The 141732-nt window shown below is 47.0% G+C and overlaps 5 protein-coding genes across 19 annotated transcripts; 3 read left to right on the forward strand and 2 right to left on the reverse strand.

Annotated features, from left to right (window-relative positions):
• Positions 1-11204: 11204 nt before the first annotated feature.
• On the forward strand, positions 11205-38754 carry KREMEN2 (kringle containing transmembrane protein 2). The gene is made up of 8 exons (XM_033171125.1): positions 11205-11473; positions 25718-25984; positions 26969-27093; positions 29593-29746; positions 32498-32830; positions 34439-34582; positions 37404-37476; positions 37838-38754. The coding sequence occupies exons 1-8, from the start codon at positions 11407-11409 to the stop codon at positions 38130-38132; spliced, it is 1458 nt and encodes a 485-aa protein (XP_033027016.1). The 5' UTR covers positions 11205-11406; the 3' UTR covers positions 38133-38754.
• A 3947-nt stretch (positions 38755-42701) lies between these two features.
• Positions 42702-64781, forward strand: PAQR4 (progestin and adipoQ receptor family member 4). Of its 2 annotated transcripts, XM_033171147.1 has the most exons (3): positions 42704-43040; positions 60127-60345; positions 61403-64781. In XM_033171147.1, exons 1-3 carry the CDS (start codon positions 42875-42877, stop codon positions 61834-61836), a joined length of 819 nt encoding a protein of 272 aa, XP_033027038.1. In that variant the 5' UTR covers positions 42704-42874; the 3' UTR covers positions 61837-64781. The 2 variants fall into 2 exon arrangements, with proteins under 2 accessions (XP_033027039.1, XP_033027038.1); XM_033171148.1 differs by lacking the exon at positions 60127-60345 and having other exon boundaries at positions 42702-43040.
• Positions 64782-66838: 2057 nt separating this feature from the next.
• Positions 66839-75830, reverse strand: PKMYT1 (protein kinase, membrane associated tyrosine/threonine 1). 2 transcript variants are annotated; one of them, XM_033171123.1, is made up of 9 exons: positions 75718-75830; positions 73230-73302; positions 72364-72734; positions 70973-71463; positions 70680-70786; positions 70321-70493; positions 69121-69377; positions 67950-68048; positions 66839-67574 (listed from the first exon to the last, which is right to left on the reverse strand). In XM_033171123.1, exons 2-9 carry the CDS (start codon positions 73285-73287, stop codon positions 67331-67333), a joined length of 1800 nt encoding a protein of 599 aa, XP_033027014.1. In that variant the 5' UTR covers positions 73288-73302; positions 75718-75830; the 3' UTR covers positions 66839-67330. The 2 variants fall into 2 exon arrangements, with proteins under 2 accessions (XP_033027014.1, XP_033027015.1); XM_033171124.1 differs by lacking the exon at positions 73230-73302 and having other exon boundaries at positions 75718-75829.
• A 2235-nt stretch (positions 75831-78065) lies between these two features.
• On the reverse strand, positions 78066-102709 carry LOC117059406 (glycine-rich cell wall structural protein 2-like). 13 transcript variants are annotated; one of them, XM_033171138.1, is made up of 18 exons: positions 102585-102709; positions 98012-98068; positions 97653-97697; positions 96873-96917; positions 96598-96657; positions 96163-96192; positions 95587-95631; positions 90978-91010; positions 89752-89802; positions 89303-89368; positions 87142-87195; positions 85738-85806; positions 85145-85219; positions 84116-84193; positions 83359-83421; positions 82960-83046; positions 78721-78774; positions 78066-78500 (listed from the first exon to the last, which is right to left on the reverse strand). In XM_033171138.1, the coding sequence occupies exons 1-18, from the start codon at positions 102643-102645 to the stop codon at positions 78475-78477; spliced, it is 999 nt and encodes a 332-aa protein (XP_033027029.1). In that variant the 5' UTR covers positions 102646-102709; the 3' UTR covers positions 78066-78474. The 13 variants fall into 13 exon arrangements, with proteins under 13 accessions (XP_033027029.1, XP_033027026.1, XP_033027028.1 ...); XM_033171135.1 differs by having other exon boundaries at positions 89752-89805; XM_033171137.1 differs by having other exon boundaries at positions 90975-91010.
• A 29927-nt stretch (positions 102710-132636) lies between these two features.
• On the forward strand, positions 132637-135361 carry LOC117059414 (claudin-9-like). The gene has a single exon (XM_033171151.1). It carries the CDS (start codon positions 133336-133338, stop codon positions 133990-133992), a length of 657 nt encoding a protein of 218 aa, XP_033027042.1. The 5' UTR covers positions 132637-133335; the 3' UTR covers positions 133993-135361.
• The last annotated feature ends 6371 nt before the right edge of the window (positions 135362-141732 follow it).

Here is a 141732-nt window from a genome sequence, read left to right on the forward strand (position 1 = left end):
GAAACAAACAACTACCTGACTTTTAGAAGACATCCGAAGGCAGCCCTGTTTAGGGAAGTTTTTAATTTTGAGGTTTTATCTTGTTTGTAATATTCTGTTGGGAGCCGCCCAGAGTGGCTGGGGAAACACAGCCAGATGGGCGGGGTATAAACAAACAAACAAAAAATTAAATAGAATGACACACATGGTTGTGTGCAACTCAGATAATGCAAATTTTTGTAGAATCATAGAATTGTAGAGTTGGAAGGGACCCTGAAGGTCATCAAATCCAACCCCCTGCAATGCAGGAACATTTTGCCCAATGTGAGTCTCGAACCCACAACTCAGAGATTAAGAGCCTCATGCCTTGCGAACTGAGCTACTTGTCCAGCATCCTGTTCTCAACGGTGGCCAACCAGATACCTATATGGGAAACCCTCAAGCAGAACCAGAGCACAAGAGCCCTCTCCTGTGGTTCCCAACAATCAGTATCCAGAAGCATTCCTTCCCTCAACTGTGGAGGCAGAGCATAGCCATAATGGCTAGTAGACCATATGGGTCCTTGCAGAAACCTGTCAGTTGGTGAGATGAGACCTTTTGTTCAGACCAAATGACATCCAAAATTATTATTATTATTATTATTATTATTATTATTATTATTATTATTATTTGTTAATTAAACTTGCACACTGCCCTTCATCTGCAAATCTCAGGGCGGTTCAAAAAATAAAAGTAGTAAAAATAAGAACTACAACAAACCAATAATCCTCCCTTCCCACAACACATTTAAAAGGGCATTGGATATCAATCAGCCCAATGCCTGGTTTTTGCCTGCCCTGGCACCTAAAAGTGTATAATGAAGCCCAACTTTTGCAAGCTTCCAGGCAGCACAGAAGTCTTCCTCAGGTTGCAGGTTCAAGGAGCTCCACTGCTATTGAGATTGGCAAAGCGAATCTGCCAGACCATGTTTGGGAACTTTGGCTAACTTTTTTTTTTTAATAACCCCCAAAACTAGGCTTTTTAGCTAGTCCACCGCCTCTGCTGCCTCTACTGATAACAGGTACAAGCTAAGAGTTTTCCATGCAACTTCAAGGATCCTCGGATAAGACTGCTTCTGCTCAGAATGTTGGGTAAGGAAGACCTCTTTACTTCTGGCATTCAGTGGCTTAGTATGCTGTACTGTGCTAGGCTGTCAGCCCAGAGGCTGTGAGGAGCCAGCAATGATGCCACAGTGCTGGACATGCTGCCCCAATTATGCCTCTGAACAAGCAGGCCGATATATGGCTTTTCAGTCATCACTTCGAAAGCATCCTTAAAATATTCCATGTTGAAAAGTTTGGTGTTTTTTTTAAAGTTGGTACGTAATTTATCTTGAATACCTCAGCTGAGGTTGGTGTCCAGGGCACACCTTAGCCGTATTGCAGAGCAACAGGGAGGCAGGGAGGCCTCTGGGGAAGGGATTGCCCTCTGCTGCTCTGTCAGTTCTGCAATTCATCAGGGCCAAATTAAAACGAAGGGGATGTGGCATTGGGTGGGTGGAGAGTGGAGGTTTTTGAGGCCAGTTCCTCCAGCTGGAAGCCAGATGAAGGCAAGGCCTGTCACACTGTCACCCTTTGATTTGCATCCTCCTTAATCTTTAAATTAATGGACAGGAAGAGACAGAAACTGCCACCCGCTCCAACCCTCCCGCTCTTTCCATCCTACACATTGCCCGCCCCCCTCCAACCACCTGCTTCAACATGCATGGGTAGCATTTGCAAACTTCCCTTGGGGCATTGTCCTGCATTATCCCACAAGGACAGAGAGGTGGATGGAAAGGGGACTTTGTCTGGAAATTGTTCTGCTCTGCATAACTCCACACCAAAATTTCTCCAATGAAAATAGCGACATCCTACCACACCCTCCCAAACTTTGCTGATGAAAATAGGGGCATCCTAAGGAAAAAGTGGGACATTCTGGGATCAAACCAGGAACCAGGACAGCTTCTGTAAATCTGGGACTGTCCCCACACCTGGGGGGGGGGTGTCTGCCAGGGATGGGGAACTTGTGGCTCTTGAGATGGTGTTGGATTCAACTGCCATCAGCCTTGATGTTCAGGAATAGAGTTAGGAGTCCAAAAGCATTTCAAGGGTCACAGGATCCCCACCCCTGATTTATCCTGATGGGCAGCAGGTCTCCAGAGTTTCAGTCCAGATTTTTATCTGGCATATATAGAGATGGTCCAGAGACTCTGACTCAGAGTCCTTCTGTGTACAAAGCACACACTCTGACATTATGCTACAGTCCTCCCCCTAATAGCTATAGCCCTGCTGTCATCCCCCCCACGATTGGTATTCAGAGGTGCATTGCTTTTGAAGATGGAGATTCTCCACTTAGCACCACAACTAGTAGTCATAGATAAGACTTTTCTGGCTGGGAACTGACTGCCTGTGGGGAAAAAGCAGGCCTACAAGAGGATCATCACTTGGCCCACACTCCTTGCCTCTGCCATTCTAGTGGCGAAAAGGAGTTTCTTCAATCCCCTTAATCTGCAGAAAGGCTGCCAGCTGTTTTTTTTTTTTTTTTTTTGCAGTAGTACCAATCTGAGACCTCAGCCAGCTCCACGTTGTCCTGGAGTCAGCAAGCGAGTCGGAGGAGGAAGGGAAGGGGGTTTGGCTCCCTGCCACGGCCCTGTCCTAAATAGTTCTGCCAGGGAAATCAAATTGCCGACCACCGCTGTACGTGCCTTGGGGGCGATGTGAAATTTCCCGAGCGCTGGGTCCCGAGGCGAACGTGAGCTGTTTTGCAGAAGTTGTACATTAAAGATGTGAAGCCAAGCTTGTCTGCAGCGAGTCTTACTCCAGGGTGCCTTGCTCATAAAATGAAAAACAATCACAAGTACCCCGGGGCTTATTCTCCAGTGGTTTGGCAAGGAAAGGGGGAGAAAAAAAACCTTGCTCAGATTCTTGTGCAGAATAGTATGTCCTGCTCCTCCTCACCACCACTAATGCCATCCCCTCTCCCCCTCCACCCCACTCCGTCCCATGTTCCTGATTGCTGTGATGGACACAAAAGGATGCAGGTCAGAAGCTGAGTGCTAGTGGTGGGAGGAGCCACATCCTATGATGGGTGGAGCCAGAGACAAGGGGAGCAGAGTCCCCATAGCCGAAAATCCTGCTTAGCCAGCTGCACTTGAGCTTCTAAGATTTCTGCATGCATTGTCCACATACTTTCAACCTGTGCCGTAAGAGCTAGAAACTTGCAATGCGCGCATGTTGGGCAGAGCCGTAGCTCAAGGGGAGAGCATGCCTTGCATGCAGAAGGTCTGAGATTCAGTCTCTGGCATCTTCGGTTTAAGAATCCAGGGAAGCAGGTGATCGGAAAGACCACCAACGCCTAGGAACCAAGATGGTGATGTTGGAGGCAGTATGCCTCTAAATGCCTGTCGCTGGGAATCGGAAGTGGGGAGACGGCCGTTGTTCATAGGTCCGGCTTGTGGGCTTCGCATGGACACCTGGAGGCTGGACTTGGTGGGCCACTGGCCGGATCTAGCAGGGCTCTTCTTGCCTGATGCCACAGAGAGCCGCAGTCATGGTAGCTGCAATCAACACCGGGCTTGATTGACCAATGGCCTGGCCTGGTCAATAAGAGAACTTCGTATGAGATTCTCAGGGTACATATAGCAGGGAAGGTGTCTGTTGCCTAACCATTCCTACTCTGCAGTGCTGGAGGTATGTAGTACAGGGAAGTGGGGAAAGGTTTGGTGCTGTCCTGGGCACCACAGTTAATTCCTAAAATAAAAAAGGACTCTAGAAGAGTCCCATGCCTGGCTCCGTTTCCTTTGTGCAGGAGATGGAATACACTACAGCGCTCAGAGGCACTCTTGCCCCATCATGATTATCACATTGCACATTCTCATTCTGAAAATGAGACTAGGAGCCGTCGATCCCAATGACGAGAGTTTGCTTGACCCTGCTGCACTCTCCCCAGCTAAAGAGTTGAGGTCTTAAAAGTGTAGGTTCCTCCAAGCTGGCTGAGCGGCCCTGACCGCTCCCGCCCTGGTTTGCTCCGTGGGAAATTCCCGTTGCCTCGTGGGCCTCTCTCTGCCCCTGGGGGGGGGGGACGCCTGTGGGGAATGAGCAGTAGAGCACGGCCTGTCTGGATTTTGCTGCGTGTGTGAAAGCAGCTGCCTCGTACAGCTTATCTGTGAAATTCACTGCCACAAGAAGTTATGGTAGCCAGCTTGCATGGCTTCAAAAGAGTATTAGACCAATGCATGGAGGGTGAGACTAGCAATGGCTACTAGCCACGAGGGCTGTGCTCTGCCTCCAGTGTTGGAGATAGGATGTCCCTTAATAGAAAGGGAGATTGTGGGCTTCCCAGAGGTGTCTGATCGGTGACTGTCAGAACAGGATGCTGGACCATTGGCCTGGCCCTGGTCCACCAGGACTTACTATGTTTGCATGTTCACTGAACACAGCAGCTCTTGCCAGTAGCCCTCTGAGTAGCTGTGATAAACCCGCATGCCTCCCATGGTATTGTGCGGGCATCTGCTCATGTACAAGCACCACCATTTCCTGCTGGATCTGACCTTGGGCCCGCCTAGCTCAGTACTCTTGTCTCCAGCAACCACCAGCCCCCTAGGAAGCTCTGAAGAAAAGCCACAATGGAGACACAGCCACTGCTTTCCGTTTATCTTGGGTACCTGACAACAATATACTGCCCTGAACATGGAAGTTCTGTGCGTGGGTTATGTCTGGAGTTGGCTGCAAACATTTGGGTTCCCGAGGCCAGCAATGCAAACTGCAGCCTGGCCACTGTTTAAAAACAAGAAAGACGCAAAAGCAAGACTTAAATATTGGACAGTTGGTGAATGCACGATGTTGACATCGTGCCATGTTGCTTTAACTCATGGGTAGGCAAACTAAGGCCGGGGGGCCAGATGCGGCCGAATCGCCTTCTAAATCTGGCCCACGGACAGTCCGGGAATCAGTGTGCTTTTACATGAGTAGAATGTGTCCTTTTATTTAAATGCATCTCTGGGTTATTTGTGGGGCATAGGAATTCGTTCATTATTATTTTTTTCCAAAATATAGTCCGGCACCCCACATGGTCTGAGGGACAGTGGACCGGACCCCTGCTGAAAAAGTTTCCTGTCCCCTGCTTTAACTCATGACATGCATCAGGCCCATATTTCGCTCTCCTGGCTTCTGAGCTCCTTTCGGATCAGCAATTCCAGGGGGACAGAACCTGGCATCTTCTGCGTGTGTGCAAAGCAGTGGTATTCAGCCACTGAGCACTGGGCCCCCTCCTTGTGGAATCTGCCAGTCCCTTTAATGCAAGGGTGGGGAACCCTTTTTCAGCCGGGGGCCGCATTCCCTCATGGTCAGAATTCCAGGGGCCGCCTGCCATTGTGGGGTGGGGGCCAGAGTCGGAACGTGGGCAGCGAAGGAAGCACACTCTGTTTATGCACAGGGACCCCCTCATCTCTGCTATGCTGTTTTCACTCCTGTCAGGCCTTCAAAGCAGCGAACTCCTGAGAGGTCAAATTGTGGTGACTTGAGGCGTGAGCCAATGTGTCTATGTGTGCGTGCACATGCATGCTCCGCGGTGCTCGATGCTGCCTGCAGAGGAATGTGAGCGTGTGGTTGTGAGGGTGAGGTTTGTGGTGCCTGCCTCAGCCGTTGCGAGAGGCGGCTGGGTGTCAAAGTCTAGATTCTTCCATGCTTCAGTGTTCACAGGAGCTTTTTTTGTAATCAGCTTGATTGATGCATAAGATGATCTCTCTCTGATCCCTCTCCCCAATTTCAGCTACCACCTGGGGCCACTCCTCTATCCCCCCCCCACCTCCCACCCCCCACAAGCCTTGGGGGAGATTCCAAGGCCCCTTCAAAAGGGGCAGGTTCCTGCAGGCCCCAAATCCCAGCTGGGTTTTCTTCTCCCTGCGTGGAAAGCCCCTCCACCAGCCTTGCTCGCTGCCAAGAGACACTAAAAACAAGCCCTATCACACCTAATCCCCCCCTTGATCCCCAAGAAACTGCTTCCCTCACAGGCCCCCCTCTCTGACAGCTTTGAACCTGAAAGAGAAGGAGCAGATGAAAAGCGAATAAAGTGTGATTCTTTGAGGATGATACCCTTGCAATCCCAACTCACAAGAACCTCTTTCTCTCCTGCTCTTCGGCCTCCTAGGAATATTGCTTTATACTGAGTCAGGTCTACCATTGGTCTATCTAGCTTAGCATTGCCTACACTGACCGGCAGCTGCTCTCCAGGATTTCAGACAACCTTCTGTCCCCAGCCCTACCTGGAGATGCCGGGGATTGAACCAGCAGGTGCTCTGTCCCCAAGCTCCAGTGTGCTTCAACCCACTCCCAGCTTGCTCATCCCAGTACCTGGCCCCGCTATGGCAGCTCAGTTCCACCTTGTGTCACCCCCACCCCACCAGCCAGTATAGACCTCATCCTGACACCTCCATTAACAGCGATGACCACTATGTGTTATGAATTTCTATTCTAGGCTGCGTCCACTGAAGTCTAGTGTGCTGGTCAAGGGAAGGAAGAGTACTGCTCTCTTCTGGTCAGACCACACCTGGAGTCCTGCGTCCAGTTCTGGGTGTCACAATTTAAGGATGTTGACAAACTGAAACATGTGCAGAGGAGGGTGACCAAGATGATCAAGGGACTGGAAACCAAGCCTGTTGAGGAACGGTTGAGGGAGTTGGGTATGTTTAGCCTAGAAAAGAGGGGCCTCAGAGGAGATATGATTGTTGTTCTTGTTGTTCAGTCGTTCAGTTGTGTCCGACTCTTCGTGACCCCATGGACCAGAGCACGCCAGGCACTCCTATCCTCCACTGCCTCCCGCAGTTTGGCCAAACTCATGCCAGTCGCTTCGAGAACACTGTCCAACCATTTCATCCTCTGTCGTCCCCTTCTCCTTCTGCCCTCCATCTTTCCCAACATCAGGGTCTTTTCCAGGGAGTCTTCTCTTCTCATGAAGTGGCCAAAGTATTGGAGCCTCAACTTCAGGATCTGCCCTTCCAGTGAGCACTCAGGGCTGATTTCTTTAAGGATGGATAAGTTTGATCTTTTTGCAGTCCATGGGACTCTCAAGAGTATCCTCCAGCACCATAATTCAAAAGCATCAATTCTTCGGCGATCAGCCTTCTTAAATATCTCAAGGGCTGTCACATATAAGATGGAGCAAGCTTGTTTTCCCCTGATAGCCATCTTCAAACAGCCTAAAACTCACCCACACTTTGGCTGGGCGTCCTCCGGGTTCAAGAGTCTGTCTCCCACTGCAGCATAAACAGGGAATCTTCCAGTATTACCGGTATATTGTGGGTCCCCACCACTCCAAGAATCTATGGCCCTCCCTGTCCGCCAGCTATGGGCCAGTGAGAGCTGGATTTTGGCATCAGGAGGGCCATAGGCTCCCCACCCCCACTGTATTCCTGACCTCATCAGCTTAGGTAACCCATTACAACAGCTTGGTGTTACTAACAATCCTCTTGCTGGGTGGGACCAACGTTCATCCAGATCAGTTGCTAACAGCAGCCAGCTAGACTTCACACCCACACAAGCTCACCAGCACAGCAGAAAGCTGAGAGCTCTCCTCTGTCGATAGTTCTTGGTGTCCGAGTTGGTGGTATAGTGCCTCTGATCATGGAGGCTCTATTCAGCCAATGGCAGGCGCATCTTCCATTAATGTGTGGGATCTTTTTGAGAAAACCTCCTTAATTAATTTGCACTCTCTACACATATTAGCATATGCAAATTTTTATGCAAATTGGTGCCATGGGTCTGTGACCTCCTGAGTACACCTGGGCACCTTTTTTGGGGGGGGGGGGAAGGCTGGGATATAAATGCTAGAAATAAACGAAAGCGTTGAGTAACGCCCCTGCCCCTAAACAAAAGAATCCTGGGAACAAAAGGACTGCAAATTAGAAAAATAATAATAATTTTACTTTAGGGGACTTGAAAGACAGCATTTTTAGCAACCCTCACAAGATGACAGTCGCCAAGATCCTTTGAAGGAAAGCCTCCATAATTAAACTGGTTTCTCAAACCAGTTTTTAAGTTTTGCCGTGTCAACATTCCCTGAACCACCACGCGGGTTGACTGGGGTTTTGACACACTTGAACCACTCTCTTCCCACCTCCACCCACTTCGTAAAACCAGGGGAGGCTTATTAATTTCATTTCTATCCTGCCTTCTCCCACCCACCTCCAGAGCTCAGAGTTCTCCATGGTTCTTCCTCAGCACTTCCATTTTATCCTCACAACCCTACAAGGTGGTAACAGGTCCAAAGTCACCCAGATGAACATCATGGCTGAGTGGGGCCTTGAACCGAGGTCTCTCCCCAATCCTTCCACAACACTCTAACCATTATACCACATGGTTGCACAAAGGTGGACTCCCCTCTCCTCCAGCAAACTACATTTTAATGGTTGCATTTGGACAGAGCCAAGGCAGGTCATAAATCTATCAGGCACTCGGACCTAGTACCTGTTTTCATTGCCAGGACCGGCTCACAGTAATGTAACACAAGAAATTGCCTCTGAACATGTGCAGAACGCATTTCCTCCTAAGTGAGTAATGAGAGCTGCCCTTCCACCGCCACCTATAATCCTTTAGCATTATCCAAATATTTGAAGGAGGCTCGTTGACACCTTAGAAGCAAGTTGTCTGTACGCACGTACAAGTGTTTGTGTGAATAGGTGTACACTTGCGACTGGGTTCACCGAAACCCAGACATTGCACTCATCTCATTGAACCTTTCATGTTCATAAGTTTACAAGCAAACAGTCCAGCTGGTGGTGTACACAGGTTGTGCACAGGGAATACCCCTCTGGATGTGAGCAAATACTTTTAGCCAGGCTAAATGATGATTTTTTGGGGCATTGGAAGAAACAGCACTTTGGCCATTTCTACCTGGTTGTGTGTATGTGTGACTCCTTTGCTGGAGGTCTTCAAGAGGCTGAACAAGTGTCTGCCGAGGATGCTCCAAGCTCTTGATATTTTGCATCCAGCAGTGGATCAGGCTGCGTATCCTACAAGGCCCCCTCCAAATTCTCTACTCACATCTGCACCAGGGGACGATCCTGTGTGTATGGTCCGCAATTCACTGTCTTCCTTATTACAACAATTATGAAGTGAGAATCACTGAATCAGAGTGCTCTGGTTCCTAGTTCCCTCCAATACTGGGGTGGGGCTGACATGGGGTAATCAGAGCCAGGATGATGCCTAATAGGATTCGGTCTGCTTGATGCTCATTTTGTAAGTAGCTGGTGCTGAGTTTCTGGCCTAATTTAAAACCACTTCCTCTTCTCTCTTTAACCTTTAATGCAGGACTTTGTAGAAGGGGATGACACATTGCTGGTACCCAGAGATGTTCCACCTTGATAGGCACCAGCCTTGAGGCCTGCTGGCCTTTGCTGCATACACACCCCACCCATCAAAAGAGTGCCAAAGAATGCTGGGAACTGTAGTTCGCCCCTCACGGAGCTAAAATTCCCAGCGCCCTTATCAAACGCCAGTTCCCAGGATTCTTGCGGGGTGGGGGAATGTGCTCTGCATGCACAGTGCGTCCGCAGTCATTTAAAAAACAGGCTCCAGGAAGCATTAATCCCCCGGAGCCCGGGCCAGCGCTCCGTTTTAAAAAAAGAGGTGCGGGGGCTCAAATGTTCTGGCAGTCAGCTTCACCCACCTTTCCCCCCTGGTTGCAGACGCGTGAGGACGATGGCATGAAGTGTGCGTGCGTGTGTGATCAACTCTGCACATGCTCAGAGGCACGCTCTCCTCACGCGTTCCGGGGCTTCAGGCCCAGCAGAAAAAAACTGGTTCCGGGCTGTGAGCTTCGTCCCAAGTGATGCCCTGGGCTGCCCAGCCTCCTCTCCCACCCGCTCGCCCCCAAACCGCACATCCTCTGGCCCCCTCCTTCCTCTCCTCTTCCCGCCCCGTCTCAGATTTCAAGGCCGCGCGCAGAGATGAGAAAGAAAGAGAGCGAGGCGGCCGCAAAGAAGTCGCGCCGAGAAGAGAAGCCTCCTCCTCTCCTTCTCTCGGCCCTCCCCATCGAGATGGGACGTCCCAGGGGCGGCCGCCGGTCGGGGCGGGGAGATCTGCTGGGAGTGGGGTGGGGATGGCGGGGGAGCCGCCTTCCCTTCTGCCTCCGGCTGCCAGGGGAGCGAGCTGGGGGGAACAGAGAGCGGAGGGCGGCGGCGGCAGCGGCAGCAGCAGCAGAAGCCGCCGAGCCAGGAACCGGCCCCGTCCAACAAGCGCCCAGCCGAGGGAGCTGCGGGGCTGCCTGCCGCTGCAGGTGGTTCCACCACGAGGGCGGCGGCTGGGGGCTGCCTGGTGCGGGTTCCGACTACAGTACTCGCCCCCCAGGAAAAGCCCGGACTACCACAGGTCCGCCTGGACGTAAGCAGAGCCACAGACTATTCCTCTCGGATCTGGTCCGCCTGCGAACTCCGGATCCGCTCTGGAGGTGGCGGGGAGAGGGCGGGGAGTAAGGATACGCTGAACGCCGCCGCCTGACAGGCGCCGAGATCCCCTCCGGGATGGAAGGAACCCACCTGGTGAGCAAACCCGTCGTGGACAAGAATTGATCCACACACCATCCCTCGGGGCTCCGGAGCGACTCCAGATTTGCCTAAGGAGGGAGAAGGAGGCCGAGAAGGGATTGGTCGGAAGCCGAGAGAGGCGGAGAGGGGAGGAGAGAAAGAGAGATCCACGAGCATCACTTCTGGCAAGAGATCTACCAGATCCGAGATCTTACTCGGCGGCTGAAGCGGTGAAGAGAGTTAACAAGGGTGAGGCGGGACCCTGTCCCATCTGACCGCCGGATCCTCACCCAGGAAGACCGGGGGAGATGAGCCATGGTGCTCGGACTCTAGTGGATTCCAGATCCTTTGGGGACAGCCGGTGCGGAACGTGGCAGATCCGGAAGGATACCAGCTAGGCTTGCGCCCCGTCGAACTGCGAGAGAAACTTCGCTTGGGACCCAAGGTGCCCTCGGGCTGCTGCACTTTCAGGACAGTTGTGGACAGTCGCCGCCCCACGGTGTCCCTTGGGGACCAGCGACATGTGATCCCTAGATCCTGCGGACAGATCAACGAGATCCTCTCCGACCCACCGACTGCTTGACAGCGACTTCCCCGGAGCAGGAAGAGGAGCCGAGGGGTATCCGAGCCCCTCCGATGCTATGGCTAGTTAGCAGGCTCCACCCGCCGAGATCCCAGAATCGCCAGTGTCCTTTGCCACCATCCATGCAGACCCTGGAAGATCCCGCCTAGATCCTCGATTGGCTGGCGCCGTGACAGTCCAGAGACACCCCTCTTGTCCCTTCCCTCCCCCAGCTGGGCTCTAGCTTGGGACCCTGGCTGTTCTTACACCCTCCAGGTGTGGGGCAGCCTGGGTGCCCCAGGCAGAGGGGTGACACCGTCCAGAAATGCCCTGGGTGGTCTTTGGTCTGCTGTTGGTGCTTCTTCGAGGGTCAAGGGCTCTGCAGAGGGCAGGTGAGTGAAAACTGCGGAAGGGAAGGAGGGTCTGTGCATTTATATGTGTGTAATAGTGATGGACGGGGTGGGGGTGGGGGTGGGAATTAGAGCCAGGGTCCTCTTCTCAGCTCTGGGAATGGGGGCTGGGGGAGCATGGAGTGGCCAAGAGTAGGGCAGGAGGGCTGGGAACAGTGAGGAAAACCCAGAGGGAGCAGTGGCAGGACTCCTGGTTCCCCCTTCACAGCTCTGGGACGGGTGATGAATGTGTTAAAACTTGAAATGTATGTTTGGGGAGGCAAGACGGCCAGGACTCCTGGGTTCTTTTTGAGACTGTTTCTACTGACTTGAGAAGCTGGACTCCTATATTGTCTGTCCCTTGAGGATGGGGGTCATGTGGAAGGGCAGTGAGTGGTCAGGGAGGGGGGTACATGGAAGGGGGCTGGTGCAAGAGTCCCATTGCACTGGTCCTTTGGTTGACTGGCAGGGTGTGTGTGGGGCTGATGGCCAGAGAGAGAGGAGGATGGCTGGAGCGGCAGTTGTGGCAGCATCAAGCCTTCCCTTGGCCTGGTAGGACCCCTTCTGGCTCCCTCCCCCCCCCCCCCAGCTTCCCTTGCTTGGCCCGATGAGCCCCCAGCCTCAAAGGCACAGTTCAGCGGCCACCTGTCCCACTCTGCCCCAACGGCAGACAGACGGAGCCCAGCCGATTTCACACAGTCGGCCCCTAGACAGCTGCTGGACCCCAGCCGCAGCAGAGAGAGAGAGAGAGAGAGAAAGAAGAGAAAGAGAAAGTGTCTGGGACAAATCCCCACCCCTGCGGTCCAGTTCTTCACCCACACTTTCTGGCCCAGACGGCATCTGTCTCCCCAGACGCGTTTTTGGCTGCCGTCCAGGATACCTGTCAGATGGGAATCCCAAGTGGCAGGAACTGGCTCAACAGGGTTGGGCTGGGTTATAATTGGGGAGGTAGGCTGCAGTCTGCAATGCTGCTGATGCTAGGGATCTGCTGGGGGGGTGGGGGGGTATGAAGGGCTCCGCCTCCCCCCAGAGCAAGGTATGCTTTCCTTTCTTCATCCTTCCCCCAACCCAATTACTTTCAGAGATACTCATCACCTTGACAAGCTATTCCAAGATTTAAGCAATTGGGTAGTACTGGGTCATAGAATCGCAGAGCTGGAAGGGACCTTGAGGGTCATCGAGTCTCCAACCCCCTGCAGTGCAGCAATATTTTGCCCAATGTGAGTCTCGAACCCACAACTTGGAGAAGAAGAGTCTCATGCTCTCTCTCTCTCTCTCTCTCTCTCTCTCTCTCTCTCTCTCTCTCTCTCCTTCATAACAGAACATTTTTGTGGGGAGGCTGTAAGCTGGATATTGTTGTTCCTTCAATGCCCATGGCACTTTACAAAGAATGAAATGGCAGGTCTCTGCCCCAACAATCATACAGTATAAATGAACAGATGCAAGTGTGGCAACAGAAGGGAGGAGGGGTAATTGGATGCAAGGGACATGCGGGGAAGAAAATGTGATTATTTCAGTGACGCATACTTAACTTTAGCTGCAGTAGGCAGAGTACTTGGACCAAGAGATAATGCCGAAGGCTTGATGAAACAATAAGTTCTGTTTGTTTTCCCCAAGTGATTTTATCAATAGTAATGCAGGGACAGGTTATGTTTTAATCGCCCCTCCCCCCAAAAATAAAACCTTGCTGTTTGATTTGGAGATTCATCTTTTGACACCAAAACTGATCATAATTACCCCAAATGTGTGCATATTCTGTTGTGGCACAGGCAGGGGAAGACACTCAGCGCATGCTTAGAGGTTCTTTTTCTTCTTTAATATCACATGAGGGGGTACATTCCAGAGAGGCCATATCTTGGAGAGGAGGTCAACGTGGCTCAGCGACAGAGCACAAGCCTTGGCATCTTCAGTAAAATAATAATAATAATAATAATAATCAGGGAGCAGTGGTTGATGGGAAAAGCTCCCGGCTGAGACCCTGGGGAGCTGCTGCCTGTCAGAGTAGACAATACTGGGCTTGAGTCTGCACCCACATCACGCATTTAAATTGCATGGCTTCCCCCAAAGAATCATGAGAACAGTAGTTTACCCTGCACAGGACTATGTCCCAGCACCCTTCACAAACTACAGCTCCCTGGGTTTTGGGGGGAGAAGCCGTGTGCTTTCAGTGTGAAACCAGCCTGTGTCTGAGTCTGTAAAATTACTGGTAGGCAACTTCACAGGATAAGGTCTCTCAGAGAAGCCCAGCTAATATGGGGGATGTTCTGGGTCGAGGACCCCGGGGGCTTCACTAACTACAAACCCTGAAATTTGGGATCCCGGACTTCAGGGGTTGTAGTTAATGAAGCCGGCGCCAGGGGTGCAGATGCCCCTCCTGGCAGGGATGGTGGTGGTACAGGGGGAAAGTGGGCTGCCTACTTTCTACCCACCCAGCAGGGATCTAGATGCTGAATCTGGGCAGTAATCAAAGATCAGATGACGACCATGTCTGGCATCTTTTTCTCTTTTGCACCTTTTAACAAAGGAATTTTAACACACACACACACACACACACCCCGCATCTCCACACCAGTTTCAAAGATAAACCTATACAGGGACTCTGAGGCACAGTTGTGTACAGCCTCATGCAAGTATCTGTGGGGAAGGATATTCCCTGTCGCTGGAAGAGGGCATCCTGGACCTGCCCCAACAACCACACGTAGGCATCCGTCACCAGAACGAAGCCGTGGCTCTTCCCTGGCACAGCTCTGGAGTTGACATGCCTCTTGCCAGGTGCTGAGGGCATAGCGCAGCAATGCCCTTACCTGGATGGGCTTGGTGGGAGCCGCAGTCCAAAGCCACACGGAGGGCGCCAGGTTGGCAAAGGCTGCTGTAGGGCAAGGGTCACCAATGGGGTACCCTCCACACCAGTTGAAATTGGATAATAATAATAATAATAATAATAATAATAATAATAATAATAATAATTATTTATTTATACCCCGCCCATCTGGCTGAGTTTCCTCAGCCACTCTGGGTGGCTCCCAATCGAGTGTTAAAAACAATACAGCATTAACTTCCCTAAACAGGGCTGCCTTCAGATGTCTTTTAAAAATAGGACAGCTGCTTATTTCCTTGACCTGTGATGGACAAGGCACTCTGTTGTAGCCAGTACCCTAGGCTGTGGCATGTGCTCGATTGCTGTGGCGGTTTCTCTGCTTTGCAGGTGTTCCCACGGTCCCTCAAAGGCTGGCAATCCCGAGTGTCAGGCTTAGAGCAGAAAGACCTGGGTTCAAATTTCCCCACTCAGCCAAGAAGCTCAATGAGTGACCTGAGGCCAAGTCATTCTCTATCTCAGCATAAGCTACAGCACAGGGTTGTTGTGAGAATAAAAGGGCAGGGGATGGTGGTGGTAAAGGAGGAAACTGTAGGATAAAATAAGCACAAAAAACGGAGGTTCCTCTCTCACCACCAAAGGAACACAAGCGAACAACAGAGAACCTGCACAAGCAACGCTGACATCAAACCCTACATCTCCCCCCCAACCTCTTTCCCCCTTTTCTTCTCAATGTCTCAACAAATGAAACTGATTTGTAAAAATGATACATGTAAAAAATACGAGAGAGAGAGACATTGCACATACTTTTGTAAATCAATAAATCTTTAATAAAAATACTTCAAAAAACAAAAACAAAACAGAGGTTCCTCTTCCAGGGAGCATCTTGAATGGTATATGAAGGAGGGCTCTACCCATCACAGAGTCCTATCCTTCCCTGGAAATATTCCCCACCCTGCAAAGCAAGGCATTCTGTGCTGTATGGCAAGAATATATTCAGCAAGTGAATCTTGCCTGCATGGCAAGCAAGCAGCTGCTGTAGATTCTTTGCCGGTTGAACTTCTGCCTTTATTTTGCGCACTTGGGAAAGGCAGAACAAAATGTGGGCAACCCCTGTGGCTACAGAGCACAAAGCCCAGCTTGTTGTCTCTTTGTTCTTTTACTAGGATCAAAACCACAGTTTCTCTCCCATTTCCTTTTCAACAGGAAATGCTGGACAGTCCCTTTCAAATTCGCTTTTTTGTGTGCTTTCCCACGTTTGAGATGCTGAGCACAGAAAAGGCCAGCTGCAGTGCAGCAGACTGCCATTAGGGGGTGCTCTGGCTCAGGAGGCAGTTGAGCCTGTTCATTTCTGCTCTGTTCCCCATTCCCTCTTTATAACGGTGGTTTTAAGCCTCTCCTTTTCTTGTGAGGGTGCTTTAAAAATATAGGGGGGGGGGGAGCTGGCTCTCTAATCCACCAGGAAAGCTGCCTTTGTGGAGTGTTGTGAATACAGAACTGGGGTTAATTTATGCAGGAGTATAGAATCATTAAGAATATAGTCTTCTTCTTTTTTTAAAGAAGAAGACAAGATATAAACTGATTGCCATCACCACACATCCTGCACTAGTTAATTATGCTCACATGTTTATTGTTGGGTGAGCTAGGATTTATTGTGTGGTTTTGAACAGGGAGCCCCAGGTGTGAAGGAAGGGTAGTTGTGAAGGATTTATTCCATTACATACATTTGCCATAAGCATTTATCAACCAGCTACTTCAGTCCTCTGGATAATTCCCGTGTATGCAAACTAAGCTGATCTGCTGCCTGTCATTAAGTTGGGGAGAAAGAGGCGGGGAGAGGGAAAGGGGGGGGGGAAGCAACTTCTCAGATCCAAATTGGTCAGGCTTTTTGAAATCCTTTGAAATCCTTTTAAATTCAGTTTTAGTTTCACCCACCCTGTATAAAGGAGTCTACACGTTGCTACTTTTCTGTCTCCCATGGCTTCAGAGATGAGCTGCTTCTTGTGGGCTTCCCCACCTCTTGTAGTTTGCAGAGTGCCCCCAAACACAGCAGAGCTGGCTTACCGTCATTTGAAGTGGGGCGTTGCCAGTGGTGGCTGGTGCCCATTGGAACTGGTGGGTCAGAAGGCAACTGACAGTAGGTGGAGCCAGGACTGCAGGCCCATTGGCATGCATTTGCATAAATCAGGGATGGAGTAGGAGATCTTGGGCCTAGTGCTAAAGACCCATGGCTTGGGCACCCTTGGCCATCTGGAATGCCCCTATTTTGGAGTAAGTGAAGCAATGCACATTACCATCAAAAGAGGCTGGCTTAATGGTCTTCCATAAAAAAGTGGATTTTGAAGAAGGATTTGAAGGAACAGGGGTAGCACCCCAAAGATGCATTGGGTGGCAGTTCCAGGCATGAGGGGCAGCAAGGGAGAAAGGCTCCAGCCTGCAGGACCAGCGGTCAAGGATAAGGGGAGCAACATCTGGGGGATCACAGTTTCCCCATTCCTACGCTGGGACAAGGGAGAAAGTCAATTCAGTTTGCATCGAAAGGCAATCATTTGCACGATCCAAAACAATGTGCGAACTGAAGGAAGCAACCCTCCCAAAATTTGCGCTTTTCCAAAGTTGGCAGTGCAGCTTTCCAGCCAAGTGCTGTGTACAAAAATGCACATGCTAGCATAAAGGGTACAAAAGTGTGCACATATTAGGGGAAAGAACATACAAAAAATGCATTATATCAGGGAGAATTGCTTTGCAACAATGTACGTACATACTAGGCAAAATGGCATATAAACAAGTTGCGCAGAAATGCTCATGAATGTTCACAAGGACTTAAAAAAATACGTAATTGTGAACTGATGTAGGAATATGGAGAACTGAATATAAGTTAAGGAATATGAGAAACTGAGAAAAGCCAAAACAGGCAGATTCACCCATCCCTATCCTACACTAAGGCATATTTTGTATTATGCTTTTAAGAGTTATTTTTAACCGTAACAGCAAACACCTCCCATTTAGATCACTAGAGGACAAACTATTGCAAAAGTAAATTAACGTAGCATGCAGAACAGGAATTTCAGCAATGTAACAGATGCATTCAGGCTACAACCCTTGGTTGGAGAATTGGCTTTTATTTATAACTCGCCATTCCACCAAGGAACTCTCCCCTTGTCCCATTTTATCTTCAGAGCAGGCTTATGAAGCAGGCTGCTGGCTGAGAAGGATTGATAAGCCCTGAGAATTTCATGGCTGAGGGGGGCTCTCCCCAGTCCTCAGTTACCAGTCTAACCACTGCACCAAATGATCATATTCCTGTTCTCATCTGTGAAATGTTAGAGAGTATTCTGTCTATTGCATCCATTTATTAACTGACCAGGAACGAGACCTTGGGTTCGTAGTGGATAGCTCCATGAAAATGTTGACCCAATATGTGGCAGCTGTTTGGTGCCATCGGGGCAGGATTGTGAGGCATAGGTCCAGGACCACACTCTGTAGAAGGAGCAGGGCCCCCCCAAGGGCAGCGGGGTTTGTTTGTTTTTTGCTGAATTTCGAAACAAGGGGGAAAGCCGTAACTCAGCAGCAGAGCATCAGCTTTTCATGAGGAAGGTCCCAGGTTCGATCCTGGCATCTTCAGGTAGGGCTGGCAGAGACCCACACCCGAAAACCCTGGAGAGCTGCTGCCAGTCAGTGTTGGCACTATGGAGCTAGATGGGCCAATGGTCAGACTCCTATGTTCCACAGCTGTGGCTGATGTGACAGACCTGCCACCCCAACACTGACATCACAACTGGCTGGCACTAGAGCAGGGCAGGGCAAGGTGGGGGCTGTGAGGACCACCCTGCCCTGCCCCAGTGCTGCCTAGGTAAGCCGTAGGGACAGCAATATTGACAGCATAGCTTTTAGTCTCTGCCCTGCCATTTTGGCTGCTACTAGTAATACACATCTAAAGGGAGAGGGGGATGAGACTGTTTTAAATAAAGGAAATAAAACGCATGACCATCTAGAGAGCTCTCCCACCCCTATAAGACCATTAAGTCCGGAGTGTGAAATGACCCACTGTGCACCCCATCCCTATCTCCAGTTTCCTTCCCCTCCTACACACCCTCTGCTGACACCTCCACATTTCCGTGCATCCTGAAAGCGGAGGTGGGATTTGCATTTCAGGGGCATATCCGGTGCTCTGGCCATTCTGCTGCTCCAAGATCCCCCAGATGACCTCTTTATTGAGTATTTCTCCAGATTGGTTGGCGGGGAGGTTATACACCAGAGAACATCCCTCCAGATTAGTTTGCACCAAGATCATGTAAACTTCCCATCAATCAATCATTATCCCACCCTTTCTCTTTGTCACTTTCCTTACCGCAGAGTATGTTTTGAAAAGTGGAATGATGTGGATTTGTTGCACCAGAACTCTTCAGTTGTGCCAATCTTAGTTTCTGGTATGTGATTGAATCCGTCCTGCAAAAGATTGACATTTGGGAGGCGGCAGCTGTCTTTCTTTGGGGCTTTTACTGACGATCTGCTGCACATCCATGTCACTGAGTTTCCTTATCGTCGGGACGCTCAAAAGGGCATTAAACAAGTCCTGCTGGATCAGATCCAAGGTCCATCTTCCCTCACTGGTCAGTCATGCCTCTGCGAAGCCCAGAAGCAAGGGCATGGGAGCGCAAAAGCCCTCTCCCTCGTTGTCGTCTGCCAGCCAGTGGTATTCAGTGGTATACTGCCTCTGCTCATGGAAGTTCCATGTAGCCATCATGGTTACTAGACAGTGATAGACTTATTTCTCCTGAGGGCCCAGCTAGATGTGACAGCAGGAGGGCAGCTGGCAGAAGGAGTTGGCTGCCTCAGGCGGTAGATGTGGAGGGGTGTCAAACGGTGATGGCAGCTCCCCTAAGCTTGCTAACTGCTGCCCTCAGGTGCGAGGGAGAGCTTCCCAGTTGTGAGACCTGAAGTAAAATTCTGCTGTCAAAACTGTCAGCCTGGTTGGATTCTGGGGTGGGGAGAGAGAGGTACCTTCTTTGCCTCAGGAAGCAAAATGTCTTGGGCCGGCCCTGTCATGCTTTCCCTCTCGCACTTGGTTGCTGCAGCCGTTCTATCCCCATTTCCCAGCTTGCTTCCAGTGTTGCAGCTAAGAAGACAGAAATGTATTTGGAGCAACTGGCTGAGGTAGCGGTAAGCTGAGGGGAGGGGTCCACACAGCAGATCACCGCTGTCTTTCTCCCGTGTGTAAGGCGGAGTACACAACATATGTAGAAAGTGCATTACTTACCCCAAAGCACCCAGAGAACTGCAGATTGTTGAGGGTGCTGGGAACTGTAGCACCGTGAGGGGGTAAACAACAGTTCCCAGGGTTCTCCGAAGGAGGCAGTGCGCTTTATAAACATGGCGTGCACGCAGCCTGACCTCCCTTTTCACGTGTGAGCTGTACATATATGTGCATGATGGCTCCCTCACAGCCGGCCTAGTCTGAAACATCCCCAAGGCCCCCCCCCCACCTTGCACCTTGTGGAAGGAGATTGGTAAGGGAAAGGTAAGCTGCCTTCCGAAGAAACCTCACTGGTTTTCTCACGCAACGGGCAAATGTCCAAGGAGCTCCAGGATCCCTGGAGTGGGAAGGAGAGAGCATGTGCATGCACACATGCGCTCCCGCTCACCCTCGCACGCCAGTTCCTAAAGGTGTGAAAGGGCCCTCGGCATCTACTTATTTATATATTTATTTAAAGAAAGGCATTGCAAATACTCTGGGAATTCTCCTCTGCCCCATTCCCTATTGCTTCGCCGCGACAGGCTGTTTGGCCTTTGGACAGCTGCAGCAGCTCCCCAACAGGAGGAAGTTCTCCACAATGGTACCGAAATAGCTAATCCCACGTTTGTCGGAATAGGGCTGTTTCTCTCCCCACTCCCACCCCCTGGTGTGCGTTCTTCCGCAATCCCAGGGCTCAAGAGAACAGAGAGCCCTGAGCCATTTGTCCCTCTGATGTCCCCCCCCCCTCCTGATCTCCAAGGCCACCTCACATTCATGCCCCCCCAACCCGCACCGGTCCCCAATTCAACACTCCCCCCACCCCACCCCACCCCCACCGCTAGGCCCAAGCAGCCTGTAGCGTCGAAGGGCCCAGCTGCCAACACGCACCACCTGTTAGACATCCAGGCTCCAGGCCTCTGTAGGCTTCTACGTCCGCCCGTCCCCACCAAGAGATCTCCCCCCCCACCCCACAATCCCTACGCCCCCCTCCCCGCCTACCCTTTTTTGCTTTATATCAACCACCTGTTTATTATGTTCTCAGCTATTTCCATCCCCGGCAACAGGTGGGGCCTGTCCCCCGGGGCTTCTGTCTGCTGGGCTGGAAAGGCGTCTGGTTACACCACGGAGAGGCTTTGGGCGGGGGAGGCAGGGAAGACGAAGCAAGGCTCCTGGGCCTATTCCCAGCTGTGGAAGGACATTAATATGTCTGGGATAGAACAAGACCGGCTAGGAGCCAGGACTCCTGGGTTCCCAGGGAGGGACAGGGCCCAGAGTGGCTGGTTCTCTTCGCCAGTTCAGATTACAGGCTTCCTTGCGTGGGGCACCTGAAGAACGCAGCCTGGCACTGGGCATTATTTTGTTGGGAAGAAGGTCGGCCGCATCTGTGCCTATTGTCCTTTTTGAAATGGTGTGTTTGTGTGTGTGTGTGTGTGTGGTGTAATCAGAATTCTGCGTCAAGAAAACATGCGTTCCGCAAACTGGATCGCCTGCTGAGATTTGCTCCTGCTCTTCACAGGGAGGAGCAAGCAGGTAGTCAAGTCTCCCCTGTTGATTCCTGGACATGTCGTGCTCTTATACTCCAGATTAAACTTCTCTGGATTCTCTGCATTCCCAACACATGCAAATAACAGGCCCCAATTCCCACAGCTAGAAAGGCACTCCTGAATTTTCACATGGCCCCACCTTTCTGCTTCCTGATCCAGTATCTGTGCCTTCTTCGGACTGGTCTATGTCTGCAGTGGAAGGAGATGGCAGAAACCTGAGGTGGTCAAATAAGGGGCTGTACCCCATCAGGCTGCAGGTGAAGAATCAAACTTTGGGATGTTCCTGCACACAGCGAAAAACCAACCAACAGCAGAGCAGATATTGGGCTATGCCAGAATTTTTCTCCTTGATGTGCTAGATCACGGGTGTCAAACACAAGGCCCGCGGGCCGAATCCGGCCCGCCAGACCTCGTCATGTGGCCCGTGTAGCCGCCACCGGCCGCCAGCCTTCACCTTTTATTCTCACTTTTTTTTAGCTATTTTTGAATATCTACTTGCCATTATTCTGACTATGTTCCTGCTTTCAGAGCTAGTTATTACTTACATTATTACAAAAAAACAGTAATAATTGAATGCAGTGACAATAATTTATGATAAGAAAGAGTGGACACATAGTCCTACAGATACAACCGGCCCTTTGAGGGTGACCAAACTGCTGATGCGGCCCCCGATGAATTTGAGTTTGACACCCCTGTGCTAGATTTTCCTTGCAAGGTGTTACATGGTCTGTTTGTTTTTTGCAGGAACATTCAGACATAGTCTTTTATCCCTGATGTAGGTTGCAGGTGGTCATGACAAATGTAGGGGAAGAACTTTGTCCATGCTCAGAAGCATCCTGGCCCTCATTGTTACTATGCACTGCATGCTCTGGAGCTGGCCTGGCTATGGAAACATGTTCCCTGAGGCAGTTGCTGGTAATTTGAGGGCAGGGCTGGAACCCATTCCCCCCCCCCACTAAAGTCCATAGGGACCCACTGCTGACCTTGCTAGAGGTCAAAGAGCTAGATTGGAGGGGGGAGTCCTGTCCATCTCCCCCCCCCTTGTGCTTTGCCTGCACTTGACTGTCTTGGCATGGCAGATTAAATGCGCCTTTGAACTCTTTGATCTTCCTCCATTCCCTCCCCCCCCCAATATAAGATCTAAAAGGGTCTCCTGTGTTTCTTTTGCCTGCAGCCAAGGCTCACACGACACCCTCCACACCGATTCCCTTTGAATCTTCAAAGCCTCTGCATGCTTTAACTGATTACACATTTAGCATCTCTAATCTCCTCTTGGCCCCCACCCGGGAGGCAGCCTTGGGACATGTCCCTCTTCTTTCAAGCTTGTCTTGTCACGCTTGCTCTGATGTTCCTCCAGCTCCACATTTCAGAGATTTGGGGGGGGGGTGGAAAGGAGGGGCAGCTGGAGGTCTCTGGTGAACTCCCAGGGAAGACGAGAGCCCCTCAGATCCTCTGATCGCCCTGCACTCTTGGGCCCAAGCAACCCTCAAATTGTAGGAGGAGAGGTAGGGTGGCCCAGGGGCACCATCACGAGAATGACAAAGGTGGGGGGGGGTCCTCCAAACGCAGTAAGGCTCACCTGCCATATTTTGAAACAAGCGGAGGAATACGGAATATTCATTGCTATCTCACTTAGTTCCCCCTCCACCTCATGTTCAGAGTCTAAAATTACCTAACTGCAACTCTGGGTACGGTGTGTGTGTGTGTGTGTGTGTGTGTGTATGAAATCCACAAGCTTCAATCTCTTGACTCACCTGAATTTTATTTGTATTGTGTCGCCCAGTACATTTCTAAAAAACAGTACCTAAATGGTATGTGTCATAAAAGTTAAGGGGGCTGGAAGCCCTTCCTTCTCTCCCTCCCGCCAGAAATTTGACCACTGGGTTGTTCAGGTTATTAGAACATCTCTAAACATTAGGCGCAAGAAACTGTGTTTTCCCACCCTGCTAACAACCGTGTTTCCCAGTGGAATTCACAGCCACCAGATATCAGAATCAGAATTGTAGAGTTGGAAGGGACCAACCCCTGCAATGCAGAAATCTTTTGCCCAACGTGGGGCTCGAACTCACAATCCTGAGATTAAGAGTCTTACACTCTACCAGCTGAGATTTGTTGGTCTCCGATAGTATGAAAACTACCCGGTATCATCTGGTGCCTCAGTAGGTTTTTTCAGGAAGATGCTGCTCCCCATTAGTCTTGAATGGTCAGACAAGATTGACAATGTACATTTTGAGCACATCTAATGCACATTGGTAGCACACAGCTGTCCCCTCACAAAAAAAAAGAATTATGGGAACTGTAGCTTATTAAGGGTGCTAGAAATCGAAGCTCTGTGAGGAAAGAAACTACAATTCTCAGGATTGGGGAGGGGAGTAATGTGTTTTAAATATTCACTGAATGTGTTCTAAATGTGGGTCAGGTCTTTTCCTTCAGAGGAGGCAGGAATAGCATCTTTGCTGTGCACAATGCTACCCAGGCCCCTGGTTGTGTTCACCAGAGTGCACGACTTTTTTTCAAAGCTGGTGAAGCTGGCAAGGTTTCCTTCCCAGCCTTGTCAGTTCTGCAGGGGCATGGGAGCAGCGGAAAGGGAGGATAGATTGCCTGAAGAAGCCGGATCCTTTATATCAGTCAGCCAAGAGACACTTCCCTATGAGGGAGGACAGGTTAAAAGACAAGAAAAGCCATTCCCCCAGTGTGTGGAGGGCAGGGAGGAAGTGGTGGGCGGGAGACTGAAATACACTCCTGATCAACTGCATCCTTTGAGAGGTATAATGAAACCAACAAGGAGGTTGAAATGGGTGTGTAAATACACCAGCAATCCCAAAATCCGGTACAGGTGTACTTAGATATAGATATAGAGTCATAGAGTTGGAAGGGACCCTGAGGATCATCTAGTCCAACCCCCTACAATACAGGAATATGCAGCTGTCCCATACAGGGATCAAACCTGCAACCTTGGAATTATCAGCACCATGCTCTAACCAACATACCACTTCAACATTCACTTACAAATAGTATGCAAAAGAGGCTCGAAAGGGCTTTAAAGGCTGCAATATTAAGGCTGTTTTTATTGTGGGTGTATGCAGCAACATGCCGTTGATGTATTAGTAATGTGTTGGAAGTGGATTTATACTGGACCATCCACACGTCATCCCTCTTTCTCAGTTGTCCTGTGATGCTTCCCCAATGCGCCCACGTTGGTGCAGCCAGATTTTAACTCTACCCATTGCATGCTCGACATTTTGCCCATTGCCAGTCTCCACTCCCCCTTCCGCCCGGACAGCGCAAGTGAGTTGCGCTGCGCCACCATACTTCCTTTGGTCCCGCTGTTAAAGACTGCAGGTTTCAGCTGTGAATTCCTGTGCAAAACCATGTTAGTTTGCAGGGGGAGGAAACCGGAGAAGTGCCACTGTATGTGGCATCAGCAGGAAGTACGTGGAAGTACAAGCTCCTGTGGCTCTAACCCCTGCTTGCTGCCATACTTCGTTTTGAAGTTTTTATTTTCAGGCTGTGATTGCTATGCTAACCATTAGCTCGTTACCATTAAAAAAACAACAACGCCCCCCCCCCCCCGGGATGGTGATAACAGGAAGCGTTAAAGAAGCAAATTTAATTTAGTGCCTTGCAGGACCCAAAAAATAAAAGTAAAAAATTGGAACATTTGTGGTATAACAAATTACACGATTTCAGCAGGAAGCTTTAAATGCACCGAGTGTGTGCAGTTAGTGTTTTTTTGTTATGGGACCTGCCTTGGGACCTTAGGGTGAAGGGCACGTAACAAACAAACAAACCTCTGAGTGGGCACCTTTCCCTCACAATTCATCTGTCAAATCCCACCTTTGCCAATTACAAGTCACGCCTTCCAGCTTTAGAGCATGAGCTTGGAACCTCTCCCTCTCAATCTCTCTTTTGCTGTTAGAAATTAAGCGCTAAAACTCAGGACCTGCGAGGTCTAAAGGATCTGGGGCAAGGCAACGGCTAACAGCAGAATTCTTAGGAAATTATCCCCGCTGATTTCAACGAGCCTTTGTTCTGCTTCAGTATGCATGGATTGTGAGAGTGTGAGTTTTCATCAAGGCATGCCATGATTCAAACCTGTCAATCACAAATCCACTAGAAGGCTTTTGGTAAGCTATTTCCAGTTTCCCTGATTCTGGAATGCGGGCATAGCGAAACTGAGCTACATTACAGGAGAATATGGATTATTAGGATTTTTTTTATTGCTTTACTTATGTCACGTTTAGACTAATATGGTGTCTAAAGCAGCTTATTCGTACTTTATTTTATATTTATTTTTAAAAATTTAGATGTCACTTGATTGTAGTTAAACCTCTAAGCGGCTAAAAACAGCCAAAAGCATTTAAAGATAATTAAAATTAATGGTAAAATAAATTAAAAACCACTTCAACATCTGTTTGTCTAGACAGGCTTGTTTTAAGCAGGTTCCCTACTTCACAGGGTTGTTGTAAGGATAAAGTGTATGCCTGTGCAGCTGAGCGACTCGGGAGAAGAGTGGGATTTTAAGAAATGAAATATGTAGATATATATATTGATATTGTCACCTCTTTGGGATGCCAGAGAGAAAGCCAGAGTGTGCAACTAGAAGATTCGTCTCGCTGACCAGCCCTCCCTCCCTCTCTCCTTGCCTGCAGAGCTGTCTGAATGTTTTATGGTGAATGGGGCCGATTACCGGGGGACGCAGAACAGGACCTCACCCGGGAGCACGGGGCGGCCCTGCCTCTACTGGAACCAGACACGAGAGCATGCCTACAACACTGCCAAGTACCCCAACGGCGAATGGGGCCTGGGCAGCCACAACTATTGCCGCAACCCGGACGGGGACGTACAGCCCTGGTGCTACATCTCGGAGAACGAGGAAGGCATCTACTGGAAGTATTGTGACATCCCGACCTGCCACAGTGAGTATAGGAGGCCTGGGTAGTGTGTGTGTGTGTGTGTGTGTGTGTGTGAGAGAGAGAGAGAGAGAGAGAGAGTGAGTGATGGACTGGCTGATTGCAGAGGAGTGGTGGGAGGCCCCATTTGGGGAACCCCCAAGGGAACCCCTAGGAAAAGAAGGCTCAGAGCCAAGGGATTGGTGGTGGGATGGTGATGAGGGAGAAGAGGGAGCCGGCAGGGAGGTGATGGTGTCGGAAGCAGAAGAGGCAACAGGGTTTAGTGAGCAGGAAGAGACTGTGGAAGAGTGCAGTCCAGAATTAGAGGCAGAAGCAGAGGCTGGACAGGAAAGGGCCAAGAGGCAGAGATGGATGAGTCAGGCTGGCGAAGAAGCCAGGGGGTCCCCCTCTCCTGCTGTGGCAAGGTCCCCTCCCCCTGTTCTCCCAGAACCAGAAGAGGTATGAAGAGAGCAGAGCAAAGACAGGCACACAGCTGAGTCTCAGATTGCAGAGATGAGGCAGGCTGGTGAAGAAGCTGGGGGACTCCCCCTCCTGCTGAAACCAGCTCCCCACCCCCCAGGTCTCCCAAAACACATAGATAAATGAAGAGAATGGAGAGACAAGACCGAGTCTAATGGAATGGCTCACCCAGGCCCGTACAGAGCTTGTCTTGTTAGAATGAAGTTATAAACCCCAGTTGGCTTAGCCCCCTGAGACTCGGGGCAAGTGTATCCTACTGCCCCCCACCTTGCACGAGCCTGGGCTGACTCTCCAGGTGACAGCTGAGGGGCAGGAGGCTTGATGGAACTGGTCTGTCGCAGCACTTGCAAAAGCCTTAAGGCAGGCAGGCAGGCAGGCAGGCAGCTTTGTTTCCAATCAGTTCATGCCCTGTAACTTCATGGTGAAATTCTGTAACTTTTTATACAAGTGTTCGGGGCGGGGGGTGTTGGGGTTTTTGCTCTCTTGCCCTTCCAGACAACCAAAATACAATCACTTTGTCCTCCTCTACAGTGCCAGGTTACGTTGGCTGCTTCTTAGATTCCGGGACCCCACCGGCCCTGAGTGGGAGCAGCGGCACCTCCACCAAGCTTACAGTGCAAGTTTGCCTCAGCTTCTGCCGCAAGCGAGGCTATAAGGTAAAGCTCTTGGTCAACTGTGGGCATATCACCGCACCTGGCCTGCCTAATAGCATCTTCAGGCTTATGGCCTGGTCTGATGTTGCAACTCTGCAAGTGGATCTCGGCCTAGTCAATGTGTGTCTTGGAGACCAGGAGTGAATCCGGTGTACACCAACTTGGAGTTGAAAGCCTGGGATATAAATTATGGGGTGTACTGAAGTAAGTTGTATTCAGAATAGAGCCTTTAAAACTAACAAACCTAAATTAATCAAGCCTATTCATTTCAGTGGGTATATTCTGAGTAGGACCAGTGCTTTTTTCTGGGGGGATGCATGGGTATGCACACCCCTAAACATTTTGTGAATCTTTGTGCTTTTGTCCATTTACTGTATTTATTTTCCCCGATTTGAACTATAAAATGGTGGTTTTCTTGAGTCAAAATGAGAGTACCCCTAAACAATATTTTAGGGGGGGAAAGCACTGAGTAGGGCAAATCCTGGGTACAACCCCAAATAAGCATCTACCCTGCAGAAAAAGGTTTAGGGTTGTGTTCAACTAAGTCTTATTCATACAGACCCATAGAAACAAAAAATGAGTGCAAAGGCACTTGGGATGACTGGCCAGTACGTGAACACACCACCCCCTCCCATGGTATATTTAGAGGGGTTGTTGTTGCTGTTGCTGTTGTTGTTGCTGTTGTTGCATTTCTTCTTTTAGTTACCCAGTCTCAAAAATTCAGATATAGGACTGCAAGCACCTATTGGCCATTGCCTGTGATGTAGATGGAGGTGAAGCTGCCACATGTTAAAGTCATTGTGTGACTTTTCTTTATAAAATTTAATTTCAGCTGTGATGCATTTTTAAGCTCTACACGAGGTTGAACGTACTTTCCTGCTCTGTTGCTCCAGCCCTAGAGCATTAAGCCGGTCTTTTTAAACAAAACGTTGATGAAGTTGCTGCTTTAAAATTCGCCCCAAAGCTTAAAAAAGAAATATCAGCTCCAATCTGTTGCTCCATTCCCTTTGGTTATCAGATGACTCTGTGTTTTTCTAGAAGGCAGATTTACAGAGACACCCCTGCTGCTTATAAGAACATAAGAGGAGCCTGCTGGATCAGGCCAATCAGCCGTTTACGGTAGTCCAGCATCCAGTTCTCATAGTGGCCACCCAGATCCCTGTGGGAAACCTCCAAGCAAGACCCAAGTTCTTGTGATTTCCAGCAACTGGTATTCAGAAGCATTACTGCCTCTGACTCTGGAGGCAGACCATCGTGGCAAGTAGCCATTGGTAGTGTTACCCTCCATGGATTTGTCCAATCCTTTTTCAAAACCACGTGGTGTGTACACTTGATTTGGCCTCTGGCAAGCAGGTTTGGTAGTCTTTGTGTTATTCTGCAAACCTGCAGCACCTATTTGGGACAAAATGAATCTCTGTGTGTGCCAGAAGATACTAAGCTGCTCTGAAACCACTTTTACCTTCCTTAAAGCCACCTCAGCTAGAGAAAAAAAAGGCTACCTTAAGCAGATGGAATATGTGCAGCTTGCGGACATAACATATAGAATAAGAGAATAAGAAGAACATACGTTTAGAGAAGATTGGAAAATGTTTATTGCATATATATATATATATATATATATATATATATATATATATATATGGGGGGGTAGGGACATGGGTGGCGCTGTGGGTTAAACCACAGAGCCTAGGGGTTGCTGATCAGAAGGTCGGCGGTTCGAATCCCCGTGATGGGGTGAGCTCCTGTTGCTCGGTCCCTGCTCCTGCCCACTTAGCAGTTCAAAAGCACGTCAAAGTGCAAGTAGATAAATAGGTACTGCTCCAACGGGAAGGTAAACGGTGTTTCTGTGCGCTGCTCTGGTTTGCCAGAAGCAGCTTTGTCATGCTGGCCACATGACCCGGAAGCTGTTCGCCGGCTCGCTCGGCTAATAACGCGAGATGAGCTCCGCAACCCCAGAGTCGGACACGACTGGACCTAATGTTCAGGGGTCCCTTTACCTTTTATATATGGGGGGTAATGGTGTGCACCTGAAAATGTTGGCAGCATTAAGATAAATTCAACAGTGTAAATAAGTTTTGTTGGATGTAATAATGGAATCCTGAATGGTTTTGTTTCTGTAAAATATGCAGGGATTTATGATATGCAAAATGAACCATGGAAAGAGAATAAGGGAAGTCATTGATATTTTAAGGATGTTTAAATGAGTATTCTAAATTGCAAAACGGAAAAATTATATAAAAAAGAAAAACAAAGACCACCTCAACTTCACTTTCTCTGTACTGGGGCCGTTTATTGGTGTCATGGAGGTTGCAACTCTGATTGTATTTTTCTGGGTGTACGTCCCACTGAACCCAGTAGGGATTGCTTTTGAGTGCACATGTATAGGGTTGTGCTGTTAGCCATGCAACAAACACCATCAGCAGATTATGGGATCAGATCTGCACCCTGCTTCCCCTCCCATGTACACGCTTTCTGAATCACCTTTCTCTTTCTCCTCTGCAGTTTGCTGGCGTAGAGGCTGGTTATGCCTGTTTCTGTGGCCACGAAGGGGATGTCCGACGTAGCCAGCCAGTGAGTGCCGTGGAATGCGACCAAGTCTGCTTTGGCAAGTCCAGCGAGTTGTGCGGAGGAGATGGCCGGATTGGCATATACAATGGTAAGCGTGAGAGGACGCAGAAGGCTTATCACAGATCAAAGGTTTTTTAATTAAAAAGATGTACGTGCATCTGCTGTGCATGCCTGATGACAAAGGTTTTTATGCAGAGGTAGAGAAGTGGTTTTTCTGTTTCCCATTGTGGGAGAATTCAGAGGACACCCACTGAAATCCATGGGAAGCAGGGCAGGGAAAGAAGTTACACCTCCACCCAGCACAAAATTGAGGCTGCAGTCCTGCATACACTTACAGGCAATGACGAATCGACGTATGTCCAATTGATGCGTGGCTGCGCTTAATTGCAGTGTGCCAAACCCAGAAGTGACTTTTAAAATGGCCCTAAGAGAGCCCAGAAAGGGTGATAAAAGGCGATAAGCAGCACCTAGCAATCTCACAAGCCTTTGCAAGTGCAATCCCAGGAGCCCTTGCACCGGCCGTTGAGACCTGTGCAGAGTTGGAGTTTGAACAAGGGGATTTGGAGGGAGCGATTGTGCTGGAGTTTGGCATCTGGTAAGTTGCCGCTGGTTTTTTAAAGGGTTTTTCAAGGGTTTCCAGAGGTTTAGAGGGCGTTTGCAGGCTTTTTCAAATTGTGTTTCAAAATATATGTAATTTCACCTCGGGACTTAAGCCCCGCGTAAATTGGGTGTTACCTGCCCTTGGGAGCGAGTCCTGTTGAACTCATACTTCCATGTGGACACATGTTGGATCGCAACACATCTTAAGGAATTCTTTGCCACGAAGAGTGGTGATTGATGGCCCCTAGCTACATGGGCAGAGCACATGGTTTGTATGCAGAAGGTCGCAGGTCCAGTCCCCAGCATCTCCAGGTAGGGCTGGAAGAGCTTCTTGGCTGACACCCTGCAGAGCTGGCCTAGATGGATCATATAGAGCCAGTGTGGTGTCACAGTAAGAGTGTTGGACCTAGGATCTGGGAGTCAAGGATTGAAATCCCCAGTCCGCCATGAAACTCACCGGGTGACCTTGGGCAGGTCACTGTCTCTCTCAGCCTAACCTGCAGTCTGCTGCATCAGGAGTGGCTGAACTGTCCAATCTCACCCAGCATCAATGTGCAGCAACATTAGTGCCTTCTAGTGGTGGCTGATTGGAAGGAGGCAAGGCCAGATGAGTAAATTACAGAGATGCAGCAGGCAAGACCCCCTGGATGTGGAGTGGGTGTTTTGGGCCCACAAATTAACCTAACTGCTTTCTCACAGTGGGTTGCCTTGCACAACCCAGTGTGCTCTGGCACACAGTTCATTAATTACTATATGATGTATTATCAGCCCAGTTAAAAGGTTTGCATCGAGTGTCTCTGACTGTGGCTTCCAGAGGTCAGGATCCAGAGAGCGCGTCCCACTAGCCCTCTGTTCCTACTATGAACCTGGTATGCCAGGGAAGGGGCATAACTCAGTGGAAGAGCAACTGCTTTGAACACAAACGATTATTGATTCAATCCTTGGCAACGCCACATAGTGTTGGGAATGTCCTGTGTCAGAAACACTGGAGAGCTTCCCCAGGCAGTGAAGACAATGCTTAGTTAGATGGGCCACTGGTCTGCTGAAGTGCAGTCCTGTGGCTGAATTCTGGGCATCAAGGGTGCCATCCAGGCTGAGGTACCAGCATGCAATCTTGCCCTAGTCACATGACTGTCTAGGGCCAATCGCAACCAACCAGGCCTATAAAGCCTTACTTCAGTGCTTGCTGCTCAGTCTGAGCAGCTTGTCTCCAGCGTGAGGAGGTTGCCTAAGCGCTGCCCACCAGTCTTTTATGGCTCCCTTGGATCTTGATGCGCCTGGCTCCGACCGAGCCCTTGCTTCAATCAGATCCTCTGAGGCTGATGTGTCATCTTGACCCCTGCCTGTCTGTGGCCATGTGCACCTTCCTCCAGTCTCTCTGATTCTAGTTCTGGATCTTGACATCCACTTGGCTTGGGACCATGTACTTGCTTCTGGGCTGTGTGGGCAGACAGACAGCTCCCTGGCAAAGTCCAGCATGTCTGAAGCTTGATCCTGCTAAAAAAAAAAACATAAGAAGAGCTCGTCTGGATCAGACCAAAGGTCTGCTTAGTCCAACTTCCTGTTTCTCAGAGTGACCCACCAGAGGCCAGTGGGAAGCTTGTGAGCACAACAGAACTCTCTCCACACACGAACAACTGGCATTCGGAGGCATACTGCTCCGAGCCTGAATGTAATACACAGCTATGATAGGTAGCAGCCACTGATAGCTTTATCTGCCATCAATTTTCTAATCTCCCTTTTAAGCTGTCCAATATGGCGGTCATTTCTACTTTTGGCAGTAGCAAGTCCCGCAGCTTAACCAAATGCTGCGCGTGAACTACTTCCTTTTGTCTGTCTTGAATCCTTGGGTGGCCCCAGGCTCTAGTATTACGAGACGCGGCAAGAAGCTTCACTCTGTTCACTTTCTCCACCCCATGCATAATCTTACACACCTCTGTAAAACCCAGTTCCAACTCTGTAAGCAGTCTTACTCATGCAGAAGATGATTGGCTCCTTGCCTGGATGGGAAATTTATTATAAGAAGCTGGGCTCTGTTGGTGTAACCACATGGAAAGCTGTTTTGCACAAACGCTCACAATGTGGAAAGCCATTTTGCACAAAGGGGCAGGTTTTTTGTCATTGAAAATTAAACAAAAAAAAAACTGGGGACACTAAAAGTTGCATCTCTCTATTGATTACATTTTTATTCTGATCCTTCCCCCCTACACTCCACCCTGCTTGTCTCTCCACCCCACAGTATCCATGGGTGCCTGCCAGGGAAACTTCAGTGATCTCTCTGGAGTGATTTACTCTCCGCAGTTCCCGGATGACTATGAAGCCGACAGCAACTGCAGCTGGTCCCTGCACCCCCTGGGCTGCGAGTCCGTGGAGGTCACCTTCCGGATCTTTGACGTGCATGACCCCAACGACCGCCTGGAGCTGTGGGATGGACATAGCAACCGCTTGCTGGCTCAGTTTGACGGGCGCCGGAGGCCGGGGGCTCCCCTGCTGTTCCCCACCAACCACCTGCTCCTCTCCTTCCAGTCGGATCAGCTCCTGCAAGCCCAGGGCTTTGCCATCTTGTACAGAGGTATGCACCAAGGCTTGACTCTGCGATGCATCTGCCCCGGGGGTAGAATGGGCAGCGGGATAAACCTGTTCCACCTGGGTTGAGTAACGCTGCAGCGATCACCTGCAGAGGAGGTAGATCGGGGGAAAGAAGCATCTTCTTGAGTGGGTCTGGAGGGACCGCAGCAAGGACCAAAAGAAAGAACCCCTGCTCCCACACCAGAAGACTTCGAGGTGGTGTGGTGTGCGGCTGAGGCGGAGCGAGGCTGTCTTTGAACTCCCGGACTCACTCCAGCGCCTGCCAACTCTTCCCTGGGGCTCGGTGTGTCAGAGTCTCTAATTAGAAGCTCTTGCTTCCACACCTGCAAAGGGAGGAGGGTGACCGGCCCTTTGAACTGGGGCCCTGGGAATGGGGAGGATTTCTTTTGACAGTGCTTGGGAAGCCCTGCATGTGGGTTCCTCGCACTCGCTCACCCTCCTGCTGGCGACAGCACCTTTGAAATAGTCACCTAATGGGTTAACTACGAGCAAGTTTCTCCTGGTGTGTCCCTTTGAACTTCTGTGCAGCCGCAGGCCTGTAGCCAAAAATCATTGTGAACTAAAGGTGGGTAGGGCACCTGGCTGGGGGATTGGGGCAGGGGGGGAGACAGAATGAATGCAGAACAGGAAGAGCCTAAATACAAGTGGCCTGATGCATTGCTGTTTAATTGTATAAACTATTAATACAATGGCTATCTTGGTTGTCCCTGGCCAGGAAACAGGAAAGGTACCATCTTATTGATCATCAGGCAAAATACCTTCTGGTGGCCTTTGTTTGTTAAATTTGGATGCTGCCAGATCCTGCCAGAGTTGCTCAGGGCAGAAAAGGTCAACGTGTTAGAACAGCAGGATTTAAAATGCAAACAAAAAGCTATTTAAGCACAATTAAAAACCACCTAAGAAAGCTCTTTAAAAGCTGAGAACGTCAAAAGCTGAGAACACTTAGAATTTAAAAAACCATTTAAGAGCAATTGCACACCCTCACAGCTATAAATTTCATAATTTACACACCCACACCCACACTTTGCAGTTCATTTCTGGGTCACCTATCTTTCTGGGAAGCAGGTTTCTTTTGCAAGAGCTCCAAATCGGTATCACTTGTGACAGTCTTGAAGTGCCCTGGGGCTCTTGCGTCACAATTGTGACACAGTAAGCAGAGGGTCATCTAGTCCAACTCCCTGCAATGTAGGAAACTCAGCTAAGGCATCCATGGCAGATGACCATCCAACCTCTGCTTAAAAACCTCCAACGAAGGAGAGTCCGCCACCTCCCGAGGGGAGACCGCTCCACTGTTGAGCAGCTCTTTCTGTCAGAAAGGTTTAGTCGGAATCTTCTTTCTTGCAATTTGAAGCCATTGGTTTGAGACCTACTCTCTGGAGCAGGGAAAAAACAAGCTTGCTCCATCTTCCATGTGACAGCTCTTAAGATATTTGAAGATGGCTATCATATCTTTTCTCATTCTTTTCCTTTGCAGGCTAAACATACCCAGCTCCCTCAACCGTTCCTCATAAGGCCTGGATTCCAGACTTTGGGAACAGGGTGGGCTAAAAATCCACTGCGAAGACAATAAATTGTTTTTATTTCCCTGCAGGAGTGAAAGGTCCCCCTATCAACGGAGCCCGGTCTGATTTACGAACCCTACCGGGTGACGGATCCCGTCTCATCCCAACCTCCTCCGATTGGTTGAACTCTACCTGGACCTACAGCGCCAATGACTCTGCCATTGGGGTAGGAGGTAAAGAACTATGCTTGTGGCAGGGCTTGGCCCTCGATGCTGCAGCTTGTGCTATGACCCGATTGGCTGGCTGAAGTCAAAACAGTCTCTGATGAGGACATTCTCTGCAGGAAATGTGGGGCTAGCAACTCACTGCACACATGTGCCTGCCAGATCCCCCCCCCCTGTTTGTTTGTTTTTAGAAAGCGAGAAGTGAACTTTTGCAAAGGAGAGTACAGATCAGAGAAAGGCAACCTATGTGTGCTTAATCCTTTCTCAGAGCAGTGCAGTGTGGGGTGGGGGAATCTCACTGTGGGTGCCATTTGGAGCTGAGAAATGGGGAGGAAAAGGGTAAAGCACTCTCTCTATTCCGCAGTCTACATTTCCTTCTCTTAAAGCAGCTTCTAAAACAAACACCAAACCCTAAAACATTAAGATTCTCTAATAATACACATTCACATATAATTTAATAGGGATGCTTGAAGAATTGGATCTTTGCAAATTCCAATATGAACTGACCTGCTCTTCCTGTACTTATGTGTGAATTGGAATTTTGTCACCCACAAATGTCCGGGCTCTCTGAATGTTCTGATGCTATTCTCGGCTCAAAAAACATATAAAAATACTTGGAAATGCATGTTTTGATAGAAATGAATCTGCAATTTTTTAAAAAAAGTAGATTAATGTGGAAATGGCACAGAATGAACTTATGGATGACCACAAGCAAAAAGGGCACAGATTTGAAGTTAACTGATTTGCCCATCTCCAAAGTGCAGCTAGTTGACCTTCGGTTCCCACGCTGTGTAAAATTTGCTGTGGTGCAATCCAGCCACCAGGGGTCATAGTCTGTACCTTTGTAACGTAATGCACTTTGTAGTCAGCGGTGAGTTAAATGACATTAGAGATCCTGAACTCTCATTCTGGGCAAAGCTTTGCACACCTTGCAGTTAAATAGAACGAATGAAAGAAAAATCAGAACTCAGCGTGCAGTAAAAACTGGATTCTGTGACCTATGTATTATTAAGCACAATTATTTAATATCTGCTGATTTTGCACAACCCTTACTAGCCATGGGGAATGGAAGAGAGCTGGGCAGGGCAGCCTCATCCCTATTTTGCTTTTGCCAAAAACCCTGCTTGGCTGTCACCCCACCTGGTTTCTGCAGCATTGCTCATGCGCTTTCACATCTGTGTATCTACAGGGACTAGGAGCATGAAACAAACAAACAAACAAAAAAACCCAAGTCTCTTAGATTGCTGAGTGCTTGCATAGTGCAATTGAGGAACTGTGGAATGCATACAGCCCACGAGCATGCTGCAAAGCTCTTTCTGTGTGTATACACAGATGTATACAGAGAACACCTTTACACAGATTTGCGCCATGTTTTAAAATCCTACCCCCAATAAACAGCTCCTTGTCCAAGAGGATTTTTTGAGTTTGTTCCATTTCTGCAGTAAACAGCTGGTTTTCCCTGGGAAAGCAGCAGGACCAATCCCCCCCCCCCAAAAAAAACCCCTCTCGGACCCATGACTTGAAATCATGGGACAAACAAAAATGTGGATGGGCCCTTTAAATCTGTAGCCAACTTCTGCTTTCTCATGGGTCTTCTCTCTTCTCCAAATAGTCTTCTTATTGTTATTGTTACTATTACTATTTTAATCTGTGTGCCCCTTTTGTTCCTAAAGTGGCTCACAAGACCTTAGTCTAGGTGTATTTTGCTGTACAACGCCCTCCTCCCAATCTCTATTTTGTGTTGAGGGTTATATAGAACATTTGGCACAACCTGGTGGCAATTTTGTATATTATTTATTTGTTAAATGTGTATACCATCCTATACCCATAGATCTCAGGACGGTTCACAACATAAAAACACACAAAATACATAATAAATACAAATAAAACCCAATAATCCCCGCTTACAAAAACACGTTTTAAAAGGGCATCAGATGTCAATCAGCCAAAGGCCTGGTGGTAAGGAGGCTGTGCAATGTCAGAGGGACTAGAACAGTGTTTTTCAACCTTTTTTGGGCAAAGGCACATTTGTTTCATGAAAAAAATCACGAGGCACACCACCATTAGAAAATGTTAAAAAAATTAACTCTGTGCCTATATTGACTATATATAAAGTAATTCTCTTGAATTTTTCAATTTTTCCCGCGGCACACCAGGCAACATCTCGCGGCACACTAGTGTGCTGCGGAACAGTGGTTGAAAAACACTGGACTAGAAGGTGCTTTAAACCAGGGAAGGGGAGCCCAAAGCCCTCCAAGTGGTGCTGGATCCCATTAGCCCCAGCAAGCATGGCCAGTGGTCAGGGATAACGGGACTTGTTGTCCAATGATATTTGGAAGGCCGCCGATACCCTGTCCCTGTTTTAAATCACCACTCTTGACAAACATAAACAAGACGTTGGAGCTCTGTGATCAAAGCTGCTGTCTTTAGAAAGAACTGCTTTTAAAAAATAGATGGTAGGTCTGATCACAGATCCCAACCAGCTTCCTACTTTGGCTCAATAAACAGATTGGAAATGGCTGACCTTTTGGCTTTTTGGATCTGCGTGACGCAGCAGACATTATAAATTTATATGAAGTGCACAGGATGTCTCTCTTTACCGAGCAGGTATTGGCCAGCTTTTTACACAGAAATGTAAGCTGACCAGTATAGCATCCCCTTGTCCCCTTGCAATGTCTGAAAGTAATTTCCTTTTCATTGCGAGAGCTAGAAAGAGAGTTAATTCTGTAGGGAACTCAGCATGGTGATTAATCAACCCTGCCCTGTAGCTTTCTAGATCTCGGAGGAAGGTTGTACATAAATAGTGTCTTCTGTTCTTTTGTTAACACAGCTTGGGTGATGTACACAGCTACAGGGACCTTCATCTTAGCCATCCTCATCATCTCGTACCATCTACGCAAGAGGTAGGCTGGGGTTTCAAATGGATGACGGGAGTGAGTCAGAGATCCTGCATTTCATTCCCATCTTTTGGTGTGTGTGTGTGGGGGGGTATTGTAGGGAGCAGAGAGTCCTAGATTCTGCCCCCCTTTTGTGGAATGACAAGGAGTTAAGAGGAAGTGCGTCACTTTGGTCATGTTGGCAGAGGATGCTGGGAACTGTTGTCCAAAAACATATAGAGACCCTCCACATTGGCCACCCTTAATCTAGAGATTCTTGTATGTGTTGGACATTAGATACGTGCTCAGGATGCTGGGCTGTTACTGGTGGTGGCGTGAATCTTTGACTCACCTGGTTGCACTGTTTGTTTGCTTTCCTTATCTCCAGGACCTGCCTTTTTGTGCAGAAGAAGACTGGCAGCTCTCTGGGCCCTTTCTCCTCCAAAGGCCCGCGAAGTCGCTGCCAGTGCCTTGGGGGAGAGGCATGGGCCGTGGCCTACCGCCACACCCGGGTCGTGATCTGCACCACGCGTGGCGCCCCGCACCACCGCCCCTTGCGCAATGGGGGCGGGGTTGCCGGGGACGACGAGGCCTCCTCGGACTGCTCATGCCTGTGCCACAGCTACGAGAACCTTTCGTCCACCAACCAGTCCTCTCTCAAATCTCTCATCTCCACCATCTGAGGCCATATGGACCTTATAACTTCACCCCTGTCAGGACCAGCTCCCCCTTCTACTGCCAGATCCCTGGAGCAGAACTTCCTCAGTTGGCTAGGAACCAAGAGACCAACCTTATAAGCATATGCTCTCCAGGTGGGAGGCAGGGGAGACTGAATTTAATGGAAGCCAATGCACCGTTTGGCACAGATAAGAACATTCCGGAGAAACTGAAAGTTGTTTTGACAGCAGGAACTTGTGTAGCAACATTGCCTAAACAACCTTCTCCGGGTCAGGAGAGTACTGAGGTGCTGAGACTCTTATTGCCACATCCCTTTGGGGGAGACATCTGTGCCTTCTTTGAAGCTGGGATTTTCACTGGGGTTTTGTAAACCTTGCCTGTGGGACAAAGAGTTTTGGTGGAAGTCTCCCATCGTGGCAGGATTCATACCTGCATGGAATTTAGGACTGTGTGGCAGGAGAGATGCGTTCTTTATAACACATGGAAGTTCAGGCATCTCGCAGGTTCACATTTTGTGAGACGCCAAGGCCTGGGAATGATGAGATCCTGGCTGAATCCTCAAAGAGGTTGGAGTGCGGAAAGGCTTCAGTTCCACAGGGAGGGTGGCTCATCCGTGGATGCTGAATTGGGGCAGGGGGGCAGGGAATGGTGGTATTTGTGTGCAGATCCCATTACAGGTGTTACTTTAGGGACATTTGGGTGCAAATAGAGGCCGTGGGGCACTTGAAAGACTTCTCACTTGGCTGCAAAGACACACCAAAAAAGAAGAGGGGAGATCAGAACCAGCCCCCATGCCTATTGTGTCCCAGAGCCGCACAATGAATTTTGGAACATGAAACCTTCATTAAATTATTTTCATATCGGTAACAATGCTTCTCTGTTCTTCACTGTGCTGATCAGCAATGTTGGGCTGGGGCTGGAAGCAGGGAACTGAAAGTCTGAATGTTTCTTACTGTTCCTGGATTGGATATACAGGGATGGCTGTTGAGGGCAAAGAGCAGGGAATAATTCTAACGCACGTACCTAGAGGTTTTGATCAGATTTCCTTCAGTAACAGCAACGATTCCCAAATTTGTGACAGGACACAGAACATGAGAATATCCCTATCTTGTCGTGAAAAAGCAATAATTCATTAAAGGCTCTTTTGAGTCCAAAGGAGGCTGCTGGTTGTGTTTCCACCTGCAGGTCTCCTGGCGTCAAAAACTGGGATAGCTCAGTCAAAGCACGAGACTCTTAATCTCAGGGTTGTGGGTTCAAGCCCCCATGGTGGGCAAAAGACTCCTACATTGCAGGGGATTTGATTTGATGACCATGGTTCCTTCCATCTCTACAATTACAGTTGTACCTTGGAAGTCGAATGGAATCCATTCCAGAAGTCTGTTTGACTTCCAAAACGTTTGGAAACCAAAGCACAGCTTCTGATTGGCTGCAGGAAGCTCCTGCAGCCAATCGGAAGCCACGGAAGCCCCGTCAGACGTTCGGGTTCCAAAGAACGTTCGCAAACTGGAACACTCACTTCCGGGTTTGCGGCGTTTGGGAGCCAAAATGTCCGAGTACCAAGATGTTCGGGATCCAAGGTATGACTGTTTATGATTCTATTATCCTTGAGCAGCTGCTGAAGATCTTGAGCCCTGACAAAGCTTACCACTGACCTGCCCTGGACACAATGTTAATTATCTCCCAAAGTTTTGATCAGCCCTGGGGAAATTTGGATCCGTTGGGGAGCTACTATTTAAATTTTCCATGCCTTGAAGCAAGTATGGGCACCTCCAACCCATCAGCCAACCTTGGCCCATCAAGCCACCCCCCCCCCCAAACCACACATGCCTATCAACCACCTGACACCACTACAATAGGTGGGTGATGCCAGCTGATGGGCAGGGTTCAATTCTGTTTTGGCTATGTGTGCAGCCATTGTGGCAGGATTTGACCCTCCAGCTCACCAGCTGTTGATGGGAGGGGGCAATAAATCCCGCTCATCTTGACAGAATTCAATGCAAACCCCTTTACTGAAGCCCCTGCTAAAATGATGTTTGTTTTCTCCATTTTAGCAGCAGCGCCTTCCTGACAGCTGCCTCATTGTGATGTTAGGCGATTGCTAGTTAGGTGGTTTTACTTGCAAGGCCAATCCTGGTAAGGATCAGGTCTGTGGAGCCCAAAAGTTTCCACTCCCACCGCCCTGAAGTGAACCCTCTCCCTCCAAATCCCCTCACATATTTCCTTTACCAGCGCTAAACTAAATTATGGGGCAGCAACTTTTATATTTTGTTTTTAGCTCTTGGGCCCATATGTGAAACAATACAAAGAGGGTGCTGTAAGCATGTGTGAATTTCCCACAACAACTCCCAAAATACTTTGCATTTTGGGATATTTTTAATGACAGCTTGAAGGCCCAGCCATCCTACATGAGGCATAAGTGCAACACCAGCAACTGCCCAAAGGTACTGGGTGTCGGTGCTGGGCCTAACTAGCCGTCACTGGCCACACAGACTTCCTGCTTTCACAAGGGTTTCCAAGAACACAGGTGTAATTCCTAGATTGAGACACCAGAGGAACAGTGCCTTATTTTAGAAATGTTTACAACCTAACCTACATTAAAAAAAATGTGTTTCCCTCATGTTTGTTCTGAAGTTTTAATGAACAGGCCCAAATCAGGTATGAGTTCAAAACCTTGACTGCAATCCAGCGGTTGTTTTGGATTTACAACATGGCATACCAGGCCCAAAAAAAGCGAAACAGCCGTAAATATAATGAACATCCAATCACATTGAGCACCCAAACTCATTTAATATGAATTATTCCCATTCATATTAAATAATAATTCCAAATGGAAACGCAGCGAGCGGAAGATTCATGTTTAATTTGCATGCAAATTTGAGGTAAGTCAGATTTAGATGTGGGCCAAGGTTGTGAGTTTACATATTTAATTAAATACACATTCAAATGTTATAAGTTGAGTTTTGCATTTCAAAACAAAACAAAACAAAAGGAATTACAGCTGCAATCTTATACACACTGCCTTGGAAGGAACTGTCTCTCAGCCAAACCTACCTCACAGGGTTGTTGTGAAGATAAAATGGAGAAAAGTGTGTGCTTGAGGTCCTTGGAGGAAAGGTGGGATACAAATGTAAAAATAAATAAAAGAAGTCCCACTGAACTTTTGATTAATCATGCATAGGGTTGTGCTGTAACCCCCTTCCCCTCATATTTTTTTCCATATTGTATAATATTGTCTTCCATTTTGGAGGGGAAAACTTTGTTACCCTACACCTGCCAGGAGCACCTGACGAAAGGGAGACACCCAACGCAGTTGGATTAATGAGGCAATGCTGAGAGAGTAATTAATAAATTATTGTAATTCCTGTCTGTTCCACTAGCTTTCCTTATGTTCTGCCTGGGCAGAACGAGTTTAATGCATTAATCTGGAATGTGCAAGTAGTCTGAGATGAACATGACAATAACGAACCCAAATTATTACTAATCAAGAGGTAAAAGGGAAGCTGTATCCAACATTGTGCAAATATTGTTACAGCGTTCCCACCCCTCCGCCAGCCTTTCCTCCCAGTTACTTATTGCTTTAATAAAGAGGAGGATCACCCGCGTGAGTTATATTTCTATTAATAAAACTGCTGTGTAGCTTAGTGGCTGCTGCCAGCCCGCAGACTGAACTATGAACCTGGCAGTCTCTCAATCAAACCTCACTCCTGCGAGACTCGCGGTTATAGGCAAACCGCTCTCAGCCTCAGTCCCGCTTCTGTAATATGGGGATAACGCTGGCCTTCCATACAAGGTTGTTGCAAGGATGACTGGATCACGTTATGTCTCTGAAAGCTGAAAACTCACAAGGCGCTATAAATGCGTAGGAAATCACAGCATTATGAAACACATGCAAATACTACTAATAATATGAGATCTCCTTGCACAAACAACGTTATTGCAATAGCGCTTTGGGGATTACTTTAAAAAAAAAATCAAAGAGGTGTCCTATTATGTGACGGGCCACCACGCAGTTTAGGGGAGTGACTTTCTAGGATTTAGGAATTAATTTCATAACCGCGTCAAACCTATACACCCTCCTGCCTTTCGGGGGCGTCTTTTGTCTGCTTTGGGGTTTACAATTGGGCCTATCTTCCGCGCTTCCAATCACGGACATCGCTGACAAAGCTGCTGGGGGCGGGTCTCAATGGGTTATGCAAATAATCGAATTTCAAGGACTCGGGACGCCCTATTAACACCCACCGCAGGGAGGGCGGGGCGTCCGTTATGCTAATAATGGAACGACAGTTCTTAGTCAAGCTCGGGCGGTTGGTAGGCCCCGGAGAGGAAGGGCGTGGCTTGCATATATTGTCATTTTTATGCAGAGTGCAGAACCCTGATCCGGGCAGCCATGTGCGAGTCAGAGCGACTGCGGCGCAGAGATTATGCAAATGAGCGGCGGGATCGTGGGCGGGGCTGGCGCGGAAGCCTTGCAGATAGGGGGACCGGCCCGGCGTGAGAAAAGGCGGCAGGGGAGGAGGAGGGGAGCAGAGCAGTGGTACCCGCATGCATTATGTTAATGAGGGCGGTGGGCGGGGCCGGATTGTGAGCTCAGCCCGAGGAGGGGAGCGAAGCTAGGGGGAAGCCCAAGGAGGAGCTGCTCGTTGCAGCGGCAGCATCAGCAACGGCAGCAGCAGGAGGAAGGAGGAGGAAGAGGAGGAAGAGGATGCAGAGCCCGGCCAGCAGCTGACCCCGGGGGGGGAGCCCGGCCATGGCCTTCCTGGGGGGGCCCCGGCTCCTGGACTGGGCCAGCTCCCCCCCTCACCTGCAATTCAACCGCTTCGTGCTGACGGGCTACCGGCCAATCAGCACCGGGTCCGGCTGCCTCCGCAGCCTCTTCTACCTGCACAACGAATTGGGCAACATCTACACCCATGGTGAGTCCCCGCAGCCTTCCCTTCCTTGCTCCCCGCAGTCTGTGTCTAACACCGGCCTCTCCACCACCCCAACCCCACCGCCGTCGGCCGCCCTTTCTCCGGCCGGGCTCCGATGCCCGCCGATCTCCGTGCTTGCTCTCCTGCAGGGCCCTCCTCGCGATTGCACCGGCCGCCAGCCCTAGGCGTGCAGCGGGCACCGAGACACCTCTATCTCCGGCCGGCTGCCCAGAGCTCTTGTACCCTTGCTCTGGTCTGTTCCTGGTGCATTTCGGCATCCCTAGGTTGCTGTTCCTGCTTCCGTTTTCCTTGCCCGGTCCCACAGCGTCGGCGTGGACCCTTTTCGCAGGGCCTGGCTCTCCCCCACCCCACCCGACGGAGTTTGAGAGCCGCGCGTCCCTTCTCATACCTTTTCCCTCTCCCCCAGCCGCCAATCTCTGTCCTCCAGTTCCATTGCGCACTGATCCCCAGACAGACTGGCAGCATCTTAGCCACCGGAGGGTCCATGGACAACCTCAGTGTCACGCACGCGACAGCCCCACTGCAACCTAGCCAGCTCTCCGTGGGCAATTTAGATGCCTGTCTCCACGTCCTGCATATTTTTTCTCCCCCTTTCCCCAACCCCGGCTTTCGTCCCCCCTCGGATGTCAGTGCTCATTCATTCTGCTTTCCTTGTCCGTTTCCAACGAGCCACCCCTTCAAATGGTGAATAATTAAAAGTTTATTTTTCTGGGCTTAAGGTGACTGTTTGCCGGAGTCGGAGCAAAGTTGCTGAGCTAACATTGGCCAAGGGAGTTTCACTTCGCTTATTAGCTGTGTGCCCTGTTTCCTGGTAGGGTTTCTATGGCAGCCTTAACTTTGTATTATCCTGTGTGGGTTTGTGGGAGAGCAGCTGACTTCCTGTGAAAGACTTAGCTGCGGAGGGCATGTTTTGCATGCCGAAAGCCAAGTTCAGTCTTGGATGCCTCCAGATTGAAAGGATCATCTCAGGTGGTGGAGCAGGAAGAGGCTGGGTTAGATGGACCCAAAGGTTTGCAAAAATCAAAGAGGATTTTCAAGCACCTTGTTGTTAGGTTGGAGCATAAAGGTCCCAGCTCCAACTCCCTGTCACCCCTTCACTCATTCAGCTTTGTTTTGTTGTTGTTGTTGTTGTTGTTGTTGTCTGACTTATGGCAAAGGGGGGGTGGAATCTTTTAGAACTCTCTGCCCACTTCCCATTCATTGCAAAGCTGAGTTAGGGCAAAACACACAATGTGCTTTTGTCATTGGTTTCAATGAGGATTGTTCTGGACACAAGCACCTGCGGCTATGCTAAAGGAGGTTGAGCTGAAAAGCTCCATTCTGGGAGGGTTTGGGCAGAAATTATAGGCTCATATTCACACAGCCATAAACCTTTCTGTATGGGGAGAGTAAGGGGAGGCAATGCAGCCTGTCAATACTTCTCACCACCTGTCAATACTTATCACCCATTCCCACCACCCTTCTGAGTTGAGTAATACCCCTCCTCACTCTTTCACTATATATAAGGGTCTGGTGACTTCCATTTCAGTGTATCTGAAGAAGTGTGCATGCACACGAAAGCTCATACCAAGAACAAACTTAGTTGGTCTCTAAGGTGCTACTGGAAGGATTTTTTTATTTTTTATTTTGTTTTGAAAATAGGAATGTAACATAAAAAGAGGTAAAACAACAACAACAGATCAGGACAAGGTAAATTCTGTATCTGAAAAAGTAGCTTGCATGTAAGGCCTGGACACCTTGGAACCCACTGGTTTGTTACGCCTTCTGTTCTTGCTGCCCACCTGGGAATACAAAAAATGAGGATGTTGCTCAACACCTGGCAGACCACACCATCCGGCTGGTTTGGGTGTTGGGCTTGGGGTGGTGGTGACAAATTGTAGCGGTGGCCACCAACTTGGATGGCTTCAAAAGAGGATTAGAACAATTCATGGAGGATCAGGCTATCCTGAGATACAAGCCATGAGGGCTGTGCTCTTTTGCTATCAAAGGCAGGATGCCTCAGAGTATCAGTTGCTGAGAATGACAAGGGGGGAGAGCGCTGTTGTGCTCAGTTTCTGTTTCCAGTTTCCTATAGGCATCTGTTTGGCCACTGTGGGAGCAGGATAGATGAGCCATCGGCCTGATCCAGCAGGACTCTTCTTAAGTTCTTATACTGAGCCAGCCTGCTTTAGCCAGATGAAAGAGAAACAGTAAGCATGAATATATAGCATTCAAAGCACTTCCTGGTTGCTCAGATTGCATGCAAAAGGCCCCTGGTTGAATAGCCAGCACCTCTAGGCTTTCTAGTGACTGCCCTTCCCTAGCTCTCCTATTGGAAGGGATGTCATAAATCAGCCTTCCTCTAATCTGTTTGCCCTCCATATGTTTTGCTCATATTGGCCCCAAGCGGAGTGGACATTGTGCTCCAAAGCATTCAGAGGGCACCAGGTTGGGAGAGGCCGTGATAAAAGTATGAAGAAGATAATTGCTGTCCGAGTTCAGTCCAGAGCTGTAACTACAAACGGCCCTTGAAACTTTTGAAATATTCTTCTCCCCATTCCTGAACAGCATGTATGTACTTTATTTATTTAAAATATTTCATGGGGGGGGGGGAAGGCTTCTAACCCTTTAACTTGTAGAGATATAACAAAAACCATGCAGACAGGATTATATCCTTTGGCTCACTGAAAGTAACGCTTAAACCTATTGTGCAAGTATGTTGGTGGTTTTGCAATGCTTTCCTACCCCTTAGGCCTCCTTATTGCACATTTTCTCACCCAGAACCTGTTTTTATGCCACCTGTAGAACTTGGGAAATAGTATAAATTTATTTCGGCTTTAAGCCCATATACATAACAACCAAAAACAGAAACAAAACAGCGCAGTCTGGTTTACAATTAGTAACAATAAAATAGATTAAAAGATGCTCAGCTGAATAATAGAATATGATAAAAGTTAAATTAAAATTTTAAACTGTAGAACTTGGGAAAGTAATAATCATGTCATGTCCCAGGCCAGGTGTGTTGCTAGAACCCTAAAGGGCTTGGAGCACAGCCCTGTGACAGAAATTTGCATGACATTTATGAGACTCTTAATCTCAGGGTCATGGGTGTTAGGCGAAAAATTCCTGCATTGCAAGGAGTTGGACTCGATGGTCATCATGGTCCCATCCAACTCTGCAATTCTATGATTCTATCCAAATTGAGCATGACTTCTAGGAAATGTGCCTTGTAATATTTTTTTTTTAATAAGTGCTTTAAGTTTACAGAAATTAAGAAAGAAGGGAAGGGCTAGAAGATCTTGGGTCTGGTACAAAAAAGACCTTGGTCCTGGACCCCTGACCCCCTCCTAACAACACACCATCCCAGGTATGATCTGTGGGCATCTATTGCAGCCCCCTCAGCTACAGATAGTCTGTGAGCATTCAGAGCACTGAATGAATAGTGCCTGGGTGGACAGATGGCTTCCTGGGAATCTCATGTATATTGTCTTTTGTGAACGAAAGGTGGGATATGAATATGAAATAATAAATAAGAGCAAGTAGCTTTTGACCACATGCAAAGTGTGCCCCCCCCCGGCACTGAGCTTCTGCAGCCATTCCCCCCATGCCGATGATGAGTAACTAGGTTACAGTTTCCCAGCGCCTCTTAAGAAGCGAATTGCTCTGCTCTCCCACTGTCCTGTGTTGGGGGAATAAGGAAGGAAAATGCTCACACGGCCAGAGAAATGAATTTGCCTGGGTAATGAGAGCGGAGAGCAGGACCAGTTGGGCAATTGAGCAAGCTGCAGAGTTGAGGTTGCAGGATTTCCTCCTCCTCACTGTTCTCGTGAGCTCATGAAATAATCCGGTCTCCCCTGTAAGGGCAAGCTGCCCTTTTACGAGCTCTCTTGCCCACAGGACCCCTTCCATGTGTCACAAGCAGAGGCTCAGCATGTTGTGCAAGCTGTGCGCTGTTACTCACCATGGATGAGGGAGGGAGCGGGCAGCAGCAAGCCCAAACGAAAGCATCTTTTGGGGAATGGCTTCAGCCTGCCCCAGCTCACTGGGTGGAGTAGGGTGGGGTCAGTTAACAAGCTGGATATTCTTGAAATGGATTCCCTGAGAACGGCAGTGAAGGAAAGGCGTTTGCTTGGCTTCTGTGGCTGTTGACGTGTCCCACCTGAACGCTTGTCTTTCCTTATTGAATATCTAACAAAGAAGCAGAGAGTCCAACTCTCTGCCTCCAACTCCTATCAGGTCCAGCCAACATGGCCAGGGGTCAGGAATGGGGAGGTGTAGTCCTGTGAGCTCTGAAGGACCGAAGCTTCCTCTTCCTTGTTCCTCTTCCTTGTCCCGGGCAGAGTTTTCTGAGTGTTCACATTACTTCAGGGACACCCAAAGCTGCCGTGATTCATCTGTAGTCCATTATTGGAAACATGAGGAGAGCTTGCCAATGGCCCATCTAGTCCAGCATCCTGTTCTCACAGTGGCCAACCAAGTGCCCCAGGGAAGCTTGCAAGCAAGACATGAGGATAGCAGCACTCTCCCGTCTTGCAATTCCCTGCAAATGGTATTCAGAAGTATTCACTGCCTCCAACAGCAGAGGTAGAACATAGCCATTGTGGCTGGTTCTATTGATAGCCTTGCTGTCCATGAAGTGGTCCAATCCTCTTTTAGAGTCCTCCAAGTTGGGGCCCGTCACAGCCTTCCATAGTTTTAACTATGCGCTGCAGGAAGTACTTTCTTTCGTCTGTCCTGAATCTTTCAGCATTCAGCTTCGTTGAATGTCCACGAGACCTGGTGTTATATGAGAGGGAGAAAAACTTCTCTCCATCCACTTTCTCCATTCTATGCATAATAGTACACATTTCTGTCATGCCACCTCTTCCTCATTTTTTCCTCTAAACTTAAAAGTCCCCAATGCTGCAACCTTTGCTGCATAGGAATGTTGCTCCATCCCTTTGATCATTTCACTTGCCATTTTCTGAAACTCTACAATATTCTTTTTGAGCTGAGGTGGCCAGACCTCTGCACAGTATTGCAAATACTGTCACGCCATAGACTTGTATCACAGCATTATGGTATCAGCAGTTTTATTTTCAATTCCTTTCCTAACGATCCTTAGCATGAAATTTGCTTTTCCCTGCTGCCGCACACTGGATCAACGTCTTCAGCAAGCTATCCACTATGATCCCAAGGTCACGTTCCTGGTCAGTCACCCCAAGTTCAGACCCCATAAGCAAATATGTGAAATAAATATTTTTTTGCCCCAACATGCATCATTTTACACTTGTTTACATGGAGTTGCATTTGCCTTTTAACTCCTTGTTCACTCAGTTTGGAGAGGTTGCGTGGCAATGTCCCTCCCGCCCCGTGGGAAATAATGACACTTGACACATCATATAAGTTTAATGGGCGAAAAGGCCACAACTTTATTGGTTATGGATGTTGAGCGGTATTGGCTTAGGCATTGGACCCTAACCGACTATATCCGACCCCAACCCGTGTGTTGGAAGTCTGGGAAGGGTTAACCACCAGTAAGGAGCCCAGTGATGCGCATCGACTGGAACTCCCCCTGTGTTCACAATCTTTTTGTTTTAATGACCCTGAACAGTACTATTGGCAAATTTCATCACCTCACTGCTTACCCCTTACACACACACACACACTCACACACTCTCTCTCTGTGTTGTGTCTTCTGATGATCTGTATTTTTAAAAACGGGCAAATCTCATTGTGCAGCCTACAATAAGCACTATTTTGCCCACATGCTCTCCAGTGTTTATTTGCAACCGTATGGGCTGGATTGCTCCTCTTTTCTCCCCACCCCTTTTCTTTTTTTTTGGTGAAGGCTGAGATTCTCAGAATAGTCCTCACGATGCATTCTGCACCTTCCCCCTGCATTCCTGCAGAATTGTGGTACAATACACACATAACCCCCCCCCCACCCAGGTGATTTCCTGCTCAAATATACGACTTTTTAAGTCTTTGCTCCTACACACATGTTGTGGCAAGAGCCTGACTTGAGGAAGGGAATTGTTCTCCAACAGCCGGTGTCAAATGAGGGCAAAGAGCAACGTGGAGCAATTATGGGTGTGCTGAAGCGTTGAAGGGCACTTCTAGGGGACCAATAAAGCTGTTTGCCAGCTTCGACGTATAGCTAACAGGCTTCAAAGGTTAGAATAAAGTAGCCTGAGCCACGTCATCTTGAGATTTGACGCACCTGATGGGGTGTGGGTGTTTAATGGATCAATATCCTAAAGAAAGGATGAATTTGTGGTTTCCTTCCTTGTATTGGTGTTAGAAGGGAGTAGGTCCCTGGCTAAGAGCATGAGGTTTCAAATTCCTACTCTAAAGGAATTGTTGCTTTCTCTCTCAAGGCAATCCCTCTGTGCCTGCCATGGAATCCTTGCATGCTGCAAAGGATTCTGGGATGTGCAAGGCCTGTTTTTGTGTGAGGCCAGGTCTATTTTAATCTGAGTTGCTGTCCCACATGGACTGAGCATACTTGTACATATCCAACCCTCTCCTGTGGCTGTTTCTCCGAATGGGACCAAATGGTGGTCTTTTGAGGATCTTGTCCACTGTTTCCCATCCTCCTCCTCCTCAAGGAATTATGGGAAATAGTTTGGGGAAGCTGCCGTGGTTTTAGAAGGGATTTCCATGCGTTGTGTGCATATGAGGCCAGGACTATTTTGCCCCAAACAACGACTGTTGTAGGCGTTTTCTTAGAAGAAGCCAACAGGGCCAGGAAAGTTGTTTTGTTTCTGTTCCGCTGAGGCAAGTGGAACTTTTGTATATGTGTAAACTTGCTTATGCCAGCTTCCCAGGGGAATTGCCTCGCGGATACCATGCTGTTGGTTTGGCAGCATCGTCAGGGTGGGGAATCTCCAGGGAGCGGCATGTACCGGCACCTGGGAACTGCTTGGCAGCATCGGTGCCCATGGCCGGCTTCCAATAAATCGCAGGGAACAAATCAGGCAGGAGTAGGAACATAAGTACTTCTTCACTAGATGAGGGTGAAGGTTGAACTCGTCCAACACTGTGTTATCAATAGCCTTGGGAAGACTAAAAAACAGTGCATGAAAATGATGGCAGCCATGATCGATTTGTTTTTTTGGGGGGGGAGGGATATACCGTGCCTGCATATGGGGGTTCAGTTCAGTTTCTATTGATTTGTTGGGTCCACAGCTTGAGGGCAGAGTCTTTCTTTCTGTTCAAATATCCCAGGTTCAACGCCTAGTGAAAGGATAGCTGAAGCATAGCTCAGTTAGCAGAGCGTGAGACTCTTAATTTCAAAGGCATGGGTTCGAGTCCAACTTTGGGCAAATGATTTCTGCATTGCGGAGGTTTGGACTAGATGACCCTTGTGGTCTCTTCCAGCTCTAGGATTCTATGAAAGAACTCAAGTTTTTGGAAAGCCACTGCCTGTTTAGAGTAAAACCATATTGTTCTAGAACCTAGATAAACCAGTAGCCTGACTTGGTGTAAGCTAGCCTCATATGTCTGTGAGAGGCTCAGGGCCCAATCTGTCATTAGGCAGAGCGTGACTATAGCCTCAGGCGGCAGATACTTATGGGGCAGTGGTGGCTGATTCTTCCAAGCCCCCTGGCCATTCACACCACATCTGCCCCAGACGTGTAAAGCACTATCATCCCACTTGAGACAGTCTGAGAGCTGTTAGGATACCCCTATTCCTTTCACAGAGCTACAATTCCCAGAGTTCCTCAGGAAGAAGGATGGACTGTCAAACCACTCTGGGAACTGGGAGCATTGTGAGGGGAATCCAACAACTCTCGGCACCCTTAATAAACTACAGTTCTCAGAATCGCTTGGGGGAAGCCATGACTGTGGCATGTTGGTGCTTTAAATTTCTGGTGCAGATGTGACCTCCTTCTTTCGGAAAACAGAGCTGTGTATTCTACATGGACTGTCATTCGCCCCTTAAAAAGCCTGGTGCTCTCAGGTGCAGTAGAGGGTGTTACCCCGTCCCCACTGTTGAAGCAAGAGGTGACTGCTGCTCATATCAGCTTCTGTCTACTGTGGGAGGGATACCCCATTGTGTCCTTTGCCTCAGGCAGCCCAATATCTTGCACGGGGCCCTGGGGAGAGCGTCTTTCTCTGGCTAATTCTTGCTCATTTTCTCCCCTCACAGAACCCAGGAGCCCTGCTGGGAATTACCTTTCCAGCCCTCTGGGGGCTAAGCAGCCGTTGATCCTGGCTAATCCAGGCAATGGAGAGATTGAGTCCGCTCTGCTCTCCTGGCCCAACATTTGTGACCTGGGGGCAGGGAGCAGCTATGGAGTCACGGTTCCCAGGGGATTAGAAGGGCCTGCTTTTCTTTCTTTCTTTCAAAAAATTTATTGGTGTTTCCACATAAAAAGACAACAAATACAGAAATAAAAACATCGAATCAACATATAAAACAAAACAAATACAATAAACAATACTAATAACAAAAATAAAAACTTATACATACCTTAACACCACAGAAACACAGGAATCTATTTGTTAAATTCTTATTTTGAATCTTATTCATGGGGACTTCGCCCATTCTCTCTTCTGCGTTCTATTTCTAATCCACTTTAGTAACTTTATAACTAATTTAACAATCATTCACCATACCTTAATCTTCAAATAAACATCTTATGTACCTTATGTCATTCAACTTGTTTTAATCACATAAATTCATATTTTAAATCTTAACTTCTTATATCCTATTTTCTCTTAACTTAGCAAAGCTATTGCTGTTATTACTTCTAATTCCTACCTTAAAATCTTTTATTCAAAACCTTATCATAAAAAGCCTAAATATTTCTTCCCTTCTCCAAATCGCATGTTTCCCTCTGGCGAAAGAGTACCTTGGTAAGCCGTCCTAATAAAATTCATAACTTACTTTACCCCACCCCTCTCCTCACGATCCTCCCTCCTCCCATCTTAATCTCCCACCTGTCTTCAGCTGCCCTGGAAATAGTTTTTTTAAAAATATATCTATATATTCAACGCCCTCCTGCTCTGAAGGACAAAAGGTGTTAGAATGTTCCACAGGTGAGAAGAAGAGAATGGTGAGGGATAAAATCCAGGAATCTTGGCTTCTCTTGGCGTGGTCGGCCTGTCCACTAGGCGAGGCAGTTGCCTCAAGCGACAGTTCCAGCCTCTGAGGAGAGTGCCGTCCGCTATTGGCAGGGAAAAACAGGCGCTGGTACTCTATACCAATAAATACTGCCACTCACAAAACCAAGAAATGTGTGTATGCATATACAGTCCTCAGGATGCCATACATGGCCTTCTCTTTGCCCACAATAAGATTCCTGGCTGAGTCAGGATTTAAACCCAGATCTTCCCCGTGCTACCTGATAACTACCCACCTGATAACTACCTACCTGCTAGCACGTTTGCAAAGCTTAAGCACGGATTGGTATGTTTTCAAATGGGATGGGGGAGACCATGTGTTGAGCTTCCTGCATTGCAGGGGGTTGGACTAGATGACCCTTGGGGTCTCCCTCCCAGCGCTACAGTTCTATGACTCTACCTACACCTTGCTGGCTCTTGACAGGTGCATGGAAAACAGAGACCTAGATAGGAACGGGAGTTTGTCTGGGGCGGGTGGTGGTGCAGAAATACAGGTAGGCGTTGGATAAATGGATGAGTGGGATTGAAGGTTAGCTCTACTGGCTGGTGGTCATAGATGCTGTGCAGAGAGTGAGGGGACCGCAAGGGCCCTGGAGATAACGTAGTGGACCCAGCAGGAAAGGAGGTGTTGCAGCGGGCTGGGAATCTGGGAGGTTTTTGTATTGCTGAGAGGATGTGGCGGGCAGTACCCACACTCTTCTGGGAGGGAGGCAGCTGTGTGGGTAATGTGAGCTGTTCCGGATCCTCTTGACCTCAGTGACATTGTGCAGCCAAGAGGTAGGATGAGGACACTGGGCAGAATTTCACCCACCCCTAAATGCTACCCCCTGCATGTGGCCGAAAGTAAGACTGGACTTAACACACACCCCTTTTGGCTCACAGGATGTCATTCAAATAGCGTGAGAGATTCAATACCATTGCAGCATCCTGCTCCGGCTACTAATCATTTTTTATAAAGTGATCCCGGTTTTCTTCTTCAGCATGTGTCACTTAGTGAGCAGAGCGAAGCTTTCCCTTCCCTTTCACAGATGGGGGAACTGAGGCTGCCGTTTCAGCTAGGACCACACAAGGCGGATTGATTTCATTTTTTTTAAGAGAAGGGTTTTCATCCCCCACCTTCTGTTGTTTGCATTCTTGAGATAACTTACAATTTAAATGGTATCAAGTGTCGGCAGTAAAACAAATTGAATAAGCAACCTGACAAATTAAATTTTACAGTCTAAAAACGAATAGAGGTAGACGGTGCCTAGGAGAATATTAATTGCTGTTGAAGGCTCATGAAAAACAGGACTGATTTAGCCTGGTTTCTTGTCTGAAAGATGACGGTGCCAGGCAAATGTGGTTGGATGTGTGTGTTGTATATCTGCCTAATCTCCGAAGGTGAAGACACCCCCATAGAAGCACCTCACAACTGCCTTTCTGTCTCAAGCCAAAATTCACCTTATCCAGCTTACCTGTGCAACAGTGGCCAGCCCTGATATTACTAGAATGATCTCAAAGTAGGTCATGGAGATGGGTATCCTTTGTTGTTTGGCCCCAGTATCTGTTAATGGGTGGTATACTCCTCCTGAACATGGAGGTTCAATTTTTTTAAAAACCAATTCCCTCTATTGTTTGTGTTCGGAAGTGAGTGCTTATATAGCCAAAACGACACCACATACATATAAGAGGGAGGGATTGACAAGTTCTAGGATACCCCCAAGGTTTACAGAAATACCCCCCAAAAGCCTTCATGAGAGAAAAGTGAGGGAAGATTCCCCGCAAATAGCCCATTGAGGACTGAGCATGCTCACCGACCACAGAATGCTGACTGACCGTCATGTGGGATAGCAAATGGAAAAATGGTGGGAAGGAAGAGGGAATAAAATGGAGCTTCACAGAGGGCAAGGATGGCTCAGTGAACAGGAGCACTCCATGCTGCAACATTTTGTTGCAGGGCCTGCTGGTTGGGTTTAAACACCATTGATGGGCAAATCTGCCCATGGATTTGTTGGCCCAAATCCATTCAAAAAAACCCAACTGCTGGTAAATGAGTGGACTTTGCTGCATTTTTTGGAAATCACGCATGAGGAAGAAATGCACCTTGTTTGCACCTTCTGGCCGTGGGGGGGGGGCACACATCCTCGCCCTTCATTACTGCTATGGCCAAGGACCAAGCCTGGCACTAAGAGGCGATAATGCTGCTTCCTGGTGCCATGTGCCCCTTTCTTTTCCTACAGAGACAGCCTTGCAGCCTCCCACTTTCTATCAGTCTTCAGGAACTGTATTTATTTAGCTCCTTCCAGGTAGTTAATGATGATCCAATTATAGGCTCAGTGTTTTTTCTCTTCCCTGCCCCTTCCATCCCGCCAAGGGGTCCAACGTCATGCATCCCCCCCCCCCATACAAGCGCCAGGACATATCGTGTCCCAGATGCTGAAATAGCAGTTCCTGGGATAAGTGGCTTACACTTGAGCAGCTGACCTCGGAGGTGGCAAGCTGAACTGTGGCAGTAGGTGGGCCTTTGAGGTTTAACACAAAAGCGTGAGAGCCTCATGTGCTCCCGCATTTCTGCATACAATACACACAGATCCTTCCTTCTGATCTCTGTCCCTTTCCTCCTCCTCTTGCCCACCCCTCCATTAAGGTCTGGATTGGCATCTACTTGGGTTTTAAATGGGGGGGGGGGAGCTGCATTGATTGGGCTGTATGAATAATAGCTGTAACAGGGCGGATTGGTTCAGCTCTCTGAAAAATGAGGTTACCCTTGATTAAGCCTCTGGAAATGACAGTGAAATGTAATAAAAGGAGAGAGAGTGAGAAGGGAACATCCCTAGCTCTGAGAATGGGTTTTATGTGTGTAGAGCCAGAATCGCACAACGTCAGCGCTTCACGGTGTATATTCCCCTGCCCCGAGTCTTTGGCTCAGACCGTGAAATCATGACTGTTTAATGTTACACAGTCCTGACGCTTCCGGGTCTGTTATCCGATCCCTAACATGTCCCTGGGGAGGAGAGCAAGGCCGGGATTGTGCTACTGTGACAGGTCTGCAGCAGCGATTGCAGAAAACTGAGAACAGGAAAGGCAGAGTTGGGTGTGCAGCGGGGCGGGAAAATGAGAATAAACTTGGATGTCCCTGATGCTGGTGCTGGGGCCTGGAGACAAGGACAGAGAGTAAGAATATTTCAGGTGTAACTTGCTTTATTCAAGTGGGGAAACAACAGCGCTGCCCCCCCTCCCCTCCACCGTGTCCCTATCTTTATTTTTTGAAGTGTGGCCTGAAGTCTGCTTTGGGCAACCAATACAAGCATCTGCCCTGAAGCAAGATATCCTCTGGGAAGCTTGCCAGATCTCACTGCAAGGCTCCTGCCACTTCAGTGGCGGAGTTCAATGGCCAAGCCTTGATAACTCTGCAGGGGACAGCTGTAAGGATTTTGTGTATGTGTGCGCTGGGGGTGGGTGGGAACAGAACACTAAATGTTGTGCCGAGGATGGCTGAATTCTGCAAACAGTGTTAAGTGAATTTGTGTGAATCTTGCAAGCCCTTTTTCTCCTGCCAGTCATGAGGAGGCACACAAGTCCTGCCCCCCCCTTCTCCAAACTCTGACTTCTGAGATCTTGCTATCATTTCTATGTAAACCTTCAGGTCGGTATGTACTTATCATATTTCCTTCCCTGTCGCCCCGCTGGAAGGAATTCGGGGGCAGAATAGATGGGAGTATTCATTTTTCCCTTATTGCTGTTGATTAGATTTATACCCTAACCCTTCCATTAAAATGTCCAAGACCGCTAACAACAATAACATTTACAATATAAATAAAACAACAAATCTGCACAATAAAGAAACAGAATCAGAATAAAAGATCACAACAACCTTATGAGGTAGGCATAGGTGATAGAGAGGGCTTATCCAAGATTTCTTTCTGTGCTTTGTGGCCGATCAAGAAACCTTTCAGATTCTTAGTAGTTGCTGCATTACACTTTCAGTCTTGAGGGTTAAAAACTAACTTAAAAAACAACAACACACAAACAGCTGGGAGTTCTTAACTTGGTGAATTCTGTACCGAAACCCGTTTGGTAGTATAGTTCATGAGAGCCACCTGACCTTGACAATTATTCCCCTACTCCTTTTCATACCTTTGTTTGGCGCCCCCCCCCCTTTTGCGTAGAAAACATCTGATTGGCAAAGACAGGATTGTGTTTCCCGTTTTGTTCCCATGTGTGGATTTTGGAGCAGGTCCGAGGCCGTTCCCTTCCCCGGGGCTTGGAGAGAGCGGTTCTCCTCTGCCACCTTGCCTCTTGGGATGTTTGCGGCAGAACAGCCTCTCCCTCTTCAGGTGGCGCTGTGAGTTAAAATGTACAGTACCTACCTTCCCAGCGCCTGGGTGCCAAGTTGCTGCGTGGCTTCTTTAAATGGCCTGGCTGCATTTTGGAGGCATTTTGCGCTTGTGCAGCTGGCGCGTGGGTACCACAATCCCCCGCCGTCAGCAAAATGCAGGCTTCCAAGTTATTTGCTGACACAGCCCTCCTCCTCGTCCTTGGGACCGTCATCCCATCAGGTGGGGATGCTGGGGGCCGTTTACCAAAACGCTGGCTTTGGGGTGGTGGTGGTGGGGGGGCAGGTGCGCTCGGCTTATGCCCTGTGGCAGCCATTGCTCCCTGCTCTGTAGCCCAAAAGTTTAGATTAAATCCTCATAGTCTCTGCTGTGCAAGAGATGAAAGTCATCCTAGCTCATCTTGACTTGACCGTTAGAGCCACGTGCAATGCAATCCCCACATCTCCAGGTAAGGATGGGAGCAACCTCTGCCCAGAGCCTAGAGCGGCACTGCAAGTGTAGGTGATACTGACTTAGACAGACTAATGGCCTGACTCTGTATAAGGAAGCTTCCTATGTTTCTGAGGTTATAACCTGCCCCCGGCTGCCTAACCTGTTTGCCAATTTTATTTAGAATGTTTATAACCCACTTTCTCAAGGTAGCACATATGGTTCTTCCCCACCCTCTGTTTTTATCTTCACAGCAACCCTGCGAGGTAATTAAGCTGAGAGGCACTGATGCAAGGTCACTCAGGGAGCTTCATGGCCGAGTGGGGATTTGAACCCTGGGCTTCTGGGTCCTAGTCAGTCACCTTAACCACTGCACTACCAACAACATGGGGAGCAATGGGTTTACTCATTGTTTTTGCCATGGACCACCCTCTTGCCGTAGTTTGGGGAAACAGCTGCTGTTAATATACCATTCAAGGGAATCTGACTCGGACTGGGGAGACCTGACTTCAAATGCTCCCTGCCCTCCCCAGCCATGAAATTTGCTGGGTGACTTTGGGCCCAGTCACATACTCTCCAGGGTAGTTGTGGCAGGAAGAGTAGGAAAAAACCATGTAGTGGCATAGTGCCTCCCCACCCCAGGAGCCTAGGCCTCAGATGTCGGTGAGTGCAGAGGAGAGGTGGGAGGCCCCAGCTGGGGAACCCCAAGGGGAAGAAGGTTCAGAGCCAGGGGATTGGTGGTGGGATGACGATGAGTGGTCAGAGGGAGAAGAGAGCAGGCTTGGAGGAGGAGGTGTCAGAAGCTGAAGTGGTAACAGGGTTTAGTGAGTAGGAAGAGGCAGTGGCCGAGTGCAGTCCAGAATCAGAAACAGAAGCAGAGGCTGGACAGGAAGGGGCCAAGAGGCAGAAGTGAGTCACGCTGGTGAAGAAGCCAGGGGGTCTCTCCCTCCTGCTGTGGCAAGCTCCCCTCCCCCTGGTCTCCCAGAACTAGAAGAAGTATGAAGAGGGCGGAGCAAAGGCAGGCACACGACTGAGTCTCAGATTGCTTGGGAAGGACCTGGGAGTGTAGGAGACTTAGGGAACTGTGGGAACTGCCTCATAGGGGCAAGTTGCTCTTGTCACTAGGCCTCGCCTAACATGTCGACCTTGTTTTCTTGAATACACAATTAACTTCACTGGTGCCGTGTGATTTATGGCTCACCTGGCACCTGCTCCTGATACCACCTGCGGCATCTCCACTGGATTTAAAATAATAATAATAATAATAATAATAATAATAATAATAATAATAATAATAATTTATTTAAAAGGAAATGGTAAAGTCTGCAAAAGGGCTGTGCTCGAGAACTTTGAGACCTGCTATCAGTGAGAACAGGCAATACTAGACTAGATAAGGCAGTTTCATTATGTCCCACTTCTGCCTCACCACTACTCATGTGAGTGCTGAAAAACTCTGTCCAGCGGCAGAGATTCTAAGGTTTGGGAGCTCATGGTCTTTGATACCTTTGGAGCTCCGCCTCCCATCATCCCTAGTCATTGGACAAATTGGCTGGGGGTGATGGGAGCCATGGGTGTAGCCAGGACTTTTGTTGGGGGGGGGGGGAGCTGCCCCTCCCTGTCCCCCCCCCCCTTGGCTATGCCCATGATGGGAGTAGAAGTCCAGCAGCAACACCTGTGCAGGGGGAACACACAGATTCCCTTGCCATGGCCCAAGCTCGCATGTTCACCAGTTGCATAAAAGAGTAGGGTTGCATGTGTTTTGTATCCTAGAGCTTCATTGTGCAAATAAGAGGCACCTGTTCCATTTCTCTGTCCCTTGTATGTGTTAGAGAAGCAGATAATCTCGCATGGCGGGGGAGTGACCACTTGGGATGGTTCTAACCCAAAGAATCCTGGGAAAGGAGGGTGCTGAGAATTGTGGATCTGTGAGGGGTAAATTACACTTCCCAGGATTCTCTGGGGGAAGTCATGTTTTCAAAATGTATGGCGTATATTCAGCCCAAGGCTCCCCCCTCCGCTTCAGTGTGTGTATCCCGATTCCTGACTGAAGCGACTGTTTTTCAGGCAGAAACTGAGAAGAGGTGCAGCTTTTCCTGACAAGTGAGATTGCGGTAATGGGGTAACAAAGGGCACTGACCTGCTAGGAGGGAAGAAAAAAAGTTGGTAGCAGCAACTCTTCTCTCCCTAGCTGTGGGCTAGGTGACAGGCCCCTTGGGGCCAGGGGCTGACTCGGTCTCCCTGGGAGATTCTCTTCTGTTTCTCCCCTGCCTCTCTCTAAAGGAGTATTTCTGGCCTCCTAATGAATGTTTATCGTGTTCCTAATTGAGATCTGGCTTTGGGCAGCCTCAATTAGCACAGTAATTGGGTTCAGGGAGACCTAATCTGTTTGTGTAAAGCTGCAGCCTCTGGGGGAAATGGAGGATGAGAGAGGGGAGAGTTGAAGCTCAGTGGGGATAAGGAAGAGTGAGGGTAGGGCAGGCTGGATCCACAGGTCAAGAATCTACCAGGCTGCTGCATTTTGGTGGTGGAAAGAAAAGAAACCCAGTCCGTACCGCATTGGGAGGAACATGACATTGGCCTGGTCCCTCCCTCCCCCGGTTGTAATTATTGAGGAAGCTTTAGCTCATTAAAATGTTTTTCAATGCTGCAAAAGTTTCCATAGCACACACTGAACAGGTGATGCTTGGGGAAATTGCAAGCGCTTGCCATTCGCTTCAAACTTTTTTCACTGTCAGAAACAAAATTTCAGGGGGAGTGGGAAAAGGCTGTTGCTTTAATGTTTACACACAGAGCGAGAGAGCTCAATCTATGCTTCTGTACCTGGTAGAGGACTAGAACAGGTGGCCTGGAGGGTCTTATCAAAGATTCCTCAACGGAGCCATCGCTTTGCAAGAGCATGATGGTTAAACCGTGTCAAAGGGTGTCCACTGCTTGAGACGAGCAGGCTGCCCCCATCCAAAAATGCTTTAATGGTGGCTTTACCGATGCTGCTTTGATGCTCCACGGTTTTTCTTCCAACTGTGTTCTGTGACATGACAAATGGGATGGCAGGAGCAGAGGATGTGGGTTGGGAGGGGGAGAGAGACGCCAAGGGCCTGAAAACTGGAGAAGATACACCTGGTGCTAACTTTTAGAGTGGGGCACTGTGTGGGAAGAGTTGTGAAGATGGTGGGGTCTCAGGGCTGTCCCTGGTTGGATGGGATACTAGGCCAGCTCTCTTCTCTCTCTTTCAGGTATCCCTCTGCTGGGGTGTCTCTTCGTGCTGCCCTTGACCATTCCGTGGACCCGACTCTCCGTCTCATGGCTAGGAATAGCGCACTACCTGGCTTGTGTCTTCCCACAGCTCGGCAGTGTGCTCTACCACCTCTTCATGAACCACGAGGGAGGCCCCGCCGTCTACCATACCTTGCTCACCCTTGATATGTGCGGGGTATGCATGGTCAACACCTTGGGTGAGTTAACAGTGCTCTCCTCCCCGGTTTACTGGGATGCGGGTAGAGACCAAACTCTGGCACAGAGGAGACGTGGGAAGCTGGAAATGAGAGGTATATAACACCTACTTTTGATGGGGACAACAGCACATAGACATAGGTACTGACAGGTATCACAGAGGGCAGATCCTAGAATGAGACAAAATTAGATGGCGACCCCTTAGATCTTTGCCCATGAGGCTCTTTGTTCAAAACTATAACCTCCCACTTGTCACCTGGTTGGGTGGGAGGGTTGGGCCAAATCTTGTGTGGGCTGTGTACCTGTTCTGCCTGCCTGTCAAATTTGGGCAGCGAAGCAGATCCTGATAAGAGCCAAAAATGTTCCCTATGGTGGATGATGTTTAGGAAGCTTAGATACCAGATCAGACGATTGGTCCAGTTTAGCCCAGTCCTGCCCAGGCTGACGGGCGGCAGGTCTCAGGTAGAGGCCCTTCCCAGCGCCTACCAGGGATAGAACTTGGGAAGCCTTACTTACCCCAAAATAGCCAGAAAAACTGTTGTCCCTCAAAGTGGCTCACATCAATAAATAATGTTTAAGAAGTTTTTTTTTGGGGGGGGGAGCGGAATCCAGGCTTACAAACAAAAAAGACAAGACACACAGCAAACGGGGAGTGGCAGAGGAGGGAGAGCACTTCTTGAAGGCCTGAATAAAGTGTAGAGCATCAACACAAGTGCCTGGAAGGCAGGAGCGGGCTAGTGTGTGGGATGTAGGAGCCAAACTGAATTGGGCATGTAAATCAATTAATAATAATAATAATTAATAATAATGTGCAGTGAGCAGCCAAAGTTCATTTGGGAGTGGTAGAAATCTGGCAAGGGAGAGGATGTAGAGTTGAGTTAGATGCAGAACTGAGGGGTCCTGGGGGTCTGCTTGAGAGTGTGGGGACGGCAGCCTGACCACCCTACCAGTGGTGGAGGCTGGCCACACAAATGACAATTATAATTACCAGCTTCTCCCTCACCCCACCCTGTCCATAACTTCCTGATGGGCGACTGTGTTTCTCTCTCTTCCCTGCAGGTGCTCTCCCCATCATCTATTGCACGCTGGCCTGCACCCCGATTCCCCGCACGGCTGCCCTGCTGGCCTACACGGGCTTGTCGAGCTACGGCATCTTCTGCGCGGTGACTGCCAGCTCCAGCTTCCGGCGCCTGCGGGCTTTTGCCTGGCAAGCCCTCTTCCGCTTTTTCTTCTTCTACCTGCGATGGGTGGGACTGGGCACTGGCCACCCTTCCTCTCTGCGCTCATACCTCATAATGGACGGCTTGGCCTTTCTCGGGGGCGTCATCAACATCTCGCGGGTGCCTGAGCGCTGGAAGCCGGGCCGCTTCGACTACTGGTTCAACAGCCATCAGATAATGCACGTGCTGGTGGTGGTCAGCATCCTTTATCTCCACTGGGGAGTAGTGGCTGATCTGCAGTGGATTGGCAACCACGCCTGCCCCATGGAATGAATGACTGCATCATGTCTGGGTCCCACCCTTCCCATCGAAGAACCCCACAGATTTAAGATGTGGGGTAGGCCACAAGTTCCTGTCAATCAAAGTCTTTGACAAGGGCTGACAGACAAGGAAGGACGTTGTTTCTTTTCTTTTTTATACAACTCACTTAGAACCAGAGTGGTGTTATTTTCTCGTTCCTGGGGTTATGGTTTCCCATTGCTTTGAGTATCTGTGGATAAACATATATAGGATTTGGAAACCTTGGGGTCTACGGCAATGGATTTCCATTGGTTGAGGTGCTTCTAGATTGTGGTGTTCAGCTGTTCTTCCAAATTGCCATCCAGGGTGGGTGGCCTTGTAAGCATTCTTGGGTTAAGAAGAATTCTAAATTGCTGACCGGTAGCCTTGTAACTTGTGAGAAGCTATTGATGGCGCTAGCAAAGGTTATCCGTACCCGAAGCCTCTTGCATCAATTCTTGCTGGCTGCAGGCTTTTCTGCATCAGAGCTAGACTTCCTTAGCTTTGGTGGCGGTGAAGGAAGAACATCATTGTTTTGGACATCTTTTTCACCTGTTTTGAGGGTGACGTATGCACTGGGTGAATAGGAATTCAATGGAATACACTTGTTCTGAGTACAGCCTCTCTGCTTTATAGAGACAAGTTATTTAAATAGACTTTTTATCCAGGTATCTTTCAGACACCATGCAATACTTTTATTTTATTTTTTAAGGGCTGGTTAGACACCTGGGTATTGAGGTCTGTTGCACTGAGTGTTGGTGAGGACCTTGAGGAAAGGAATGGATGGGTTACAGCTAGTCTGTTATGGAAGATGCTCTGTATACATTCATTTGCTCTGAAATAACTTGAAGCACTGAACCAGCTCCCCCCTCGCTCCTCCGGAGGGGTAATTAGCGGCCTTGAAACTAGATTGGATGGAAGGAAGATCTAGAGTCCAGATTTCCACTTCTGGTTCTTCTCACCAAATCTGGGTCTACAGCTGACTTGCAACATGCTTCAGCTTCCCCTTTCTCTCCGGGAGGAGGGATTTGGGGATCACCTTGCAATGTCTGTTTTCCTGTTGAACCCCACCTACTGCTTTCGCAGCTATACATATTAGCCAGAGTGGGTACTTTCCAGAGCTTAGTTCAGCATAAAATGGGAAAATGTCTTTCTCCATTTCTTGATAGAGATGACTGCAGCTGCCGCTAACCTAAGTCAGTTGCTGCTGTCTTCTTCCCGCCTTCCTGTTCACGGTTGGACAGAAGGCCACCTACCCATATTTCCAAATTCCAGTTCACTTCCTTCACAGGCTGAGGAATTAGTCCAGCTGGCCTACCTGGTCAGCTATGAGAAGAAATAGCTACATTTTTAACTTAGGGCTGTGGTCAGCAACTAGATTTTTGAGTGGTCCATTTTGCAAGCATGGGGACAAAAGGCTGCACCTATGTGGCCTTCTAGCAAATGCTGTGGTCGTCTGTTTGCCCCAGGGACCTGAGCCATAATTTAAGTCACCCTTTTCTAGCTAGCTACCCTCCAGATACTGTGTGTTGGCTGCAGCTGATAGGATTTGTACTCCAAGATATATAGAGGGCAGCAGGCTGGGGAAGGCTGATATAGGTACTTGGCCATTGCAGGTGGGGAAAATAACTCAATCCACAGCAGTTTTTAAACTTGTTTCTTGATGTACTGGGCCCATAGAACACTCTTCCACATTTGGGCTCTAAATGTTAAGGTGAATGGTTCTTCAGCTAGAGTTCGTTCTAATTTTCATGGCAGAAGTTTTTAAGTCCCCATGTCTTTTGTTTGGCCTCAATGGAACACACCCAATCTAGTTCACGGAAATCAGCATCCCAATCCATGTTGGGTAGCCCTTATGAATAAAGAAATATTTTAATTATAAATTTAACAAATGTATTTACCTAGGTTACAATTGTGCCGCTTTTTAAAAAGCCACATATTAACAGAACATGGGGTTTCTATATTTTCTATGCAGCAGCAGCAGCAGCACCTTAATCTGAATCTGTACTGTATAAGGGGCTGAATAGTGGAGCATGTCTGCAAATAGTTCAAACCTATTCTGGTGATCCAGACTGATAGCTAGTTTTTCAGTGGAGGACGCAAGTCCTTCTGGATTTCATTCTAATTTAGGGCCAAACAAGGTATGTCGATGTGTCTTTCTGTGAATGTGAGTGGGTAGAGAAATGAAAGCATTAACTCTGGAACTTCCCCCATTTTGAAGGGGAGGCCCTGTGACTCTGAGCAGAAAAACAACCAAGAGAAAGATTGTAAAGGGATCAGCATGCCCCCCCTACCTCTTCTGTTTCGACTTGCAGGTGCCTGAGGCAGATTGTGTTTGCTTTTTTTTTAAGTCAGGGAAAGATAAATATGTGTCATATTGGTTTGAATCTCAGTCAACTTTAGAAGAGATAACTCAGCTGCTGGAGGTCAGGTACAACTGACTGAGGATCTGAAATGACTACAAGACTACAAGATCTCATGGGGCGTGTGCGTGTGTGTGTGTGTGCTCAGGGAGGGGCAGTGAGTTTGAGCCTTCTGTTTGTTGTGTGTCACATGTTGTCGTCTGCAAATGCAGAAAGATGTATCAAGTGGTGTGACCCGGTCTTCCTTATGGCTGAATTAAGCCTTCCACAGTGGGGTGGGAAGTGTCTTGTGTTTTTCTGCTCTCAACTGTTATGGGCTGGGGTTTCACTTGCTGCCAGCGGCCTAGTCTTGTCTCTTGCTATCTCAGGGTAGACGGACATGGTTAATGTTCGCAGCTTCTTTGGGCTGAAGCTACATATCATCTTAAAATATAAGAGCAAGGCACCAAAAATATTTTAAAAATGCACTCCATGCAGGAGGGAGGGAGAGAAGGGAACTGTAGGTGCTTTATGGTCCAGAACCTCATTGGGCAGATGGCAGGTCTGGGCTTCTAATAAAGAGAGCTGTCTAAGGAAGACTCATCTTTTTCCTGGCCTGTCATAAGTGGTACTTATTCTCTCAAAGTGTTGCAAAAGGTTCCTGATGTCTGCAACCTCTTCCACTAGGATGTGTTTTCCATGTAGGAAGAGAGAACTCATCCAGGTTTCAATCCAGAAGCACCCTCCAGTTATCTTAGATGCTACACAGGTGCTCATCTAGGTCCTGGAATACGGCTCTCCTGCTGACATGTCAGGTGTATTTTTCACATGACTTTAGAAGAGCTTTCATCTCCTAGTGCAGAAAAATGAAATTACAGTTCGACATCAAGTGATTAAATACCGGTATATAAAAAGCAACAAAATTGTATACAGTCAATCATCTAACTGTACCCTTCAATATTTTAAATCACTTTCAATGGAACTTTAGTATAACTAACTAGTGTTTGATTGTTCCCTGCATTTGCTGGATGGTAGTCAGTGGTTTGATTTCTTTATTCTGCCTAGACCACTCACCACACCAGATCACACTTTTCTTTAATTAAAGGTTGAAAGTGGCTTGAGCCATTATTCAACATCCAGTCACTTAGGCCTGGGTTGAAATTTAATCTCCCTTTTCTGCTATTATTATTATTATTATTTATTTTGTGCTACAGCACAGGAACCAAAACAGTCAGGACTGAATTAACTATGGTGCTTGAAGGTTGTTCTCACCTTATGGACTGTGGAATGGAGGTAGGACCATCTGTTCTGAGTTAAACCATATTCAAGAAGGTTGAACCTCTTTGCCTGCATGAATTCAAGTACAGCAAGGAAGTAAGCCACATAAAATTAAGCAACTCATTATGTGTGTTTTTAGCACACACAAATTTTAAAATTAAACAGGATTGCTTGCTACTCCAGCCTTTAAGAAAAATGAGTGGGGAATACATACAGCCCCAATCTATGCATTCTTCCACCTAAGCATTGCCTCACTGAGTTCAGTCAGTTTCACTCCCAGATAGACAGGGCTGCAGTTTTTCACTTCAATCTAAAGGACAAGTAGAATGTTACACAAGCTTCTAGACATGTTCATTTTTTAAATCTAAATTGGCTATCTTATAGACAAGCTCCATTCCTTATTAAAAAAATTCCCTCATCACCACCACCACCACCCCGCTTAAGCTACTACAATATTACGTTACACTGCAAAATATGGAAGGCAATTGTGATGCAGATCTAGGGTTGCCAACATGGCAGGGCAGCCTTGAGGACTTCCCTTGGCATGTGTTAAGCCTCTGTGTGGCCCCTCACTGCCTCCATGATGAGGCAACAAGGTAGGTTACATTATCTCTCTCCCCCCCCTCAAAAAAGTACACTGAGCTGAAAATAACAGATTGCCAGAAAAAGAAGGCACACATACACAAGTTGTATCCAGCAAATCTTCTTGAAACTCTTAATTTTTTCACAGGTCCACCACCAAATCAAGTGCTTTCCAGTGGTGCCCTGGCACAAAAACATGGGAGTTGAGGCAAACATATCATTTAACAAAGAACAACTCCCTCAAAACCATGATCAAATCATGGGTATTTAAGTGCTTGGTTGGTTTTGTTGTCATCCTTTTTACAAAAGCAATTTGAGGAGTCCTGCCTTGAATGAATGTTCTTATGGTGCTGGCAGGCACTGGATCTGTGTGTTTTTACTCCTCTAAGTTTTAATTCAATATTGGTTTTTGCAGAGATCTGTTTTATTACTATTGGATCCAACTTTCACAGATGACTTTGAAAAGAATACTTTTGGGTGCTTTCTGTCTTGGGGGGGGGGAGTTGTGTCTGTAGCACTCATTCCAAATGTCCCTGCAGTCCCAAAAAGGTTAACCCCCTGCACTAGATACTGTGAACAAGCAAGATTCTAAAGTTTATCTTCAAGACGTGTCCAGCTCACAGCCACTATTTACTCTATTCAGCTGCTCTCTGAGGCTTCAGCAAAAAAACAGCCTGTACTTTTATAATGGTACAATTTCCTTGTGTGGCAATTTGCAACTTCATCTCTCACTGTTCTTTTGTCAGAATGGAGTTCTAACTTTATTAATATTTCAAGTCACAAAAAACACAAAATTCAAGGGAAAGTTGAAAATGCTTTTATTGTCATCTTACAGCTGCCACCTTTGCAAAACCCTAGTACGAAAGGGAGTTTATATTCCGCATTCCCCAAGCCAGTTCCCACAAATGGCAACACATTCCTGGCACACAAATATTAGAAGACAAAACTTTAAAAGAAAATATAGATTCCACCCTCATTCCCCATATAAAAGAGAGATCAGTTTCCCCCTCAAGTGACCTCTGACAGTACACCCTATTTTCCACTGCCTGCCAGCAGATACCAGTATAAATTTTGGAATACAAGAAGATGCATCACCATCGGGCTCAAGCAGAGAAGTTATGCATAGGGAAGCAACCCTAGAAATCCTGCCTCCCCTTTGCTAAACTTAGCTCTATGTCACAGCCCAGCCCACTGAGCATACTGGCCAAGTGTGTAATATCAAAGGGAGGGGCTCCTCCCTGCACCCAGTAAGGGTCTATGCAAGCCAGTAAGTAAAGAAGTTCCTCTCAGCTCTGGCACTTTTGCTCAGATGCCATGGAGTCTTCAAACAAGCTCAGCAGGTTTTTTGGCTCAAAAGTAGAGCCCTGCTTTGAGCACTTGGGAACAAATGACTCCCATTCATCCTCATCTTCAAAAGCTAGTGTGCGGCGCAAGCTGTTCACATTCAGAGAGCTTGGTGTGTCATGTCTGCTACAGGGGGACTCTGGGCTGATGTGGCTGAGGTTAGGGCTGCCTTGGCGTACCAAAGACCTGTGAGTGACCAAACAGAAAAAGACAGGTGATAAAAATAAAGTGTTGGGTACTGCATCAGGATCTCCTATCTGCGATATAGTTCAGCACTGGGAAAGACAACATACTCCTCAGGTCACAACTTCGCAGCAAAATATTCTGATAAATATGCATGGTTCAAACCATTGCGCCCTCTACAGTGCCAAGGGGGGAAGATACCTTTTGAGAAGTTAAAGGTTATTCACTTATTGAGTCATTAACAAGTGTGCACATACTCTGAACCCTCTGCTTACATGCAGAATCATAGAATTGCAAGGGACCACAAGGAGTTGTCGAAAAACCTCAAGCAGCTCTGCTGCTGTCTCCCCTACAGCTACCCCTTGACCATCAGCTCACCTGTTCTTCCTGCCACGAGTTTGCTGGGGTGAGGGGTGCCGTGGAGTGGAGGTGTTTCCTGCACAAGGGCAGATGTTCAGCAGAGGAGAACCAGGCTGTCTGGAAGGGAAGCAGCAATCTGAAGTTACCTATGCTTTCAAGCATTCATTTTAATATCAGGCTAGTAGGAGTCAAACAGAATTCAGAAGTGTGACAGGTGGTGGTGGGGAATACAGACTAGCTTCCTGTAGTGAAAGAGTGCGAACATGTGCTTGAACAGACAACCTGCAGTGGCTCACATTCAGAAGGGAAACTGGACAGCCACTTGCTCTCCTACCTTAGAGGCTTCAGCCAGTGACTCATTTTCTCTCTACATGCATAACAGGAACCATTCTTCCCATGCTTAATAGAAAAAATAGTATCTTTCTTGGCCACCTGCTGTTGATAAGGTGAGCCTTATGCCTAAGCTGGGGCAAAGAAAAGCACCTGAAGGATTCGGGGGTGTTCATTATTTTAGGAAAGGAGATTGAGAGTTTGGCCTGTTTAGTCTAGCTTTAAAAAAAGGCTGATGGGGAGGACATGATTGCGCTACAGAACATCAGAGGGATTGGCACTGTGTAACAAACCAAATTTAGATTTAAAAAAAAACCCAAACCTGTAGGAATAACTGATAATCAACTGCCCTTTCATACAATACAAACTGAAGGACTCAAAGTAGCTTTCTAAGAATTGAGGATAAAGACAATAAAGCAAGCTGTCACATGGGCAATACACCACAACTCTTGAAAAGGAGCTGGTTAGATTTATGAATGCCATAAATTGGCATCAGGAAGAATCGTTACTCCTTTCTTCCACTTCAGAGATTGCAAAAACTTGATAGGACACTGGTTAGGGTTAAGTAGGAGAACAAACATTTTCTCAAGAGAATAGTGAATGGAATTTGCTTCACATTACAGATCTAACTAATTGCGCCCTCCCTGGCCCAGGTCAGACTGGCTAGCAATCCTGGATATTTAAGAGGATGTATATTAGCCTTCCCAGACAGACAGATCACTTGCTTCAGAAATCTGGATTGGACTACCACACTGTTTTCTCTGATGGGGAGGGGCACCTTGCTCACATGTGCTCTCTACTTCCAACCTGTTACTATCTGAAAGTAGGAGAGGTCCTATCTTCTTCTCCGTCTACTTACTTGTCAGAAGACTGCAGCTCAGGGCAAGTGCGGTTATGACGCCCAGCTGTCTCCGTTAGTTCAAAGACATCCTCACCAAGGCTCTCTTCAGTGTCCTCTTCTTCCTCACCCCAACCACTAGAGAGGCTGCTGTCTTCTGGGGGAAGGACAAAGGGCGAATTTGGGGGTGTGACTGGAACATTCCGATGCCAAAACAGTAGCCAGTGAACCGGGCTGCTCACATACCCCCAGAGCCACTGCATGAACCTGAAGAGGATCTGAAATAAACAGATGGGGAGAATTCACACATTAAGAAAGCCATCAATGGAGCAATAACATGCTGGCATGAAGATAAAGGTAAAGGACCCCTGGACAGTTAAGTCCATTCAAAGGTGACTATGGGGTGAAGAAGAAGAAGAAGAGTTTGGACTTGATACCCTGCCTTTCACTCCCCTTAAGGAGTCTCAAAGCGACTAACAATCTCTTTTCCCTTCCTTCCCTACAACAAACACTCTGTGAGGTGAGTGAGGCTGAGAGGCTTCAGAGAAGTGTGACTAGCCCAAGGTCACCCAGCAGCTGCATGTGGAGGAGTGGGGAAGCAAGCCCAGTTCAGCAGATTACGAGTCCACCGCTCTTGACCACTACACCAAGCTGGCTCCTCTTGCTTTTCAGGCCAAGGGAGCGGGTGTTTGTCCACAGACAGCTTTCTGGGTCATGTGGCTAGCATGACTAAACCGCTTCTGGCGCAATGGAACCCCATGCCAAGTGCCAGGAAATGCCGTAAGAAAGGAATTTAAGGGGCAAAGCATGCTGGCATGAGGCACTTCCCAAATCTGGCAATAGGATACTCTCCCTCCCTACTACAAACTGGAGGCCAGGGTATCAGAAAAGGTCACCAGCCCTTTGCTGTCAGTGCGGCTCTCGCAACTGGGTACATAAAACAACACAAAACAAAGACATAACCTCAACTAGGCCAGCATACCCCCCCCCCAAAGAAAGGCATTTAGGCTGAGCAACACATGGAACTAGCTTAGTGTGATTCACCCATAAATAACTGATAGGCTGTTTTCTGATAAGGATGCCTTTGTCCAGAACAACAAAGGGGTGCAAAGCAGTGGCATAGTTCTAGGAAGAGGATGATTTTGGTAGTGCTGTGGAGAGTGCGCTCAAGGAGATCTGCAGATTAGCATTGTGAGGATCTATGGCCAGGGCCTTGATCACCTTGCACATGGAAACTCCTTGCTGGATCCCAGATTGTGCCAGCAGCATCAGCTTACGCCACCTCTCTGTCTTCTGCATGAGGCTGGAACCAAGCAGCGTCTCCACCGAGGGCCGGAGCAGATGGTTGGGTTCCAACATGGCAACTAGGAGATTCCGCAGCTCAGCAGAGAGATCTGGGAAGGGCAAGAATATTCCACTGCTTACTTTGCTTTCTGCAATATATTGAATTTCCCATGCCACCAGCTCTTTTCCCAGACCCTCCTAGTTTTGACAGCCACTTTGCCTCCTTCCATGAGGATTAGTGGTTGAGTTGGCATTGGCAAGTGCTGCATGCAGAAATTTTCCCCGTTTCTGCTCACCTGCAGTGAACTCAGGGGGCATATAGCCCTGTCTCAGTTGTTGCCAACCTTCACCTCCATTAGGAAGCTCCATATTGCAAGCAATCTCTAAGATGGTTATGCCCAGGCTGGAAGGACAGAAGCACACAGATGAAGTAAGAGGAGCAGCACAGCATTGCTTATCTGCAGCGCTAAGTTGAACCCTGCAACAAGTTAAATTTTGAGGCAGGGGAGCAAAAGCCACAACTGTGAAGCTGCTGGCTATCTCAGGCACTAGAAAAATTAGCATCCCTACTTCCCATCTCATCCCACACCTGAAGATGTCAGCAGCCTTGGTGTATTCCCCACGGAGCAGCTCAGGTGCCATGTAGCGGGGATCGCCTTCTTGAGCATCATTCAGATCCCTAGAGTCCAGCTCCAGCATAAGCCCAAAGTCACCTAGCTTGCAGACATTGCTGGACGAGAGGAAGATGTTAGCTGGCTTGACATCCATGTGTAAAAGGTTGCGGTCATGTAAGTGACGCAGTCCCTGCAGTAAGTCCCAGAGGAACGCTCGCACTTGCCATTCGGGCAGTGGTCCATACTCCTCACAGTACTGCAACAGGTTGCTTGGGCACAACTCCGTCTGTATGTAGAGCTGTCCACGCTCTTCCCAGGCCTGTACGAAGCTCACACAGTTGGGATGGTGCCCCACGCGCTCATGCTTGCGCACCTCAGCCAGTTTGCGCTGCCTATCAGTCTCACCTCGGAATGGCTCCACAGAACGCTTCACAGCATATAGCTGTCCATCTTCCCTACAGCGCACCTGTAGGGAAGATGAAACAAGTTATTACATCTGCAGACTGAAGAGGATCCTGGCTCTTCCATGCAAGAACTCCCGGCACAAAGGGTGTTCAGGAACTCTGAGTGGTAAGCTTGCCATGAACATCCAGATTCTGTGATGAGAAATTATATTCATGTCATATTGTCATAAAATCACCCAGCAAACAAATAAGAACAAAGCCTGCACAATTAACATTCATTCTGCATTCATCCTGATTTACTTGTGGGGTGTTTATACATCATTCTGTTAGTCATTTGTTCATCCTGCACTCTTCAATGCATTCTCCTATCACTTTCTAAATTGCAAAAAGCAAGATTCTTTTTTAAAGTGGATTTGTTGCACTAAGGGGACAGAGCCCTTTAACTGCACAAACCTAATGTAGCATGCTCTTAAATTCTTGTCACAAAATCTGGAGGCACCCAAAGTGTGGGACTGTGTATTTAAGACAATGCACTGTAGTCAGCACCCCACTTCCTACAGTGTGGCCTGCCAGATTCCTCCTGGAAGCCCACAAGCAGGGCATGGTAGTAACAGCCCTCTGCCACAGTCACCACATCTGAACATCTTCCATGTGTTTGTCTAATTCATTTTCAAAGCCATCTAACCAGTGGTCATCAACACATACTGTGGGGGGGGGGGGGAATCTTAATTATGCCTTGCGTGAAGTCATTTCTTCCACACAAACTGTGTCCATACCTTATATTTAAAGAGCATGGCTTCCTGCAAAGAATTCTCGGAACTGAAATTCATCTCACAGAGCTGCATTTCACAGTACACTTAACAAACTATAGTTCCTGGGAATATTTTGGGGAAGCAATGTATTTTAAATGGCTAGTGTAGATGTGTCCCAAGAGATTAGTAGCCCGTCTGCTACTGCCTTACCTTGTACACTTCACCAAAAGATCCTCTGCCAAGACGGCTTAGCTGCTGGAAACATTGCCTGAAAAACAGCTCTCTCTTGGAAGCATCATACAGGTGACTATGCAGGGGTGTCTGTTTCCTCTGTGCACCATGGAAGGAAACACTGTGTGGCTGAAGCTTGGTCCACGGTTGCTGCCGGCGGTCAGAGAAAATCCTGCTCACAGTGAGTGAACTCTTGGGGCGTGGGCGTGGTGGGAGGGTATAGCTCAGTGGCTTACGGGCTCTCTTGAGTGAAAAACTGCATTCTGCTTCCCGGAAGAAGGCAGGCACTGGAAGAGGAGTGTGACTCATCTGGGACTCAGCCCCTCCATAGTCAAGAGGTAGTGGCATGTCTGAAAGCAGAATGCATAGTTATTGAAATTACATTATCATTTCCTCAATGATCCAAAGTTGCAGTCAGCGAGTCTTTGGTGTTGGGCTGCTAAGGCACATTTAAAGTTCCCTAACCAAGAACTTTAAGGTCTAAACCACAGAGCCTAGGGCTTGCCTATCAGAAGGTCAGCAGTTCGAATCCCCGCAACAGGGTAAGCTCCCATTGCTCAGTCCCTGCTCCTGCCAACCTAGCAGTTTGAAAGCATGAAGTGCAAGTAGATAAATAGGTACCACTCGGCGGGAAGGTAAACGGCGTTTCCGTTTGCTGCTCTGGGTCGCCAGAAGCGGCTTAGTCATGCTGGCCACATGACCTGGAAGCTGTACGCTGGCTCCCTTGGCCAGTTAAGCGAGATCAATGCCGCAACCCCAGAGTCGTCCGCGACTGGACTTAACTGTCAGGGGTCCCTTTACCTTTACCTAACCAAGAAAAAGGTAAATATTTTCAGTTTGCTGACCTGAAGGGACTGATACTTGAGTCTCAAGTGATGGGGAAAGAAGCCTCCCCACATGCATAGCCCAAAGGATAAACTGCAAGAACAGTAGGATACATTCAGTTTAAAAACAGTCTTTCACTATATGCAACAATGATGTTCAGAAGCCCTGGAACCTGAAAAGCATTCTAACTCCCACTATTCATTTCTACATTCCTGTTCTGGGACCACAAGCCCAGAGCTGTATCTTTCTGTACCTTCGTAGCTTGTATTCACAGCAGGAAGGGACGTGTTTATTTTTGTCTTTTGCAAGAACAAAAACAACCACCCATTTTAAGGTTCTATCAGGCAGAGGCTTCAATAACTCATGCCTCCCAATCAGCCACTAGAATTCCATCTTAGAAGATCAATGCCCTGTGGGCTGCTGTCTCCAGGCTCTGGCCATTTGGGACGCATTTTAGGTTAAGATGCCTTTCATCCATCTACTGCAACTGTCCTGGAACCATCAGTAATTGTGATGGAGTTTGTTATGGCCTTAGTGATTCCTGATAAATCATGTGACAGTCAGATGAAACTGACAAGTCTGGGATCAGAATCTTTAGAGGCACTCAAAGGAAAACAAACAAAGCAGTCAGCAATCACAAAGAAAAAAACATTAAGTGGAGCACTAACAGGAAGACATGAAGAGTTTCAAAGTATCGATTCACACAAGGAATTCATATTTGCATTATCTATCATAAGCTGCTTAAATGTCTATGTGAACAGCACAGCAGTTGGATATAAACCTATACATAATTTCCTTTGAGGAAGCCATACTGAACACCGAGAGATTTACATTAAAATTAAGATTGCCCTGTGCATCTTCTAAATAAATAGGGCACTACATAAAAATATTGCTATATTTCTAACCCTTTAGCAAAGCATGTGTGGGTTTTTTTCCTCTTTCCTTTATCCTGACAATAAACCTAGGAGGTAGACAAACCAGAGATGGTAATACACAACAGGAGGCCAAACAGATCAGAATAAATATTCTGTTTCCAACACCAGACAGCCAGGTCACAACCTTGTCATGAGGGTGATGACCATTTCCTGTTTGTCTCTAGAAACACATTATACTCACAGGTAAAGGGACCCCTGACCATTAGGTCCAGTCGCGGACGACTCTGGGGTTGCGGCACTCATCTCACATTACTGGCCGAGGGAGCCGGAGTACAGCTTCCGGGTCATGTGGCCAGCATGACTAAGCCACTTTTGGCAAACCAGAGCAGTGTACGGAAACGCCGTTTACCTTCCCGCCGGAGCGGTACCTATTTATCTACTCACAGGTACACTGCCTCTAAAAATGGAGGTTCCATTTAGCTACCAGATGCCTATTTGGTGTCCACATCACATCTGACTTAAGAGCCCCTGGAGCTAAGCTCAAATCCACACATGAAATTCACTGGGTGATCTCAGGCCAGTCTTTGAGCCTGAACTCTCTTACAGGGCTGTGGCTAGAATAAAACAGAATGGAGATGAGAAAGAAGAAGAGCTATGTACCCTGAACTCCTTGAGAAAAGAGTAGGATTAAAAATGACAGACAACTAGAGAATTCCTCCAGGAATTTGCCTTGTTCTGATTTTACCACCACCAACAAAACCACTAAAAGAAGAGCTCAGCTGTCCCCAACTGGGCTTGACTTATGTCAGCTGTGGAAGAGACATCCTCGCCCCTCCAGCTCCATCACTCTCAACCCTCTAAAGTTCTCCTGCTCCTTATAGAAACACAAGAAGAGCCCTGCTGCATCAGGCCATTGGCCCATCTAATCCAGCATCCTGTCTTCCCAGTGGCCACCCAATGCCTGTGGGAAACCCCCCCCCCCCCCGCAAGGAGCAGGATTCGAGCACCTTGTGATTCCCATTCACTGGCATTCAGAAGCCCTGCTGCCTCCGACCCTCCTCTTATGCTTGGGACCACCTCCCAGGACACCCTCAAATAACTCCCCTCAAAAAACACAACACTTTCCACGAAGCCTTGGGCACAATCTGTCCACACACTCCCCCCCCCCCAAACGAGGCTCTAAAACATCTTGGAAGTATGACCCTGGCTAGAATAAACCCCTTCCGACCCCAACCCCTCAGCTTCCTTTCCCCCAGGCCAGGCCTATCACGGCTCTATCCATGTTTTTACTTGCTTTTTAATCGTCCTTCCCTCCCCCCCCCCAACATTTCGGCTGCTTCCTATTCCCTCTGTAAGCCTCCTCGAGTCCCTGTCAGGGGAAATGGCAGGATAGAAATCAATACGACGTTTAGGCATTCTAACAATGATATATACCCACGGTAACCCACCACCGGCAGCCTCGCCCCCTCCTTCACGGAGAAGGGCCCTGTTCCCCCAGTCACCGCCTCTGCCCTTCCCCAAAATTCACCTCAGGTGCGGCGCGCGCGCCCCTTTCCCCTGCCCGTAGTTGGCGACATCAACGCCACACCCGCTCCTGCCAGTCAGGAAACACAAAAGCACCGGCGCGCCTTACCTCTCTTCTCCTTCCTCTTTATAATTTTAAATTTCCTCGGAGCCCCGGAGAGCAAGGGCTCGTGCGTACATTCGAGCGAGCGAGCGAGGGAATCGCTTTGTTCCGTCCGTCCGAGAGTTCCCGAATGAGGCAGCCCTTTTTTTCTCCCCCTTCCTTTCCTCAGGTGTGTGTCCCTGCCCGGCGCGCGCGCGCGCCAATCCCCTCAACGCCCAGTTTGCGCTCTCGCGCCAAAATTCCAAACGGCCTCGCCCACTTCCGCGCCCCGACGTCACCGCGCGTGCGTGCGTGAAAGGCAACGGGCCGAAGGGGGTAAGCGAGCGCGCGAGCGCTTCTTTCAACGGAAACGCCTCCCTTAACTTTGAGCCCCTGGCTTTTTTGTTTGCCCAGTCAGTCAGTGATTTGGCAGGTGGGTGGTGGACGAGGCCCAGCTGGGTTGAGGAAAGAGGAAAGGCCTCGCTTGGACTCGGAGGCAAGTCTACAAGCGGGGACTTTGCCGAGGAGTCCCTGGGCCGCCCACTCGATAGAAAATGGACAAGGCTTTTTTTGCCTTTTCGTAGGCGGGGCCCGCAGTTGGACGCGGCACCTAAGGAGAAAGAACTGGAAGCGGGTGGTCGGGTGGGCCTAAGCGGCCTCCTTCGCTCGAGCGGGAGGGGGAAGTAGCGGTAAATTAAGAATTGCCGTCCCCTCGATAGTGAGGCGCCCTGGTAAGTGTGTGTGACCAAGCAGTGCATCCCGGGGAAGGGCGAACAATACCGGGGCGGCCGGGCCCCCACCCGAGCCTGGCTCCCCTGCTGGTGGCAACAGCTCTGTGGGGAACCGCGGCTTCCTGAGGCAGAATGGAGCTCCAAGGGGGACCGTCGTATCTGCAGCCGGTATTTGGCTGGGGAGCAGAGTTGTCTGGATTGGGGGGGGGGGCGGGTGGCTACATGCAGCCGCTCACCCACCTACCCTCCTCTGATTCAATACCCACTCTCCCCTGAGAGTGACTCAGGTCGTTGTCCATGCCATACATTTAATTTAAAGCCCGTTTGCAGCACCCCCACCCCAGCAAGAACTGTGGGAGCTGTAGCTTAAGGGTGATGGGAATTGTAGTTTTGTGAGGGTAAGTTACAGTTCCCAGGATTCTTTGGTGTAGTACTGGAGGGTATGTTTTAAATATATGGTGTGTTCTCAGCCTCAGTTGATCTACCTGGGTTTTCTGGGTTCAATGGATGTTTTCTGTGCAAAGGGAAACAGTGCCCTCCCCCCCACCAGTCAGGCGATAAGTGCCTTCACCTGTGTAGGCTCAAGTAGTGAAGCTAGGGGAGACTTTTAAGGTACTGAGGAGGAACTCCAAGGGCTCCAGCTGACCTGGAAAGTGCAAACAAACCCCTGTCCCCTTTTCCTGACTGACGTAAGTAGTAAGGGTTGTTCTAAATGGCTCCATAATGGGCACCCCTTTGGTCAGATTGGGAGAGCCAACCTGCAAAACAAGACCTTTTTAAAAGCCCATCTGACAAGCTTGAGTTAACAAGCACAAATTGTACACAGAACCAATGCAGGGGGAAAGGCATGTGCCCTTGGTAGCAGGTTGAGGTGTGTGTAGCAAAATTACAATCTTGTTAAAAATTGAATTTACTGTTTTACATACTTTAAAGTGGTTTTATGATACTTAAATCCCCTCACATTCAGTTAATATAGTTCATAAGAAACAGGGAGCCCCATAACATTAATTTAACTCATTTATTTTGATGTAATTTATATGTGGCCATTACTACACTAGCATATAAAAGTAGACATGTCAGATGTGTACCACAGTGCACAACCTAAATCATTGCTGGACCACTGCTGTTAAACTTGACAAGGAACGTCAACCCCATGACAACACTACTTTTTCAAATAGGGTTCTGTTCCTGAGAACAGTGTGGCTGAGAAGCTGAGAATGAAAGAAACCCCCAAGTGTCAAACTTGTTCACAGAAGTTTCTGTTGGTTAGGAGAAAATTATAAACCCATCTGGAATTACAGCAGCTCCATCTAATGAAGAAGGCTGGTTATCACTGTGGTTGGATTGTATAGCTAGCACACATCTGGGTTTCCTATGTATCCTTCCCCTGTTTTCCCCATGTTCAAATTTCTATAAGTGACCCCAGGGATCCAAACCTTGCTTTATATTTCTAACAGTTCACATCCTTTGCACAAACAAGTGCAAATATTTTAATTTGACTTAGGGCTGGGTAGTATTGTAGAAAACCCACAGCGATGGGGGGGCATTTTTGAAGAGGTTTTCTGATAACCATGAATATTTAAAGAAAGACAATGGTTGATGTATGTTACGATTCTTTCACCAAGGATGATAAAGACAAAAGAATTGTGGATTTACTTATTTTTAATTGAAAAGACACTTGTGCCTGGGCACCCAGATACACACTAAGATGGGAATCAACTCTAGGCTACCTCCAAAGAAGTGGAATTGATAAGTCAAATCTCTTTGGAAGGAAATGGGTTTCCAACTTCATGTGTCCATCTCTGTAACACTGATCATTGACATGCTAACAGCCCTTAGAAAATGTGTTCAGTAATGCTTTAGAAGCCAACATGGTAAAATCTTTTCTTTTACAATGAAAGGTTTCTAATAATAAAATAAAAACAGGAAAAAGAAATATAGGATCATTTATACTGGAAAACTTGGTTGTCATTAGTCATCACACTTAGCACCAAAAGTTGCCGGGATGCCTGAATCCTGCTGCAGAGAAAGTTCCATATAGTAACATCATTCCTCAGCATTTTCCAGAAGAGCAGCGACCTGGGAAAACAGAAGGAAAGAAAATGTAGAAAAAGAGGCAGGCATTGTTCCATATTTCATCCTTGCACTTCCAGAAACAGGTTGCAGAAAGGCATGTGGTGGGGATGGAAATTGATCTGATAGGAACCAAACTATGGAAGCTCTGATTTGTTCAACAGACTGAGTAGTAAGGATAGAGAACAGCTGCAATTATGAAAGATAGGGATCCCATCTTTCTTACCTCTGTACCCATTTCCCAGAAATCCATTCATTCCATACTTAGATTCTTTTCCTCCTAAAGCAAAACAGAAAAAGTGACTGGTTTTTTCCTTACTCTCATTTGGTGTACAGAACCCTTTTCCATTTATTCCAAAGCGAGAAATTCACTTGACCATTTGTAGCCTCTTTTTGTACAAATCACAGTGCTCAAACATCCAATTATCAAAACAAAGTGTGAAAAGGCATTGCAAAGACCTACAGTATGCAGTGCATGCCTATGCATCCTTTCTGAGAAGCAAGTCCTGCTGTGTTCAATGAGTTACTCCCCAGTAAGTGTTCAGAATTGCAGCCCTAGGACTGCAGCCGTTATGTTTGGCATTCCTTTTGTGGTTGCTGTGTTCAGTTGCTTCTCATAAAGATCTATCAAGATCAGAATAACTTTGCATTTGTCTTTGTTCAGGTGTTCTATTGCTGTTTTATTTCTGAGAAGTGATATTATTTGGTAGTTGATACATATGCCAAATAACTTTACATATGTTTGCAAGTTTCAGTTTTTTATTTTATGCTACTCTGTAGCTACCTCCACAAAAAAAGAAGCCTACAATACTCAGTTGAGTATCTTGGCTACAAATTAGATTACACGATACCTGGGGGAGGCGGGGCACATTGATGCACCAACAATATTTCAATTTCAAGAAACGTTATTTGTGTCATGACATCACTAAAACGTGTCTATACATGTGTGAGTACAACAGCTGCGACTGCGCTGCCTGCCAGTTAGCCGTTGGCGTTTGATGAGAGGTGTGATTTTAGTGCGGCCAGCTAAAAAATTATGTGAAATGTAAAAGTGTTCTGACACTGTTTTATGTCATTTAGTTAAGATTTTAAAATACCAAAAGGTAAGTTATTTCACTCAGTAATCAGGATTACATGTGATTTTGAAATAATTTCAGTGGTTTTACTAATATTTGTTAGTTTTCTGAAAATGTCCGTAGGGTACTTTGATACACTAAGAAACAGGGCACACTGATATGTATAAAAGTGCCCCGCTAGTGTACAATAGTGCCCCAATATACAAGTTTGCATGAAATCTCTAGTTATTCTGTTTTCCAGAAAATGGTGCGAACCTATAAACCTAAGACTGATAGAGGAAGTATCGATGAGGAAAACATAAAGACTGCTATATCTGAAGTCTTATCAAAGAGATTGTCTATACGGAGGGCAGCTGACAAATACAGGATCAAAGCTGCAACTTTGCAACATTGCATTGAAAAGTTTCAAAATTTTGAAGAAAATGTAGCGTCATCTAATATATATGGGTCCGAGTACACGGTTGCACAGGTTTTCTCAACTGAACAAGATACTGTTTACTGAATATTTATTGAACTGTAGTAAAATGCACTACAGGCTGTCTTTGCAGCAAGTCTTGGTTTTGGCTTATGAATATGCAGAATATTTGGGGTGTAGATATCCGGAATCCTGGGGGAAAAAATAGATGTGCTGGGAAAGATTGGGCAGCAGGATTTAGAAAGAGGAATCTGGATCTAAGCCTCAGAAAGCCAGAAAATATGAATGCAGCACAAAGTTTTGTGTTTAATAAAACTGCAGTCACTGATTTTTTTGACAATTATGAATGTGTAATGATGCACTACAAATTTACGCTTGATGATTTCTCACCAATGCAAATGTTAGATTCGAGTTCACAAGATATTGCCAATGCTATGGATGTGACAAATGAAGAAAATACACAAGAGCTAGGTTTTGTGGACATGGATATTAGCCAAAATGATGAGGTTCCCAAAAACTGTGAAGATGAGATACCAGTTGTTGAAGCCAACCCCCTTGGGAATCGATTGGAAGAGGATGTAACATTATCTCCTAAGGTCGTTCTGCCAGGCTCTATGCCAATATTGTCCCCTGAAGTAGTTAGACCATATTTTTTTAAAAAAGCCATTGGTAAAAAATACTTCCTCATCGAAGAGAGAAAGGGAAATTGAGAGTCTTCACTGATAAACCCGAAAAAGATAGATTTCAGAGATTGCATGAAGAGAAGGAACTAAAACAGCAAGTTAAAATGAAGCAGAAAGAAAAAGTTGAAAACGGCAAAAAAATTATCGTGTTTAATGGAAACTAAAAAAAGTAAGAAGAAAAGATGTTCAGAATCTGACTCCAAGTTGGAATGAATCTGTGGAATTGAGTGATAATGATGACGAAGATTTTGAAGTTACATCTAATCCAGAAGATGAGGATATAAATTTTGATGTTCCCAATCCTGAAAATATAAATGTTGGAGATTTCCTACTCATTAAATTTGAAAATAAAAAAACTTGTTTACTATGTGGCCAAAGTCATTTACAAATATGACTGATTATCAAGTGTGATATCTCAGGAAAAAAACAGGATCTTGTATGTTTGTCTTCCCCATTGTAGAAGATAAGGCAAGCGTTGATTTCAAGGATGTTGTTTTGCAGTTGCCAAAACCAAATTTCTCCAAGGGCACATCTCAAACATCATCTCTTTATACTTTTTCTATTGACTTCAGTGGATATAATGTGCAATAGAAGCTAAATGTTAAGTAATTATCTTATTTTTTTATAAGCATTTTGTATAAATTACTATTTTTGGACTACCTTATGTGAGTTCTTATACTTATTAAGTTTTTCCAAAGTTTTTTTTAATGGATATGTGTTTGAGGAAAGATTAATATAGGTTTTGCTGTTTTGTTAAGAAAACCTGCCATAAAGTCTGATATGTGTGAAACACTGTTAGTTTTGAGACGTAATTTAGATTTTAAGTAACAAAATGTAAGGCTGATTATGATTTCTCACAATTAATTTTTTTCCCCATTTTTTGTAAATAAATACCATTCTCATACAATTTACACTTTGTTTCACAGTGCCCCATCCAATGTATCTAAGTGCCCCATAGGTGGGGCAGAATGATACAAAACCCATTTTTTACTCACGTCATTATATTCTCATTGTCTTCTAACTTTAAAGGTTCTTTTGACTGCTATTATAATATTGATTAGTTATGCCATGCATAAAGTATTTTTTTAATTATTTGACTCATTTTTGTTACATAAAATATGAGATTGAATTTTTCTGCATCAATCTGCCCCACTTGTTTAATGTGTATGGCTACACTTTCCAATGAGAGTGCGTCCATGTAAGTTGCAGAAGCATTTGAAAATATCTCACAATGACAAGAAGGATAAACACTGAAATATTTTCGAGCGTTGCTGATAAATTTGAAACTAGACCTACATTAAAGAAAATGTTTGTTCAGAAATGGGTTTTAAATGATAAAGGTTGAATCACATCTTATGCGATATCCAAACAGATAGCCAGGGAAAGAAAACCACACTATAGGGGAATTCTTGATTTTGCCAGCAGTGTCTGTTGTTATATCAACCGTTATGAACCAAAATGCTTGTGAAATTATCAAATCCATCTCTTTGAACAATAAATCAGTGTCAAGATGTATTGGTGAAATGGCAAAAAATACTGAAAACCAACTATCCTTGCAGTTAAAAGTTCAAAAGTTTGCTTTCCAAATTGAATTGTGTCTACCAGATAACACAGCCGTACTGATGACAAATTGAAAAAAGAAATGCTATTTGCTCAAAAGCTTAAAACACAAAAGTTGAAACAATTTTTGAAGAAGTAAAGAGGTACATCAGTGAGAAAGATATCCCTCTTGAACATTCTGGACTGTGCTACTGATGGTGCTGCTTCTATGACAGGTAGATACAGAGGATTTATTGCATATTTGAAAGGTGTGGCAGAAGTATTCCATATTCACTACATAGTTCACTGACAACACTTGGTTTCAAGATCGCTAGCAGGGTACTTGCATGGGTCTACAAATTTTAATAAAAGCAGTAAATTACATTAAATCAAATGCACTTCAAGATCACCTGTGAATTATTTACTCAGCCTAGCGCAGAATCGCCTTAACATAATGAACAGAGGTGGTCTTTGGTTATCCCTCACAGCAATAGAACTGAATATTGAAAGTTTGTTTCTGGTCATCAAGCAGAAGGGTCACATTGATCAAGAAATACTTAAAAGTATAAATATTTTGTATTATAAATAAAACATGTTCTATTTACAAACAAAACATTTAAATAGCTACCTGTCTACTGGAAGGACGGGTGTGGCACGGTCAGAAAAAGGTTGAGAAGCTGTATACCTCTTGGGCAGGGAAATCCTATTTCTTCCTCACTGCTGCAAGAGAACACAACACTAGCACCACTTACCGTATGCTCCCTGTGCTTGTCCAGGACCCAGTGGACTGCCATACCCTCCTGGAGTTTGTCCTGCTGAAAAGGGACCATATGCACCTGCTAGACAGAACAAGAGCCAAGTGAAGGCAGCAGAGCAACTGGTTGCAAATGGTATCCCCAATTACACCAATCCCAGTCAAACCTATCCTAAAGAGCAATGGTGGGGAGGGGAGCAGCAGTGCCTCTCTTTCTCTCTCTATATATATATGTATTAAATTTCAACATTTTTAGCATACAATCCAATAGGCATTTGATTCCCCCCCTCTTTTTTGTCAACTTCCTACCCCATTTTCCATGAAGGAGTTGTTTCTCTCCTGCTGCACCCTATTGGGAGCTGTGCTTTTTATTATTATCTTGCACCTTCAGCCTTACCTGCCCCCAGCCCATTAGCTTGGGGGTCTCCTCCATTCATATATCCTATTCCGTTCCCATTGCCTGCAAAGGAAGCAGAGAGTGAGAAAGAGGGAAAGAGCATAACAACAAAAGAGCACCCCAAACCGATTTGTCCATGAGCTCAGGCTCTTAGGATTAGGAAGTTCCAGGAGCCCCAGCCTTCTTTAAGTTGGTATATTCTACAAACATCAACTCTAAAGGAAAACAGTTGAATCTCCTAATCTAGAATGTATCATATTTTGTACACGGGTGGCATTAAATGAGAGCAGTGTAAATATTTACAGTTGCTAACCACATGCCTCAAATGCATCTGAAAGTTTTGCTTGCTATCAGTGAATAGCTGTGTTAAATTCCAAAACTTGTATCTCAGGGTGCCAGAAGCAAAACAGCTGGGCTTTTGCACCTTTAATATTTGTGTAGAAGAGGTAAGCTCAGCAGGTGCTTGTCATGAAACTATTAAAAGCGTAGGAGCTGTCCTTTTTTGCATCCGGCCACCCTAATGTATCTGCAGCAAACTAACCATAACTTGGTCTATTAACATAACATTCTATCTCTTTGGTGTGCCTAGTTCTTTGGGACTAACTGCTATCACCAGAGCCAAATCTGGCCATGTAACTAGACCTCATTATTACCAGTTTGGTGTACTCAGTTCCCCAATCCATACTGCTTTTCAGCAGATGGATGTGCTTGAAGCTCTACTCTAGTTATGTGACTAGGTGGGCTCTCTTTCACCTACCGTATTTGGCTGCAGCTGGGTCTACACCAATACCATCAGAGCCACCAGGTTGTGCTCCATAGGGGCTCTGAGGAGCTCCTGGAAGGCATTAGAAGAAGAAAAGTTGGGAGGGCAAGGGGATATGATTGCCCACTCCACTATCGCACCCCAGTCCTAGACAAAGCACACTACTTGCCGAGATGTACAACAATGCACAATAAGAATTTATAAGCTAGGCCCAACAAGTCGCACCCAGGACTGTACTAAATAGTTAAAAGTGCAGCAAAAGAAAGCTCCAACTCTGCCATCAAAAATAGAATTCTGCAGCCTATATATCAGGGATGGGGAACTAGTGTTCCTCCAGGTGTTGCTGGGCTCCAGGGCCCATCAGCCTCAACCAGGAGAGCCAACAGGGTTGATGGGAGTCTTGGGTTGCAGATTCCCTATCCCTACTATTTACATAGATGTTACGCAAATGAAGCAGGTTTGCATGTGTGTTCTGCTTTGCATAAATGGTTCTGCCCTGAGTCTACACAAAGAAGAGTAAAGTATATTTCACAGCTATTTCCTCTTTACTTTGGGGACCCAGGGCAGAACCATTTATGCAAAACAGGAAACACATGCAGATCTGCTTTATCTGCATAGCATATATATTCATTCCACAGCTGCTCTACCTACAAGCCTATCTTCACTGGTTGAGGGGGTCTCCAATCTTGGGCCCAGGGCCTCAAAACCCTAAAGAAATCTAAGAATTCATTGTGGAAACCAAAAAAATACCCATTTTGCAGGTCTGACCCCCTGAAAAAAAGGCAACCCCCTACCAACGGCCCTCAAAAATTTATGGTTTTATTAATAATAAATTGGGAGAGCCTTCTGAGACTACCAGTCAGGGTGCATGAGAACCCCAAAAGCATTACATTTGGGACCACAGATTGTGTGTGTGTTTTAGTTGTACCTGAAATAATCAGCACTTGACTCAAAATTGTGCTTTTCCTGCAGTCGTACAGAGTACCAGTCTGAGGCACACCTACCCCTGCTGTCTTAACTTACCATATCTTCCAGCACCATAGTCTCCTCCCAGGCCAGCAGCCTCTGGCTGCCCACTGTATGGGAGTTGCCCTGTCCCTGTAATACAGATCATAGGAGCCCAAGGAAGGGCAACGGAAGGTCACAGAGAGGATCCCTCGATTGCCCCTTTGGCACCCCTCTTTCCCACAACTCGGAACAATTCTACAGAAATTATCCCATGTTGACACAGGAAGACACACCTGCACTAAGTGGTTTCAGGGTCATTCCGTTTCCCCTCCAGGAAACTAGCTCTTTTAGGAAATGTCAGTACCTTTGCTGAACAAAAATTCCCTGTATTCTCTGGGAGAAGCCATGACAGTTAAACAGGTAAAACAATAATTCAACACAGTCACACCCAAGCCATTTTTATCCTCCCTATATTTCCTAAGTCATTTATGCAGCAATTAAGGCATGTTACACCCCCTTGGGGCCAGCTGACGCTAAAATGCTTTGCAAGTCAACTCTGCTCCCCTTCAAGCTGCACAAAACTTTGCCAGGCTGTTTGTCAGTTGCCTTGTGTAGGAAGTCCAAGGAAGTAAGTCTGTTTTCCCTTAGGGAGCACAATAAAGACTTACCTCCATATTTAGCAGCAGCAGGATCTCCAGCAGGGCCTCCTAATTGACTGCCATAGGGAGCTCGGGCACCTGCAAAGACACCCAAAGGCTCAGTATACAGCCCCTCCCTGCCTGCTTGTCTCAAAACCTAGAATGGCTCTTTTCTGAAGCAGTGTATCAGGGGATCAATCCTTCCTCATCTTCTGATTCTTCCTAACGGGAGCTGAAGTTACTAGATGAAATGGAGGAGACATGTTATGAGTGGTAAGAGTTGATCAAATGCAGTCAAGGCAGAAGGGGAGCTTGGCCTTTTTACTCCCGTGTCATTTTTCAATTGCCCCTTCCACTGAAGCTCTTGTTTGTCTTGCAAGGCAGGGAAACCTACGCAGGGAGAGGAGAGGACTAACACGCAAACCCAACTGTTGCACTCTTAGCCAGTTCTACACAGACAGGGGAATCTGCTCATGGATACAGGAAGGTGCTCAACACTGGTGTCAGGCTATTTGTCAGTCTAGCCCTGTACAATATACTCTTGACTGGCAGCAGCTTTCTTTTGTCTTGTCTTGTGCAATCATTCTCATCCCCTACTACCATTTCTTTTGTTGAAGTAGTCCAGGGATCAATTCTGGGAGCAAGATGTGACCTATCCCTCTTTAAAAGGATCTTCCCATTGGCTTGTGTGCTGTTTCCCACACAGGGGGCTCGCCCACACTTCTGCTTGTCCCATGCTTTCTCGGGCATGGGTCGGAACAGTTTTGCCTTTGCCCTGCCACTTCCCCCCGGAAAACCCGCTCTTTTAACACTAAATTAGATTAAACAGCAATCCACAGAAAACCTGATTGCCCTTTGTTCTAATACAGCGCTAAGCCGCAGGTTTTCTCAGGGGAAAACAGCAGGGCAAACAGAAGTGTGCATGAGCCCTGACTTAGCCTCAAAATGTTTGTCTGGACTTCCTGTGACTTGTGCCATGTGGCATGGACTGTGCCCCAAACACATCGAGCTTGGCCCTTAGTGGAAGGCAAAGGCCCTTTACACGAGCTCAGGTGTGCTGCCTTCTTAGCATTACTTCACATATTCTGCAGCTGAATCTCAGGACACTGAAAGGAAGTACTGGAACTGAGTCAAGGCAAGCGTCTTTCTAACCACTAACCTCTCCCCCCCATCTACTGATGAAACATCATATCTTCCCCTCCACTTACCCAATCTTAGCCCTAAATTTATTCCCCTATCGTGGCCAGTGTGGCACTTTGACTTGGGAGACCTGAGTTCAAATGCTGAATTAGCCATGATACTCAAAGGACAGCCTTGAGCAAGCCACTCAATCTGCAGTCTAAAATATGTCATAGGGTTGTGCTAAAATGCCACTCCAGGCTCCTTGAAGGGAGGGGGGGGCAGGAGAATAAAATGTGAGAAATAAATACTAACCATTACCATTCCCATATCCAACACCAGGATATCCATTTCCTCCAGCTCCATAGCCTGAGAAAGAAAAACCACATCTTTACGATTTCCCTAACTAAAGAGTAACTGATTCCACTCAGGCTGAATATGTACTCGAGAGCAGTGTTACATAAACAGTGGTCTGGAACCCCACAGTGGGCCTTAGGCCACTTTCAGATGGGCCTCAGTGCCACAGCCAGCCCACTGCCCCTTCCTCAGTTATCTGCCCCATGCAATAGTCTTTCGGTTGGATGAAGTTGCATCATGCTGCGTAAAAGTGAGTGGGAGACAGAGAAGTGGTTTAGGGAAGAAGGGAGGTCTCCTTTCTCTGAGGGGAAAGAGAGATGTCCAAGGAAATTTAGAAAGTGTGATAAAAGGTTAATAAATGTTTCAATATAATTAAATGATAAATTATGAATATTAATAAATGGGGGTACAAAAGAAGGAGATATGAGAGTTAAGCTGCTATGGGAGGAAGAAGTAAAAGGACCAGAAAGGAGGGATGAAAGAAACACAGGGTTGTTGGTTTTTTGCGCAGGGTGGGGGAATAAGATACAAGTTGAGTGTGAAAGTAGAATGGGATAAAAATTGCAGGAGATGGAGAAAAAATACTTTGAGAGGCATGCTGCAGTGATGGGAAAGGAAAGGAAAAAACAGAAAAGGTCTGGATCAGCACATTCTGCCTAAAAGGGGTGGGGGGGTGGCCAAATACCTCCAGAGGAAATGTCTGTACTTTGCTTAGGACAGCTGAGCTATGGGATTTCTTGTCCCAAGGAAAATGCTGCGGCAAAGAATTCAGCAATTCCCAAGGATGGATTAGCTATCAGTAGGAAACCATGTTAAGTAATTGCCAGCTGATGGTGCCAAACTCTGCCTCCATTTGCCATCATTTTGCGACTGTCTCTGCCCGCTGCACCACCATTTTGTGACTTATGGGCCCAGAGGGGAGAAAAGTGAGAGCCCCCTGCTCTAGAGCACTCCCTGTAGAATAAATGGATGGATGGGCAGCAATACGTCTGTTCAAATAGACTTTTCAATACCGGTATGTTGGCCAACTGCTCCACCTTCTGGGCGTATATTTTCATTGCCATTTTGTGCAAGTATGCACTGGCTGAAAAGTAATATTTCCGCATTATTTTGCTCAACTGCTGGTGCCTTTGAGTTGGTACCATGATTAGGCTTGCCATATTTCAAAAAGTGAAAATTCGGGACACAAAGAGTGGAAATCAGATGTTTTATATTTAAGATGAAGGATAGGATAAGAGATAGATATAATTAATTAGAAATTAGATAAGGATATAATATAAATTAATGAAATAAGATATATCAAGGGAGAAGTTGGTGTTAGAAAATAGATTAGAATTATGTAGATTTTGGAAGTTACGAAAAAGGGTATATAAGGGACGCAGAAGGAGGAGATAGGAGGAAGTCCCACTAAGATGAGAGAAAAATTGAATCAATAAGAGGTTATTTTGTTGTGTTTTTTCTTTTTTGTTAATGTTTGTTGTTGTTATAGTTGTTATGTTGTTGTTTGTTTTTTCTTGTTATGTTATAAAATTAATAAATATTATTTAAAAACAAAAAACAAAGCTTTTTTTTTTGCAAAATCTCAAAAAATAAAAATCTCAACTTCCAACATGTGTTGCGCCATATGTCCAGATTTTCCCGGACATTGTTTTTGACTGCAGTATTCCAGCTATGACCGGGAAATTCCTGGTGTATAGCAGTCCTAACCATGATGGATAACGAAGGTAGACAAGACTTTGCATGCAACAGATCTGCCACAAAGATTTGGGTGAGCTTTCTGAGAATCATGTATTAGTTTTTCCAGATAACATGGGATAGCAGCATAGACAGACACACACAAAATAAAATGGCAAGTTCTGCAAAGTAATGTCAGGATAAGGAGCTGCCTAATACTTAGTCACGCCATTGATCCTCCTAGCCCAGTCATTTCTAGTCTGACTGGCCTGCTGCCTGAAGTCTCTTGACCAGACCTTTCACATGCCAGGCTCCTTGTTTCTGGGGCAGAGGATGAACATGCTTGTGTCACAGCAGTCTATAGCCAAAAGCAACTTTGCCACAAGCTCCATTTGACTCCCCCTGTACCAATTTACTGCAGAATATCAGAGCGTGTCTCTCTCACCATTGCCATATCCATTATGGATTCCATTGCTTGGGTAGCCTCCGGCTCCAATTCCACCGATATAGGCTGTTGTACAAAGCATGCAGAAAAGAAAAATCAGTCATGGGTGGAAGTGATCACTCCTTTTTTTTTCTTTCCCCTGCCCTTCCTCCCTGGTCTGCACAAAGCAAAATCGGTTTATGATGACAGGTTTCATGGGGTGGGGGTCAAAATAAGAAAGAGCTTGTATCTCAGCATGGGCAGAGTGCTTTCTCCCTGCAAATGAGGTGTCACAGCCCTAGAAACGGAATACAGAGGCTCTAGCTCAGATGACATATTTACTAAACAGGTTTGGGCCCCAATACCCCTCTCTGGTGAAATTAATCCTTAGGAAAGTTAACAGCAAATCCCACTCTCTTCTTTTTGTTTGTTTGTTTGTTTTGGGGCCCCATCCTACTTTTCCAGCTCACCTTGCTGTGCTCCTGTTGGGTAGCCACCAGCACTGGGCCCTGCCCCATAACCTGCTAAGAGAGAAAGAAAGAAATACTCTTTTCACAAATCATCACAGATATCTAGGGCAGTGTTTTTCAACCTTTTTTGGGCAAAGGCACACTTGTTTCATGAAAAAAATCACGAGGCACACCACCATTAGAAAATGTTTAAAAAATTAACTCTGTGCCTATATTGACTATATATAAAGTAATTCTCTTGAATTTTTCAATTTTTCCCACGGCACACCAGGCAACATCTTGCCGCGGAACAGTGGTTGAAAAACACTGATCTAGGGTTCACCCAGTTGTGGCTGGTGCCTGTTGGGTATGGTAGCACAGAAGACAGGGAGCCCAGCAGCAGGTGGCGCCAGAGCCAATGACAGGCAGAGCCAACTAATTCTAGCCTTACCGCGCTCCCCCTCCCTGCTGAGTTCTATAAGGCAACACTGAGAGTGAGGAGGAAGCTGACAGGCGGCGTCACCCCTTGGGTAGGTTGTAAATAGGAAGGCAGGCAGGTGAAGGCTGGCTGACAACAGGATGGGGTTACTGGGGCAGTGCCCCCTTTCCCCTAGTGGACAAGCCACCACTGGGTTTATCTGAAGGTTGTGACTAGTGGTACTCTTCTTGCCTCAGTTCAGAACTGAGATTAGCAAACCAAGCTATTCCCTAAAATATCGGTAGATACCAGTAGGTTATTTCCCCCGCTAGCCTAACCTTGAAATCCTGACCACATTGAACTCCTGATTACGTCATTAGAAGCTCAATCGGCCTTCTGAATGCCTTCCCCAACCAACACTCTACAGAATACTTTGCCTTGCCCTGCTGCTCCCTTCCCTTTATCTAGTGGCAGTGATGGCAGCAGAAAGGGCTTTTGGGGACTGCTGAGCATGCTTGCAACAAGCATCTGAGGAACAAGGAGCCCTGCTGTTTCCAAGGTGCCTGCCATCCATACAATGGACTCAGGCGACCTGGAAAACCCCATTTCTCAGGACCTGTAACAGCCAGGATCTTGGTGTCCCCAAAATTGAGTTGTCAGAGAAGGAGAGTGGCTTGATTTAAATTGCAACCTAGAGAAGAACTTTTGGATTATCGGAATTATGAATTCTGTACACATACAGAATTTCAGCAGACACACAGCCCTAATGTTGGGGAATTGTGGGGGAGGTATTTCCCGGTGGAACATTTGATGGTGAAAGTACTGCTACCTGATTTGGAAGGCTTGCCTCTGGCTCCAAGGCCTGCTGAGTGAGGAGAAAGAGACTGGGTCAGACCAGAACGCTAGGTACAAGGAATAAGAGCAGGCTTGTGTACTTCATACTTTAAAAAAAAATCTACATAAATTAAATTTATGTGATCTGTATAAATGTTGCAAATTAAGTGCAGTCATAGAAAGGGGTAAAGAGCTATGCAGAATGCTCAGTCAGGACCTGCTTTGTGGCCATTGAAAATTCTGCTGAGCCCCTCTCTAGCTTCTGAAGGTTTCACAGGACCCTGCTACAGCCAACATGCACTAGAACAGGGGTCGGCAAAGTTTATTTTGCCTGGGCCGGTTCTGCACAGATGCGATTTTCGGCACTACGGAAGCAAGGGGACTTGCCAGGCGGGTGGCTCGGTTCGGGAGCAGCTCATGGGCCGTTTAAATGACCCCTGTGGGCTGCTTGTGGCCCATGGGCCACAGGTTGCCGACTCCTGCACTAGAAGCTTGCATTTTTGTTTCAAGGAAAGCACATATTCAAGATGATGAATTTCCCTTCTGGCATTCATCTGCATGGGCACTACAGACAAGTGAGCTCTGCTACCACACTCAGATGTGTAACTTCTAGAGACCTTTAAAAAAAAAAGTTGTAAACTTTCATCACAGAACAACAATAAACACTAATCCGAGTACCATGGTTCTTGCCCTAAACTGCATACCTCATAATACGGTAAGATACACATCTTCACACATGTCAGATCAGGTCTCTCCAAAAAGACCCAAGAATCTTGACCCCCCCCACCAACCCCCTATTCACATATGCAAAAAAAATAAAAAGGAAACCAGATCTCTGCAAATTTATTCTGTGTCACTGAACCCCATGCTTATTGAAATTGGTGAATTAATATTTTGGATAGTATCAGAAGCCCTATGTTTGGAAACCAAACCTGTGGGGTACAACCTTCCTTCCGTACTTTCAAGTGTTTTGTCACTTCCAAGCCTACCACTACCAGAAGATGCATATCCAGACCCTTCTGCTCAATCCAAGAAGAAGAAGAGGAGTTTGGGTTTGATATCCTGCTTTATCACTACCTGAAGGAGTCGCAAAGCGGCTAACATTCTCCTTTCCCTTCCTCCCCCACAACAAACACTCTGTGAGTTGAGTGGGGCTGAGAGACTTTGCAGGGTCATTCCATGAAAATGAGGAAAAAATTCAAAAAAATATTTTTTTAAAAAAATATTTTTTTTACATGTTAAGTTTGTGTACACATATCAAATTGTTTTGGCAACAAAACAAATTATTCCCAGAATGCTTCATTCCAAGATGGCAACCACCTGAATGTAGCACATGTTGCAAATGAATTTGTTTTTGAAGTTAGACATACATTAAAGGTAAGATAAAATCTATTCAAACCATGTAAACAATTATTGTAATATGTATACTGAAAGCTTAAAATGTCATCTTTTGATTGCAAATAGTCTATATTGCTCCAATTACATTTTTCATTGGTATTGATTGATTTTAATTATTGATGATGAAGCTGTAACGTGAGTTACCAAAACAAGTTATTTTTAGAATATCTTCCTGAATTGGAGCTTCAGAATTAAACTTTTCTGCATTTTCCTTCTAGGCAATAGATGCAATGTAATCTTGTAAACATTATAATTTTATGTTACAGTTTGTGCCCTACAAACACTATCAAAATGTGTAACGTGAGTTACCGCAATTATGGTAACTCGCGTTACAGTGCTCAAATTTTGCATTCTAATTGCTCTTTTCGGAAAATTACTTTTTGGAAAATTACACCTGTGTGGCACAGGATGAAATTCAAAGTGCTCACTGGAAACAAAACCAAGTAAGCTTGTTTACTTGTTCAATGTGGTATAGTGGGAAGCACCACCCATTGGTTCTTGCTTTTGACAATTCTGATCATTCAAAGGAGACAGTGGTATGTTACATAGATTTCATTTTGCAGAAGATTCGTAAAGAAGTTGACATAATTAATGTATGGTCTGATGGACCGAGCTCACAATTTAAGAACAAATATGTTGTGGCTGCAATTGCTGCTCTTGAAGAAAAGCACCACAAGGAAATAAGGTGGAACTACTTTGCTACATCGCATGGCAAAGGCCCAATTGATGGCATAGGAGGGACCATTAAGCGTCAAGTTTGGAATGCAGTGAGAGCAAGAAAGCAAATAGTTTTCAACAGTGGCGTAGCAAGCCTCTGCGCTGCTGGGGGCGGCGGCGGTGCAGAGGCACCCCCCTGGGGGAGGGGCATGACGCATGCGTCGTGACGTCACGGCGCACGTGGATGCAGAAAGGGGGAATTTCCCCCTTCCCGCGGCTTTTTTTCAGCGGGGGTGGGCCAGCGAGGAGGGGGTGACAAGCGTGACAACCCCCCTCGCTGGCCCGCCCCCCCTGCCGAAAAAAAGCGGCGGAAAGGGGGAAAAGAGAAGCAGAGCAGGTGCTTGAATGCACCTGTTCTGCTTCCTCCCCCCCAGGGGTTTTTTCGGCGGGGGGTGGGCCAGCGAGGAGGGGTGTCATGCCAGTGTGACACCCCCTCCTCACTGGCCCACCCCCCGCCGAAAAATAGCTGCTGGAAAGGGGGGAAGGGCGACATGCCCCTGTTCGTGGCCCACCCGGCGGGGCGGGGTGGGAGGGGCCAGCCAAAGTGTCACCCCCTCCCCTGGAACTAGGGGCGGCCTGCCCCCCTTGCTACGCCCCTGGTTTTCAGTGCCACTCAGTTTGTCACCACAACAACTAAAGTCTCTATGGTGAAAGTAGTGGAGATCACACCAGGCCAAATCGTTAAAGGAAACGCTACGCTGAATATTTTCAAAAGTGCGCAGCCAGTGAAGGCCATATCAAAGTTGCACCATATTAAGATTCTGGAACACAAACCTATTTGCTCCATACTTTCTAAAAATAGTGATGCAGTAACTAAGCAGACCTATGAAGTGGGAGTTCTACCTTCATTTAGTTCTAACCTTCCTACTGTTGCAGGTTCAACAGTTCCTGCTGATATTAAGCTTGGATCTTGGGTAGAAGTGAGTTATGAGGGAAATGTTTTTTTCCAGGAACTGTGAAAGACATTAAAATTGTTGAAGAGCAGCAGGAATACAAAGTTAGTGCTATGAAAAAAACTGGAAATTTCTGGACATGGCCTATGCCTGCTGATGAAATATTTTACATCTGATCTAAAGTCATTGGCGTAATTTCCCCACCTACTATGGTTAATTCAAGAGACTATTATAGATTCTAAACTGTCTCTAACATTCATGTTTAAATAAATATTTGTCAAAATTTCCTACGTGACAAGGAAATAATTGTTTACCTTCATAAAATTCCAATGTATGAAATTATTATTGGAAAAGTAACGCGAGTTACCATATTATGTAACGTGAGTTACCATGAGAAAAGTTATTCAATTAATAACCATTGAAATTTGAGATGCCTGACCACTATGCTATGAAAGGCAAGATTTCTGTAATACTATTACCTAAAAAGTTTTTTTCTAAATTCCTCGTAAGAGGAGGAAAAAGAAAAAACGTGGGTACATAAAATTAAGCTGTCCAATTCATGTAACGCGAGTTACCACACAAAAATAATTTTTATTTTTAATATTTTGAAATTAATATGAAAAAGGTAATAGGTTTTTAAAATAACCAGGTATGTATTATATACACAATTATTTTATTCAAGATTGCTTCTCATTTACTATGTTTAGATATTACTTAATTGTTGTAATCATAAGTCAAATGTAACGTGAGTTACCATGGAATGACCCTTCAGAGAAGTGTGACTAGCCCAAGGTGACCCAGCAGCTGCATGTGGAAGAGTGGAGACGCGAACCCGGTTCCCCAGATTATGAGTCTACAGCTCTTAACCACTACACCACACTGGTGATCAGGGTGCCAGGTGTGTGTTTGGAGTCAAGAACTGTCCGGATTGTATCCGAGATTACCATAACAGCTTTTCCCCAGGTAACTTCAGGAGGAAAGGGCTGAACCCTGGAAAATGATGTATCCGAGCATCTTGCACCATCAATATTTTAACAATGCACCCTTGTAAGGCAAAACAGCAACAACCAGACAGTGGTTTTCTGCAGACATGGAACACAGAATAGAAATGATCCCTAGCAAAACAGATAACTGCAGTGTATGCAGTCTTGCGGTTGCCGTTAGGCCAAATTGCACCAAACACTGGAGGATCAAAACATTAACACACGTGGACACAACAAAAGGCAAGAAAACAATATCATGATTAGTGGGAGGGAAAGCACCCTCTGATGAAACCACAGAAAAAAATACACCAGCATCCAACATCCAGTACTTCAGCTCCAGGGTCTGAAAATGAAGGAGGATGGCCAACGGTTTTCAAAAGGGTAAAATAAGCAGAAGGGTTGGTGTTTTTGCCAAGAAGTGCTGCTGGGTCACTTAGCGGTCTTCCAAGTTTGTAAAAAGTCTTGGCACACATCTTTTAAAATGGAGGGTTGTTCGAGCAAGACGTGTTTAGCCAATGGAATGTTAAGAGTAAGGGAACAGCGAAGCACGTAAGTGAGGTACCTGTTGAACAGGTAACGAGACAGAAAGAAGAAGTAAAGGTATCTGACTTACTTCCCAAGGGGAGGCCAACACGAGGGTAACCAAGTCCTCTATAACCTGGAAGGCAAAAGATACATCATGAACGATGATGGAATAGAAAGATCACGTCTATTTCCCCTCTTTTAAGTGGAATTTACATTTGCTTATTCAAATTTCAATATTAAAGCTGAGTGGCACTAAAAACAACAACTTAAGGTCACTTGCAGAGGACCTGTTTATAGAGCATTCATTCTGATTTGTTTGTGAGGATGTTGGAAGACTTTGTGTCAAGCAATTGCTATATCCCCCACTTTTCACTGCCCTTTCTTAGTGCAAAAAGTCCTATCTTGGGGGGAAGTGAGTTTGTTGTGCAAGAGTGCAAATTCAGCTCTGATGGTGCAATTTGAACTTTGCCAGTAAGTGATTGAATCTCTGACACGAAAACAGTGGTAGTCTATAAAAATCACTGTTAAATAGAAATAAATATAGATATTAAGGCAGTTGGGCAAAGGAATCACACAGTTCATCCTGTTCCCCCTCTCATGTGCATGGGAGGTAGGAAGAAATGGAGACATGCTTCAGTGAAGTGGGAAAGAGAAGCCATCATACCTGCTCCGTATCCATTTGGGACTCTGTATCCTGTAGAAAGGCAGAAAGCATCAACAGATGGGCAGGCAACATCAATGACTGCAGAAGGACTCTAGCTCTACTTTGCATCTACTTTGCAGGTTCCAGATTCAATACCCGCCATCTTCAGGTAGGGATGGCAGATACTCTGTCTGAAATCCTGGAGGGCAACTGCCGGTCAGTGTACACAAAGCTGAGCTAGAGGAAGCAACGGTCTGACGAATGGAAGGCGGCTTCCTGTGTTCCGGAAACAACTGAGAAAGGTCACTTAGTTCCTGCTAATGTTCTTGGTGGTTACAACAATAACTCTTATCTCTGGGCAAAGACCAACCATGTTTCTACATTTCATGTGGTCCATGGCTTAGCATTGGCCCCACTGATGGATGCAAGACATCCTCCCCCTGGATGTCAGCTCACCTGGCTTTCCTGGTTTGTTCCCAAAGCCTGGTCCAGCAGCCCCAAATCCATTCTGAGCACCTGCAAAAGCAGAAACATCTCTCTGTCAACCTCTTTCTGCCACTATGTGTGGGCCAAGCCCTAATTATCTCTTTAGGGGGGAACATTTTTGTTTCAGTCAGCTTTTGGCATATGAATTCACAACTTGAAATTAATAATAATAATAATAATAATAATAATAATAATCTTCTTTTCTACTCCTCTGTATTTAAGTCCACCATCACAGCTAAACTTACCCAGCCCTGCTGGCAATCCTTGGGCTCCATAGCCTGGATATTTCCCTGTGGGAATAAAAAAAACAACAGAGGAGGTTATAGCTAGGGGAAATGAAAGTAGAGTGATCATAACAGATCAGGGCTTACTGCAAACCACAACATGGTATTTTCCTTGGCAGTTCCCATATGTTATGTACAATGTAGACTAATGAGGCCTGGGTTCAAATCCCTGCTGAGCCATGCAACTCACCGTGGGTGACTATCTCTCATCTTAAAACTACCTCACAGGCCTGTTGTGAAGATAATTTGTCAATGAGAGAGCACCTTGAAGGAAGTGTGGTGTGTGTGAATTAATTAAACCAAGTCCCCTGCAGTGTACATTTTCTTCTAAATTTTGATTCAGTTTTAAAGAATTGGGCAATGCTTTGAAGGTGGACAACTGGAAAAGAACAACAAACTATTGCATACTGTAACAAAGAGGATTTGTTTCTGAGAAGCTGAAATGCTTAAAATGCAGCAGATAAGCCCCTTGTGGGAAATGTACGAGCTTTCTAGAGTTACTATGAATGACATAGTTATTTATAATAACACTAAAAAGCTAGTATAATAACTATCAGATGCTCATCACATTTTAAATGGATGGATGCATTTCTCTATTATACCATCCGGCTGATGTAAAAGCAACAGTTTGTTGTCTTAAGTACTGCATGATAATCCTGTAGCAAATGCCAAGATGGGTACAGTATTTGATTCTGTCTAGATTTTCACCCTCCACCCCTCAAGATTTGCCGCACAACTTACCGGCCTTGGCTCCAGCTGGTCCCAGTCCCAGTCCAACTCCTCCTCCTAAGGGATGAAATACAGACCGCAAAGTGTGAACTGCCCTCTTGTACTGGCTATGGGTGGTTCAGCAGAGCCAACAGGGCAGGGTGAGTGAAATGAGGGAAGCCCCATGAAACAGAAAGCAAAGAGCAGGAGATCTTTCAGAGGCACCAGTCAACCTTTGCGTATGCACAGGAACTAGTTCAGGGTCAATATATGCACATTTAAAGCCACTCATTGAAGTGGGTTTTGAGGACAAAAAAATAAATAAATCCCACTGATTTTAGCAGCTGCACACTATATACTTATGAGGGGTGGGTGTGATACAGGATACTTACCCCTCATCAGGGATTGGAAGTAAGGTCCTGCCCGGCCATTTGATTGTGGTTTATATGCTGGAAAAGATCCACAAGAAAAAGGGAATGAGACTAGATATCACATACATTCTTTACTCTGTTTTTATTTTGGAGCCCTATCACTTCCCATATTGTTGTTACACACCAAGCCTCTAGCATAAAGTTAATTATAACTCAATAGACTGGTTTTTGAAAGGGACTGCCTTAGCAGAAGAACATTGCAAGAGCCTTGCTGGATCTAGGCCAGCTCTACCATTAAGCAGAGGGAGGTGATTGCCTTAGGCAGCTGATTTGGTGCATCATGAAAAAGCAGCAGATTGTCAATGAGTTATGCACCTTGACCTGACTGTGTGTGTGTGTGTGTGCTGATTGCTGCTCTGTCTCAGGCAGCAAAATGTATTGGATCAGACTTAGCTCAATTACTACTACTCTGGTGTTCTGTTCCCCCAGAAGCCAACCAGATGTCTAAGCAAAGCCCACAAGCAGCAGCACCCAACTGTTTGCGGTCCTCAACAACCAGTCTTTAGAGGCATCCTGCTTCCAACACAGGAAGGCATACATAGTGATCCTCATGACTAATTAGCATTGACAGCTTTTATCTCCCATGTTCCCCCCCCCCAATCCCACTTGAAGGCCCTCCAAGTTCACGACCATCAGGGTGTCTTTCTTGGGTCCTTAGTTCACACTTGGTTCCTTGGGCTCTTAGTGGACAGCATGTTTTGGAGAACATCTAGAAGGGGCAGTTACGATAGACACTTTCCTTCTAACAACCAAGGCTTTTGTAGTGCCTTAGCAAACATAGATGGTGAGTGAGTTTTCATGGATTACTGGAGCCCACTTCACCAGATGTATGAAAGGTTTGTCTTCAGTTGGCCGGCAGATGAAGAGGAGCTCTGGTTCACAAAAGTTTATGCCACCATAAATCTGTTAAGTCTTCAGGGTGCCACAAGACTCTTGGTTGTTCTTGTTGCTGAGAGATTGGTTCTCCTCTTAACATCTGGCGGAAAGCATCCATCATTCTGCCCTGTCAGGCCCAGCGATGGTGGCTCTGGGCCCTTCCACAAAGCTCCTTTCAAAGCCTGAGTCCCAGGTGCCAAAGAATTATTTCACCACCCTGGCCATCTGGCCCACCTGGGTCCCACCCTGTCTCCTGGCTCAGGGAGCTGGCCTGCCTGCCTTCGAGGCTTTGCAAGGGGGTGTCAGTCCCCTCTCCCCTGAGAAGGGCACTAAGGAGGCCTTTGTGTGTGCAGGGCTGCCAGGGGCATGGAAGGAATGTGGCATCCTTGTGCCAGGTAGAGATGTGACCTGGAAGGAACAGTATGCAAACTCCCAATCGCTGCCCTGAGCCTGGACTTTTTGGACAGTTCGGGGGCCAAAGAGGGATGTTGGGGTTATGAAAGGAAAATTGGTTTGTGGGGCTCGCCTCCAATTTCCAAGGGGCTTGCAGCCTCCTGACCCCTTTGCAATGCACAAATTCTGCTGTCATTTTGTGGGACCCTAGGCAATGACTCTTGAGAGTCCCAAGAGGAGACTCTTGAGAGTCCCATGGACTGCAAAAAAGATCAAACTTATCCATCCTTAAAGAAATCAGCCCTGAGTGCTCACTGGAAGGACAGATCCTGAAGCTGAGGCTCCAGTACATTGGCCACCTCATGAGAAGAGAAGACTCCCTGGAAAAGACCCTGATGTTGGGAAAGATGGAGGGCACAAGGAGAAGGGGACGGCAGAGGATGAGATGGTTGGACAGTGTTCTCGAAGCGACTGGCATGAGTTTGGCCAAACTGCGAGAGGCAGTGGAGGAAAGGCGTCCCTGGCGTGCTCTGGTCCATGGGGTCACGAAGAGTCGGACATGACTGAACGACTGAACAACAACAGGCAATGATCATGCAATTGCCATTAGTTTTGACTTTTTCTGGAATTAACTACCATGGTTATGACTCATGGGTGCTAATATTATCTACCATATATACTTGAGTATAAGCCTAGTTTTTCAGCACACTTTTTGTGCTTTAAAAGCTGCCCTCGGCTTATACTCAAGTCAACCATTCCTTAAGAAGTGTACAAGAACGGCGGTTCTTTACTCTCCCCAGGCAGCTTGTTCCATTCCTGAACTGCTCACATAAATCCAAACTTTAGACCCCAGAAGGCAGAAAGCCTATCAGTTAAGGAAGTATTAAAACCCCACAGGTGCTCATTTTCCCTGGCTCCTGCTTAAACAGGACAGGATCCCAGCCTTCTCTGTATAACACAAGGGAACATTGCGCTGTGAGTTAAACCACAGAGCCCTAGGGCTTGCTGATCAGAAGAATGGCGGTTCGAAACCATGCGACGGGGTGAGCTCCACAGCAGCAAAGGAGGAAGAGGAAGGAGCAGCCCAAAGGGCTGCTTTGGGCTGCTCGTTCCTCCTCTACCACAGTGGCAAAGGTGAACCGGCTTATACTTGAGTCAATAAGCTTTCCCACATTTTTGTAGGGAAATTAGGTGCCTCGGCTTATATATGGGTCGGCTTATACTCGAGTATATAGGTACTTGTTTACAAAACAGCTAAAATCTCCTAAGCGCTGTCCCAAGACAAACAAGCAAGGCAGCCTCTGCCTGAAGTATCACAATCAGGCCACAGTTCAGTGGAAGCACACATTGCCTTGCATGCAGAAGGTCTCAGCTTCACTCCCCAATATTTCCAGGTAGGGCCCTTTCGGAAACCCTGGAAAGCTTCTGCCAGTCAGAGTCGACAATACTGAGCTAGACAGAGCAACAATCCAATTTGGTTTAAGACAACTTCCTAATGTAACTGGAATGATACCAAAGGGGGGAAAGTATGGGAAAGGAAGAAGAAACAAGAGACTTAAGGGAACAGTTATTGAAGGTAATTGATTTAATTGATTTTTGGCATGGAGCACCATTAGTGGCAGCTGTATCAAACTGGTGCCTGAATATATATCTGCATTTTGTTTGGTTTTGTTGCAATTACTGTTTTTTAAAACACACACACACACTGATTTTAAGAACCTGCAGAAGTTGCCATTCGGCTGAAAGGTAGTACAGAAAACCAAGCTGCTTCCAGGCAGTTGTTTATTGTGGATTGGTGCTGCTCACGGCTGCATCCCAATGCTAACTCATTCCTCCCACCTCCCTAATTCAATACAGATTTACCCTTTCTGATAGAAAACAAGCAATACCCTTTTAAATGTGTTTGTGGAATGGGGTGAGTTTTTTTCTATTGGTTTGTGGTTTTTTTCTTGTTTTTCCCCCCTTGTATTTTTATGTTGTGAACCACTCTGAGTCTACAGATGAAGGGTGATATACAGATTTAATGAATAATAAAAAAATATGTTGCCAACAACCTGTTTCCAGTATTAAGTCCCTGCCTGGAAGCATCCTGAATGAATGAAATAAAATCAGTAGTAGTTACAGAGTTTGTAAGAGGCAGGATGGGGTTCTTCCTAGCGGGGTTTAAAAAAACTGAGAGGGAGTTGCAGAAGATGAGCCAGTTCTCATTAAGTGACCTGAAGCAGATGACTTTTGGTCATTAAGCTGAGAAGTACCTTTGTGCTTCTCTCCCCACAGTTGTGCCCTGTCCCTTGTGGATGCAAAAGAGGATATGCAAGAGAAATAAGATTTATTTATTTTTTGCTCCAGTTGTGACCCACCCTCATTGAAGCTGCAATCCTATGGGTGCACACTTAACTGGAAACAGCAGGGCAGATTTACATGGGCCACTTATTTCAGAGTTAGCATTCATGGGACTGCTGTAAATCTTCAGCATAAAAATCCTCTCCTTTCTTTCGAACAGCACAGTCCTATACTGTATCTCAATTAAGACTCTGTTGCACTTGAAGGATATGCTCTGAGCCCAGCGTCTGCCCTGAAAGTGTTTTGGACTACAACTCCCATCAGCCTTCAGGGCACCTGGTCGGCAGAGGCTGCCCCTAGCTCCTTTGCGTAAATCTTTCTATCCCTGCATTTTGGGATGCTCAGTTGGGAGTGCAGGAATTATTAAATTTAACACCAAACTTCCAGTAGTCAAGTGGAAACCCGGCAACATATGAGTGATGATCTCCTTCAATGTAAATTACCCAGTTCCTGCATCCTCCTTACCCACCTCTCACTGCATTCTGGTGCCCAGATTTGCATTTTATCGAATGCCAGCCCTTATAGCCCTCATTTAAAAGCACCTAAAATATTTGTTTTCATCTTCCCCAACAAAGAGTCTCACCAACATCACATTGCTGGTGCAATGTGAAAGGCAGCATGGTGTAGTGGTTGGAGTGTTGGACTAAGACAGGGGTGGAGGCTGAATGGACCTTCCCAGCCACACCCTCTACCCTCAGGCCATGGCCTTTACTGACCCTGCTTCACATTCTCTATTCGATTACTCTTTTTTAAAATGAGCTTCTATCTTGTCTTCCTTACCCACCTCTTGCAAACAGTCCCTACTGTGCATTATTTAACTCCTAGGAAAATGGTGTTATCCCTCTAAGAGGAGCACAGAAACTGAATTTTCTGTTGTCTATTTCTGTTTGTCCCCTTTTCCATGTCCGTCTCCCAGACTTACCTCCTCCCTGCAGGCTGACCCTGGCCAGGCACAACAGCAGAAGCGAGGTGCAAAGATTCATCTTGGCCACTGTGAAGAGTCTGCAGTACCTTCTCAGAGTCTCTGGGTGCCCATAGGACTTGGAGGGGGGGGCAGCCCCTTTTATTCCCTGCTTATGCTCCGCCCACCTCCCACCTCCTCTCCTCATTGGGTGTCTGGGCCACATTCCCTTCCACCGTGCCCAATAGGCTCCAAGTATGAAGCACAGGGACCCTCGCATACTTCTGCTCAAGCAGCCTTGTTCTCTATACATATGTCCACATCCTTGCAAGACACACTTGCTGCTAATGCTGTCGGACACATCATCTCACTCCTCTGTGCATTTTCCAGAGGAGACCTTAGTACCACAACTCTTTTATACTTAATGAAGCATTAATATTTTTTTTACAGGATACAAATTAATTAGCTATCATTTTTTTTAAAAAAAAAATCTGTTAAATGATTTGATCTGCTTTTAGGCTAAGCAAATGAGCATAGGACTGTGTGGTGTCAAATACACTGGGAGATACCTCATGCTGTGTACAACATTGAAGTCTCACATTGAATGTAGCTGATCTTTTTTTAAAAAAGGACTTTAGAGTCTGAAAGTGGAGACGATGTATGTACTTCTGTAACCCAAGGAAACCTTTAATAAAAACAATAATAATAATAATAATACACCGGGAGATCATCCGGTCATGGTGCTGCTCCACTGTTATGTTCCCATCTTCCCTCAACACACCTGCTTCACCTGTCCACAGATGCATCCTCCCTCCCCCCAAAAAAAACCTTTTCTGTTTTATATTCTACATGCCACAACATGTACATTTAACTCTGCTGCCGTTTCTGAAATGAATAGGGAAGGGGGAACTCTGCACTTTTCCTCAACTGCTTAAGCCACTCCTTGCTAATCTCAGATATTTGGGAGCAAGCCATGATCACCTAGTGGAGAAATGCGGCTAAGCACTCTGCATGTTGCTCAGATGACGTCACATCTATTTTCTAAGGGGCAGGTGATCCTTGGCCAGGAAAACAGGATGAGGCCTAGTGCAAATAACTCACACTTGCATGTACCATACAGTGGTGCCTTGGGTTACAAACACCTCGGGTTACAAACACTTCGGGTTACAGATTCCGGCTAACCCGGAAGTAGTACCTTGGGTTAAGAACTTTACCTCAGGATGAGAACAGAAATCGCGCAGCGGCATCGTGAGGCCCCATTAGCTAAAGTGGTACCTCAGGTTAAGAACAGTTTCAGGTGAAGAACGGACTTCCGGAACAAATTAAGTTTGTAACCAGAGGTACCACTGTATAGGCAAAATACATGTCTCCTTCACATACAGAGAGCAGAGCCCTGGCAGAGACCATTGCTAATGGCAGGGGTGCCAACTATAGGGGGCAGAAGGTGCTTCAGCCCCCTCAATATTTGTGGGTAGGCTGCTAAGCTGACCCCCCGCATATTGAGGGGGCTGCCATCCCCCGCAGCCCATCGCAGGGCGAGCACTCGCATGCTGAATGGGGTCAGGATGCATGGAGGGTGAAGACTGCCCTTCGCACGCCCCATCCATCCGCCGGACAAGCATTTGTGTGCCAGGTGGGGAGGGTGGAATGCACGGAGGGTGAAGATCACCCTTGGCGCACTCCCCCTGCCGCCTGCCAGGTGAGTGCTTCCTCATTAGGCGGGGGCGAGACATGATGCATGATATCATGTGTATGATGTCATACGATGCTGGGCCCCATCAATGGGGAAGGGAAGTTGGAGCCCTCGGCTAATGGCAGCCCTGGGCTCTCTGCGCAGGCTGTTAGATCTGTGAACTGCCTACAATGTCATTTATGTGCAATGCCCCCTCTTGACATGGCATTGATTGTCCCATGGCACTGTGGGAAATGAAAGCCATTGAGATTACCCACAATACCTTGGATGTCACATTGCATTGGTGACATCCTTAAAATGGCAGGAGGCTCACAGCCACTCACCACAGATCATAGCTAACTCTGTTGGGGAGCAGGAGCAGTCACTGATGCCCAAAAGTGCCCCCCATCACCCTGATGGCACGTTGCCCAAGACTGCCAAGATCCTGGATTCAAATATGTCCAGGATCCAGGGCTGGGCTAAAACATGTTGTGGTCTGACACATGTATAGAATTCTACTTCATGTGCAGCAGGAATGGATGGGAGAAGGGCCAGGATTCAATTCAGTTTGCATTTAAAGGTGAACCTACCTAATTTTACTTTCCCAAACAATATGTGAATTGAAATTTTTTGAAATTTGCAAAATTAAAACTTGCACTTCTCCCAATTATGCAAGTCCCCAGCCAATAATGCATATACTAAGAGCGTGCATAAATTGCATATAGTAGTGAAAATACACAGAATTTCATTATATTAGGGGAAATACAGTGGTACCTCAGGTTACAGACGCTTCAGGTTACAGACTCCGCTAACCCAGAAATAGTACTTCGGATTAAGAACTTTGCTTCAGGATGAGAACAAAAATCACACAGTGGCGGCGCAGCGGCAGCTAAAGTGGTACCTCAGGTTAAGAACAGTTTCAGGTTAAGAAAGGACCTCCAGAACGAATTAAGTTCTTAACCCGAGGTACCACTGTACCTTTCAAAAATAAGCATATTAGGCAAAAATGTATACTGAAATACATATATTAGGAGAAAATTTGCACTAAAATGCTAGTGAATTTTCATGAAAACTTTTTAAAAAATCAAAAACTATTGTAGAAATGTCAAGAAAAAATGAGAGAATGAGAAACTGAAATTGACAGATTTAGCAGAAAGTGACCAACCCAGTGTTTAAATATTACTTCAGCAATGACCATGTTGAACCAAACCTACAGGTGGCAGGCTAGCTTAGAGGGTGCTGGGCAGGCCACACATCACCCACATCTTGCCCCTTCCTGGAATCTGCTGCCTGAGGCACCCACCTCACTCAACCTAATGGTTGGGTCGGCCCCACCAGGATCCTCCCTTAAGGCTGCCACCTCTTTGTGAAGATTCGATTCCCCTTGCCCCAGTGCACCTCCGTGCTGAGAGAAGCTGCACCTGTTGAATGTCTGCTTGTCAGGCGGTTCTTAAAGGCTGCTCATTTAATGATAATAATAATAATATTAATAATAATAATAATAATAATAATAAATGGGCAGGGGGCAGGAGAGAGAACCCTACCTGCTCTTTCTACTTCAAAGCTGCTCTGTCGAGTCACTTGCAAAATCCGCTCTCCTTCTCCAAGATAAACACTGGGTTGGCTTCCATCCCTGCGCTTGTAACAAACCGGCCTGGATGTTTGGTAAACGTTTGCATCCAGGCAGCTGTGTAACGTTCCCCCCCCCCCACCAGCTCTCACTCTCTTCCTCCCTCCCCTCCAACCATGTTTAAACTGTCTGGACGCTGCAATGGCTGTTAATCGTGGGGCTTCTTGCCAGCACTTGTTCGCGAAGGTGCCTCAAACTCATGTGCTGAATGAACAGGGGAATCAGCCGTCGGAGGGCTCCTTAGCGCGGCTTGAAGCACTTAGTGGCTCCCTGGTTTTTAAGTGACCAGTCCTCAGCGCCGCTTCTGCTGTTGGGCTGCACTGCCAGCCGTTAACTCTGTAGCGCCACATCCACAACATATATTTAAAGCACATGGCTTCCCCCCCCCCCAAAGAATTCTGTGAACTGTCATTTATTAAGGGTTCTGGGAATTGTAGATCTGGGGCGGGGTTAGCCAGGGCTATTTTTTCAACTGGAACTGAAATCTGGCACCTCTCAAGTGGGCACCATTGCCATTATAAGAGGACAAAGAAGGCATGCATGATGAGTTTTGGCACCTCTTTTTCTAGAAAAAAATAGCACTGGGGTTAGCTACAATTCCCAGGATCCTTTGGGGGAAGTCATGTACTTTAAACGTACACTGTGGATGTGACAGCCTTAGACAAGCCTTGAGCCTCCACCTGTGGCATGGGGATAATAATCTACATGGCTGTTATGTGGATTCTTGAGACAGCGCATGTCAACGGCTCTAGAACGACTTGAATTAAGCTGCAGAAGTGCTTTTTTTGATGTTAAGAAGCCAGGCCTCTTGCTTGGCATGTGTTTCTCCTCCTTTTGGGACTTTTCAGTATTTGCTGAACTCTGGCTATGACCCGTCAAAGCACCCTGGCACAGTTTGTAACCCCACCCCACCCCCAAATAAGCATGACCTCCCTATTGATTTTGGGGCCAATGCACACATACATACACACACACACACACACAAACACAGACACTGAGAGCCTTTTCCTGCTTTCACGGCTTTTGAGAAACGCACTGGCATTCTTGGTCCATGAATTATTGGAACGTCAGGGCAGCCTCTTCGCAGGGACTTGCTCCAAAGGGTCTTGCTGCATTGCAAGTGTGTTGGGAGGGAGAATTGCCATTAGAGTGGGGTGCTGTACAGCAAACACAGATGGCCAGGTGGGGACGGAGGGGAGGTTGGCTGGGTGTATAAACACAAGATCTCTTGTCTCCCCCACCCCACCCGCCTGCAAAAAAAAATCCCTTTGCAATGTTTAAGTGCCAGAGGTCACTGTCTGGGAATGCTCAGTAGACAGAGATATGGAGGTGGAAGAGAAGAAGTGGGGCAGACAGGGAGAAAGACAGAGGAAATTCTACCCACTCTGCTCCTATATTCAGTAAGGCTGTGTTGTTGTGGGAAAAGGCAAATCAGTATCATCATCATCATCATCATCATCATCAAGGATGGGCCATTTGGGCTGATTAGGTGGGTAGTTAGTTAAGGTTTCACGGCAATGCAGCATCTAGGTCGTAGAATCCTTCTTGGTGACTATGATTTGTAAGGGTTGCCGAATTCAAAGCCAGAGGACAATTTGTGTGCCTAAATCACAGATGTGGCGTGAATGACATGGCAACCTTACAGGCAGAGTCCTGAAGGCCACACCACACTCTGAAAGTACGTTCAACGCATCTTGCAGCATTCCCTCAAAGAAACCCGGGAACTGTAGTTTGTGAAGGGTGCTGAGAATTGCAAGGGAAACTACGTTTTCCAGGATTGCTTGGGGAAAATAACGTGCTTTAAACGCAGTCCAAAAGCTCGGAAGCGAAGCATGCGCAAAAAGTCCGAATGTCCTCTGCAGTGTTATTTTACTCCATTTCCTACCTCTCATTTGTTCTCTTGCTCACTGGTGAGAGCCAGTTTTGATTTTGCACATCTCACTACAGGGCAGCCATCTGCTCAAGGGACCGAAATCCAGCCTGTTGGTCCTTTCTGTTTTATTCCTCCCAGTGGTTCTCCCGTCCCTGTTTTCGTTGCCACTAATGGGAATTTATCTTGCTTAAAATACCTCTGCTCCCTGACTCAAACCTGGGGTGCATCCAGGACACATTTGAAAGGCAGGTCATTCTGGAAGGAAACTTTCCATGTTCTCGAGGTGCCAAGAACCACCAATAAACCTCATTTATAGTTCAGCAGGTTAACCTGAGAAAGAACAGAATGGAAAGATACAGCAAGGCTGGAATATGACCAGAAGGTGACCTGGAGGAGAATAACAGAAGGGGCTTTTCACCCCCTTGAATGTGTGAGCAACTAGGGGGTGTAGGTTAGAACTCTAAGCAAAACGGAGGAAAAAACCATACACTGAAAGCACACAGCACCCCCCAAAGAATCCTGAGAAACGTAGTTCACACTTCACAGAGTTACAGTTCCCAGCACCCTTCACAAACTAAAGTTCCCAGGATTCTTTGGAGGAAGCCATGAGTGTTTAAAATGGTATCCTAGTGCTTCAAATGTATGGTGCCAATGGTGTGAAGGAAATCCCCTCAGACTCAGTGATGCTGAATCCCAAGTTTTTGCCTCAGTTGCTGGACTGTGCAACAAAACTTTTTTTAAAAAAAATTCACCATGTAGAACACATGAACTGCTATGGAAACACCTCCTGGAGAACAAGGTAAGAATTTATATGAGACTCGGGACGGGCATATCCTTGTGTACATTTTACCTGTTGGTGATGACTGAAGACGACAATGATGGACGTTCCCGTTGCTGCTGCTTCTCTTGCTTTGTGCGTTAATTCTTTCTGAAGTAAAAGAGAGAGAAATAAACTGGATCATAAACTCACAATTCAGTGCTTGAAACTTTCCTTCTGTGCAATCTGCTGTTCTGTGCAGAGCGAGCCAAGAAAGTCTATGAAATATATAGAGGGGCAATGGGGAGAGGTTCCCCGCCCCCCAGTTCACCCCATAAAGGATGAGCCTCTTCTTCTAAGTTCCATCAGAAACCAGGCATCTCCCAGTGGGAAAGTCAAACAGCAGGTACATTCCTGGGGAGGAATCTAGCAGGTGGGTGCAATGTTTGGGGCTTGGGGTGGGGTGGGGAGGAAGAGCAGGCCAGGACAAGATGGGGTGGCCAGACATGCACATGAGAAGTGGCAGAAGGAAAGAATGTGGCATGGCTGTTGTGCAGGGAAGCATCAGGGGATTTGCAAGAGGAGGGGAAGGGGTCCTATGGGTAGTGACAGTGCCACAAAGCGAACAACACATGCATTTGAACAGAACACAAAGTAACTGTTATTCTGTTTTCATGGGCTTGTTTATTATACATTTTAATCATGGATGCTTTCATGTTCCCACGAAATTGTTTTGCTGTTTCTGAACCGCCTTGGTATTTTAGGCGGCATGTAGAATAACAACAACGCCACCCATAGAAATGAACCCAGGCCCAAATAATTCTGTGCACAACATAAAACAAACGAAAAGCTCTGAATTTTGCTAGTGGGTCACAACATGCTCCTTTGGAAATTTTGCCCTGGTTTTAGCGGATGTTTAAACCCTGCGAGGCAGGCGGTGCTGCAAGATTGTAAGGGGGGAAAGTTCGCCCAGTGAACTTTATTAGAATCATAGAAATGTAGAGTTGGAAGGGACCTTGAGGATCATCTAGTCCAACCCCGTGCAACGCAGGAATATGCAGCTGACCCATATGGGGACTGAAACCGCAACCTTGGCATTATCAGCACCATGGTCTAACCAGCTGAGCTATCCAATGTGTTAACCAGCATCTCCCTGAGCCCTTGTCCAACACCAAAGAGCCTTTGATATATTCAAGGATGGAGGAGGAGGAGAGGCTGCACAGGTGACGTTAGGTCAGCGGAATAATCCAGGCCCATTGTCCAAATAAACACACTTGTGTTTGTGTTGCTAAATGAATCCTAATTTTCCATCCTGTGTGGCAAAGGCATGCCCAGTTGCCGCTCCCCCTTCCTAATGAACACAATCAATTACACCCACACACCCCCTTTGTGTACTTTCCTATTTGCCTGCAGTTGCAACCTCAGTGTCAGCCTGAGGTTGCTGAGAAGGGAAAGCAACAGGCTTGCAATGAAAGACGGACAGCACTTTCAGTCCAACGAGTGCAGCTGGGCCTTACGTAGCCAAAAACAGCATTGTTCATGCCCAAGAAAGAGGTACTGTATTAGCAGGCTTAGAGAATCCTAAAGGGTTTTCAAAACCCTTTCTAATCAGCCCCAACAAGTCTGAGCGTGCTCAGTGGGCAGAGAATGCTGACCGAATGTTTGCAGGTGGGAGTGGAATGGAGTGGCTGAAAACCTGAATGGGAGCATTCCATGCTTGGGCCTTTCGTTGCAGGCTCTGCTTGTCATGTCAGAATGCAGAGAGCCAAGAATCTTCAACCCATTTTGCAGATTAAAACTGCAAATTAAAATCCAGACAAGAGGTGTAGGCGGCGCTGAGAGATAATGGCTCTCGTCTGGAGGGAATTAGCCTGCTTGTTTTATGTGTGGGATTTTGCAACCTTCCCCAATGAAGTTAAGAGCTAAAAGACAGGGGCAGCCAAAGTGGCACTCTCCAGATTCATTGATTTATTTGACTGATTGGTCTCTCACCCTTCCTGCCAATGGCACCATCAGTGACAGCTTCTGGGAAGGAGGGCCTCATCTGAATCAGGCTGCAGTGGGTCCCCCCCCCCAAAAAGGTTCGACATCCCTCTATCCGCCTGGCCAGACTGGGCTCTCCGCCCCACCTGCTCTTGACACAATGGCTAATTGAATGAATGGTGTAATGTCTCGCTTGACCCGCGGTCCCACGGGTCTCTGTTGTTGCTTTCCAGGATTCTGATCTAACTTGTGGCTTTTAGGAATGTTGGAGGGGAGTCCGCTTTGAAAAGGGAAAGGAAAACAAAAATGGAAAAAGTTACGACCCTTTGGCAGGAAAAGCCTGGGTGGAAGTTTTCTTCCCAGTGTCCCTCCACAGTCTCTTTCTTCTCCTGCCAAGATGCACACCCTGAATGGTCTTTTCACGCTACCCCTCGGAGGCCCTTCCTGGTCCCTGCCTTTGCTGCCTAAACACCTCACTCCAAGAGACCCCTCCTGCACCATTCGATAAAGGCAATTATTATCAGGCAGCATCCTTATGGGGGATGCATTTTCCCACTGAGTTCCCCAACACACGACACCCCTGGGAGGAAGGCTTGTGGCAAGGAGTCTGGGGGATCTGAAACCTTATTCAACCCACTAAATACAAGGACATGTCCCCCCCCCCCCCATGGTAGTAACTAGCTAATTCTGGAGGAATAAATCCATTTTGCTCATTTGCAGATGTTAACTCATGTTGTTGTTGTTCAGTCGTTCAGTCGTGTCCGACTCTTTGTGACCCCATGGACCAGAGCACGCCAGGCACCCCTATCTCTCACTGCCTCCCGCAGTTTGGCCAAACCCATGTTAGTAGCTTCGAGAACACTGTCCAACCATCTCGTCCTCTGTTGTCCCCTTCTCCTTGTGCCCTCCATCTTTCCCAACATCAGGGTCTTTTCCAGGGAGTCTTCCCTTCTCATGAGGTGGCCAAAGTACTGGAGCCTCAACTTCAGGATCTGGCCTTCCAGTGAGCCCTCAGGGCTGATTTCTTTAAGGATGGATAAGTTTGATCTTTTTGTAGTCCATGGGACTCTCAAGAGTCTCCTCCAGCACCATAATTGTTAACTCATGTACATGTACAAATTTTCTCCAACTGAGTCAGTGTGCAAGAATTGCTGCACACGTGGGCAGCGGCTGCAGAGTCTGAGGGGCAAAAATAATGACACTTCTGCTACATATGAAGACAGGGTCTAGTGGAACTGAGCAGCCGAGACCAATAGTGGGTCCAACGGTCAAGAAGGCAGTTTCTTCACGTCCTACAGAGGGGAAGCAAGAGCTTGTCAACCAGGGAAGGTAGCCCATCTAGGAGAAGGAACACTCTGGTCCTAAACCTCCACTGCTTTGCAGGATATTTTCACGAGAAGAGAAGGCTAGAGAGTAATCCCTATACAAATCCATAGTGGAGTTCCTAAGACAGTTGGGTGGCGCCTTGTATCTCTCCTTCCGGCAACTCCTGCAACCAAGCTGGTGCCAAATGTATTGCTCTGCTTTCCTTGGGCCACCACATTGAGGTCAAGAGGGGGGTCTTGTCATCTGGGCAGCCCAGGACCCCCAGACACAGTGCACAGGCTTGTACCTCGGGGACGTCACTAACATGAAATTCTCCTCTATATTGAGCCAAAGCAGAACTCCAATGCATAGTTAGTAGAGTAAAAACATACGGTAAACACGTTGCAGGATTCCCCCAAAATAGAGGCAATTAATATTTCATCCAGCAGAGCTTTACTGCTACTGAAGGCAAATGAGCATAATGGTCACAAATCCTATACATTCAGGACTGGCACTGTCCATAAGAAATCCACTTCAACTTCAACTTAAACGGTAAAGGTAAAGGGACCCCTGAAATTGAAGTCCAGTAGCGAACGACTCTGTCGTGGGGCCTCGAACCGCCGACCTTCCGATCGGCAAGCCCAAGCGGCACAGTGATTTAAACCACAGTGCCACCCACGTCCCTTCAACTTAAACTTACAATAACTTATAATAAGACTAAACCTTAACAATATATACAGAACACCACAACAGAAGGAAGAGAGATAGAAAGTGAAGCCCAGGCTCCTTCTGGCCTTACTTTTATAGCCAGCATGACCTTGACAGAAAGAGATAACAGAACCAGGTTAAACAAGCTGTACTCAGCTTCTCTGAAGGAATAACCCAAACATCATGAACCTTCTGCTTGTTTCTTTCACACAGAGAAGCTTCCAGAACCCTCTTAAATTAATTAGAATAGGAAAGATATCTACACATCAGATCAATACTTTCTGCGCTAAGGAATGCAAACTGAAAATCACTTTGGTGCTGTTAATGCAGCGGTTTGACTTCACCCCTGAAAGTGCATGCCATTTTCTCTCGAGACAGATGGATGCCAACAACAGGTGGCCATTATTTTCTCTGCATTTTTGGGTTGTTGCCATTATGATTATGATTATGATTATGATTATGATTATTTATTAACTACATTTGTATACTGTGATATACCTGTAGATCTCAGGGTGGTTCACAACAAAAAATTACAATATAAAGAGAAAACTAGAGAAACAGAAACAGCAATGGCTTCGTGTTCCTTTAATTGTAAGAAAGGGAATTCCAGCAGGCCTGCTGAGAAGCTCCATCTTCCAAAAGCAAGTCTTCTGATCTGTGAGGCTACTAAAGGTACAGAAGCCCTGTTTTCATTTACAACTGGTCGTGAAAGCAGCAATATTTTTTTGAAAAACCCAGGAGTGGGCCAGTGTGGTGTAGTGGTTAAGAGCGGTTGACTCGTAATCTGGTGAATCGAGTTCACGTCCCTGCTCCTCCATATGCAGCTGCTGAGTGACCTTGGGCTAGTCACAATTGTCTGAAGTCTCTCAGCCTCACTCACCTCACAGAGTGTTTGTTGTGGGGGAGGAAGGGAAAGGAGATTGTTAGCTGCCTTGAGACTCCTTAAAGGTAAAGGTAAAGGACCCCTGACAGTTAAGGCAAGTCACAGACGACTCTGGGGTTGCGGCGCTCATCTTGCTTTACTGGCCAAGGGAGTCGTTGCTTGTCCGCAGACAGTTTTCCTGGGTCATGTGGCCAGCATGACTAAGCTGCTTCTGGTGAAACCAGAGCAGCACATGGAAATGCCGTTTACCTTCCCGCCAGAGTGGTACCTATTAATCTACTTGCACTTTGACGTGCTTTTGAACTGCTAGGTTGGCAGGAGCTGGGACCGAACAACGGGAGCTTACCCCGTCGCAAGCATTCGAACTGCCGGTAGTGATAAAGCGGGATATGAAATCCAAACTCCTCCTCCTCCTCCTCCTCTTTCTCTGATGGTGTACACTTTCTCTGATGGTGTAAACCAGGAGTAGGCAATCTAAGGCCCGGGGGCCGGATGCTGCCCATTCGCCTTCTCAATCCGGCCCGCGGACGGTCCAGGAATCAGCATGTTTTTACATGAGTAGAATGTGTCCTTTTATTTAAAATGCATCTCTGGCTTATTTGTGGGGCATAGGAGTTCGTTCATTTCCCCCCCCACCACCACATGGTCTGAGGGACGATGGACCGGCCCACGGCTGAAATGGTTGCTGACCCCTGGTGTAGACAGAACGTATCCATCACAGCTTATAGCTGTTGATAATTGGAATAAATGTTCCTTTGAAGGATAATGCCCTAATCTTCCTCCATTTTAGAGACGTCTTTTGTAAGCGGAGTTAGCTGGTGTGGACGTATTTGGTGAAAATCAACACAGGCCAGAAAAAGCTTTTGATTGTTGTGGAAGTGCAGCTCCCGCCTCGGCCAATATCTCCCCCCATCCCACCCCCGCCGAGAGCCACACCACAGGCCCCACATCTTACATTTTGGCCACAGAAACCTGTAGACCTTGGCTTCTATCCAGGCTAAACTCCGGAGCGCCATGTGGCAGCTCTGTGTTAATATTTAAGTTGGGTAACGTCTGATTCTGCGAACCTGGGAGTGGTCAGTTTTATTGCTGTCCTGCCCCACCTCCTGGAAGTGCACATTCCCTTTGCACAAGGGGCTGCCTGCTGCTTGCCTCCCCCACAGATGTTTTCACTTGGGTTGCAGTCTAGCACACTGGAGAGAAAAGTGTGTGTGTGTGTGTGTGTGCTCCTGTGTTGTTGTGCAGGAGGGGGGAAGGTTTGGTGAGACATGAAAGGGTGTGAAAATATATGTCGTCTTTCGTCCCTGTCCCCCCCCCACCTTCCTCTTTGATCTCTCGCCTTGATCTTTTGTTTTCATTCTTGGATAGGCAAGTCAAAAGAGAACTGTATGTGAAAAGAAAAAGAAACAAAGAAAGAGGGAGGGGGAAACCCTCTGTAAAAAAAATAATAATGCAAGACATAAACAGACAACTTTTCAAAATGAAAGCAGACAAGACTGCTGATAACACACCAAAAATTTTCATTGTAAACTGTGTGTTATGTGAGAGTGAGTGAGCGAGTGAGAGAGAAAGATTTGATTTTTTAAACATTCTCAATCCACACTCTGTACAGCTTTGTTTTATTGTGGGGTTTGGAAGAATTCTGGACACTTCTGATATTTTTAATTTTTAATTTTTTTTTTTAAAAAGTTTTAATTCTTATTTTAAAGAAACACAGGGCGTTTCCAGGCAACTTGTTTAATTGCGCATTCGTCCTGATTTTGAATCAAAGTAAGTGCTATCCCACACTTTCTCAGGCGTTTTGCTGTTGCTTTCCTTATTGGTTCCTAGGGCTGGAGCGACACAGGTGAAACGAAACGTTCCCTGACTGCAGCCACAGATTCTCTCTCCCCTCTCCTCAGTTATGTGCACTTCTTTACGTCTATATCTCACCTTTGCCCCAACCTTCTCAACGTGACGCACATACTTGTCCCAATCCCCATTTTATCCTCACAACAACCCTGTGAGGTAGGTTTGTCTCAGAGACTGTGACTGGGCCAGGGTCACCTGTGAACTTCATGGCTGAATGGGGATTTGAACCCTAGTCTCCCAGGTCCTAGTTCAGCAGTCTATCCTCATATCATATCATAAATCACATGTTGTAGATGATGCCCATGTGTTGCTGACGACCTTGTCCTGCAGCTGCGATTGCGGGGAGATTCCTTTATTGCACCTATATATGTTTTCACCTTCATGGCTCATGCAGTACTGTATCTTTGAGGGGCGAAGGGGGGAGATTTTAAGTCCTGGAAACAGCACGGGAGGGGAATATTGAGGCAACCTCTCCGAATGCTGCAGCCGCGATCCAAACCAGCGCACCCTACGGCTGCTCTCAGAGCAAGAAAAATGACGTCAGGCTAAGAATTTGCTTACGGATCTTCTGCGTCACGTCGTGGGGCGTCTGACTGAATTGCGCCGGTCTTTGAGAGTGCAATAAATAGGTTCTACCACTAGAGAGCGGGCGGACACTTGTTGTTGCGTCCGGCGCAGCAAGTCTGCTATGAATTTCTTCATCTTTCTCCGGGGAGGGGGAAATAAATTGCCTTTTCAGCGGTCTTGGGGCTGGGACTGCTGCTATGCATATTCTGGAGGAGTCCTCTTGCCACCAGATTCATTCCTCCTCGCTCCCATATGGTATCCGTCCTTGCGCGTTTCAAGTGGCCTTGCGCACGCTCGCTGGGCTGGATCCAGCCTCCGCAAGCAATCTTGCCCGGCCCGCGGCAGGAGACCATGCCAGATTTGAATCAAGGTCTGGCAGAAAGTTTGCCCGTGCTTCTACTAATGAAGAAAATGAAAAGGCGTTTTTAATTTGAAAGAAAATTAACGGTCCCACACCTTGGCGTTGTTGCATCTTCAAAGTTTAAGGTCGCTCCACCCACCCCACCCCACCCCAGGCGACCCATTTATTCAGCATCCTCCTAATTTGTTTGCACAATGTTTGCATTTATTGAGCATTGATTAGGGTTTTCTTGTGGGCTGTTTATATTACCTCACCTTAAGCATTCCTTATCACACACTTTCCAGTGGGTTTTCTTGGCTGGTGCTTCCAGATGACCCATTAATTGAACCCTGATTTGTTTATGGATAAATTAGGCAAGGGGGCGCTCCCAGACCATCCTTATTTTCTTGTGGGATTCAATTGCATACAGTACTGGCAAATTCATGTTGTGCAAGGGGCACAACCTTAGCTGATTAAAATTCTTACCCATAAATCAGGTAAACATTGCAGCCCAAGTTACACTTTGTTTTTTAACCTTACATGTAATCTCAGTCTTCTAAATAAGCCCAAATAAGTTATTAGCCACACATGTTTCTGTCTAGCCTGCTAAGAGGCTAATGGTCCATCTCTTCATCCTGGCTACAGAGGAAGAGCCTTTCTCTAAAGCAGTGTTTTTCAACCTTTTTTGGGCAAAGGCACACTTGTTTCATGAAAAAAATCACGAGGCACACCACCGTTAGAAAATGTTAAAAAATTTAACTCTGTGCCTATATTGACTATATATAAAGTAATTCTCTTGAATTTTTCAATTTTCCCCACGGCACACCAGGCAACATCTCGCGGCACACTAGTGTGCCACGGAACAGTGGTTGAAAAACACTGCTCTAAAGCAGGCTGATAGAAGAGGGGCATAACTTTGGAAGGGCCTTCTCTTCCTCCGCAGCCAGCCAGCATGGAAGCCAAAAAGGACTGGGGAAGGGAGAAAAGGGGAGACCCATCCTTACTCGCTACTCCTGCATGGAAGTCATGATCACCTGTGGCTACCAGGCCTGCCCTTTCCTTGAAAAACTTAAGAAGCTGGTGAGATGAAGTCAATGGTATGGGTTTTCCAGAAATGTTCGAATGGGAAAGTTTTATGGAAAGTTTTCCAAGGGCAGGATATACATTAAAAAATAATAATAGTGATAAATAATTTCCCCCAGTGCAAAACAATGCCCTAAACTCTAGGCCCTAGAGAGTGATCTAATTTAGCCCACTAATTTAACTTGTAAACAAGCTAAAAATGTTGAAATCTTCCAAGCTTGCCTGATATACTGTACTTGCACTTGGCATCCGCCCACCGTTACTAATGAACTCACGAAGCAAAAATATTTCCCACTGAAAAATAAAACACTGGAAGATTTTCTGCCTCACATCACTGGATGATGTATGTGGTGTGTGTATATGTATATCTATCTGCATTTGAACTTTTGATCATCTATTATTGTAGGGCAATTATATTTTTCTAGTTTGTTTTTTTTAACAAAAAGAACAAGCACTCACTTGGGTTCCAAAACAGTGCAATGTGGGCATTTGCAGAGTCAATGAATACAACACTCAGAAAAGGGAGACAAAGAGCCCTAAGCCCCCACTCCCAGCATTATATTTTTAGCAAGGCAGGATATAAATTACTTGAATAAATGGCCAAATGAGTGGAGGGGGCAGTAACTCCCAGTATGAGAGTTACAAGCGTGCCCCCATTTCCATCTTTGAGATTTTGGAAGGTGTGGAACCATAGGAGGACAAGCTTGCCCACTAGACTCCACTCTGTGGCCAGAGGAGAGGGCAGAGTCTGGGGAATGAGTTCATCTTGGCAAAACTCCACAGAACTGAACTAATTCCATGTTCCCTTAAACTGTGGTCAGGTTGCTGACTGGCTGCCCAGACTGTGCGCCCTACCCCAACCCAAACTCTCCTTCCCTGACTGCTCCCCTGCCCTCTTTGCGTTTGGCTTACATTTCCATTCTTCCCTCTTCCCCTTCCAAAATCCATGGGCTTCTGCCAAAGCATATGGGGGGCATGCAAGGAAGGCTTGGGACAGATGGGTACCAAACTAAATATTATTTGTCTGTCTGGCTACATCCATCCCTGCTGGTGAAGGGGAAGCGATGCCTCTGCCCACCTCCGAGAAGGCCCAAGTTCAAGCTACAGACTTCGAACTCTCAAGCCCTCCAATGCCTGGGCTTGCAAAGGCTGCTGCTCCCTGCCAGAACCCCCCTCCTGTGAAAATCCGGTGTGTTAATTCTGCTCACCAGGCCTTACTGAGTCACTTCCCGCCCCCATCACCTTGCACAAAGGAAATGCAAAACAGGGCCTTGTCGGCAGTTGCCCCAAGGCAATTGGAATGCCTCCCTAGAGCAAGTGCATAAACATTTAGCTTTTCAGAGGGTAATGAAAGCCCTTTTGGATTTTAAAGGCATAGGGTTTGGGTGGAGGTTTTCAGTTATACAATTGACTTCCATTGTCACTGTTTTTAATTTTGTGCCTTTGAATTTACATTCTCATGAAGAGCCCTGTTGGAGCAGACCAAAGCCCCTATCTAATCCAGATTTCTCCTCTTACAGTGGCCAAATGGGGTGGTGTGATCCTGTTCCTCATCCCAGCAGTTGGTGCTGAAAGGCACACTTATGGTTAAGAGACACTTGACAGCCTTCCCTTTCACGAATTTGGTCATTCTGTTTTGAATTATTTAGTGTTACTGTTAAAGGCAGTTTTTAAAGTAGCCTTGAGTATTTGGAAAGGCAGCAAATGAAGCAAAGAAATAAAGAGGGAAAGAAAGAATAAAGGATAAATGGAAGGAAGGTCGGAGGCGTAAATGGCTTTGCCAGTGGTTCTGTACATCATCATGGATTCACTGTAAAAAGTAACATGAACAAATTATGTCCATTTAGGAGAGAAAGAGCTAATAATGGAAATAACCGTCATTTCTGGGAACCAAAAAAAGGCTTGTCAGTGGATGCTGGCATCCCTCTCTCTTAATATTTCTCTCTGTTTAGCCTGGATCAGACGTCCAAGTCCTGCTGGTGTCTCTCAAGCCTGACTTGCAAATTCTGCCTTGGCCTCCACACCAGCCTTTCCGCCCTCCTGGCCCTCAGCCCAGGTCATGCCCTAGCCCAGTCAGCACATGCCTTGAGGGTTTGCCTCCTTTCACATAGCTGTGGGAGTCACCCCCCACTTCCCCATTGCTACAGCACTTCTTCCTTTGGGTGCCTCCTTGATTTCATTCTCCCTTTCAAGATGGGGATTTGGGGAATAGCATGTGTTCAGCAGTATATCACTTTTAAGTTTTCTCGGGAGTTTGTTTTCACAGTTTTCTTGGGATTTGAATGTTAGGTAGTCTGCTCTGGATTTTTATTTTTATCTTTAGGTAAAGGTAAAGGTAAAGGGACCCCTGACCATTAGGTCCAGTCGTGTCCGACTCTGGGGTTGCGGCGCTCATCTCACTTTACTGGCCAAGGGAGCCGGCATACAGCTTCCGGGTCATGTGGCCAGCATGACTAAGCCGCTTCTGGCGAACCAGAGCAGCGCACAGAAACACCGTTTACCTATTTATCTACTTGCACTTTGACACGTTTTTGAATTGCTGGGTGGGCAGGAGCAGGGACCAAGCAATGGGAGCTCACCCTGTTATGGGGATTCGAAGCGTCAATCTTCTGATCGGCAAGCCCTAGGCTGTGTGGTTTAACCCACAGTGCCACCCACGTCCCATTTTTATCTTTACATGAAGTTAAAATAGCAATCCAGTAAGGAATATTAAATAAAAGAAATAAAAGGAGAGGGGAAGGTACAAAACAAAACAAAAGGTTCACAGCCATTCCCTTATAAAATAAAGTACGTTCTCAAAAAAGTACACAGTGAACTAGACGTTAAAACAAAAACTGACCAGATACATAGAGAACACAAGACAAATGCTATGAATACTTTTATAAGAATTTTAAGGAGATATATATATATATATATATATATATATATATATATATATACACACACACACACACACACACATATATAATAATAAATGTTCATAACTGTATATATAAACCACATGTCTGAAACTCCATAGAAAAGGTCCTGAACAAATTGACCTCAAATATTTCTCTGCAAGGTCAAAGTGGGAAACCTCCCCATTGTCTCTTTCCTCACAAATCCTGTCCTCACAAATCCTGTCTTAAGGGCACATTCAAGATATGAACAGGGTGAGAGCCTGTGACCTGTGACCTAGATTCAGGAATTAAGTAGTTATAATAACAAAAGAATTGATGCTTTTGAATTATGGTGCTGGAGGAGACTCTTGAGAGTCCCATGGACTGCAAGAAAATCAATCCTATCCATTCTGAAAGAAATCAGCCCTGAGTGCTCACTGGAAGGGCAGATCCTGAAGTTGAGGCTCCAGTACTTTGGCCACCTCATGAGAAGAGAAGACTCCCTAGAAAAGACCCTGATGTTGGGAAAGATGGATGGCACAAGGAGAAGGGGACGACAGAGGATGAGATGGTTGGACAGTGTTCTCGAAGCGACTAGCATGAGTTGGGCCAAACCGCAGGAGGTAGTGAAGGATAGGCGTGCCTGGCGTGCTTTGGTCCATGGGGTCACGAAGAGTCGGACACAGCTGAACGACTGAACAACAACAATAAGGAAAGAAGGGACGAGGGTGGCACTGTGGGTTAAACCACAGAGCCTAGGGCTTGTTGATCAGAAGGTCTGCCGTTCGAATCCCCGTGACGGGGTGAGCCCCTATTGCTTGGCCCCAGCTCCTGCCAACCTAGCAGTTAGAAAGCTCGTAAAGTGCAAGTAGATAAATAGGTACCGCTCCGGCAGGAAGGTAAACGGCGTTCTCGTGCACTGCTCTGATTTGCCAGAAGCGGCTTAGTCATGCTGGCCACATGACCCGAAAGCTGCACGCTGGCTCCCTTGGCCAATAAAGCGAGATGAGCGCCGCAACCCCAGAGTTGTTTGCGACTGGACCTAATGGTCAGGGGCCCCTTTACCTTTAATAACAAAAGAGTGGCCAAAACCCAGATAATGCAATCGGGTAACTTGCCACACATGAGATAAACAACGCACTCAGTTGCAGACCGCCTTTTCTGTGATGTAGGTATGATGTATCTGCGGTGTGGGTGTGTGTTGGGCTACACCCCTTCTGTGATGTAAGTATGTTTCTGCGGGTGGTCTTGGACTCCAGGGCGGGCAATTTAAAATGTCTATGTAACGGCGGTCACACCTTTGTTCTGTTTGTTCTGGGTCTTCCTCCTCTCTCTTGCGTGTGGGGGAGCACCCTGTTGCAACAGTTACTACCATGTTTTCCCGACACTGTTCCGTAAATTCCGGAATTCCGTTTGACTTCCGAAACGTTCGAAAACCAAAGCGTGGCTTCCGATTGGCTGCAGGAGGTTCCTGCACTCAAATGGAAGTCGCGTCGGACGTTCGGCTCCCGAAAAATGTTCCAAAACCAGAACACTTACTTCCGGGTTTTTGGCGTTTAGGAGCCGATTTGTTCGTCAACTAAACCGTTTGAGATCCAAGGTTCCACTGTATTTCATCAGCTCTGAATTTGTCATTCTATTGCTGAACCTGGTCAGATGCTTAACTCTCTTCCTTCCTTGATTTGATGATTTGCCACTAGAACTGAGATGCTTCATCAGCTGGCAGTGGCATAGGAAGGGCGGGGCGTAGGGGGAGGGCCACCCCGTGTTCCAGGGGAGGGGGGTGACACTCCCCAGCCCCTCCCGTCACTCCCCTGCTGCCCGGCACCCCGTCCGTGCTTCTTTACGGACGGACGGGGCAGCCCACGAGCCACCGCTCGCTCACCGGCTCGCCACAGGAGCAGCAGCACCAGCCCGGATGCACTACGCATGCCCAGAAATTCTGGGCACTGCTGCTCCCGTGGCGAGCGAGTGGCGGGCTGTGGGGCTGCCCCGTCCGTAAAGCAGCATTGCCGGGGCAGCCCCATGACCCGCCACTTGCTCGCCAGCTCACCGCAGGAGCAGCAGTGCTGGCCTGGATGCACTACACATGCCCGGAAATTCCGGGGCATGCAGAGTGTAGCCGACATGCGTCATGACATCACGACCCCCGCACCGTGACACCCAACCCCCAGGGGAGTGCCTCCACCCCGCTGCCCCAGGCGGCGTAGAGGCTTCCTCCATCACTGTCAGCTGGGCTTCCTCTCTTGCTTCTGCAGAGATGTGGAAGAGTGAACAAAATTCCATTGCCCTATCATTGTGGAGGGCACAAGGAGAAGGGGACGACAGAGGATGAGATGGTTGGACAGTGTTCTCGAAGCTACTAACATGAGTTTGGCCAAACGGCGGGAGGCAGTGAAGGATAGGCGTGCCTGGCGTGCTCTGGTCCATGGGGTCACGAAGAGTCGGACACGACTGAACGACTGAACAACAACAACAACAATCATTCTTCCAGCCACTTGTCAGAACAGGGAGGGCATAAAGCTGGAGAAAGAGGTCTCTGTCCCAAACCAAAAACAACCACACCTTACTAGTTTCCTCTGTTCTACAAGATGCTTAAAAAACAAACATGCTACACATGAGATATCAGAGGGTGCAGCGGGGATGGACAGTGTTCGGAAAAGAAGCAGGTCTATCCCCCCCCCCCCGCCTTCCTGATTTTTAAAGAAATCTGATTTAAAAGAAACCCACGTCATACATGGAGAGGCATGTGTGCATTGCGACAACATCAAGCTGTGTGTGGATGGCGTTCCTTGGCAGCAGGAGGCTTGTAAAAGCATGTAGTAGGTGTGTTAAAGAGCTTTCTGTACTGACTTCTGCCCTGTCAGTTAACCACTAGGTTCTGTCCTCAGACCTATCCCTGGCTTCACTCACGCTTCCAGAAGGTTGCAACAATAGGATGGAGCGCTCTGTACATGCACCAAAATTGCAGGGGTAACGGTCTTGGCCATTTAGAAAATAAACAAATGTGACAGTTGGGTAAGAACATAGTTAGGACCACTGCTTTTTTTTTACTTCTGTCTGAAGACAATTACTTAATATTCATTAAAAGCATTGTTTTTGTTTTTTTAAAACCTGCACTTTAGCTGAAGAAAAGACACCCAGAGTGGCTTACAAAGATCAGTAGTAAAACAGTGGCTACCCCTCAGGCTTACAGCCAAAAATACATGATACCCAAGGTAAAAGGGATGGGGAGGGAGGAGGGGGAAAGCAAGCTCCGGTCACCAGTTCTTAAAGTTACAGATTCTGATAAAGACCAGCTTGAATGGAAACAGTAGAGGCCTTTTGATGTTATGGCTTCTGCCTAGGTGTCTCTTATTTTTTTAAAAAACCAAAATAAAATATAATTTAAAAATTCCTTCCAGTAGCACCTTAGAGACCAACTAAGCTTGTTCTTGGTATGAGCTTTCGTGTGCAAAGACATCACGGCTGACTTTATATAGTAGCACTTCATGCTTCAGCACTGCAAGAGCAAGTAGGCTATGAGCTCTGGTCTCCTGCCTTCCCTCCTCCCTGGTTGCATATGCACCGCCAGCCCTCCCTGTTTACCAGGGTCAGGACAGACCTTTTTCTTTTTTCCCCTTTGATGCATGTCCCTGGTAAATCATTGCCCCTATTTTTGCCTTGGGGGCAGCTTTGTTAAAAGCATTGTTCCTGTGAATTGCCATGGTTCTCATTCTTCAGGCATCACCTTCCTTCCCAGGGTCTCTAGAAGTTACATTTCCAAGTAACAGGTAGGTAGCCATGTTGGTGTGCCATAGTCAAAACAAAATAAAAAAATAAAAAAGTCCTTCCAGTAGCACCTTAGAGACCAACTAAGTTTGTTCTTGGTATGAGCTTTCGTGTGCATGCACACTTCTTCAGATACCACACAAAATGCACACGAAAGCTCATACCAAGAACAAACTTAGTTGGTCTCTAAGGTGCTACTGGAATTATTTTATTATTTTTTTATTTTGTTTTATTTCCAAGTAAGGAATGGATGTGTCTTGTCTGTGGCTGCATACACACTGTACTTTTAAAGCACATTCAAAGCACTTGAATTCACCCAAATAACTCTGGGAACTATAGTTTGGTAAGGGTGCTGGGAATTGTAGTTCGGCAGTGGGTTAAGACCAGAGCTCCGTGTAAATCATACAGGTGCAGTGTGCTCCTGAGGAATATTTTGTGCTGCTATAATTGTTGCAGTTTGATTATGTCGTTCTCCTTAGCCCGAAGAACAAACCTGCTTTTGGACTTGCAACTTAGCAGAGGGCAGGCAATCGAAGAATGAGGAACTGCAGCAAATACAGAAAAAGAACCTTCAGTAATGTGAAACCGCGGACGGAGGTGGGCAGGCGAGAGCTCAGACCCTGTTCCTGAGTCCGATGTTGCAATCACGCCCCTGCTTTCATCCCGCCTGTCAAATGTCGGTGGGTAAATGTGTCTTCCAGTCCTAGCTTTGGAGTGAGCACAAACCATTGTTTGCCTGTTTGGACAAGGATTTGAAGTTGCCAATTGCTGAACTGCGTGAAGGGAAGGAGGAGGGGGAGCAGGAGGAGGGAACGTGCAAACTTGGGATGTTCCTGCCTTCTTGGTGGTGCTTGAATATAGACTTGACGGTGGTTTTTTTTTAAAGCTGCTTTTATCAAAAAGGAAAAAAAAAACATTCTTCAGATGCTCAGAAGACCTTTCTCCTTGGGGCCTTAAAAAACAACAACACACGCATGCAACTGCTAATTTGCACCTGCTCAGAGGAAGCATAATGGAATTTTTCGAAAACAAAAGCTGGCGAAGCTATTCAGAGGGTGTGCAACCCCACTGCACGGACACCAGGTGGAGCATACCTGCAGAGCTGGTTGTTGGTGGGGATGGAAGGGGGGGGAGGACAAGGTGGCAGGACACTTGATCTGTCCCAGGTGAGGCAGCTCCAGGCCTCCTTGTTTCCCTTCACTGCCTTCCTTTGTTCTCGGGCCCAGTCCATCTCCCTTGACAACGCGATCCTATCTGCCTGCGAAACTGGAACATGGGCACCGGTTGCACGCAGCAATGACCTACTAAGCGAGCTCCTGGCGGTGTTCTCTTCTCGCTCCCCCCCTCCCCTTTGGCCTCTTCCAGCAGCGGCCGATGGTTTCAAGTAACCCTCCTCCGAGATCTCACCTGTATTGCGCCAGCTGTCCTCACCGACATGTCAAGCCTGGCGAGGCCCAGCAGAACCACTGGGAGACATTTCGGAGAGGGGCAGCCTTTCGGAGGAACTTGGGGTTAGGATGTCGAGGGCTGAGGAGGCACCTGGCTTCAAATCGCCCTTCAGCCGTGTGAAGCCCCCACTGGGAGTCTTTGGGCCAGCTAGTCTCTCTTGGCCTAATCCCACCTCATGGGGTTGTTGTGAGGAGGGAAAAAATGAGGGGATGGGCAGAAGCAATGAATACTGGCCTGAGCTCCATGGAGGACGGGCGGGATTATAAACAAATATGTTAAATCAGGAGTGGTTAAACCATCACCTCCTGCCTACTTTCCTGAAATGTATCTCCTATCATTCCTAACTATTGAGCCTGCTGGGTGGAACTAAGACACGAGCCTAACAATATCTAGAGGTCCAGGGGTTCCTTAACCCAGTGGTTTTCAACCAGTGTGCCGTGGCACCCTGGGGTGCCTTGAATGATGGTCAGGGGTGCCGCAGGCAACACTGGCCTCTGTCCCTCTTTCCTTCCCTCCCTCCTCTGATGCCCTCTTGCATCTCTGCCTCCCAAAGGCTTTCGCAGCTGTTGTTGCAGTAGCCCTGTTGACCAGCTCCGCAGGCAAATGGTGCCTCTGGAGTTGGTCAGGGGGTGCTGGTTGCTAAGAGCTGAGGTGGCCTTGGAGTAAGCAAGCAAGCAGGTGAAAGAGCCCAGCCAGCCCGCCCACCAGCCCTTGTTGTTGGGAATGGACAGACACACTATGGGGCAGTGTGAGGAGGCACCTCTCTTTGGGGCAGGGGAGGGGCAGCTCAGAGACCAGGGGCGGTGGCATCGGCTGCCCAGAGGACTCCCAGGGGAGATGGGAGAGGGGTTGGTCAAGGGAGCCGTAGACTCGAAAAGGTTGAAAACCACCCACTACATTAAATAAATTACATGCATCCATACATTTTTATTATCAATGCTGTAAGCTGCCTTGGACTTTTTTAATGTAAGGAAAAGGCTGTAACTATATCAATTAAAAAGACAACAACACATTCAGCTCTGGACATGTAGACTAGGAATACAGGAGAGAGCACCTCAACACATATACAGAGTTCCTTTTGCTACTGAGTAGGTATTTCCTGCTGCCATATATATCACACATTGTGGCACAATAGGTCAGTGCATCTGGCTGCTAACCAGAAGGTTGGTGGTTTGAGCCCACCCGGGGACGGCTGTGTGCAGGATCCATGCATTGCAGGAGGTTGGATTGGATGACCCTTAGGGTCCCTTCCAACTCTACAGTTCTATTATCTTCCAGGTCAGAGGGTGTATCTACTACGCTGAGTGTGAGGCAAGCCTTTTCTGCCTGTTTTCGAAGCCTGTGTTCAGACCTGGGAGGTAAGCATTCATCCCGGTTTGTCAGAGTGTGTAGTCATGTTGCAGCAGAAATCACGCAAGAGTCTTGTGGCACCTTTAGATTGCTTTTTTTTGTTTTGTTACGGTTTTTTGGACTACAGCCCACTTTATCAGATGCCTGAAGTGTTATCCTGAGTTACAGGAATAAATACAGTACACACGTAGAGCAGATATTGCAAACTGTGAGGTCAGAAGGGAATGAAGTGCAGAAAGTACAGACAGTGGTAATTATGCTATTAGCAGCGACTATTCAAAAAAGAAAAGTAAATCAATTGTTGTTGATAACACAGACGTTCTGGCATTGGTAAGGCTAGTCACACACACACACACACACACACAGAGAGAGAGAGAGAGAGAGAGAGAGAGAGAGAGAGAGAGAAATAAAAACACAGGACATTTAGCGTTGCTACTCCAATGCTGTGTGGAATTTCTTTTAGCAAAGATTTGGGGGGCATCCTCACTTTTGACTTTCAGGTACCTCCTGACATGAGCCTAGCCAGGGTTTTTGTTTGGGGGGGCAGGCCTTTTGTTGAGGGGGGTCAGAATCTCATATAGCTATGTATTTTTATTGATTTTTATTGATGGGGGGACAGCTGCTCCTTACTGCCCCCCTTGGCTATGCCCTTGCTTCCTGAATATTTTTTTATGCTGAGAGGCCTTTGCAGCTATTTAATCATTATTTTTTATTATCCAGTTGCAGTATTGATTAGCTATATTTTTATTTTTGCTTCATGCAAAGTCATTTACCCTCCCTGAAAACTAACCAGGATAAATGCTCAATATGGTCGTACCTTAGTTTTCGAACACCTTAGTTCTCAAACGTTTTAGCTCCCGAACGCTGCAAACCTGGAAGTGACTGTTCCGGTTTGCAAGCTATTTTTGGAAGCCGAACGTCCAACGGGGCTTCCGTGGCTTCCAATTGGCTGCAGGAGCTTCCCGCAACCAATCAGAAGCTGTGCTTTGGTTTCCGAACGTTTTGGAAGTTGAACGGACTTCCGGAATGGATTCTGATCAGCTTCCAAGGTACGACTGTAATCAGGTCACCTGGAAGCAGCCAAAGGGTCCCTGCACATAGATTTTCTGTTTCACAATCAAGTTCAAGTATATAATTCTAAAACTAAACTTAGCAATTGCATGTTTTTAAAAGCAAATTACAGGGTGCTGCCCCCCCCCCACTATCAATCCAGACTGGGGCCATGTACGTACACATTAGTGGTTTAAAATGCAGTGACCCACTACTTAATAAGGTTGTTTCTCCCTAGTGAGTTTCAAGTTACATTTTTGCATTGCTATACACACCAAAGAGGCATCAAGGATGCTTTAGCTGATTTATTTCACTGAGCCTGCAAGCCCCCTTAACTTCTATTCAAAGTAGCTGTCGTCTGTGCATGTGCTAACATCTGCGCATGCACAACAACTGTCTTAAGTATACTCCCCTCAGTTTAACAGCAGCTTACAAATCACATGGAAGATGGGAAACCACATACAACAGTAGCCTTTATCAAGAAACTGCAGGATTAGAGCTTGATTGTGGCTAGCATCATGTGTACTCAACACCAGAGCCAGAGTAAACGGTGATGTGTACATAGCGCAATACTTTAACTGTGGGAGGCCAGGGGGCTTTTCCCCTTTGGCCCCCTGCAATCCCAATCCTGTTTGAACAAACCCAAACCTGCCATTTGCATTAGAAAACGACCTCCTTTGGCAGATATGAGTGCTTTCCTTGCATTGCAAATAGTAGGCATGGGCCATGCAATCCTGACTGGGACTGTAGTGGGGGGAAAGGTAAAGGACCCCTGACAGTTAAGTCCAGTCACAGAGGACTCTGGGGTTGCAGCACTCATCTCGCTTTACAGGTGGAGGGAGCTGGCGTTTGTCTACAGACACTTTTTCCGGGTCATGTGGCCAGCATGTCTAAGCTGCTTGTAGCGCAACGGAACACTGAAACCAGAGCAGCGCATGGAAATGCCTTTTACCTTCCCGCCAGAGTGGTACCTATTTATCTACTTGCACTTTTTGGCGTGCTTTTGAACTGCTAGGTTGGCAGGAGCTGGGACTGAGCAACAGGAGCTCACCCCGTCACGGGGATTCGAACCACAGACCTTCTGATCAACAAGCCCTAGGCTCTGTGGTTTAACACACAGTGCCACCAGCGCCAACAGCTAAAGTTTCCCCACCCTCCTCTTGGGTAAAGGAAAAGGTAAAGGTAAAGGGACCCCTGACCATTAGGTCTAGTTGTGTCCGACTCTGGGGTTGCAGCGCTCATCTCGCGTTACTGGCCGAGGGAGTTGGCATACAGCTTCCGGGTCATGTGGCAAGCATGACTAAGCCGCTTCTGGTGAACCAGAGCAGCACACGGAAACGCTGTTTACCTTCCTGCCGGAGCAGTACCTATTTATCTACTTGCACTTTGACGTGCTTTCGAACTGCTAGCTGATGTTTCTGAACCGTCTTCAGAGGCAGCCCTACGTATAGCACATCGCAGTAATCTAACCTAGAGGTCACCAGAGCATGGGCAAAAGTAATTAGGCTGTCCTGTCCAGATAGGGGTGTAAACTGGGCCACCAGCCAAAGGTGATGGAAGGCACGCCACGCCACTGAGACCACCTGAGCCTCAAGCAACAGCAAATAATTCAGGTGTACCCCCACGCTATATACCCACTCTTTCAGAGAGAGTGTAAAATAATGCCAACACAGATGCAGAGCAAAAAAGATCTCGACTTAAAAGCCTTGTTGGAAGATGGTCTTCAGTAGGCACAAAAAAGACAACAGACAATACCTGCCTTAATATTCAAGGGGAGGGAATTCCAAAGGGCAGGTGCCACCACACTAAAGGCCCAATTCCTATATTGTGCAGAAATGTCCTCCTGATAAGATGGCACCTGCAGAGCACAGTGATTCAGTAGTTAAAGAGAGGATACAAATTTTTTGGGTGTTCCCAGCCAGCATTGATGATGGTCAGGGATCATAGGGGTTGTAGCCCAGCTGCATGTGGAAGCCACAGATTCCTTTGCCTGTTGCAGAAAAGAATAATCTCTACTTCAGAGGGAAACTGCTATGCTAAGGTTACAATCTGTTTGAAAATGCACTGGGCAAAATAAATTGTCCGCGGTTACTGTTTCAAAAAAAAAAAAAAATCCTTATCAAATGCGGTTGCCACATTATCAACTTCCTTCAGAGTTATGTGTGCTTAAGCTGCTCTTTATCAGGTTTTGATAACATGACTTGTTTTTGACCTGGAGACAGAAGAACCCCGTTAGACCGCCTAATCCTGTTAGTTTCTTGCCTTGAACCAAGCATGCTGGATGTTTACTACTATAAGTAGTAAAGGTAAAGGGACCCCTGACCATTAGGTCCAGTTGCGAATGACTCTGGGGTTGCGGCGCTCATCTCGCGTTACTGGCCGAGGGAGCCGGCGTACAGCTTCCGGGTCATGTGGCCAGCATGACTAAGCCGCTTCTGCCGAACCGGAGCAGCGCACAGAAACACTGTTTACCTTCCCGCTGGAGCGGTACCTATTGATCTACTTGCACTTGACGTGCTTTTGAACTTCTAGGTGGGTAGGAGCTGGGACTGAACAACGGGAGCTCACCCCGTCACAGGGATTTGAACCGCCGACCTTCTGATCGGCAAGCCCTAAGCCCTGTGGTTTAGACCACAGCACCACCCGCGTCCCTATTAGTAGTAGATACTATGTATTACAATTCAAAAACAATGGAAATATGTTAATGATTATTTAGGTAGACAAGGATTAAATGAAAGGTATTGGTTATGTTTAGAGTAGATTTGTGATATTATTATCAGAAAATATATTAAATGGTGTCAGATGGAAGAATGACAGATGAAATTCCTAGTTTAGTTATAGGAAGTGCAGTGTAGCGGTGGAAGTCAATCTATGAAATTTTAATATTGATTATGTATGGAGATAAATATAGTTTAGGTCTGGAAGGATTCCTTTTGAATCCTCCTTCTTTCTCCTCTTTCCCTTTTCCCCTCTCAAAAGGCCTTTTCTTTTCTTTTCTTTTCTTTTCTGTTTCCTTTCTTTTTCTTTGTCTTTTTCATTTGTTTTCTTTTTGTCTTTTTAAGATAATATTTGTGTTTATGGAAATAAGGATATATGTATGTATGCTTGTGTTTATTTGTAATATTTTGTATATACTTTGTAATAAAATATATATATTTTTAAAAAGTAGTAGATACTATATATTAGTATCATTAGTAGTCTACTAAAGATATTTTTTTATTTATATGCCGCCCGTCTGAATGGGTTACTCCAGCCACCCTAGTTTTCCATTGTTTTTGGACCTTGGAGTGATATTGACTTTTAATTTTAAAATGTTGTTTTTTAAAAAACAACAACACACCTGTTTATTTTGATTTCACTTTTGTTTAGATACAAATGGTATTTTTGCTTGTTTTACTGCATATGACTTCCTTCCTTCAATGTTTTTAATTAAAATGAAAATGAAAACAAATAATTTTTTGCAGGGATTTTAGCAGACATGTGGATACTTCCTCTCCTACCTGAATATAAATGCTTTGAAGTGCTATGTATTACTATATTTGTCTCGCTGCTATTTACCTCTCAGGGTTATTTTAAGGACATCTTTTTGGCCTAATCAGAAATTAAAACCAGGCATAAAATTGTTTTCCTATCATAGCTTCAAAAGGCCACCAAAATTATTTTGATGCCCGTATTTTGGACTGCTAACTGGATTGCTGTTATTTTCTAGAGTTAACATGCATTGCTGCATTTTGCATTATTGTTGGGCTGCCTTTCCATGCAATAAATGTTCTAGGCCCAAAGTCACATAGCTGTGTAAGACCCATTACCAGCTTAAAGCGTAACTAAGGTGGAATCTACACACGTATTAAAAACGTAGTGAAAATGCTTTTTTTAAAAAACGTTTTGAAAAATTCACTGAATTCGGCATAGCCCACTGTCACCATCTAGTGTCACATTTGTACATTGCTCTTTACAACACATTTAAAAACATTTTATTTTCAGCTGTAGGCTATAGCTGAATCCTAGGTCATTCTTTTTCTTAATTCAGATCAAAGCAGTGCTTCATACAGAATGACAGGAGAGGTGTGGATTATGGTTATCATTGTGCGTACTGTACACAGCTTTCCAAAACAGCGTTGGGAGCACACTGGATGCGGTGTAAACAGGGGAGTGAACCCAGCCTGAGTCCCACTCCGCGGGTTTTACTGGAGCAAACTTGCTTAGGATTGGGTTTTATATAGCTTTGTTATGGCAACAAGTGAAAGGAGGCTACACACAAATGCTGATTATTTCTGGCATCTGTATCCCACCCTCCCTCCAGAGAGCTTAGAGAGGCCTACGTGGTTGTGCTCCCCATTTTCACATGAAGTTAGGCTGATACTGAGTGACTTGCCCTGTTTCATCCCTTGAGCATCGCAACTTGAGCCCTGTTTAGGGAAGTTTTTAATGTTTGACGTTTTATTCTGTTTTTAATGTTCTGTTGAAAGCCACCCAGAATGACCGGGTAGAAATAATAACTATTATTATTATTATTATTATTATTATTATTATTATTATTATTATTATTTATTGCATATTCATCATTTCTTTCATGGTGCTGCAGAGTGAAGTTGGCTGGCCCGGGGAATATCTGATAGGTTCCACTTCTCTGTGCCTCTTGAATCCAACCACGGAAACTCCCTTTCTCGCTTGATCGCTCGCTCTTTCTATTTCCCCCCCACCTCCCTCCTTCTCTCCACCTCTGCTTGTTTTTCTCAGCCTTCTCCTCCCCTCCCACCCTTTCCCCTCTAGAACGGGCAGCTTCCCAACTCGCCAACAGAAAATAAAGAAATATTCAAACTCTCTCCTCAACACCACCACCCATTCTGTCGTTACCATGGAACCCCCAATGCCCTTCTCGGCTTGGGCTGCCTGCTCCTCCCACCCACCTGTTGGGGGTTCATATAACCCGCCCCTCCCTTTCCCTAAGCACGGGCTCCCACGGGATCCTTCTAGACAACAGCAGGTACCTGTGAAGGAGAGCATATTCAATAACAAGCAGCCTGCCGAACCCAGGGAGGGGAAGAGAAGACGGAGGATCTGTCCAGCTCCCACCATCGCTAGCAGCTTCTTCCTGGGCCTCTTTCCTTTGCTGGTTCCACCACACCTGTCTGCCTTTGGTCCGGCCAAGCTCATAAAAGTGACACCCCACGAACAGGTATCCCTGGACGACTCCACATCACAGACCATCTCTTGGATGCTGTTGACTGCCATCTTCCAGGCTGGCATCCCCAGTCGCAGGTAACACAAGAAGGCCTCTTTTGTAGCCTTGTCGTCAACCGGTACGATAAAGAGACTCGGTTTTGCAGAGGAGCCCCATCAGAAACCCTCCTCCTGGGCACACAAGTCACTGGAATATCCTTCCAGGACTTACTGTTCCGAAGCTGCCCTTTGGAGAAATACGTTGTCTCCCATTGCAGCATCCTTCACTCTGAAGATCGTGTCTCTTTGAATTCTCACCCTCATTGATCCCTGTAAAAGACAGCCTGCCTTCGGACACTGCCGCCCGGTCAAACGTGCGTTCCCCGACCCTCCCAGAGGTTGGCGGAAGAAGGAGTACGTGTCTTGCAGCAGGCTAAGAAAGCGAGTCTCCACTCACAATGTCCTCCGCAGGGCTGGAGATCTTGGCCTTGGGCCTGTGCATTGTTGGTTGGATAGGGACCATCCTCGCTTGCGCCCTGCCCATGTGGAGGGTCACCGCGTTTATCGGGAACAACATTGTCGTGGCGCAGATCATCTGGGAGGGTCTGTGGATGAATTGCATCGTGCAGAGCACCGGGCAGATGCAGTGCAAGATCTACGACTCCATGCTGGCCCTCTCGCAGGACGTCCAAGCCGCCCGGGCCCTCATGGTCGTCTCTGTGCTGCTGGCCATCCTGGCGCTGCTGGTGGGCATCGTGGGAGCCAAGTGCACCAACTGCGTGGAGGACGAGGGGGCCAAGGCACGCATCGTCATCACCTCGGGGGCGCTCTTCATCATCTCGGGTCTCCTGACCCTCATCCCGGTGTGCTGGTCGGCCAACTCTATAATCCGCGACTTCTACAACCCATTGGTGGCCGAAGCCCTGAAAAGGGAGCTGGGGGCCGCCCTCTATGTTGGCTGGGCAGCTTCCGCACTGCTGCTGCTCGGAGGGTCGCTTCTATGTTGCTCCTGCCCGCCGCGGGAAGACCGCTACCCAGCCCGCATTGGGTACTCTGTCCCGGCCAGATCCACTGCACCTCCAGGCAGTGGGATTGACAAGCGGGACTATGTATGAACAGCTGTGGTTGGGGGAAGGGTAGACTTGCCAGATGTTGCTAGGCCCAAACCCTGACAGGAGTTACTGGCCCAAGGACTTTTTCAGTGGGGAAAATGGGACAAAGCCAGTCGGTATGGGTTGAGCCGTGATATCTGGCAATTCTCAGTGCGTGCACATGCACAGGTGTATGTGTGAGACCATGAGTGGGTGGGAGATTAGGGAAAACATGAACAAATAAACGGATATGTGAGAGAATGAACAAACAATTAGGAAAGAGATGAGTGCAGCAGCAAACACAACTGGAATGCAGAAACTGTACCTGAGGAGGCTGAGCAAATGAGAGCAGGGAGATGGGACAAGGATATGGGCAAGTTAATGGCTAAGCCAGCAAATGATTGTTTGGGAGCGGAGTCATAGGGGCAGATAAGGGAGAGAACGGAGAGGCACTTGTGAACAAACAAAACGCAGGCAGGAACATGAGAAGAGCCAGGGAAATTAAATATGAGAGAATGAGGAAACTCTGAGGAGGACTGTCTGTCTTGTTATAAAGCAGCTCTGCTGCAAGAACCAGCTCATGCGAAAAAGTAAGTTTCGTCAAGAACAAAAAGTGAGGGGGAAACGGAGAGTCAGAGAACAAGTGGTTTTTAATATTGGAAATGGCGAATGGATGCTGACATGGCTGAAACAAAAGAGGGAATTAATGGGGTGAGGTTTGAGGGTGGAAATGAAACTACCCAAACCTGGCACATCAAGAACAAAGAGACCACAAGGGATGTGGAGAATGGAGGCAAGGCACGACTTCCTCACAAGGCTTGTGTGAGAATGGCAGAATAAAATAAAATGGGAAGTGACGAACAAGAGCCTTGTTTTGGTGAGTGCAGGGGGGCTAGGCAGGACGTGGCAGGAGACCCTGACCCTCTTTTGCCTTGGACTGGCGCTATTTGCTTGCTGGTTAATAATTTGTCAAGGCTTTGGCTACTCCTAGAGGCCTGGACAAACAGATGAGGATGTTTTGCCCCTGTTGCTCCCTACCACAGCCTGCCTCAGACAGTGCAAGGAGGAAATTTATGTCTCTCTCACACGCCCAGATACATTAGGCTCCCCTCTGCTCACAGAGTTGGGAAGAGAACCCAGGTGTTCTGGCTTCCACCCCCCTCTGTTATTGGAATGGGGATGGGAAACAGGATTCTCAGTCCTGCCCTCCCTTTTTCCCTTCAGAAGTTTCCTAAGGAAAGGGGGGGGGGGAGACTTCCTGAGGTAACTCTTTTCCCTTGAGCAAAAAGGGGTAAAATGGGACTCCCTTTTGTTATCACTCCCTCCCAGAGGTCTATGTGGTGTCACTGAAAACTGTATTATTCAGATAAAGAAGATAAATGTTTGTAACCTATCTGTCTCTGGTCTTATTTTTGGGGTGAGGAAAGGGGACTGCAGACCTTTTGGAAAGTGAGAGCAAAGCCTAACTACAAAGGGAGGGGAGGGGGACACAGAAACAAGTGTGGCGAGAATGGATAATGAATATATTGAAAAGTGCTTCATTTGTAATAGCTGGAGTGTGTTGGGAGTTTGTGCATATCACACATCACTCAGTCTGACATAGAAGCTCTAAGCTTCCCTGTTTGGGGGCTATTTCTGAGGAAAGGCACTCTGTATAAGCTCAGGAGGACTCTTCTTCACCTCTTCATTTACTCATGCCCTGCCATTCGAGAGTGGTTCCTTAGCAAAGCCCCCAGCCTTCTCAGGCTCTTATGAAATGGAGGCACAGGAACTCCGGCATATATTTCCAATTCTATATTTTATAGTGGTGATACTATTAATAACCTATCTGACACCAGGAAGCGATGCAGTACTGGGTCCCAACCCACCAGTTGAAGACTAAAGTGTTAGACAGCATCATTGCTATACTTGCCTGATAGCTGTGCCCCTTTGGACTCTGAAGCCCCACCCCTACTCCCAAATCTGTTAAGAGTTGGCAGGCGGTGAGTGAAAGGCATTTCAAACATTTTTCGCATCAGGGGTACCTTTTCAGCCTGCTTGAAAGTAAAAAAGGATGGGGGGGAAGCAACCCTCCCAGATAATGCCTGATGGGGGAGATTTGAGGGTTTTGTTTTGTTTTTTAAAAAAGGTTCTGGGACAAAACTCAAATTAAGCATCCCAGGGAACACAGGCCAAAAGAGCAGAGGCTGTCCTGGAGTAGAAAAGTGTGTCAGGACAGGGATTGGCTTCTTTATTAAAGAGAACGCAAGTGTAAATGAACGGGAAGGCCAAAGGCCTGACAAGGTGTGTTTATATGTGGGGGGAGGGGACAGAGGAAGCTGGCTTAGTCCGAGTCAGACCATCAATCCAGAGAGAGAGCTCAGTACTGACTATGACTGGCAGCCGCTCGTCAGGGTTTCAGTGAGGGCTCTTTCCTGCATTTACCAGAAGATGCTGGAACCTTCTGGATGTAAGGTATGCGCTCTGCCGCTGAGCTGAAACCATTCACCTTTACTCCCAGATACAAGGGAGCGTCTGAGAGAAATTCATTTTGCCCATGCTCAGAGGCACTCCGCTCCTTATTACTGCTTTACATGTTGCATTGTGAAGGCCTGACCTTGAAGAATGGATGGCATGTGTGAGAGAGAAAGGAGGGGGGGGGGGAGGGAGAGAGCGCTACATTTCCTGGGCTGATCCCCAGCTCAGATGAACACCTGTGTTCTAGATGCAAAATACAGATGTGTACACCGATCTACAATGCAAAGTGTGTGACTTTTCCAGCTGGGCTTTGGGCAGCTGCCAGGGCTCTCTTTCCCCTCAGCTCATGGTGCTGTGACATTTGGGTCTAACCCCCCCCCCCAAAAAAAACCTGCACTGTAGTGCCACAATCTGGGACACTGTGAGAAATCAAAATGGCAGCCCCCCCCCCAAACACATGGCGCAGCTCAGAGCACTGCTGCTGCCTGTCAGAGATGCCACATTAGCCTCTGTGGGATCTGTGGGAATGCTGTGGGAATGCTGGACTTGAGGATGCTGGACTTGAGGGGGTCACTGGCTTGATCCAGAAGGGCTGTGTATGAGTTAGACTGTTAGAGTAATGGGCTGGTATTCTGGGAGACCAGGGCTCAAATTCCCACTCAGCCACTGGGTGACCTTGAGCCGCTTAATATCTCTCAGGCTGACCTACCTCACAGGGTTGTTGTGAGGATGAAGCGGAGGGAGGGAGAAGCGCACATGCCACCTTGAGCTTGTGAGCAAAGTAAACAATAAAGAAGTTATTTAATGCATAAATATATAATTAAAAATAGCAAATAATTGTTATTCATACATTATGCTGATACCACCTCTCCTGCTCAGCCCCGCCCCAGCATGAAATACAGGCAGGGGTTCTCTATCACCTGCCTTTCCTGCATACTTGTTCTTTGAATTTACCCCACAGGGAATGGCAAGCATTTCCTTGAAATGAAGATAAAGGGAGAAAGCGGATGTGAGTCACCTCACTCCCCACAACAGCCCTCCCCAGTCCAGGTGAAACCCACAGGTCGCATCCTCATGAAGCCCATGGAGCAGCATGTGGTGTTTGCTCTGTGTTTAGACAAACGGTGCTCAGTTTCTTAAGGAGAGGTTTAAAAGATCATATCCTCTTCAATGACAAAACCGCTAAACTGAAAATCTTTCCCCAACCCCAGATATACTGTATGTATGTGGGGGGATTTGTATATGTTCAGGAACTCTCATTGCTTCCCAGTTTGGGCAGAAACCTTCCTTCAAAAGAGTTGCCTGGGTTTAGGGTTACCATATTCCCAAAACTGAAAATCTGAACAAAGATGAGATTTTGGGGGGAACATCTCCCGCCCTCCCAAAAATAGCTTTGGGGCTTTTTTAATTTTTATTTTACCCCCCTTGCCATACAGCTGGGTTTTCCTGGTCTTTTTTCTGATTTTGCAAAAATCCCCCGGACACCAAAATGCTGTGCGATTTCTGGGAAAATCCGGACGTATGGCAACCCTACCTGGGGCGAAACCTAGAACAAATGGAGGCCTACTGCCAGTGGCAAGATGTGGTGGGTGGAGGGGGGAACAAATTCTATGGGGAGAGGTTGTGGAAGGGGGAGTGCAAGACCTACAGACACCCTTCCTTCCTAATTGGGGGGGGGGAGGTAAATTAATTTGAGCCAAACATAAGGTGACTGTTCTAAGAAAAAAATAAGTTGCGTGAATGGGAAAAAATGAAGAACTTCACTTCCCCATTCCAATTGCAATTGTGAAGGCGGGGGAGCAACGTTTTTGCGAAAGAGCTGGGGAACTTGAGAGACAGGCATGAAAGAATCAGATCTGCCCCACCAACATCTTTGGAAAATCCCCCATTTCAGTTTGAAACTCCCTATGAGTGAGTCTGTCTGTCTGTCTCACACGCCACTTTGAATGAACTCAGGTGCTAGCTATCCAGGCAGTGAGAGCAACCTGGCCGGCTGGCTTTCCTCTACTTCAGCAAACAAGCAGAAGTGCAGGACATACACCCTCCCCCTACCCCACACCACCACCCACCTCCCATTTTCTTGGATGTGGGCCCAGTAGTCGACCCCTGTAAGGCGAGATCCCTGCCTGACTTCTTGGAGGGGTACCAGTACATTCCAGTGCCAGGCCGAGCCTTCCACAGCCAAACACGTAGGGACAAGGAAGCCGATCTCCCTGGCATGAGATGTGAGTCTCCTCCCGTCAAAACTGGCATGAAGTGGGACGTACAGGGTGGGGGTCTGGAACAGAGGGTAATGGCTGACAAGCCGTTGCAGGGGAACTCTGGGAAGAAAGAGACCGGGGGGGGGGGGGGGAGAGGCTGTGCCACAACCCCCTAAACTAATGCCGGCTTGCTTCCTTACGTCCCCCAATATGTACCGACTGCAGTCTTAGCGCTGTAATTCCATCTCCTGTTTCACTATAGTCCCCAGAACACTTGTTGCCTAACGCAACCACACACAAGATGCAAAATCCCAACTCTACACTCCAGAGTTTGTACATAGCACCCATGTTGTGAAATCCAGGCAGCAGCACCAGTTCCTTAACATCCCACCCCCTGACAGCCAACATAGTGTAGTGGTCATAGTGGAGTTGGGGAGTCCCAGATTTTTCTCCTCACTTTGCCACGAAGTTCACTGCGACTGTATTCACACACAGCAGGCTTTTTATAAACCATGTTTCCCCAATGATTCCCTGTTAATTTCCGCATCATATGTGACGTAAAATCCACTTCTAGAAAACCAAAACTACAGCACATGTTTAGCACTCATTTCCATGTTATTTGATCCCAGAAAAAAAAGAGAATCTGCAGCCACCCTTAATTCAGAAAACTGTGGGTGTAAAGCCATGAATTTGGGGGCTGTTTATTGGCATGCAGTTCTTTTCTGCCTTTTTCATGGGGGAATCATGAGGGAACAGAAGAAAGAAGCACACAGGTGTGGAAAGGGTGGTGGTGGTAGCATTTTTGTCCAGTGATGGTCGTTGTCTCGCTCTGCACCCTCTGGTGTGAATGAAATTTAGTGTGACATGCTGGTATATTGGTCAAGGAGCCAGAGTTTCATAACAATAGGGACTGCAGTGTGAAAGGAACATTTAGAAAACAGGTCAGAACCGCTAGCATTATAATGGGGGAAAAGTAACACAATATTCCAGGAGTTTGAATGCATTCTTAATGGCCTTGAGCCAATCTCTTATCTCTCAGCCTAGCTTACCTCACAGGTTTGCTCTGAGGATAAAATGGGAGGGAACCTGAGCTTTCGAGGAAGCGTGGGTGGAAAAATGTGATGAATATGGATTATTTTTTCCCTTCGGTTTCTTTCCTGTGGTGTTTTGCTGCCTGGAATAAAGGTTAAAGATCCTCAACTCATTCCATTCATGTACAGAAGGCAACTAGACTGTGAGTTGAATATAACAGTGGGCAGGACAGGAGGCTAGTTTTGTAGCCCAGGACAGGGCATGTGGACCACACTTTCTGTCATCTTAATACCTCACCACCACTGCTCCCTCCTCAGTATCCTCTGCATCTGTCACATTCACACCGCACATTGACAGCACTCTGATGCCACTTTAGCAACCAGGGCTTCCACCAACAAACCCTGGGGAACTGTAGTTTGTTAAGCGTGCTGTGAGTTGTTAGGAGACCCGTCACAGAGCTACCATCCCCAACACCCTTAAACTACAGTTCCCAGGATTGTTTGAGGGAAGCCATGATGATTGTTAAGGTGGTATAAGAGTGCTTTAAATCTATGGCGTTGGTGTATGAGGCTGGTGATTCACTGCCTAATGACAGAGCCGGCCTTGTCTTCCTTTGTCCCCAATCCTGAAGTCCAGAATTCACCGCTGTTGCCCAAACGTAACACTTCAGCTCCTCTCCTCCAATTTATGTAGGTCTTCTTCACTCCTAAAATATTTCAGTCGGGTCTGCCTTGTGTGTATAATGCCCTCTCAATCACAGCTCTTAAATTCTGCCACCTCTTCCCTTCAACCCCCCCCCTCCATTTTGCCTCTGGCTTATCCCCTTCCTTAATAGGCTTACAATATTCCCAATTGTAACAAAGCTTCAAAGGACATGCAACACCCACAGCCTCTTTCCTTCCTCCTCCTACCTCAGAGGTGGGCAACCTCATTTCAGCTCCACAGTGATCCATGTCAGTAGTTGGAGGAACCAGAAGCAAATGTACATCTGTACAGGAGGCTCAATTCCAAAAAAAATGCAGTGTTTGTACCCATACCTGCTAGCTCTCCATCTTCCAGCTAGGCGTGCAAGAGGCATGACCACAGTTCAAGAGCACATTCCAGCCAGGGAAAAGCACTTGAAGAAGACCTGCAAGGGGTACAGCCTGGAGGCTGGAGACCTGCATTTGACACTCAGGCCTGAAGTTCCTTACCTCCTACTCCACTGTTTTCCTCAATTCTCCATTTTAGATTATAACCTCCTCAGGGATTCTTACCTGCCTGTGTTAACCCCGTGTGCACCATGTACTCCAGCAGCACCAAAGAGAACAATAAGCACCCTCCACCCACAAAACATTTATCTTAGTAGTAATTGGCACGTCACACACAGAGACAATGGAGTGTCCACCCCAAAGGCTGAAAAACAAAACAAAATAAAATAAAAAAAATCCTTCCAGTAGCACCTTAGAGACCAACGAAGGAGCTTTCGTGTGGTGTAAGCTTAGTTGGTCTCTAAGGTGCTACTGGAAGGATTTTTTAATTTATTTATTTTTTATTTTGTTTTGACTATGGCAGACCAACAAGGCTACCTACCCGTAACTAACTTGATGGGTGAATAACATGGGTTAGAAAAAACAAAAATATAATTGAACTGAATGGTATTGGAAAATATCTTCCAGAACTAGTAGCAATCTTCAAAGGATAATTTAGGGTTGGGAAAGGTTTAGCTTTGTTGTTTACTCGTGTCTGACTCTTCTTCGTGACCCCATGGACCAGAGCACGCCAGGCACTCCTGTCTTTCACTGCCTCCTGCAGTTTGGTCACTCATGTTGGTAGCTTCAAGAACACTTTAGCTTTAGGACTTTCTTTAAAGCAAACTGAGGTGATGAGTGCCAGACAGCTAGGGAGCCAAAACTGAGCCACCGAAAAGAAGAGGGAGACATCAGCATAGGGAAGTTTAGGGAAGTTTTTAAATGTTTAATGCTGTATCATGTTTTTAATATTCGGTTGGGAGCCGCCCAGAGTGGCTGGGGAAACCCAGCCAGATGGGTGGGGTATACATAATAAATTATTATTATTAAATACAAAACCCAAA

The sequence above is a fragment of the Lacerta agilis genome, chromosome 14, assembly GCF_009819535.1.
Source record: "Lacerta agilis isolate rLacAgi1 chromosome 14, rLacAgi1.pri, whole genome shotgun sequence".
NCBI classification, from domain to species: domain Eukaryota; kingdom Metazoa; phylum Chordata; class Lepidosauria; order Squamata; family Lacertidae; genus Lacerta; species Lacerta agilis.

Bases quoted from the DNA above. Each gene is read 5' to 3' on its own strand.
- KREMEN2 (XM_033171125.1), top strand. From the start codon at position 11,407: ATGCCCTGGGTGGTCTTTGGTCTGCTGTTGGTGCTTCTTCGAGGGTCA. The intron at 27,094-29,592 runs GTAAAGCTCTTG...TCTCCTCTGCAG, and splicing joins GCCGCAAGCGAGGCTATAAG to TTTGCTGGCGTAGAGGCTGG. The intron at 34,583-37,403 runs GTAAAGAACTAT...TTGTTAACACAG, and splicing joins CTCTGCCATTGGGGTAGGAG to CTTGGGTGATGTACACAGCT.
- PAQR4 (XM_033171147.1), top strand. From the start codon at position 42,875: ATGGCCTTCCTGGGGGGGCCCCGGCTCCTGGACTGGGCCAGCTCCCCC. The intron at 43,041-60,126 runs GTGAGTCCCCGC...TCTCTCTTTCAG, and splicing joins GGGCAACATCTACACCCATG to GTATCCCTCTGCTGGGGTGT. The intron at 60,346-61,402 runs GTGAGTTAACAG...TCTTCCCTGCAG, and splicing joins ATGCATGGTCAACACCTTGG to GTGCTCTCCCCATCATCTAT.
- PKMYT1 (XM_033171123.1), bottom strand. From the start codon at position 73,287: ATGCATGTGGGGAGGCTTCTTTCCCCATCACTTGAGACTCAAGTATCA. The intron at 72,735-73,229 runs GTCAGCAAACTG...TTCTGCTTTCAG, and splicing joins TCAAGTATCAGTCCCTTCAG to ACATGCCACTACCTCTTGAC. The intron at 70,787-70,972 runs GTGTGGGATGAG...CTGTCCTTCCAG, and splicing joins AAGGCTGCTGACATCTTCAG to CCTGGGCATAACCATCTTAG.
- LOC117059406 (XM_033171127.1), bottom strand. From the start codon at position 102,645: ATGAATCTTTGCACCTCGCTTCTGCTGTTGTGCCTGGCCAGGGTCAGC. The intron at 96,193-96,597 runs GTGAGCTGACAT...GCCTTTCTACAG, and splicing joins GAACAAACCAGGAAAGCCAG to GATACAGAGTCCCAAATGGA. The intron at 84,194-85,144 runs GTAAGTTAAGAC...AATGCCTTCCAG, and splicing joins CTATGGTGCTGGAAGATATG to GAGCTCCTCAGAGCCCCTAT.
- LOC117059414 (XM_033171151.1), top strand. From the start codon at position 133,336: ATGTCCTCCGCAGGGCTGGAGATCTTGGCCTTGGGCCTGTGCATTGTT.